Source organism: Loxodonta africana, chromosome 27 (assembly GCF_030014295.1).
Source record: "Loxodonta africana isolate mLoxAfr1 chromosome 27, mLoxAfr1.hap2, whole genome shotgun sequence".
In the NCBI taxonomy this organism is placed as follows: Eukaryota; Metazoa; Chordata; class Mammalia; order Proboscidea; family Elephantidae; genus Loxodonta; species Loxodonta africana.
The window spans coordinates 24,951,776-25,095,954 of NC_087368.1; the positions used below are offsets into that span (position 1 = coordinate 24,951,776).

The window sequence follows — 144,179 nt, forward strand, 5'->3', positions numbered from 1 at the left end:
ACTATCTCCTCCCCCTCTCATGACTTAAACAGTCATCTGTCTCTAAGTTTTTGACTCTGAAATAATCAAACTTCAGAACTGTTCTCTCACCAAATCCGCAGCACCATGTCTTCAACAACCTTCTGGAATTGCCACCTGGATTTATGACTCACCTTTTGTCAAACTCATCATTCTTCTGCCAAACCCTGGATTTCCTGTTCCTCGTCAGCTGCCCCAATTTCTCCTCTGTCATGGGGTTAAACTCTTACTGTTACCTCTAATTCTTCTTCATCATCCCCCATATTTCATCTATCAGCAAGTACAGAAGATTTTTCCTTGTACTGTCTCCCTACTCATCCCTCCTTCTCTCTCTCCTCATTGTACCTGTCTAATCTTTTCTTACTACCAACCCCTAGTCTCACTTTCTCTGGTCAGATAAGCTACCTCATTCTCCTTTAAACATGTTGCAATCATTCGTGGAAGTCTTTGCTCATCTATCCCACATCCAGAATGTTCTTCCCTTCCCTTTCTACCTCCCAAATGAAGCCCATCTTTTAAAGGCTATCCCAAAGCTAACTTCCATCATGTAGCCATGTTGCCTCCAAGCCGTACTCATTTAACAAACATTTATTTAATAGTCATATGGTAGCAGACAGGAGCCTTCATGGTGCAGTGGTTAAAGCACTTGATCACAAACCAAAAGGTCCGTGGTTTGAAACCACCAGCCGCTCCACATGAAAAGATGTGGTAGTCGGCTTCTGAAGAGATTTACGGCCTTGAAAACCCAATGGGGTCACTATGAGTCAGGCTGAGCTCGACGGCAGTGGGTTTGGTTTGAGGGGTTTTGGAGCAGATACTGGAATGAATAAGACCTAGGAGACTCAGGAGCTAGCTTAAGATTTCCTTCTTCTGTGATGCTTTTCATAACCTCTACAGGTTCAGCAATCAACTTCTTCATCTGTGGGACTAAGTGCCGTCTCACAACTGACTCCTCAGGGGCACTGACTATCTTTTATTTGATTTTGCATTCCTCTTGCTTGAGTCAATGAATAACTATCTCCTTTCTGGCATCTAGCTCATGGTAGTTATTGTTTAGGTGGTGGTTTCTTTTACTGGACTGTGAGTCTATTTTGTTTCCTTAGCCTCTAACACAGTGCCAGGCATAATGTCATGTACTCAATAACTATTTGAATGTATGCATTTATAAATAAATAGATGGATGTATGTATGGATGGATGAATGGATGGATGGCTGGACAGACAGATGGACAGGCAGATGGGTAGATGAATGGACATATAGATGGATGAATGGATGCACATATGAACAGATGAATGGACAGTGGAATGGATGAAATGGGGGGTGGGTAAATGGATGAAAACATGGACAGATAGACAAACAGATGGACAGGTAGATGGACAAATCAGTGGATGAAAATGTGGACAAATGGGTAGCTATATGGATGTATGAGCAGACGGACAGCTGAATGTATGAAATGATGAACAGGTGGATCTATGAACAGATGGATGGGCAGCCGTATATATGAACAGTTGGGGAATGACAGATGGACTAGATAAATGGACAGATGGATGGATGGATAGATGGTTGGATGAAAACAAACTTGCAGTTAAAAAAGACTTCAGTGGTCATCTTACCACCTCTTGGAAGAATCCTTTCTATGATAACCTTGAGAGCTAAACTAACCTTCAGAATTTATCCAGAATGAATAGGAAAGGAGGTTATGGTTAATTGACTAATCATATCAATAATGGGCTATTATCTCTCTCATACATGGATTGCCAACTCTCTAAAAATTAAAATTAATAGAATACATTTAGAACAAATCTCTACTGAACAAGATTTACACTTACTCTGGTCATTCTGAAGACTTTTAGAAACCTTAGTGCTTCAATTACCCCAATGAGAATCATTTAGGGTGTACAGGCTGGCATAAGCCATTTGAAATGCCATAAAGTGAAAGTCTTTCAATTAAACTAAATATGTAACATAAACACCCACACATCCTCATGTAGACCAGACCTCTAAGGAGTCAGATTTATAAAATCTATTTGACGATAGGCAGAAACTTTTGTGAATTAATATCTTAAATAGGGTATTTGGCAAACATCAGGCAAGCTCGCAAGCCATCTGTCTCTCTCTTCTATACACCTTGTTGACACATGGGTGGCTCAGGCAGAAATTCTTCAAGTGTGTGAAGCAATACCTGAATAAGTTGGATCCCAAGGGGTAAACGTGGTCACATCTGTTTACTAAGCCAAGTTCAGATGGAAAGTTCTGCCACAAGAGATGAGCCCATTAAAAGTTTAAAAACTGTACATCCAGTTCACCTACCCTCTCTCTTCCCCTTCATCTCCAGTTATGTGACACTAGGCTGGAGCGCTGGACTTGCCTTAGATAAAAAATTTTTTTTAATAATTTTTATTGTGTTTTAAGTGAAAGATTACAAATCAAGTCAGTCTCTCACACAAAAACCCATATACACCTTGCTACACACTCCTTTTTTACACACTCCCAATTACTCTCCCCCTAAGGAGACAGGCCGCTCTCTCCCTCCACTCTCTCTTTTCCTGTCCATTTCACCAGCTTCTAACCCCCTCCACCCTCTCATCCCCCCTCCAGGCAGGAGATGCCAACATAGTCTCAAGTGTCCGCCTGATCCAAGAAGCTCATTCCTCACCAGCATCCCTCTCCAACCCATTGTCCAGTCCAATCCATGTCTGAAGAGTTGGCTTCGGGAATGGTTCCTGTCCTGGGCCAACAGAAGGTCTGGGGGCCGTGACCACCGGGATCCCTCTAGTCTCAGTCAGACCATTAAGTCTGGTCTTATGAGAATTTGGGGTCTGCATCCCACTGCTCTCCTGCTCCCTCAGGGGTTCTCTGTTGTGTTCCCTGTCAGGGCAGTCATCGGTTGAAGCCGGGCACCATCTAGTTCTTCTGGTCTCAGGATGATGTAGTCGCTGGCTCATGTGGCCCTTTCTGTCTCTTGGGTTCATAATCGCCTTGTGTCCTTGGTGTTCTTCATTCTCCTTTGATCCAGGTGGGTTGAGACCAATTGATGCATCTTAGATGGCTGCTTGCTAGCGTTTAAGACCCCAGACGCCACTCTTCAAAGTGAGATGCAGAATGTTTTCTTAATGGATTTTATTATGCCAATTGACTTAGATGTCCCCTGAAACCATGGTCCCCAGACCCCTGCCCCTGCTACGCTGGCCTTCGAAGCATTCAGTTTATTCAGGAAACTTATTTGCTTTTGGTTTAGTCCAATTGTGCTGACCTCTCCTGTATGTGTGCTGTCTTTCCCTTCACCTAAAGTAGTTCTTATCTACTGTCTAATTAGTGAGTGCCCCTCTCCGACCCTCCCTCCCTCCCCCATCTCGTAACCATGAAAGAATGTTTTTTTCTCAGTTTAAACTATTTCTCAAGCTCTTATAATAGTGGTCTTATACAATATTTGTCCTTTTGCACTGACTAATTTCTCTCAGCATAATGCCTTCCGGGTTCCTCCATGTTATGAAATGTTTCACAGATTCCTCACTGTTCTTTATCGATGCGTAGTCCATTGTGTGAATATACCATAATTTATTTATCCATTCATCCATTGATGGGCACCTTGGTTGCTTCCATCTTTTTGCTATTGTAAACAGTGCTGCAATAAACATGGGTGTGCATATACTTAGATAAAATTTTTATTTTTTCTCCCTCCCTCCCCCTTTTTCTTCCTCCTCTTTTTTCCTTTTCTTTCTTTTCTTCCCTCCCTCTGTTTCTCCCTTCTATCGTTTGTTTACTTCATTTCATCCTTTCTTCCTCCACTGCTGCCTTAACATTTCATTTTCCAATGCATCCCATTTATATTAAACTATTATAATATCTATTATATGTCACGTGAATTTTATTGATTGAGGGAGGACCTATACTTTATCTGACTCGGTAACAACAGGACTCAGTACATGTTTGTTGAGTAAATGAATCAGTGTGGGATGTCCACTATTTTAGTACGTGTAACACTGTGTTGCAATCATTTATGCATCTAAATATATATGAGGATCCTATTGTGATGGACAGAAATTAGTGTCCCGATTTTCAGATGAGGAAACTGAGGCTCATAGACATTAAGTCACTGTTCCAAGGTTGCACAGTTAGTAAATGATGGAACTAAAATACAGGGCTCTCTAATTTTAACCCGTGCCCTTCCATGTGTGCAGTTTATCGTTCATGTTATTTAAGACTCATGGGAACAGCTGCATAATTTCCATCTGTTATAATGGATGTGACTAGGATCTTGAACCTTGAGTTGAAGGAATGGCAAGTTGTTTTCTTTAACACTGAATAAAGACAGCCATTGATTCAGATACACTATGGGGCAAAAGAACATTGGGCGTGTGCTACTCTTGTGTAACCTCACTCTTTACAGATTGTATCAGTCTGCTATTGCTGTGTGACAAGCCAGCCCAAAACTCAGCAGCTTAAGACAATGAACATTTATTATTGTTCACAAGACTGTAGATCAGCTGAGTGGTACTTCTGGGCTCACTCAGGAGTCTGTGGTCAGCTGTAGATTGGTAGGCAACCCTGCTAAACTTGCCTGAGCTCTCTGCCAGGTTTAGAGGTGGGTTGGCTATAGGCTGATCTAGGACAGTCTGAGCCGGGACAACTGGGTCCTGCCCTTCAAGGTCTCTCATTCTCCAGCAGGGTAGCTCAGGCTTCTTCATACAGCAGTGGTAAGGTCCTAAGGGGTCAAGCAGAAGTGTACCAGACCTCTTGAGGTCTAGGCTTAGACCTGTCACTGAATTATACTGGCTAAAGCAAATTATAGGGCCAGTCCAAATTCAAGGGGTGGGGAATAGTCTCCACCTCTTGACTGGAGGAGCTGCCAAGTCACAATGCCAAGGGCCTAGGTATAGGAAAGTATAGAGAAATAGGGCCATTTTTTCAGTTGTGAGGCCACACAAACACAGCCCACGTTGCTGGCTCTCCATTCCTTTCCACACACAGTTTTGCATGGTTTCCCAAGGGGCCTTACACCCCTGGAGGAATCACTGAGGCTTCTTCTCAGAGCCTTTTGCAACCTGAGAAAAGTACTTCATTTTTATTTTCTAAAAAAAATTTCAGAGGAAAATTAAAGAGTGTCAAGGAAAACTTCCATTCATTTTCTGAAAATAAATTGATGTTAGAGGACAGTAGGAAGTGAAAAATCTGGCCATTAGAATTTATCTTGATAGAGATTATTGTTTAATATTTGAAAGCCCATAACTTCCTCTAAAGAATATATATGACTCAGAGCAAGAGGTAGGCTTATCTGGAGTAGTCTTCTGCTGGGAAATTTCTTTTTAAGCTTTTATCCTTCCCCTCTCCCCCCACCCCAATCACATATTGTTTTTGTTTTTGAAAGGTGGCTCAGGCCTACGTCATGAAAGAAATTTAAAGGCAAGTGCGTGGATTTCTGCTTAGCATTTCTGCACTAGATATGTGTGGACTTTATTTTAAGACTATCCTTGAATCTGAGACTTCCTGTATTTTTACAAAGACATTAAAAAAGATCCCCTAAACAGTCTTTCAGACACACAGGGTCAGGTTAGTCTTCACCAGAACGAACTTCAGCTAAATACGACCAAGAATTTCCTGCCCATAAAAATGGATTATGGAAGAAGATACTGAACTTTTCTAAATGGGAAGTTTTTAAAAACATGATAAACTAATCGCATAGTAGGTGTGTGAGTTCACTCCTGGTTAAAAAGGAGAGAAACAGCCTCAGTGTGTTAAATTTCCATTTTTAACTCTCAGTTCCATGCCATAGGCAGTCCCTGGGTGGTACAAACTGTTAACATGCTCAGCTGCTAACCGAAAGGTTGGTGGTTTAAGTGTACCCACAGGCACCTCAGAAGAAGGGCCGGGCAATCTCCTGCTGAAAAAATCAAACGTTGAAAACCCTACAGCACACAGTTCTCCGCTGACAAACGTGGGGTCACCTGGAGTCAGAGCTGACTCGATGGCAACAGGGGAGCTGGGTTTATGCCATTGGTGAAGGCCTTCTTAGCCTGCATCCATGTTGGACAGTTCTGTCAAAAGCACAAAGTCGAGGACACATGTCCACCTACTGTGGACAAGACTTAAGCAAAGCAGACATTGATAGTAGCCCGTTGCTGCCAGAGGGAACAGGACAAGGAAGTACCGTCAATGAGGAAGGGAAGCGTCGCAGGGGCAGGGAGGAGCTTCTCAGCTACTGATCGTCAGGCTTCTGCTCTATCCATCTTTTCTCTGAGGCTGCCCCTAGAATATTTCCAATACTTCATGCAAGGACCTTGTCCAAAGACAAAGATTTGTCACTTAAAACAGAACCTCTAAGCTCCAAATCACCTGCCTTGCAAGGATGGCCACCCCCAGGCCTGCCCCAAAATGACAGCAGCACAGCAGTGCTGCCCACATCAGCGCAGACAGAGGCAGAGAGAAGTATCTGGAATGACAACACAAAGGAAACAATGTCCACTCTAAGAGAGGTCAAACTCTCCATGTCTAAAAGCCACCACTAAGAGGAGCATGTGTGTAAAACTGCTTTGAGAGTTTTATTAGCATAACACACCACTTAGCGAGAGAGGAGAAAGTACTTGGCAGCCTTACATTCTGACTCCAGAAGTGCTTTGAATGACTTTAAGAAACTGAGCTACACTGGCTGGTAAAATAAAAAATAAATGAATCTGTTGCCCTAAAGTCAATTCAGACTCATGGTGACCCCCACGTGGTACAGAGTAGAACTGAATTCAGTAGGATTTTCTTGGTTGTAATCTTTACAGAAGCAGGTTGCCAGGCCTTTCTTCTGCATCGCCACTGGGTGGGTTTGAGCCACATCTAGTAGTCAACCGTAATCCGTTTGGAACATCCAGGGACTCCTTGCTAAACTCTCAGAATGCTACATCCAGACCGGTTCCCCCAAGACTCGCATTACCGAATATTCTGTAAAAATTCACAATAGGCTCTGCCCTGGGTCGCTGGCACTAAGAATATTAAGTTATCCCTTACACTGTTCAGTTGTACAGGGCATCACGTGGCCTTTCCAAGACCTCGCCCATGCGTTGGGTGCCCGGAGCCATCCTCTGAGGATACAATTTCCATGTCCATTTCAAAACCCAAAAATGGAGGCCCAAGGAAGCAGGGTGCTTTATTCATTCACTGGACACTCAGTGCCCTCTATTGTGTCCAAAAGACATGTGACTCTTTGTGACGGAGCAAACGTAGCTGCAGCCTCCTTCACTGACATCCTGCCATCTTCTTCCTGTACCTATTTGTTTAAATATGCAAGTAGCCTTCAAGCAGCAGCTCTGTGTTAGGAAAAAAGACACGTGCCCACCATCACAAAGAATGTGCTGTTGAGGTAGTATTCAGACCACAGTTCTACCCAGTTTTACAACAAGACCTGCTATGCTAAATATTTGAGAAAAACCAGCTGCCATGAAATGCACTGTGACCCATGGCGGCCCCATGTGTGTCAGAGTAGAACTGTGCTCTGTAGGGTTTTCAATGGCTGGTTTTTTTTTTAAGAGGCACCTTTGGGTGGACTGGAACCTACCAACCTTTCAGTTATCAGCTGAGTGCATTACCGTTTACATCACCCAAACCCATAAAAAAAAAAAAAAACCATACCCAATTCTGCTGAGTCAATTCCAACTCACAGCAGGTGACCCTATAGGACAGAGTAGAACTGCCCCATGAGGTTTCCAAGGAGCAGCTGGTGGATTCACTGACCACCTTTTGCTTAGCGGCCGTCTCTTAACCACTACACCACCGGGGCTCTTTTATACTACCAAGAGACTCCAAATACTTGAGAACCAGCCCCCCAAATCCTTAAATGATGGGAAAAGTATACCTCTACTATTAGTAGATACACCTGCCACCAAATCCACAGATTGCTTATCTACATAATTGGTTCAGAAAAAAATGATATTTAAAGTAAGATTGAACTATATTTTTGTGGTTTCTTTTGAAATAGAGTGGTAGGTACAGGCCCTCCCCCACTCACGACAAGCAGATAGCTCTAATTACCAAACTGTGACCCATTATTCTTGCACTTAGCAAGGAGCTGAAGAGTCAGGATGAATGACTCCCAGACTTTAATTTTCAAGCAAGAATAAATAGACCATTACGCTTCCTTTGCTAAGCTCAATATAGAGAACTCTCTGGACAAAAACACTGTGGATTGGGTTCTTTTTTTGACGTGAAGGAATTTTTAGTTAAGCGTCGATTCTCTCTCTTCCTGAGTCCAAGCAGAATCGACATCTTTTGCAGGTCTCCTGCGTTAAATGTTTATTGTGTGCATGGAAATCAATATTCTAGATACGTGCACAAGTGCACACATTAAAATGAACATGACTTCATTTATTTCCATGATTAGACATTTAAATAAAAGTGCTTGGGTGTCTGTTTTCATATTCATAGGTCGGGATCCGTACATCAGGGGTATTTGTATAAGTGACACTTTTATTACATTCATTTCATTTGCAATATGATAGTGGATCATAAATATGTTACTTTTATGCCACCAAATCTGATTTGCAGCACTTAGCCCCTCACAAGGAGAATACTTGATATTTTATGGAGCACCTTTCATCCAAGAAGCACTTTGCAGACACTGGGCCCGGCCCTCCCAGGTGCGTAAACCACGTTTGTGTCCCTCTGGATGCACTGCCAGCTTTATCAGCCTCCTGGCCACCAGTGTAGAGGTGGGGAGTGGCTAGTGGTTCCCCTGAGCAGCCTGAGGTGGTAATGACGGCTTGTGTCTCTGGGAGAAGGAAGCTCAGGTGAGCTGAGTCGCCACGTTCAGCTGACGGGTTCCACATTTATTCATCTGTTCACCTTGTCATTCACAACACAGCTCTTGACTCCCCACTGTGGGCCAGGTACTGCATTAAGCCCTAGGGATGCAAGAACAGGTAAAATAGAGCCCATGACTTCCAGATAGCACGGACTTTGAGGGGAGGGCCATGTAGATTGGTGACTGGCCCCATCATGACGGGGGCTCTCATGCAGGTGTGACAGTTTGTGACCCTGTCCTGCCTCCGCATTCCTTCCCAGGGCTGGGCTGTGCCTGCAAGCAGCTTGGCAAATCCCCAGGTCCATCACACATATACCGGTGAATATGAGGGCGAGAAGAGACTGGCTGTGAAACATCACAGGGAGCCTTTGGGGCTGAGCAGCAATTATGTATTCCAGGCTCTGAAAGAAGAGGGCCACCATCTCCCTGCCCCCAATCCCACCTCTTCTCTCATCTCACCCTCCCCTTTCCCCAGAGTGAGCTTCCCTATCCTGGACCCCTGCTACCATCCCCCCACCCAGTAATACATACTCAGAGCTCCCTGTAGCATCCATCATTGCACTTACTACACCATGGAGTCCTGTGTGTGTGAGAAGGCACAGCAGAGCACAGTGGTTAAGGGGCCCTCTGCGCTGTACGTCCCTTACAGGAAGCAGGGTCTTGGGTAGGTTACCCACCTTTCTGTCCCTTGGTTTTCTAATCTGTGAAATGGGTATGATAATGATAGTTCGGCCATATAAAGTTGTTGTGAGGAATAAATGACCTAATGTGAATAAAATGCTTAGACGAGTAGATAGCTATAATTAATATTTTCAGTATTATAATAATGCTTCACTATATAAATCACAGTACGTATACTGTATTTTTACACAAATAACATGAGCCTTCTCCATTTGTTTTACGTGTTGCTGTAAAAAAAAAAAATTAGCATAGTGGTTTGCAAAAATACATCCAGGCAGGAGGGAGCGGTTGGCAAACAAAGAAGGTGCATGTTATTTGCGTAAAATATGGTAAACATAGCAATGCCAGTATCCTTCTTCTTATCATTATTACTACCAATCGCTATTATGATATAGTTAACCTCTGTCTAAGGAGCCCTGGTGGTGCAAGGGTTAAGTGCTGGGCTGCTGACCAAAAGTTTAGCGGTTCTAGCCCACCCTGAGCCTCCATAAAGCTTACAAACTAGGTTCTGCTCTGTCACATGGCGTCTCTATGGATTGAAATCAACTTGACACACACAACAACAACAACGTCTGTCTCCTGCCATGTGTGAGCTCCATGGCAGCAGGCATGGTCTCTGTGTTGCTCACCATTTTATTCCCCTGGTAGATTGTGTGTAGTAGATGCTCAGTATTTGCTGAATGAACGAGTGAATAAACAGATGAGTCTACTGGCTCATTTGGAGCTGCTACCAGAAGGATGAGTACCCTACCAAAGGCTATGCTTCCTGTCAGTGATGCAGAAGGTACACGGCCTCTTAACCACACTTGGCTACTGTGCTCAGCTGTGTCTCATAATACACAAAAAAGCATCACTTTTTATGGCAAGCCTCCTTTCCCACTTACACCCAGAGACTCCATCAGACAACCCCCCCAGTCCTCAGTGTTCAGGGTCTCTCATTTCCATTCTGAACTTCTCTTTCCTGTGTAACATCTAACCTAAATAGGCCTGCACCATAGACTAACCCCTTCCTGGTGGCACACCATCCAGATGTCCCTGTGAGGTGGCACTGAGTGGTCTGAGGTGAGCTGACTCCTCTGGGGTGGGCTCCAGGAGTAGACCGTGGAGCTGGCAACTGTGCCCAGACCTGGCTCCCACTGCAGCCTCTGAGTCCCCACCTTGCCCCACACTGGTGGTCTAGAGGTAGGCGGCCCTGCTCCACCTCAACCCCTCCTGCCCTGCGCCCCTCAGAGGGCCGACAGCCCCCACACCTGCATAACCCCCTGTATACTGCCTCCCCTCCTTGGTTCTGGTGGTTCTTGGCAGCTGCCCTCACGCCTGGCCCAAATTCTGTGTCTGCGTTCCACAAGCACTTTAAAACCATTGGGCGCGGCAGCTGCTGAGGCCACGTGTTTAGAAAATTTGTCCATCAACTTATGAACCTTTACGTAATTGGGCCATGAGCACCAGAGGGTTTACTGCATTTTGCAGTTGCCGAGGAGTTTCCAGTATTCCCACAGGCCCTTTAGTCACAGAGACAGTGGTGGTGAGACTTTGCTCTGGGAGGGCAGGAGAGGTCTGGAAGGAGCGTGAGTTTACGCTTTCGTCCCCTGGCAACGGGTCAGCTGCTAAGAGTGCTTCAAATTTGGACCCCAAAGCACAGTAGATGACGTTGTGGCTCCACAGCTGTTATTTTGCAAATGGTGGGTATCATCACTGCACAACCCCGCTGGGTCCCCCCATTTGGTGCCCGTCTGTAGGTCCCTTCCCAGCATAGCTCACCTCGACTTTCTTGGCTTGGTTCAGACACTCCATAGCAGTAGCTGACAGAGGTTCTTTCTTCCCTCTCTTTGCCTTCTTTCCCTATCTCTCCTTGTCTCCACCCTTCCACATAAACACCTGAGCCCTGGTTTTCCAGGGGGGCCTTTGGTAAGTGGGAGTCAGTATAGCTGAGCGCCTATGAGTCCAGAGCTGCCTGGGACAGAGTTATGGGTGATCGTTTTTTTATGGTTCTTCTCTCTGCTTTTCTGTATTTTCTACAAAAATCCTGACTCTACTACTTTCAAAGAGAGTGAACTTGAACTTCAGGTTCCTTGAGTATACACCAAAAAAAAAAAAAAAAACCTGTTGCCATTGAGTCAATTCCAACTCATAGCAACCCTATAGGACAGAGTAGAACTTCCAAATAGAGTTTCCAAGGAGCATTTGGTGGATTTGAACTGCCAACCTTTTTGGTTAGCAGCTGTAGCTCTTCACCACTACGTCACTAGGACTCCTCCTGGAGCATAGAAGTAGGATTATAATGCCCACCTCACCCAGATTACTGTGGGGATTTAATAAGCTAGAATTCTGAAATTGCCTAAGGCAGCAGATGGCCTTTGCTAAGCAGCCAGTGAAGGTATGGCTGTTACTGCTGTGTTCTTAAGTGCTCATCGGCGCCATCTTGGGTGGTGGTTCTAGTCAGAGCTGATCCTAGTGTTTAGTGACTTCTGGCCTCCATCAGGGAACTGGTTGTTTTGTTGAGATAATGTTTACATAACGTGAAGTTCACTGTTTTAAAACAGTTTTTAGTACATTCAGAAGCCTTGGTGACATAGTAGTTAAGCGCTCTGCTGCTAACCGAAATGTTACCAGTTCAAATCCACCAGCTGCTCTGTGGGAGAAAGATGTGACATCCTACTCCTTCAAAGATTACAGCCTTGGAAACCCTATGAGGCAGTTCTACTCTGTCTCATAGGGTCGTTATCAGTTGGAACTGACTAGATGGCAACGGATTTTTTTTTTTTTTTTTGGTGGTTTACTATATTCAAAGGTTGTACAATCATCACCAGTATCTTAATTCCAGAACGTTTTCATCACCTCCAAGAAACCCCATACAAACTAACCATCACTCCCAAAACTCATTGCCGTCGAGCCGATTCCAACTCATAGCGACTCTATAGGACAGAGTAGGACTGTCCTATAGGGTTTCCAAGGAGTGGCTGGAGGACTCAAACTGCTGACCTTTGGGTTAGCAGCCAAGCTCTTAATCGCTGGGCCACCAGGGCTCCAGCATCACTCCCTATCCCTCCCCCCACCCCGCCCCCCAATCCCCTGTCAACCACTAATCTACTTTCTGACTCTATGGATTTGTGTAGTCTAGACATTTCATATAAATGCAGTCATATAATATATGGTCTTTTGTGACTGGCTTCTTTCATTTGCACCCTTCGATAGCTCACCTGGTACAGTGGAGGACTGGAGACAGGACATGTGTGGACATTCTTAGGTTCAATTCCAGCTCGAAGGAGATGCTTAATATTTTGGAAACCATAGTGGTGTAGTAGTCAAGGGCTACAGTTACTAACCAAAAGGTTGGCAGTTCAAATCCACCAATAGCTCCTTGGAAACAAACAGAGCCTTGGAATACTCACAGTGTAGATGCAGGGAACCGCCAGTTCTCAAGTCACCCCTGTGAGCACTCACTGAGAAAACCCAGGCCAAATCCTCTTAGAGCAGATCAAATTCTGCCCTGGTCATTCTGCGGCTCAGGCTCCAAGTCTTGGTGGTGACATACACAGCCAAGCCAGGTGCAGCCTGGCCAGCTCCTGGGTCCCTGGAGAGGCCATCGGTGTGGTCTCATTACACCTGTCCACCTCCCTGAGCTTCGATTTCCTTCCCCAGGAGATCCGAGCCAGAGGGTAGAGCTTTGAGTTACATTTGGATTGGAAGTCATCTGAGCAGTCTGTGGCCGTGGGAGGAAGCTTGGCTTCCACAGCACCGGGCCCTGGGCCTGGCACGTGCCCAGCTCTGTGCTCGGGCTGGGGGGTGTGCCAAGGCACACACTTGCTGAGAGTCAGGTAGGGCGGATAAGACATGAAGTTGTGTGGCTGCGAATGAACCGATGGACGAATGAATGAATGAATGATGTTCCAGGCTGAGGACTTCATAATATCTCGATTATTTTTAATGACTTTATACATAACAAAAGACTATATGATTAATGACAACTTCTTGTTGTTGTTAGGTGCTGTCGAGTCAGCTCTGACTCATAGAACCCTATGTACAACAGAACAAAATGCTGCCCGGTCCTAGGCCATCCTCACAATTGTTGTTATGCTTGAGCCCATTGTAGCAGCCGCCATGTCAGTCCACATCGCTGAGGGTCTTCCTCTTCCTCGCTGGCCCTCTACTTTACTAAGCATGATGTTCTTTTCCGGGACTGATTCTTCCTGGTAACGTGTCCAAAGTATAAGACATAGTCTTGCCATCCTTGCATCTGAAGAGCATTCTGGTTGTACTACAGACCATTTAGGAAACAAAAATTGAGGAACAAAAGCATCACCCTATCCCCCCGTGATGGATTCCTTCAAAAGTGCCAGTTTATTCAGAAAACTAAAAAGCAAAGAAATTACCCAAAATGTTTAACTAAGAATTCCCAATTATGAAGCACCAGGGGCTTTGTTCAGGGACCTCATCTTCAGGCAAAAGTGGTTTCTTTATGTCTCTCAGGCCAAACCATCTGGAAGTGGAGAGAAAGGTGCTTGGGAAAAATATGTTTCTCTCTTCAAGGAATCTGGTCCACGTTGGAAATTCTCTAAACAGAAACCCACACCCTAAGCCTTCTGGGTGAGCCGAGGCTTTCCATGAGAATTTATTTGCGTGTGCACACCCGGAAACGCACCTTGGTCTCTGCCGGGGCTCCTCTGGTTGCCAGATTCCTTTTCATGGCGGGTGTTTCTGTACCACCCTTTCCCACTCTTTCTGTGTGACGTGTTCAACAATTCCAAGGTGGTGTTGGGAGGTGGCCCTCTGGCTCAGGCAGTGCAGCCCCAGCCATTTGTAACCCCTGATTTGCCTTCTGTCTCATTTCCAGCTGTCAGGAATGACAGAAACAAGAAGAAGAAGGAGCCTTCGAAGCAGGAATGCACAGAAAGCTACGAGATGACAGCGGAGCTGGACGATCTCACAGAGACGATCCGGAAAGCTCACCAGGAAACCTTCCCCTCGCTCTGCCAGCTGGGTAAATACACCACGGTAAGAGACGCTTCCGCCCCCAGCCACCAGGGGCATGAACACAGGCCCTTACACACACACACACTTTGTACACACTCCACCCAGACTCGGCCCAGGAGGCGCGTGTCAGTGGAGCAGGGTACGAGATGGCCACCTTCCTCGGGTGGTGATCTTGGGCAATCACTGAATAGGATAAGAGTTTTTTCCAATTCAGTCAGACCATTTTGAATTCATTCAAGAAATATTAATTGAGCACCTATTGTATGCCAGGCCCTGTGGGGTGTAAACAGTGTGCTTGGCTGCTAACCAAAAGGTTGGCGGTTTGAGTCAACCCGGAGGCATTTCAGAGGAAAGGCTTGGTGATGTCCTTCTGAAAAAATCAGCCATTGAATACCCTTTGGAGCACAGTTCTACTCTGACCTACACGAGGCCGCCATGAGTTGAAATTGACTCAGTGGCAACTGGTTTTGGTGCTAGGCACCAGCGACATGGATGAGTAATATAGGGTCACTGGTCTCAGGGACTTGTGACTGGTGAAGAAGAAAAGAAAAGCAGTCATGCACATGTCGTGGCAGACACCTGTACAGAGGCCAGTGGGAACCCAGAGAGATCAAGAGATCAATCTTTTAAAAACACCGATCCAGTTGTAAGATTCAACAAAGATGACTGGAGCCATCCCCTAGGCCAGTGCGAGAAGGTGTGTGTTACATAAACCAGAGCCTGGAAAAGCACAGGGTAGGTGTGACCCTGCCTGCATGAGTGGATGATGCCCTATGCCCCCTGGTGTTCTGCTAGGAATGGCTTTAACAGGTTAGAAAGGGGAATAGAGAAGGTGGGATCAAGAGGCAAGAGGCACATGTTGACTGGTCTAGGATGTACCAGTGGAGCTGTTGTGAGGGACCTTCGTTTCTTAAGTGATTTTTGCATATGTTTTTTGTTGTTGGGTGCTGTCGAGTCACTTATGACTCATAGCCACCCCATGTGACAGAGTAAAACTGCCCCGTAGAGTTTTCTAGGCTGTAGTCTTTATGGGAGCAGATCACCAGGTCTTGTCCCATGGAGCCGCTGGGTGGGTTCAAACCATCAACCTTTTTGGTTAGCAGCCAAGTGCTACCGTTTGCATCACCGGGGCTCCTACTGTATGTATACAGTCACAGTGCATATCACGTAATAAACACCCAGTAAAAACATTTGTTGAATGAATGAATATAACTGGCATGTTGTTCTGGCCTCTTTAAATGACTTCTGCTGGTCACCTAAGATGCTAGTCAACTTTAAAAAAAAAGGAGCCAAATATTGCGACATTTGCTGATTTGGTGACCGCCGTGCTAGAAAGAGAACAGTATAAGAGAACGTGAAGATGAAAAGATGCAACAGTGATGCAAAAAAATTTTTTAAAAGGTGAGAGGAGGGGCTTTGAAGCGATTCTCAGGGAACACACAGAGTCACACGTGCAGATGTTGGTGCTTCAGTTATAGCTGAAATAGGAATGGCGCAGCCCAGAGGGTTTTCCTATAGGAATGGGTGCTCGACCATGCGGGAGTGGCTAGTCAGGTGAGCATGTGGCTACTGGAGCTCCTGCTGAGGCCTGGGGTACAGCTGGGTGGCTCCAGCTTCTGAAGGGCTGGCACTGGGGTTACACAGCAAGGGCGCCTGGTACACCCAAGATTTCAGCTCACCTAGAAGCAGAGGGGAAACCCTGGCGGTGTGGCAGTTAAGAGCTACAGCTGCTAACTAAAAGGTCAGCAGTTCAAATCCACCAGTCGCTCCATGGAAACTCTATGGGGCAGTGCTGCTCTGTCCTATAGGCTCGCTATGAGTCGGAATTGACTTGATCACAACAGGTTTGTTTTTTTTTTTTGGTTAGAAGCAGAGGAAGACCCTAGAGCAGTGCCTCCCAAACTTCAATGCCTGTGATGTACCTGGGAAATACGGGTTCTGACTCAGCAGTTCTGGGGTGGAGCCTGAGGTTCTGGATTTCTGTTAGGCTTCGGGGGGACACCGATGCTGTGGACCCAGGACCACGATCTGAACAGCAGAGGCCACGGGTGGTACCTTGAGTAGCAAGGACCAGGATGACCTTCTGGGGCCCACAGGTGTCAGGGAAGAGAGACACTGTCATGTGCCACCTGCCAATCTGTGAAGCTAATGGCCAAGCCTGCCAGGCCTAGGGAGACACTTGGTGGATGAGGCTTCATTGAGCTTGGGGAGCATGGTCCTAACCAAACAGGGACACAGAAGTAGAACAAAGCTGGCCATCTTATGGGGGACTTCATTTTAACCAGGGAGATGAAAAGGCACTCCAAGAGGAAGTGGAGGGCAGTGCCATGTACCAAGGGCAAGAGTAAGGGCACTGGAAACATTAACATTGTTCAAATCCTGCTTTGCCACTGATCAGCCATGTGACTTTGAGTAAGTTATTTAACTTCCCTCAGCCTCATTTTTCCCATCTGTAAAATGGGGATAACAGAAGAGGGCTAGGAGGATCCAATGAGACCATCCATGAACAGCTTCTCTGGTGAGACCTGGACATATTTATACAGCAGCGATGTGACAGGTAACGACATCTATCCCATATCCACCTACGGGGTATGAGCTGACTCCTCCAGGACCTGGTCCCATGCCAGGCATAGCTGGCGATACAGAGAAGTAAAGTGATCACTAACCAATGCCGAGGACCATATCGTTTCTTTCTTTTAGAACTATTTATTCATTACCAACTATGTTCTGGGCACTGCATTGGGCTGAGTATTAGGTGAGTGAGTCCTTTCCTAAGGAATGGTAAAATCCGCTCAGGCTGGGGCCGTGGGAAAGGATCCAGGGGGAAGACCAGAAGAAGCAGGTTCTCTGCAATGGTGGCGTTGTGTTGTATTGAGAGCAAACAGAAGGTGAGAATGAGGAAGGCTTGCACAGTCTTAAATGACAACTGAAGAGTTCGTACTTTAGTCTGTAAATAATGGAGAGAAACTGACAGTTGGTGATCAGGAATCTATTTATTGTCACCGTCATCATCATTATCAATTTACTGTGTACAAGGGTACCCATGAGCTCAAGCATAACAACGATTTTAAGGATGGCACAGGACCGGGCAGTGTTTCGTTCTGTTGTGCGTAGGGTCGCTATGAGTCGGAACTCACTCAATGGCACCTAACAACAGCAACGATAAAAACATATCTAGATATGGGTGCAGATAACAGAAAGGATGAGAAAAGCCAGACGAGAGACAGAATCAGAGCATCCCCAATCCAGCAAACAGGCAGTGTGCACTTTGGGTGAGTATGGGCCACCCCGTACTTGGGGGCCGCCCTCTGGAGGTGCAACTTGCATTTCTGTTTTTCCTGCTTGGGCAAGAGGTGCAGGAAAGTCCCCGTAAAATGCTTAGGAGGTCAGGTACCGGTTAAGGATCCATGGTGTTTTGAAACCAAAGAGGGGTGCATGGGAAGGACCCCAGAGGTCCTTAAGGAAGTCCCTCTGTCTAAGGCCCAGAAACAGACCAAAGTACTCTAGATACCTTAACTCTTTATTCCTTATGAGAACTCTATGAGGGTGGGTAGTGTTGCCCCCACATTACAGATAAGTAAACTGAGGCATAAAAGAGCTAAATAACTTTCCCCATGTCTCATCACCAGCAAGTAGTAGAGGTAGGATTTGAACCTAAACAGTCTAACTCCAGGGGCAGCTCTTTTAACCACTGTGCTACACCCAGTAGATGTCAAGAGAGCTGTCAACAAGGTAGAAGGGAGCAGGAGCCATTGGAGACATCTACTTAGGAGGTGGTTGTCATCCAGGTGGAAAAGAGTAAATCAAACCTCTAGCCCCAGAAACCAAAAAACTAAGCCCGCTACCGTCAAATCATTTCCAACTCATAGAGACCCCACGGGGTTTCCAAGGCTGTAAATCTTTACAGAAGCAGACTGTCACAAAAGACAGAATAAAGGAGAACTCTCAAAGTGGAAAAGGCTCCTGGAAGTCTTTGGAGCCAGGTCATGAGGTGAGAGACCTGTGATGACACCTGGGATTATTTGTGATGGTAAGCTGGAGTCCCCTCCTTTCTTCCCCCAGTAGGGATGTCTTAGAGTGGCCTAGTCAATTCCCACTATACAGGTGGCTGGGTCCCCCTGCCCTGACCCACCTGGTAACCAGGTAGAATGGCACCTACTGTAGTCTGGGGGGAAGGTAGACACAGCATAGAGCACTTGCTTCCTTCTAGAACACACGCCTTGGTGTGGCCCGGACTCCCCCAGGGCCTGGGACCAAAATGCCCCTTAGACAGGTCTCTCCCTGTAAGTCAACACAGCTCCTTCCGACATGAAAGCCCACCAAGGATTCCGTATAAGCCCCGCCAGGGCCTCCACTACCTTCCCTTCGCCCAAGACTCCCTCTGGAATGCAGCAGCTTCTTCTTTTAGATTCTTGTTTTGCCCAAGATCTGATTTCACCTGCTTCCGGGCCACCAGCCTGCCCAGCCTTCCCGGAAGATGCAGTGGTTGCCGTCAGGGCCCTGCCCACAACCCCATGGCCTGTAACCTTGCAGGTGCCCAAGACTCTACCTGAGAGCTTTCTATGGCTGCAGGGGTGTGCTTGGCTCACAGGTGGGCGTGGATTCTCCTGGAAGCAGCCCCGAATCAATGATAAATAGCAGCTGGTGGATAAATACCTCAGCTTCCTTGCTCCTTGGACAGGATAAATCCCAGGCGTTCCCTACAGTGTCTCTCACCACTACTTGTCTGTCAGTCAGTTTGTCGTACTGTGGTGGTTTACATGTTGCTATGATGCTGGAAGCTATGCCACTGGTATTTCAAATACGAGCCCGGTCACCCATGGTAGAAGGTTTCAGCAGAACTTCCAGGCTAAGACCAGGAAGAAAGGCCTGGCAATCTATTTCTGAAAATTAAGCCAGTGAAAATCCTATGGATCCCAACAGAATATTGTCCAATAAATAGTGCTGGAAGATGAGCCCTCTAGGCTGGAAGGCACTCAAAATACACTGTGGCCACAACAATAACCTCAAGCATACCAACGATTGTGACGATGGTGCAGGACCACGCAACATTTTGTTCTGTTGTACATGGAGTCGCCATGAGTCAGAGCCGACTCAATGGCAATTAACAACAACAACAAAACCATCTGTCAGAGCTCCCCACCAAGACAGAGGCCCTGTTGCCCACAGTGATGATCTCTTCTAGCTGCTTTCCCTTGCCAGCCTCCCTTCCCACACTTCTTTCAGGGCTTCCTGGGATCTCCTTCCAAATAAGCTACTTGCATTCAAATCCTAGCCTCAGGGTCTGTCTCTGGGCCTTAGACAGAGGGACTTCCTTAAGGGCCTCTGGGGTCCTTCCCATGCACCCCTCTTTGGTTTCAAAACACCATGGATCCTTAACCGGTACCTGACCTCCTAAGCATTTTACGGGGACTTTCCTGCACCTCTTGCCCAAGCAGGAAAAACAGAAATGCAAGTTGCACCTCCAGAGGGCGGCCCCCAAGTACGGGGTGGCCCACACTCCTCCAAAGTGCACACTGCCTGTTTGCTGGATTGGGGATGCTCTGATTCTGTCTCTCGTCTGGCTTTTCTCATCCTTTCTGTTATCTGCACCCATATCTAGATATGTTTTTATCATTGTTGTTGTTAGGAGCCGTCGAGTCAGTTCCGACTCATAGCGACCCTACACACAATAGAACGAAACACTGCCCGGTCCTGTGCCATCCGTAAAATCGTTGTTATGCTTGAGCTCATCGTTGCAGCCACTGTGTCAATCCACCTCATTGAGGGTCTTCCTCTTTTCCGCTGACCCTGTACTCTACCAAGCATGATGTCCTTCTCCAGGGACTGATCCCTCCTGACAACATGTCCAAAGTATGTAAGACGCAGTCTCTCTATCCTTGCTTCTAAGGAGCATTCTGGTTGTATTTCTTCTAAGACAGATTTGTTCGTTCTTTTGGCAGTCCATGGTATATTCAATATTCTTCGCCAACACCACAATTCAAAGTAAGCAACTTCAAATCCTTTCTGGAAGTGGGCGAGGGCATAAATAAATAACAGCAGCCATAAAACACTCCCTGTAAGCTCTTAGTTCCCAGCCAAGCACTTTTTACAAAGAAGCCGTTTTGAGATTGGCAGTTGCTTCCACTGTGAGGAACCTTTCTGCCGTCTTCACCAGCCTGGCATCTTTGTCAGGTGCCTTTGGAATAAGTGGGCAGAGACGAATAAAGAAGGCAGCTAGCCGCCCACCTCCAGATCTCTGAAAAAGTAGTTCCTTTTTCTTCCCTAATTAGGGTAGATCTGGGACAAATGGCCAGGCCCAAAAAGGCAGCAGGAAAAGATAGGGGAGGCAGAAACACACGCCCCACCACCCCCAGCCCCCAGGCCTGGCAGGGTGCTCACCGTCACGTCACGACTCAGAGCTAGCTCCTTGAGAAGGTTTTGCACCAGTGACCCTCCTCCAAAAAAAAAAAAAAAAAGAGTAGGTAGATTCCATATGGCAAGCAGGAAAGTGATTATTTATAGATGAGCCCTCCAAAATAGAATCCAGGAGCCAACCAGAGGAAAGTTCTAGCTCTGAGAAAGTTTACTCGGCTTCCCTAGGTTGAACCCTAACAATTATGTCACTGGGCTTTAGGGCCTCGCAGACCCAGGTTCAGGTCTTGGCTGTGCTCCTTAGGAGTTGGGTGACCTTGGAAAAGTTGCATTCTCACTTTGAGCTTCAACTTCTTCAGCTGTCAGCTGGGAATTTTCACAGTAACTAATGGCGTCGCTGGGGAGTTAAATGAGAAAGATATGTCAGAGCCCCCTGCATGGTATTTGGCACAGAAGAAGCTTGCAAAAGGGTCAGGTCTCCTCCTCTCAGGCCTGTTATGAATGTCTTGTCATTCTGTAGAGCCACATTCTGGAAAACGGAAGTGGTGGGTGTGCAATAGGGGCCATTTCCAGAAACCACGGCTGCAGCCTGGGCTGCCTGCTCACTGCTGCGTCTGTTCCCATGTCCCACTGTGCGACCATGTGTGGCCGTTCATCACCACACAGGGCCTAACGGGACGTGAGATACCCTCTGAGGAGCTCGTGAATGTGAGCTATGGAGATTTAAGGAGCCCATAATCTACTCAGATAAATGACCACAAACAGATTCATTAAACCACCCAAAGACTTTCCAGAAGGCGTGTGCTTTAGGAAAGGCAGGGTATCATGAGCAGCTGTGGCCTTTTGTGGGTTTGCCTTTCTTTTTAGAAAACTGACATCTGTGATCACTCAGAGAATCCGAACTGATACTCAGGGAGGTCGGCCTCAGAGGAGAGACATGGAGAGTTTGGTCATGATCCCCGCTCAGTCACCTCACAGCTCTCTGACCACGAACAAGCCCCTAACTTCTGAGCTCTCCAGCTTCATAGCCAGTAAGCACACCTGTCCTGTCCGTATCATGTAGGCCAACCAACATTAATCCAGCTGACGTTGACTGTAGGCCTACTGTGTGCAGAATGGGAGCGTACCACTGTTACCCTGCCATGCCTGCAGCTTTAGTGCAGAGTCTGGCTGGAAATCAAACATGGGCCCAAGTCTTGTGAGCTTATAGAAACCTCTGGTAGCTGGCCTAAGTCCTCACTCTTGAAGAAAAATGTTCTCTAGCCCCTGTGCTATGTACCCAGGATCCTGCTGGGCAGTGGGAACAGGGAAAGGCACTGCTAGCAGAGGGAAGAGCATGCACGCCGCCAGAAGTTTTGCAGAGATGGGGCTGGCTGGGAGGCAGGAGCTAAGTTTGAGGAGATAGGTAGGCAGTAACTTGCCTGGGGGATTTCTGTGCTGGGATAAGGTATGTGGACCTTGGCCACAGAGTGCCAAGGGAAGTTTCTAGTCAGAAGAAAAAGCAAGTTGACCCCTTGACTGCTTCGTACCTAGCTGGAAGGCTCTACTGGGTGAGCAAGGAAGAGGTCTCTTCTTGAACGTTCCTCTGGAGTGCCAGAAGCCACTAGTGGCTCCTTACAACAGCTGAGACCACCCCAAAATTCTGCTACCCCAGTCTACACCCTTCACCCTACCTCTGCACTCCACCAAAGTCCCTGAATCTCTGAGGCCACCAGGGAGTGAAGGGGCTGCAGCTGTCCAGAGAAGCCCCTCCAGGCTCATGACCCAGCCCAGGAATCTTAGACGATGGCAGTCCAGGGCACCCCCAAAACATTAGCCTCAGGAGATCCCGGCAGCATCGGCCTCGTTTCCAGCCAGACTGCCAGGAAAAGCATGGAGGTCCGGAGAGACCCTCCCTACCTACCTCCTTCCCCTTGCCCATTGCTGGGAGTCCTCTCCAGCCAGGTCTTCAAGATAGGGCAAAAATTCCCAGGCAGAGTTACAGGGTGGCTGCCAAGTGGCCTTCTCCCCATCTGCTGGAGGCGTCCGGTTCTGGGGAGAATGCAGCATATGGGTTGGGGTCCACTGTGCTTTGTCATCCCACTGGCAAACATACCCCACTTGATACATTCCAGGGCCATGTCGTCATGGTATTTAGATAACGTGTTTGTTGACCACAAAGAAATAATCAGCCTGGCACATAACATTTTCTTCATAGTGGTGCTGGGATCTTTAAGCTGCCTCTTGGGAGCATCCAGAGTTTACAACCAGGAGGGAAATCACAGCAGGCTTTACGGGACCAGGAGGTAGAAGCCGTGATGGAGCATAAGGGGCTGTGTGGAGCCTGACCCTGCAGCCCGACTGACTGCCTGAGTGTGAGCCCTGCATCCTCCCCTTAATAGCTATGGGATCTTATACAAATCCCACAACTTCGTTGGGCCTCAGCTTCCTCATCTGCCAAATGGGATGATATAATAATACCTACCTTACAGGGGTATTGTGAGAGTTAAAATGAATTGACAATTAGAAAACTCTTAGAACAGTGCCCGGCATGAAATAAGCCCTAACCTAACATTAACATTAACCTGTTGCCGTCGACTTGATTCCAACTCATAGCCACCCTATAGGACAGACTAGAACTGCCCCATAGAGTTTCCAAGGAGTACCTGGTGGATTTGAACTGCCAGCTTTTTGGTTAGCAGCTGTAGCTCTCAACCATTATGCCACCAGCGTTTCTGAAATAAGCCCTAGATGACCAGTAACCAGTTGCTGTTTAGTCGATTCTGACTTACGGCGACTCTGTATGTGTCAGAGTAGAACTGTGCTCCACAGAATTTTCCATGACTGTGGTCTTTTGGAAGTAGATTGTCAGCCCTTTCTTCCAAGGCACCTCTGGGTGGACTTGAACCCCCAACTTATTGGTTAGCAGATGAGCATATTAACTGTTTGCACCACCCGCAAGGCACCTCTGGGTGGACTTGAACCCCCAGCCTTTCTGTTAGCAGATGAGCACATTAACTGCACCATCCAGGACTCCATAAGGGGCTGTTAAAATTAACCACATATGCAAAATGTAATCTGATGACAGGAACATTCTGAAAAATAAAATATGGAAGGCCTTCAGCCTCTCAGGGTGGTCAAAGGCAAGACTTCAGGCACAGAGAAGGAGGACGCCACCTCTGCAGATGTGCCCAGCATTCCAGGGGTACCTTAACTCTTTATTTTTTAAATAAAATTTTGTGTTTCCTCCTCAGCTAAGAAAGAACAGCAAATAGCCTCATTTAAAGCACTGTAGTACCCAGAAGCCCCCACAAATGGGATTGTAAAGATGCTGCTGACTCCACTTCCTTTTAAGGGTCTTTTTCTGAAAGTAGCGCCCGTCAGAAAAGCAGCGCACTAGCAGAGAAGCCAACCGGAGTGAAAAAGGGTCCATTTGTGTGGCAGAAACTGACGTTTAATTGGATTTCATAGATGGAGGTGGGCTTTTCTGCCGCTAAAGATGGCCCTGGGGGGCAGTATGGCGGTTCCTCCCCTTGGGCTGCTGCCGCACGGCACTCTGGGAAGGCGGCTGGCGCTCCTGCTCGGCCTCCTGCCTGGGCGAAGGGCTTCCTCAGAACCCCCAGACCAGACTCCACACAGCCCAGGCAGCACCCCCAGCTCCCACTCGGCCGCCGAGGGAGGAGGGCAAATCTGAGGGGCAGTCTTGCCCCTTCCTCTTCGGCCTTGGCCTCACTTCCCATCAGAGATCCTCAGACCACAACATGGGCGGCTCCTTCCAGTCTTAATTTCTCCTTTTCCTTCCCCCTGTGTTTCCTGCCAGCGCACCAGAAATGCTGCTGAAAATCCACTCTTCCCTTTAGTGCTTCTCCTAACCGCATTCATTCCCGACCAGAACAGGCCCGAGCCCTCCGCTCGCCGCAGCTGCAAGATAATATACAAGCCATTTTAAGCCTCACGCCTATGATTCCAGCAACCAGTATAATAAAACACAGGGTTATTTTGTGTTTTATTAACTGCCCCTTCCCTTCAGTTTGCATAATAGTGACTTAGATTTACATGCCGTTAAGACGGCCCTGCGTTATTTTTAATAGAAGGTGGGACAGGCTTCTCTCTCACTCGGTCCAGGCGCGTGATAAAGTAACCTCATGCGACGTTGTTGATGATGATGGCGTTCACACTTGCTGGGTCGGGGCAATGCCTTTTTTTCCAGATGGATACTCTATTGTAAAATGACTTCCCGCCGCAAGCTCGTCTCTCTGTCCCTCACGTCCATGTCATCTTCCTACAAACCGGATAAACTGCCTATTAAATTTAATTACAGCCCGAATGGCCGCACATCTTGATCTTTTGTTCCCCGGAGGGTACTGAATTCCACCAAGGTCCTTGAGGAGGAAATAAAATAAATCTGGAGGGTGCAGGCACACTCTCCCTCAAGGAGGCTTGCAGAGGGCAATGTTCGCCGCCACCTTTATTGTGGCTTCAGTGGTATCCCTGTAGCTGAGAGATTATGCAAACTTTTCTTTCTGACTTTCCGCAGTGACATTTTTATTGACTCCTGCAGACTGGTTTTAACAGAGGTGGGGAACTACAGATAGGGTGTGAGGGGCGTGGTACCCGTTACTGAACTGTTTGCATTTGCCAGGAGCCTAACGCCAGGCCTGGGAAGCCTCATCTTTGGTTGGATAATTTGGCTCTGCCTGGGGAAGCAGCAGGCTTTAAGGCCTCATGAGCAGGCCCAGGCCACAGGGCCCAAGAGAAGCAGCATCTCTGAGCCTCATCCTAAAAATGACAGTTGTTGTGGGACCTTTAAAACAAGCAAGAATCTGTGGGAACTCTGTTCACTCATTGATTCATTCAACACATATTTATTGAGCCACCACTGTGCAGCAGGCACTGTTCTAGACACTAATGATACGGGAATAAATAAATCAGACAAGACTTTGGTATGTAAGTAAGTTACAGAGTGTGTTAGATGGAGATTAAAAAACAAACAAACAAACAAACAAACAGTGCTGTCGGGCCAATTCTGACTCATAGCGACCCTATAGGACAGAGTAGAACTGCCCCACAGAGTTTCCAACAGGCGCCTGGCAGATTCGAACTGCTGGCCCTTTGGTTAGCAGCTGTAGCACTTCACAACTACGCCACCAGGGTTTCCAAGATGGAGATAAGAGCTGTGAAAATAGAGCAGGTTAGGAATGAATAAGAAGAGTGAAGAAGAATTGATGCCTTTGAATTATGGTGTTGGCGAAGAACACTGAATATACCATGGACTGCCAGAAGAATGACTAAACCTGTCTTGGAAGAAATACAACCAGAGTGCTCATCGGAAGTGAGGAGGGTGAGATTTCGTCTCACAAACTTTGGACATGTTATCAGGAGGGATCAGTCCCTGGAGAAGGACATCACGTTTGGCAAAGTAGAGGATCATCAAAAAAGAGGAAGACCATTGATGATATGGATTGGAACAGTGGTTGTTAATGAAGGGCTCAAATATACCAGCAATTGAGGATGGCACAGGACCGGGCAGCATTTTGTTCCATTATACATAGGGTCGCTATGAGTTGGAATCGAATAGACGGCATCTAACAACAACACAACAACAAGGAAGTGTCTGGAAGCTGGGGTGGGAGAGTGTTGAAATTTTCAATAGAGAGGTCAAGGGGAGCTCAAAAGGAAGTGGCATTTGATCATAGGCTTAAAGGAATTAAGAAGTGTGCCATGCAGATACTGGGAGGAAGAGCAATCCAGGTAGAGAGGACAGCCAGTGCAAATGCCCTAAGGCAGAAGCATGTCCGGTTTGTTGGGGAATAGCGAGAAGACCATGTGGCTGGGATGGAGGGAACGAAGGGGAGAGTGGAAAGCGGAGGAGGCTGGATCTGCTAACCCTCCTCGTGGGTTTTTACTTTGAGTGAGATGAGCAAGTGTTGGAGATTTTGAGTAGTGGAGTGACTTGATCTGACGTGTTTTCAAAGGATGCCCTTGTTGTTTTGATGAGAATAAAATGTAAGGAGGTCAGGGTGGAAAGGGAGAGAGCAGTGAGGAAGCTGTTGCATTAATCCAGGCAGGAGGTGATGGTGGTCAGCTCACGAGGGTGGCAGTGGAGGTGGGACATCTTGTCTAGGTCTTGACAGTTCTTTGGGAGGAGAATGTGAAACTCTCAGACCTAAACCCCCTTAAACTGTAACTGTGTGTTAGTCAGAATTCTTTTAATTACAAGTGATAGAAACCATATTCAAACTGACTCAGATTTAAAAGAGAGGAAAAAGAATCCTTGTATGGATCAGGTATGGCTGGATCCAGCTGCTCAAACAACACCTTCAAGACTGGGCCACCCTTCCTCTTGATCTGATTCAGGTTTGGTCTGGGGCCAGACTCTTTCATAGGGGTGATGTGTTTTTCCATTGGGAGGCACACAAATGACAGGTTGCATCTTTTTAAGATGTTAGTAACCGTGGATGATCCATACCTACAGCCATTAATTCATCAGGGTGGAAAAGGGTGTATCCGTATTCTGTCATTCCTTCCTCATTTATTAGCTGGAATATTTGCATACAGAGAAATTTTCCCTCATCTGCTACTTGATCCCTGGGTGGTGCCAGCTGTTTGCGCTCGACTACTAACCAAAAGGTTAGAGGTTCGAGTTCACCCAGAGGCACCTCGGAAGAAAGACCTGGTGATCTGCTTCTGAAAAATCAACGATCAGAAACCCTATGGAGCACAGTTCTGCTCTTGACATACATGAGATCTCTATGAATCGGAACCGACTTGACAGTGACTGGTGGTTACCTGGTGGTACGGTGGTACAGGCATAAAACTGAGCATTTTAAAAACATGAATCCAAGCTAAAGACTCAGCCAGGCTCACCAGGGAGCTCCCTAGTCAAGGCTGAAGTGTCAGCCTATTTACAGCAAGTGTGTTGAGCTCCTTGCCTACTGTTGGGGTTCCCAGAAGTTAGGCCTGATAGTGTTTTCTCTCCCCCTCTTAGAACTCCAGTGCTGACCATCGAGTCCGACTGGACCTGGGCCTCTGGGACAAATTCAGTGAACTGGCCACCAAGTGCATTATTAAAATCGTGGAGTTTGCTAAACGTCTTCCAGGCTTCACCGGCTTGACCATCGCAGACCAAATCACCCTGCTGAAGGCCGCCTGCCTGGACATCCTGGTATGTGCCGTTCTGAACTTGTTTGGGGGATGAGGAGGGAAGGAAGGAGACTGAGATGCTGCAAAGATCTCCAGAGGAGGTTTTGGTTCGTCAGCCTCACTTTCTCCTACCTCCTTTGCGCGCTGAGTCCTGCCCTCTCGGCTTGAATCTCAGTTCAATTGCCTAAAGCTCAGAGACCCCCTGGAGTCACACGGAACCTTCCTGCCCTCTCTGCCCGGTGTAGGAACCCTCTTTACATGATCTTGGGAAACAGACCAGCCAGGCTCGGCTTGTATGCCTTCAGGAACAGCTTAGTTGTTCACTGCCCCCAAAGCAGCCTTTCCCCATGGCCCGATTATTAGAAAGCTCATGCGGCTAGTGAGTGACCATCTTCCTTTCTGCTGCTCCCAGTCACCCGGTCCCTGGGGCCTCACAAAACATTGGTTTCCCTTCCCAGAACAGCCCCTTAGGTGTTTGAGAGACCCAGAAGGATTCTCCAGGTTAAACCAACTGGAGGTGCATAGCAGTGCCCCGGCACCACTCCCTCATCTCAAACCACCTCCACCTGTGGCCTCAGGAATACCCCTTCTCACTGTGGGCCTCAGTTTCCTCAGCTGTACAAAGGGGGTCCCCCATCGCGCCTTAACTCCTGCCATGTTCACACTGAGGCTTCCAGAGCCTTGGAGGGGATGAGGACGCCATCCACACCCTCATCCTCTGCAGGCCTCTGCTGTTACCCTGCATCAGGCATGGTGTGATCTGTCCAGGCTGGGCAGTTTCCTTGGGTGGGGAAGCAGCTCCCATGAGAGGTGGCAGGGACGTGTCCTGCCTGGGGCCTGAGTGCCAAGGCACATGGAGGCGTGGGAGGGGAGGCCAGTTCCAGGATGCATCAGAAAACAGGGACGGTAACATTAGCTTTTGCAGTGCTATAAATCATAGGTTTTTCTTTTTATTATGTCTTTCATAGCTTTGGGTATAAACCATTCTGAAGAGCAAATTGAGTTACTCACTATAATTTAAAAAAACACATATACATGCCCTTTCCTTCTGAGAAAGAGACAGTAGGGCGATGGGGGAAGGGTCCTGCAAGAACTTGAGTGTTTGCGGGTCCTTCCGTTCCATCATTAGACCTTAGGAGGAGTGGTGATGATTTCTCAATAACAGACACCAGCGGTCCTGAGAGCATAGCTGGTGATTTTCTTATAAAATCAGAGGGTCTGGGGTGAACTCAAAAACAACAACAACAAAAAAAAAAAAAAACATCAGGGTAGCATTTATTCATTACACATCCATACCCTGTTGAGTTTGCAAACTTCAGCTCCCCTGAGCCTCACACAATTCAGTGAGGTTGGTGGGGGTTGGGGTATGGATTCAGCCCATTTTACAGACAAAGAGCTGGAGGCTAGCTGAGTCACGAAATCATACAGCACCTGGGTGCTACAGCCAAAACTGGAGACCTAAATCCTTGGACTCCAAAGTCAAGAGAGTAAGTACAGACAAAAGAGGATGAGAAGCATAAACAAGAGCCCTCAGGGACAGCAGAGGTGTTAGAGGTCAGGGCGTGGGCCACAGGGAAAGAACCAGCCAGACAGCCTAAGATTAATAGAGGCAACTTGGACAAGTTAATAGTGATGTTAATAATGAACTATTAGAATAATTAGCAACAATGCCCAGGGCCTTCTAATGCTTTCCTCAGAATTGTTTGAAGTATAACAGCTCTACAGAATTTTACCTAAGCCTCAGAACACCCCCAAGATGTTAGTAGAAACTGGAGTTATCACCACATGATAAGAGATGTGACCAAGGTCCAGAGTAACTGAGTAATCTGATGGGGGCACAGAGCCAGTTAGCACCTGTACCTGGTAATGCTGTGGAATCCTGACTCTTGTGTATCACGCAGCCACCCAGCAGGGCCTGGAGCCTACAGCTTTCCCAGTGCTTGGACTCTGACCTTGTCCCTCTGCTTTTCTCATAACCCTGCTTTTGTCCAGCTGCCAGGTGGTGACAGACTGTGACCTCCACCCACACCCCCAACTCTCTGGGAAAGGTACAGAACAAGAGGGATGAGATCCCTCTGGGAAAGCACCTGTTTCCGTAAAGCTACATGCTCAGTGATCAGAATGCAGTCTACACAAGATTTAGAACTCCTCTTAAAGGTCCCCTTCCCGCCTCCACGGCTATTTTCCTACTCATCATGTTTACACTTAGCTGTGCTCCTCTGGTTTGTCTGTGCTTCCAAGAATCAGCCCTTAGCCCCACATTGGAGTCAGCAAGAACAGGAACCAATTTCTGTGACCTTGGTCAAGCCATTTAACCCCCTCCAAGCCTCAACTTCCCCCTCTGTAAACAGGAAGACCAATAAGGTGTGAAATATGGTAGTTATTTAAATAAGGGAGAATTAAAGACGGTAATGACCGTAAGCACCTAGCACGTACTTTGTGCTCAGTCAGTGGTGTTGAAAGTAGTGTCAGGGGCTGCGTTAAGTCTGAGTGAGCAGTTTTAGCCTCTGGGTCAGGAGTCAGAAAACTCTTTTAATCACTCTTCCTGGCCGTACAGGGGTGGAGAATGTGGGGAGGGTATGTGTTCCATAGGCAAAGGGGGAGAAACTCCTAGTCAGGGGAAGGGCAAAGGCCTCTAGTTATATGGGATGAAACAAGCATACTGATATTTGGCCCCAGACAAGAGCTCATTTCCAAGAATTTGTAGCAAAGGCAATTAACCACAGATCCTGAAAAATGCACAACTTCAAAGAGCATCTTTTGGATGAGGAATATCAATTGGCTAAGCTGTTTAGAAGAATCTTCTTATCTGAGCCATTGATGTATGGAGAGCATGAGACAGACCAGAAGGACGGACAGACAGACACAGGCTGAGGCTATTCTCAGCTTCTAGGAAGGAATGCTGAGTTTGTCCCAAAGGTTACCACCCCAACCAAGTGCCATCTATTCAAAGCCAGCAGTTCCCTTGTGTGTGGTCTCCCCGATGAGACAGGGGCATTTATTTGCGATTGCAGGCCTGCAATGGGAGGACACGGTCAGGTGCAGCAATGCTGCTGAAGCTCTGGGGAAGAGCTGATTTACAGTCTTGAGGTAGGAGCCCCACTGAAGCAGGTACAAGGGGGAGGAAAAGCCTTTAACCTGTCCTGCCCCCATTCCCTGCTGCCCTCCAGAGGGTCTCTCATCCCAGCCCTGCTTGGTGGGGCCTGTCTGCGGGCCCCCATACAGACTCTTTGGTGGGAGCCCTCAGCCATGCTTCCCTCACTGGGCTGGGGAGTGGGGATTCTGAGGTCCATCACTGGGTTCATGATTTCTCGTAGGAGCAAGTAGCCAAAGATGGGCAATCTCTTCAAAATCCCTTCATTGCAGATGGAATTTTCCATTCCTCCCCTCACCCAGGAGTTTAACATGCTGGGCCTGTGTTCGGAGCAAGCGAGGGAGCCCCCGAGAGTGGCCTCTTCACCGGAGCCTTGCCCTCGTGTTTTCTTCTTGCTTAATCTCCTCTATCCTCTTTTGCTTACTTCATCCACTCTTCCCTCTCAGCTGCCTCTTCTTCACTGCAGGAAAGTGGAAACAAGTCTCTCTTGACCTGAAAGAAAACTCAGAAGAACGAACAACCCTGGAGGCTATCTGACCTTTCTGGTTTCTCTCTCCTCCCTCTAGTCCTCCCTTCTCCCCTCCTTTCTTTTGTTTCTTCCACAAATATTCACTGAGGGCCTACTGTGTGCCAAGTACTGTTGTAGGCTGTGAAGACACCACAGGGCCAAACCCTGCCCTCAGGGGAGAAGGAAAATAAGCAAATAATGTTGTAGGTGCTGCAAGGAAAAAGGAAAGTAGAATGATGGAGCAGAGAGTGACTGAGGTGGGCTGATTCCTATAGTGCAGTTAGGGAAGCAGGTGACCTTTAAAGAGACCTGAGTGAAGCATGAAGCAACAGAAAGAGCTGGAACCAGTAAGGCTGATGGAAGAAGCGGAAGGGTGAGCCAGTAGGAAAGAGCAGAGTTCAGAGACCCCGGGGTAGGGGAGTTCTTCGTGCATTTGAGAAACAGGGAGGAAGAGAGTGTGATATGGGGGGTGGGGGGGAGCGCGGAGCACAGTGATCGTAGGGGAGCAGGGGGACCTGAGACCAGAGAGGAAATGGGACATGAGGTACAGCGGGGCCATGTGGATTTTCGTTTTCAGTGTAATGAGGAGTCATTGGGTTTTGAGTGGAGGCAGGCCACGGCCTGACTTTTGTTTTAAGAAGTTCATTCTGTCTTGCCATGCAGCACTGAATGAATATTGGTTGAAGGAATGAATCTTATGCATGTTGACTGAGCCCTCACTGTGTGCCAGGGACCAGGGATTAGGTGATAGAATAGATAGGTTCCTGCCCTCCTGCAATTTATAGTTGACGCTTCAACCCAGCCTAGGCCAGCTCCTAGTTTAACCACAGTACTCGCTCTCCCCACTCCACTCCCCAGAATGGCATCATACTGATCTCACTCCCCTTTTGACCTGTCCCAGCTGTTGGATTGAGGTTACCCGTGGAGGCTCTGAAGCCAGCCTGCCTAAGTTCAAAATCTGGCCCTGACATGTACTAGCTATGTGGCCTTAGGAAAATTACTTTACCTCTCTGAGCCTTAGTTTCCTCACATTTAAAATGAAGGAAATAATAGACTTCTCCTTATAGGATCTAGGACAGCGTTTGGAACATAATAGGCCTCAGTCACCTTACATCTTATTACTGTTATTGTTAAGCCTCCCCACACCCTACGAGGGGGTCCTGTTACCATCCACATTTTGCAGATGAGGCAACCAAGGTCCGGGTGGAAGCCAAGGACCTATGGGGCACCCCAGAGGGAGTTTTCAGCCTCTGGATAAAGGAGAGGAGAATTACCGTTACAAAAGGGAGAAAGTTGAGCTATTTTCTGATGAGAGGATAACTTGCTTTGCCAGGATTCCGTAACGACTGCAATGGAGAACTCCATAGATAGCTGTAAGTTTTATAATAAAATCACACAGGCCATGGTGAGGGGTAATTCACTTGCTATCAAGACGAGATTTTAACATCAGCCCCTCTGGTTGGTGTTCAGAGGCCCTGAGCAGGGGTGCACCTGGGGCATTTGAGAAACAGGGAGGGAGACAGTGTGAAATGGAGGTGATGGGCAGTGGTGCTCAGCCCCTTGGGAGAGGAAGCGGGTGTCCTCCTTCTGGGACCCAGGCCTGTGGCTGCCCTGAGTCTGCCCAGGTTACCCCCACAGAGCAGCCATTTCCCATGTCTCAGAAGTGGGGCTGGGTACCCTTTGTCATGGGGGGAAGCTGCTGGTCTGTCCTGCCCCACAGACACCTCCTCCCTGTCACTCTCCTGTCATTTCCCCGGACCCCGATCAGTCTCTTTCCTGACCCAAGGCCTTTGTACATTTGGGTCATTCCTTCTGGAACAGCCTTCCCGCACCTTTCTCCGGGCTGGCTCCTTCTCCTCTCTGCTTAAGTCCACCTCCTCAGAAAAGTCTTCCCTGACCAGCCACTTTGTGTATTTTGTAACTAGGGGTATGTTTACCCGTGTCTTCTGCACAGGGCTGTCAGCTCTGTGAGGTCAGAGATCTTGCCAGGGTTGGTCACTGTGGGGTCCATCAGTACCTGGCACAGTTCAGGCTCAGAAGAGACATCCAGTGACTTTGTGGCTGAGTGAATGAACTAATGAGCTAGTGAAGTAAAGACTGAAACTTGATTCCAGAATGTGTGCTGCTTTCTGAGTGGAGGGCCTACCCAAGCTCCAGTGCGAGGTCTTTTTCTGTGGGACACACGGGACTTCCCTGGTCCTGCCACCTGCTGCCCTCACTTCCCCCAAGGAAAGCGTTCCCATGCCAGTCACAGGGGCATCTTGCTTCTGGTGACACAAAGTGACTGCCCTGCATGACTTCAAAAATGTGATTTGTGGCTCCTGGGGCTCTGAGGACCATGTGGCTAGACAGCCACTGGGACCATTCCCACAGGAACCTGCCCCCCCACCTGCCCCGGGGACTCAGTAGAGACAAAATAGCAGGCTGGAGAGGAATGAGCTCTGTCCTTGGAGCCCCACAGCCTGAGTTCCCACATCACATTGCCTCTGGCCACCTGTGTGGGTCATGATGAAGTTGTGTGTCTCTCTGAGCCTCAGTTTACTCACTTGTGGGTGTGGAGCAATTAACCCATCAGTCATAGGGTGTCACTGTGAGGGGGTGGACCCTGGAGCCAGACCCTGTGTTCAAATCTCAGCTCTGCCACTTAGGAGCTGTATGACCTGAGAGAAGCTTCCCGACTTCTCTGAGCCTTGATTTTCCCATAAGTGAAATGGGTAAAATAAAAAAACCCATTGCCATTGAGTCAGTTGTGACTCATAGCAACCCTAGAGGTCAGAGGAGAACTGCCCCATTGGCTGTGATCTTTACAGAACCAGACCGCCTCATCTTTCTCCCTCGGAACGGCCGCTGGGTTCAAACCACCAACCTTGTGGTTGGCAACCTAGCGTTTAACCACTGCGCCACCAGGGCTGTTGCAGGTATAATACAGCTCTTCCCTAATAAGGTTGTTGGGTGAAGGGATTGAGGGTGTGCATACGAAGCCCTTAGCATAATACCTGGCACATCACAAGCGCTCATTTAAGTTGACTGTCGTCACCGTCAGTGTTGAGTAGCCCAGATCCTCTTTGTGAACTGCTGAGTACTGAGCTGACAGCAGTGACCCAGCTGTCATGGTGGTGACGTCCATTACAGCAGCCGTGAGCCACCTGTGGCTGTCAAGCCCTCGGCATGTGCTAAGTGTAACAGAAATGCTGGATTTCAAAGACCTAGTATTGAAAAATGTAAAGTATCTCCCGAATAATTTTTTATATAGATTACAAGTTGAAACAAAAATATTTTGGATATATTGGATTAAATTATTAAAGTTAATTTCACCTGATGCTCTTGACATTTTCTAACGTGGCAGCTAGAGTGCTGGCCCAGAAAACAGTAACAATAAAGAGAGACTCCTGCTCCTAGCACCTGCGTAAACGAAGGCCAGTGGCAGGTCCTGCTGGGAAAGCTCTGTTCCTACAAGTTCACCCAGGTAGGTACTGTGTGCCCCCAGTAGACAGACACACAAAGCTCTGTATGTGTTGTTGTTATTATTAACACTATTTAAACGTTCCCATAAGCACTTGGGGTTAAATAGTCAAATCAGATCAGGATCTGTCCACAAAATGCCAAACTCAATCAGTGTGAGGTCTGAGAAGGGTGAGCAATTTGAGTGTTCTCTTTTGCCTAAAAACTTAGAAATCCCAGGATGCCCCCTCAGGTGGTTACAAGGTGAGAGAGGTTCTGATGGAGGAATGCAGTTGACTTATTCAACAGATATCCATTAACCACCTATTTTTTGTGTGTGTGTGGAGGGAGGAGCCCTGGTGGTGCAGTGGTTAAGAGCTCGGCTGCTAACCAAAAGGTCAGCAGTTCAGATTCGCTCCTTGGAAACCCGGTGGGGCAATTCTCTTTCCTGTAGGGTCAGTATGAGTTGTAATTGACTCCACAGCAATGGATTGGGTTGGGTTGGGTTTACGGGTGTAGAGGGAACTGTACTAGGTGCTAAAGATACAGCAGAGAGCAAGAGAGATGAGTAGAGATTTCATTTTAGGAGCTCACATTCTAGAGGGCAGACAGGTCGATAAGCTTAGATAGTGCCAAGCACTATGAAGAAAAAACAGGGTGATGGTTCATACCATGCAACCGTACACAACAGTGGAAAAGAACACATGGGGTGAATCGCACAGTCATGATACCGAGTGAATAAAAGCCAGACACAAAAGAGAATATCCTGTGTGATTACATTTATCTAAAGTTCAAGAAAAAGCAAAACTAATCTGTAGGATTAGAGATCAAAATAACAGTTACTTTGGGGAGGCGCTTTTACTGGGAGGGGTAAAGGAGCCTTTTGAGGGCTAGAAATGTCCCTATCTTGACCCAGGTGATGGTTGCTCAAGTGTAGGCTTAGGGGCGAAGTGCATTAAGCTATACGATGGAGATGTGTGCACAGCTCAAGGCATGAATGTTTTATTGTCTATCGCTGTGTGACAAATTACCCCACAACTTATTAGCTTAATACAAGAAGCGTTATTATCTCACAATGTCCCTGTGGGCTGGGAACCTGGAAGTGACTCAGCTGGGCGGTTCTGGCTCAGGGTCTCAAGTTTTAGTCAAGACATCATCTAGGGCTGCAGTCGTCTGAAGGCTTGACTGGGGCTGGAGGATCCAAGATGGCACATCACACACCTGGCAAATTAGTGCCGGTTATTGATGGGCTTCGTTCCTTGGCACATGGATGAGGCTTCTTGAGGGTCCTCATACACATCAGCTGGCTTTCCCCAGAGCAAGCAATTCAAGAGAGCAAGGAGGCCACAAAGCCATTTATGACCTAGTCGCGGAAATCACATATTGTCACCTCCACCATATTCCATTTGTTAGAAGGTAGTTACTAAGTCCAGGCCACACTCAAGGGGAGGGGAATTAATTTAAGTCCCACTTCGTAAAGGGAGGCGTATCAAAATTTTGTGGACATATTTTGAATAGCCACATGTTACATTGCAATTCAAAATATCTTTTTTTTTTTAATTCTAAGAGGGTGGTCTGATGGAAAATAATGGGTTTGAGGGAAGGTGGTCACTGTGCTGAGGTGGTGACATCTGAGCTGAGATCTGAATAAGGAGGAGCCAGCCGCAGGAAGATGGGGGAAAGCATTGACAGTAGACGGAATAGGAAGTACAAATGCTTTGCAGCAGCAGTGAGTTGTTGGGAACTCAGAAAGAAGGCAGACAGGACCAGAAGGCAGTGAGCAAGGGGAGGCGGAACAGTTGGAGTTGGCAAGGTCAGTGGAAGCCATGGAGGCCACAGACAGAAGTTTGGATTTCATTCTCAAGATGACTAGGAGCTATTGGGAGAACTTTAGCAAGGACAGATCTCTGACGTTGTGCTCTAGCTGCTGTTTGTGGATTCCGTACCTGGGTTCGGGTAGAAATAGGGACCAGTTCAGAGGAGAGAAGATGGTGGATGGAGGAGGAGACAAGACTCTGGCTCCAGCTCCGGCTCCCACAAGCTCACTTCCTTCTGGGCTCCAGCTTCGGCCAGTGGGTTCACTGAGGGCGCGCACAACTCACTGTCCTGTCAAACGAAGTGAAAAGATACACAGTTGTCCTTGCTGACAGCAAGAAGAGAGGGTCCTCTTTGCCCTGAGGAGGATCAGCTTGGACCATCAACAGGAGCTTTGTTGGTCCTTTCCTGAGTCAGCCTCGCCTGGGCTATTTTTACCCATCTCATGGGACCTGCATGCTAGTCTTTGAGATAAAATGCCCTTCTTTCAAACAAAGGGTATTTTAATCCTGGAAGAGAACGTGGCCATTACCACTTGACTTAAGTGTGACAAAATGAAACCGTTTGGTTTGGGTCCAAAGGCAGGACTGGCCAGAAGCTGGGAGGGTGCCTGTTGCACACTGGACCGGTCTTGTCTCGTGGCTGGGGTAGGTGAAGGATGTGGCTGCTCCCCGGATAGAAGACGACACTATTTGTCCATCTCAGGTCACGTGGCCTTCCTCGCTGGATGCACAATTAATAGTTGGATTTGGATTTCAACTTTGCAGGGAGAGAGGCAATGGGATGTCATTTAGACGCTTCATCAGGATCCAAATATTTTGCAACATTTGAGGAAGAAAATCCTTTATAATAGTTGGAAAGAGATGTTTGTGTGCTACAGTTTGGACTTGGATTTCTAAACGAGTTGCTAATAACTTGCAAATTTCTAAATCCTGGTCTTTTATTCTCAGTGAATCCTCAGTTTCTGTCACTCTTCAGGGGACAGAATCTTGTGCATTCGTGTATCTTGGTAGCATGTTAAAGCTGCGAAGACTTAATTTAGTACCAGTTTTTTGTTTTTTTTTTTTGGTTCCAAGCTAGAAACGTCTGGAGGTTTTGAGCCCACAGATATTCGGCATCCTAACAACACGTAGCATCTTGTGGTTACTGACCCACGACACTCCCTGAGTAGGCAGTATTTCTTTGTGCTTCTCCAGGTAGTTGAAGGAACTTGAAGCTCGGGATTGGGTGCCTAGGCTGAGGCACTGCCGCTTGTACGATCTTGGGTGCCACACTTCTCAGGGCTGTCAAGGGAGTGTAAGGGTTGCACTCAATGGCCTCTGGGTTCCCTTGCCGCTCCGACATTGGGAACAGCTTCATACCCCATCAACTACCAAGGTGAAGTGAATAGCTGGTCAGGAACCCAGAAGAAATGACCAGACAGATACCTCAGAGGCAAAAAAAATGTCCACACATCCAAGGAAGAAGAATCATTGTGATGTTTGGCTACCACTCGTATTACCAGTGATTTCCAGTTCATTGTGCTACTTGACCACACAACAGGAACATTATAAATTTGAGAATATGTCCTGATTTAAATGATTTTCTTCCTCCCCAGTGTAAAGTGAGGTTTGTAGAGCTTTCTGTTTCCAGGCTATGGGCTGTGCACTTCTGTACCCCAGGTCAACCTCCACGAATAGTCGTGCAGGTTGTGTACTGTGCAAAGGCACCCAGGCCAGGGGACAAATGGGGCTAATATGAAATCAGTACTGCACCAGAGGTCGCCTAATCTTAGAGAGGCATCTGGGTTGGAATATGGCAAGAAGGAATGAGGTAGCTTTGAAGTGGTAGTTAAGGGCACAGGCTCTGAAGATGGATGCCCTGAATTCAAATCATGCCATCTAGTAGTTATGTGACCTGGGCCACACCATTCAGGACTGTTTCCTCATCTGTAAAATGAATAGTAGTACATCGCTTAAACTTTCTGAGCCTCTGGTCCCTCGTCTGTAAAATAAAAAGTTTGAAAGATTGAATATAGGGCATGTGTAAATACTTGTCGGCACTGGGTTCTGGGTTTATAATACTTGACAGATACTAGACATCTAATAAATGGTGGATAAGTCTCTTTTTTGGTCAACTGTAAGCTCTTTAAAGGATAGTGACTTACTCATCCTCATATCCACAGCGTCTGGCACAGTGCCTAGGATGTAAGTAGGTACTCAGTAAATGTTTATTTGAATCGATGATGAATTACTTTAAGCAGTTATTTCTCAAAATTTCCGGGGTCTTATTCATTACTTAAATAACTTTAGCCCCTGTGTTTTGACTTCTGTGTTCTTTTAATGAAAGAGCTGGAGAAGATGTTCAACATCTGAAGGGGGGCGGCATGCCCCGTGTCATGTAAGAGCTCCTTGGAGATCTTCATGGTATTTCCTGGCTAGATCTGACTGGTGCTCTCAGGACAGCTGGCTTAGATGATCCATCAAGTATGCTGCTGTTGTTTTTTCTTCTAGATTCTTAGAATCTGCACCAGGTATACCCCAGAACAAGACACCATGACGTTTTCAGACGGCCTTACCCTAAACCGAACTCAGATGCACAATGCTGGATTTGGTCCTCTGACTGACCTTGTGTTCACCTTTGCCAACCAGCTCCTGCCTTTGGAAATGGATGATACAGAAACAGGCCTTCTCAGTGCCATCTGCTTAATCTGTGGAGGTACCACCTACCTAGAAAGCCCTGCGTGGCTCCATGAAGAAAAAGTTGCAGTTGCAATTTATGGGAAATTCCTCATCTCCATTATGGAGTCATTTTTCATGGGGAAATACACATGAATAAAGCCAGGCACTCATGCCTGGGCGTGGTGGTGTATTTTTCCATACTGTTATGAATTAAATCACAGTATTTGGGCTCCTTCTGCTCTGAAATACTAAGATGTTATTTCTCTAACTGCCACAGGTATTTTTTAAAAGGCAGGATTAGACTATCGTAAAATTAACTGTCTCGGGACATCTGAATGGTGATCTGAGGGACATGCATGTGCTGTTTGCTAATTAAGTGGCCATTGGCTTGCTACCGCCTCTCCCCAAGCTTTGAAGGTATGGGATAAAATATGGCTTTCTTCCTAGTGTGGCCCATACTGGCTCAGAGGAGGCCAAATCATAAGTGGTTAAAAAGTAATGGCTTTAATTAAGGGACACAGTTACCTCGCTTTTATAAGCATCTTTCCCAAGGTTTTTTAAAATTCAGTTCAGTAGTGCCACCTGCTGGCCGTGAGAGGTAACTCTCTATTGGACAAAAGCAACAAGCCATCAGCGTGCTTTCAACCAGTACAGCAGGAATCATTTTTAAGGGTTAGTGCTTCAAGCAATTGCACATATCTTCAAATCTTAGTCTTACAGGAACAAAAAAATCTTACAAAACCAAAAACCAAACCGGTTGCTGTTGAGTCGATTCCAACTCAAAGCGACCCTACCCTAAAGGACAGAGCAGAACCCCATAGGGTTTCCAAGGAGTGCCTGGTGGATTCGAACTGCTGACCTTTTGGTTAGCAGCTAAGCTCTTAACCACTGTGCCGCCAGGGTTTCCAAATAGGAGCAACAACAAAAAATGGAGGAAGGGAAATGGGCCCTAAGTCCTCTAGTCTGGAGAGTACATAGCCCTTTCAGTCCTGGTACTAATTGTTTAATACTTTTTTCCTGGTATGTAGACCGTCAGGACCTTGAAGAACCAACAAAAGTAGATAAGCTACAAGAACCGCTGCTGGAAGCACTAAAAATTTATATCAGGAAGAGACGACCCAGCAAGCCTCACATGTTTCCAAAGATCTTAATGAAAATCACGGATCTCCGCAGCATCAGTGCGAAAGGTATGTCTTTAGGATCTGCACCATATTCACAAAGTGCACTTGTGTTGTTTTTTTAAACTGTTTTAATTCAAGATGTTTGATAACAAGTCCCTCTTGGTTTTTTGTTTTTTCTTTAAGTTTTGAAACTGATTTCTCGTTAAAATCAAAAAGTAAATAATGCTCTTCCCTCCAAAATAAAACCCCTGAAATCTTACCCTACTCAGTAATCTGAATAGATCATTGAGAGATTTAGAATTCAGATGACTAAGTGTTAAGGAAAATATTGTTTTCCAGAGAACATACTATGTGACTGGCAGTTTAATTTTCTACTTTTATACATTTCATTCCCGCTCTCCACACATGCTCTGGTTTATGTAAAACCTGACTCCACTTTTTCCTTAACATTCAAACCCCAAGAAAAATGAACAGTACTTAGGGTAACTGTTACTGGTTAAACTTCTCTCTCAATTAACGTAGCCACTGCTCTCTCCTGTATTGACAGATTTACTTGTGCACACCTCTAAGCAAAGGAATTCCTGCCTTCCAGAGAGGTACAGATATTCTTTGCCTAGTGATTTTCAGTTTAGCTGGTAATTCAAGCAATTACAGAAGTGTCTAAAGCCATATCATAGTTGAGTGTTAGAGTTTTTCTCTGTACAGAGAAAGTCAGCAGCTATCCCAGGTACCCAATGTGCTGTTATTTGTCATTCTCCTTCCTCATTAGCATACTGCCCCTGAAGACCTTGGCAAGCCAAGGAACAGGCTTTGCCTTTCAGAAAAGTACTTAAAAGCACAGTAAGCTTGTTTGACAAGGAGTCTCAATTCTTGGGCGCCTTCTAAGAGGTTTCTTCAGCGAGATATCCCGAGCTCATTCCTAGCCTGGGATTAAGAGTAGACGCTATACCAGTGCAATGGAATGATGAGTCTGTCCTTGATTTTAAAAATGGAGCTATTTAATACTGCCATCCCCTATATATAGCGAGGCTAGTGCTATCCGGGAGAGTTTGCTGCACTTACGGACATGTTCTAGAGTCTGCACTGTCCGGTACCGGAGCCACGAGCATGTGAGGCTCCTGAGCACTTACGTTGTGGCTGATGCAACTGAGGCACTGAATTCCCAATTGTTTTTCATTGGGCAGATTTAAATCTAAGTATTTAGCCATGTGTGGCTACTGTACTGCACAAGGCAGTGCTAGATCAAGTTGTGGAGAATCCCTGCACGATTATGATACCGCTCTTCTATTCACGGTGGGTAGCCTTTCAGTGGTCTCCTTTTCAAGATACACTCTTTTCTGGTCTTTTATCAGGAACGTCTTTGGTAAAGTACGTACTATTCTGTTTTCTGAAACTGAGGCATGGAGATATCCAGCATGTCACCACATCTCTGCTGCTTTTCTATAGACAAAGTATGTTAATTCTGTAACGTTAGGATAGCCTCTGGGAGGTATCGTTAGCACAGTTTCCTGTTATCCAAAGGTGCAACAGTATCAGCTCTTGCCTCCTTTAAAAACGAGTAAAGTTCTATCGGATGGTGGAGAAACCCCTATCGGCATACTGTGACCCTACATTGCCTAAGAACTCAATCTGGTTCCGACTTCACAATACACTAACATGATTGTTAGTGGGTGCAGTTCCCATTCTGAATACAGGTATTTTTATCTAGAGCTACAGTAGTAAGTGGATCCCTTCAACAAAGATAAAAGCCATTTGATATCTGTATTTTATGACTTGATTTATTCATAAGCAAGAGTAAGGCTGAGGCAAACCCCTTGTTAAAAGAGATGAAAGTTCGGTCCCTGTTATCCTGCCTAACTACTTGATCTTAAATAGATTTCTTTTCTCTCTTCTTAAAAGGTGCAGAACGTGTAATTACCTTGAAAATGGAAATCCCTGGATCAATGCCACCTCTCATTCAGGAAATGCTGGAGAATTCTGAAGGACATGAACCCTTGACCCCAAGTTCAAGTGGAAACACAGCAGAGCACAGTCCCAGCATCTCATCCAGCTCAGCAGAGAACAACGGGGTCAGCCAGTCACCACGGGTGCAATGAGACATTCTCCAGCTACTTCAAACATTCCCCAGTACCTTCAGTTCCAGGATTTAAAATGTAAGAAAAACCATTTTTACTGCTGCTTAGTTTTTGGACTGAAAATATATTAAACTCAAGAAGGACCAAGAAGTTTTCAAATGTATCACTTACCGTCTAACTAACTTACCTAGAAATACGAACTTTTTTAAATTTTAAAAATCAGCCATTTCATGCAACCAGAAACTAGTTAAAAGCTTCTGTTTTCCTCTTTGAACATTCAAGATTGCATGACAAAGACCCAGTCAAAATGATTTACACCCTGGTTCAGTTTCTGAAGACTTTGTACATACAGCTGTATGGCTCTCCCCTTTCTATACTGTATGTCTGGTGCTCTCCTTTTGTCTTACATATTCAAAATAACCAAGACACCAAGGTTATGAAATAATAGACTGCTGTACATGTCCAGCTAAGAAAGATTCAAAAAGATACCGTCCTGCTTTCACAGAACAGTCAGGACATCAAGGTAAGGAAATGGGACTGCTGTACGGTATGGCAAGATAAGGCTAAAGATACTCTAATTTAGTTAGTATGGAAGCTTCTTCTTGCTCTTTTTGATGCTCTCAGACTGGATCTTTTCTTTCATGTTGCCCAGTAAGAGTATACAGATCCACTGCACTACCAGAAGATAATTCTGTATCAGTGTAACTGCCAGCTCAGTTAATCAGATGTCATTTGTTCAATTGTTAATGTCACTTTAAATTAAAAGTGGTTTATTACTTGTTTAATGAGATAACTACACACATAAAAAAAGAAAAAAAAAAAGATATTACATTTTTACAGTAATGATAGCCTCCAAGGCAGAAACACTTTTCAGTGTTAATAAGTTTTTGTTTACCTGTTCGCAAGCCATTAGGGAAATTTCATGGGATAATGAGCAGGCTGGTCTACCACCTGTACCATGTAACTCTAGTGTCCCTCCCGATTCATGCCTGCTACTGGGATTTTTTTTTTCCAGCCTTCTCGATGCCGGGATGCCGGGGGGCTAACGTGAAATCCCACAGGCATGGGCAGAGCTCTGCCTCTTTGACCTTGTTCAATCACTATGACGCAGAGTGAAAGCTGTGGTAGAGTGGTTAACAGATACAAGTGTCAGCTTCTTAGTTCTCATTTAAGCACTAGTGGATTTTTTTTTTTTTTTGATATATTAGCAAGTCTGTGATGTACTTTCACTGGCTCTGTTTGTACATTGAGATTGTTTAACAATGCTTTCTATGTTCATATACTGTTTACCTTTTTTCCATGGAGTCTCCTGGCAAAGAATAAAATATATTTATTTTACAGGTATGTGTGTGGGAGCTTTTACTACACTTTCATTCAGTAAAGAGACGACAGAAAACACAGTTCCATTTTTAATGTTTAAATTTCATTTCAAAAAGCAGGTCTGTAGTCTGCAACCATGACAATTAAAATCTGTGCTACTGCACGGGCAGTCTATACCAATTCTACGAGCCATCAGACAGTACATGACATTTCAATGAGTAAAAAAGAGCATAAAACCGTATGTGTAAGAACAAAATGTTAAAAGGCCTACCACAATAATAAAAAACCATCAATTACATCATCACATTAAAATAAGCCAGATGTACAAAAGTCTGAGACGGAAGAGACAAGAGGACAAACACAAGGTATTCGTTGAAAAATGTTTGTGCTCTTCGGGCACTTAATTAAACATTGCGAAATCCACATCTTCTTCTTCATCAGACTCTGCAAAATATTTTACTTCTTTTCTAGCCCTACCGGCTCGTGGCAGAGACGGTGGTTCAGAAGCGAAGTCTGACGGGAAGATGTCCACATCTGAATCCTGATCAAAAGATGATTTCTTCGGCTTCTAGACGTTTTTTTTTTTTTTAAAAAAGTAGATTTAAAATGCAAAAGTTAAAAAGAATTCTTTACAGCCAGTATTTAGAAAGTATTACAAACTATGGTGCTTTTAAAATTAATTGGAATTGCAGCGCTAACCATGAGTATGACCAGTTACCTAGTTATTATTTTGAAGGGAAAAAATACATATATGTAATTTGCCACTCTGGTGAGGTCTTGTATTTACCAAGTTCTAGCCTTTAAAATGCACCACTATTATTTTCTGAAATTATGTATTTCCCCAGCAAGTATACACAATGCCCAGATTAGTAAAAATTCAAATTGTCCCTATCCACAAGTACATACTGAGAACTCACGAGAGATACAAGATGACTCATATACAATGTATAGTGCACACTGTCAATCTTTACAGAAAGGCAAAGACAGGTCACCAAGGTGGACCAGAGGCCTCGAAGAAGACTGGATGGAAGAGGTCCATGTGGAGAGCAGCATAAAGCTCTGGTCTCCTATGTTTATATTTTTAAGCTTTAGTAGGGGAAAGAAAGGACATCTGGTGTTACTCATTGACCTGAGAGAGACAGCGTACTTCTGGAGACATAGTCACAGTCAAATGAATCCAAGTTAAAAAAAAAAAAAAAAAAAGTAGCCTTTCCTTAGTATTTCCAGAAGTAATATTTCACCCAGGTAAAATACAACTACTGCTGCTCCTGGGTGAGCTGGAGCACTCTGAGTGGGTTATTTATATACCACACTTTCTCCAAGAAATAGTATTTACTATATAGATTTATACTTGGATGATTCTTTAACCATATACAAGAACTACTGATAACAGAGATTCGGTTTAAAGCTGTTACAAACCATTCTAGTAATAAGCAAACTACCTTGCTTGCCGTGGTTTTGGATGTTTTCCTCCCAGGGTTATAATCACCTTCATTTTCAGAGCCAGATGCTTTCCTTTTCTTTGCCCCTCGACCTTTACCTTAAAAATGATACAAAGAGGTTTTTTCCCCCTCAAGGTAAAATGCAATATAAAAAGATAAATGCCAAAACATTATACTCTACTTTTTGGGCGTGCCCAATCAGTATAGCAATCCTGATATCTTCATATGAATGATGCAGAAACAATTTGGCAGCGTCATTTCAATTCTGGGGTTTACATGACTAAAGAGTATTTCACAAATACATTTAAAACTAATTTGAAGGTCCTGGTGACAAATTTAATGACCAAGCCTCTGATACATAAAACATTTTCATTTTGCAAATGTGATCTAAGAGCCTTAAAAAATGTCTTAGAAAAGTGCTTCTCAAATTATATATGGTTAAAAAAAAAAACACACACACCTTTAAATTTCCAACTTATCAAGGACCAAGCTTTTAAAAATACAATAAAAATACAAATTACCAGAAAAGTAATCACAAGCTTAGCTGTCACAGTAACACCCCCGGATTATTATAAAGGTTGAAATGTTCAATTTCTTATTTCACCACATAGGAACAACCAACCTGCAGATCCCACTCGAATGGCACAACTGTGGAACAGAGCCCCATCCCTTCTCATACCTAGAATCACTACATGCGGCATATTTTTGTCATCATGGGAGGAGGAAGGAGAAATACTTAGAGGGTGACCAGATGTCCTCCATCCCACAGTGCCAGTGAAAGCGAAAATGGAACTAAATTGCAATTCTAAATTCTAAAAGATTTCTTGAGAGCCCTGACCTCCTAGATTGCACAAAATGATCTTAGAATGTCATATGTAATCAGATGAAACAATGAAATAGCACTTTTGAATTTACACAGGTTTCACACCATGCATACCATGTTACGAGTCTCACGCTCTACTGACCGAGCTGTCCCAAGTATTGACACCCCCTCCCCACCTTCTTCTTCTCCCTTTTTCCACAAAGGTCTGTATCTCCTTATCCAAGCCACCTTTCTAAATAAATTAAATACACTGTTGATAATAATATTCTTCAGTTGGATAAAAGGTTGAGCACCGACCCCTGAGAGCATGGTATTTCTCACAAGGGTGTTTTGGAAAGTATCTTTAACAGCTTCCCAGATTCTGGAGGCAAGGAGGGGGTGCCAGGGAGGACTGCAGCTGGTTCCTTCGCGCGGCACTCAGTGCAGCTACTTCATTTCCAAGATCAACAAAAAGCTTTGGTCTAGGGCTCCTGGTCCAGCCTACTGGAATAGTCTCATGCCTAGTCTGCCTTTTTAATAACTATTCTAGTGAGCTGGCTGCAGGGGGTCTTTGAATCATTAAGTGTGCAAGGTACTTAACCTCTTTGAGTCTCAATTTCATGATTTGTTGAAGTGATCAGACTAAACTGCTACAGCTCTTTCAGATGCTAATTCAGCACAGATTCATAGACACACTGCTTGTTGAATAAAGCAATTTAAAATAGGTACCCAGCCTTTCTAAATTCAGTCAAAGATATAAGGACTACATCATTTCCACAAAGCATACGTTAGTTATACAGAGACAATTCTCACCTTTGGGTGCCGCAGTCTTCTTTGGAACACCAAATTCTGAATCTGAGTCAGAGTTTACGGTCTCTACTTTCTTCTGCTTGGGGGTTCTCTTAGGCTTAGGGGTTATATCTGAAGATGGTTTGCCTATTAAGTAAATTTCCATTTCATAGGTCAATGTAATATACATATCAGCAAAGCAAGCTGAAGTTGTAACAACAGAAAACTCCTATGGCTGATAGGAAACTGAGTAGCTTTAAATAATGAAAAGGCTTCTCTGTTTGGCCCAGTATAGAGGCAAACAATTTGTCACAGATGACACAATGCTTTGTATTTAATTATGTATAATTTACCTTTAGATAATTCAAGTGAGATATTTTAAACAAGGGCCATAAAATTAAGTAGAAATTTTTAAAAAGCAGTAGAAAAAATAGACTTGACTAAAAAATAGCATATTTGACATTTATTGTACCTGAAATCTAACCACATACTAAGTTCTAACCTTTAAAATGTTTTAGAGGAAAAGACATTTTAATAGGATATTCAAATTTCATTAAGAAGTTGAAACCCAGACTTGGCACTTTTATGTGGAAAGAAATAGAAAATCCTAGGTAATTAGATAATAGACCCCCAAGGTCTGGCTTTGATACATTTCATTTTACAAATAAGCCTTGTTTTTCAGCTTCATCTGCAGTTCTATGTGACAACTGATAAGTCAGTTTGTACTTATGTGATTAATAAAACCTAGTTTGGGAAAAAAAGAATTGAATGAATCCAAATTAAACACAGACTTTTCTATTTAAAAAAAGAAACCCACACTGATTCTATGGAAAATGTGTTTCCATCCCAATGTAAGATGCTGGAGATCAGGCTCTCCTCATCAGCCGGCAGCAGGAGGAGCCCCAGCTCTCAGGGCAGCGACAGTCAGATTCAGTGGCGGCCTTTCTCCCCGAGCCCTCAGGACTCAACCGGCCACAAGACCCACACAGAGTTCCTAGCAGGAGCATGGGCTTCACATGACAGGGTGTTCTAGAGACCGTGTTTTTCTTCAGCAGGGCTTCCAGGCTTGCACTGTTAATGGCACTTCCAACTCTGCCGGGCATACACAGGTCAGTTATCTGAGCGGTATGGGCTGCCTTTCCTGTCGACAGTTACAGCTACAGACATCAGCTTGTAGGATAATTTTTGTTGTTTGGAGTTAATACAGAAGCTCCTACAGAGGATGCATCCTCTCCTTGAAATGGTGTTTTTGGGGAATGGTATTTCTGGGAAGGCTAGAAGGCGGCGAGAGAGCTTGCTTGAGGTTCTCTGAAATCATACCACATAGGCAGTCACCTATTCTACGGACACACGGCCAGACCAACTGCTGAAGAGCCAACCAAATAGTAGTTGTCGTGATATCCTAGCCTCGTAGTTAATTCTGTGTAACCTAACTCATTTGGTCAAATATGGGTGAACAGCCTGATGAAGGAAACAGGTTGATATGTTCAAAGAAGTGATATGGCTGCCAAGTTTTCAGGGTGGTTAACCATATGATATGTTCATATAAGGACCATTTTAAAAAAATGCTTAGAGGGAAATTAAAGGTTCTGTCTCAGTTTGGGTTCACAGGTCTCTCTCCCTGGCTCCCCCTCCCAACCCCAGACATGGATTCAAGTACCAAATATTGGGGAAGTGAAGGAAGGGAAGTACAAAAATGAGACAATGAAGAGAAGGAAGCCAGTCATGGGTAAGTTATCAGGCCAGTCATCACTCTGGGAGCTTAATCCCCCGGAACATCTCTAGGAGCCAGTATAAAACACATGTCCTAGAGGCAGCCCACCTGAGGGGCAAGGACACTGAAGTATTTATAGACCAGCTTCCCTCAATCATGCTGCAGCAAAGAGGAAGATGTCGGCCATTGGGCATCAAAGCGATAAGGGCGATGATTTATGGGTGGGTCACCCAGTGAGTTGGCAACAGAGGCTCCTGTAGTCAGCCGGTCTCTCAGCATGATACTAAGCTCAGAATACGGACAGACTGTGTTGTTAGTCTGCTGCATTCGATACCTGTATATCTGCATGGTGGTGTCTGCCGTGGATTTTTAAGATCCTTGAGGGAATCGCCCATATTATTTATTTACTTGCTGCCTTATATATAGTACCCAACCCAATTAGATGGTTTTTGTTTGGTTTTGTTTTCTCTGAAGTGAAGTGTTATCTTTCAAACAAAAAGCAAGAATACTGACCTTCTTCAACAAGAGACAAGTACTAGTAACAGATTCAATCACCTCAAAAGTATTTTGTGAACAGTCTAAGGCTATGGAAAAGAAAGAGGCTACGTGGCTCACAAAGGAAGAGGACCCCCAACTGAACTGACCAGTCCCCCAACGTGATGAGCTGAGGCATGATCTACATACATAAAACCAGGTGACCGGCAAGACACTTGACACTTTACAGCCTAACTACAGGGGAGCCTTGCTAGAACAGCTGTCTTTAGGTATCAGTGCATGAGATTATAATTACAGCAGCTTTAAAATGAGATCTTACAGATGTTTGAATAACTACCCGGTTAGAAGATGAGATTCTCCCTATACACATTTATACTTTATAACTTTTTTATAGTGAAATCTTAGCACAAATAGTCTCAAACTATTTAAAATTTCCTTTTATATCTCTACGTGGTTTATGCAATGCCTAGCAAAATCAAGTATAAGTACATACCCTTTTTAGCAGCTGCTGTTTTACTTGGAACTTTATCTGTTTGTTTCAGACCAAATGATGGTGAAAACACAGAGGCAGAATCTTCTTCATTACTGTCAAATTTAGCCGAATCTAGAAATTACAAAGCTTTTTTCAGTAAGGAAATTCTATAAAGACCTTTTTTTTTAATTGTGCTTTAAGTGAAAGTTTACAAATCAAGTCAGTCTCTCATACAAAAAGTTATACACACCTTGCTATGTTCTCCTAGCTGCTCTCCCCCTAATGTGATAGCACACTCCTCCTCTCCACCCTGTATTCCCCGTGTCCATTCAACCAGCTGGTGTCCTCCTCTGCCTTCTCCTCTCGCCTCCAGACAGAAGTTGCCCACATAGTCTCATGTGTCTACTTGAGCCAGGAAGCTCACTCCTCACCAATATCATTATCTATCTTAGAGTCCAGTCCAATCCCTGTCTGAAGAGTTGGCTTTGGGAATGGTTCCAGTCTTTGGCTAACAAAGGGTTTGGGGTCCATGACCTCCAGGGCCCCTCTAGTCTCAGTCAGACCATTAAGCCTGGCCTTTTTGCGAGAATTTGAGATCTGCATCCCACTGGTCTCCTGATTCATCAGGGATTCTCTGTTGTGTTCCCTGTCAGGGCAGTGACCAGTGGTAGCCGGGCACAATCTAGTTCTTCTGGTCTCAGGCTGATGGAGTCTCTGGTTTATGTGGCCCTTTCTGTCTCTTGGGCTCATCTTTACCACATGTCTTTGGTGTCCTTCATTCTCCTAAAAAGACCTCTTAAGAGCTAGGCGTTGAGTCTTTTAACTGATTACTTTTCTTTAGCTAAATAATTGATCTTATAAATTTCTATTTTGTTGTTATATAATCCACACTATGCAAACACATAAATGTAAAAAATATATCAATGTTATACTTCGAAAAATAATTCTGTTACAAAACAATACGGAAATGCACAAAGTAAGAACATTTTTAATAGTCCCAGGTGCTAATCATTTAAAATATTAACTGGCCAATTGAAAAATAAATACGATGATTTATATCTAAAATCTCACTGTGATTATCTATTAGTATCTTCACATCTAATTGTATTGCAGGAATATCAGTAATGTTCAAATCTAAAAGAATTATAAGCATTCATATTTTAAATCACTGAAGATTAATTTAAAAGGCATGCAGGCTTACCTTCAGTTTACTTTTGCCTCATACTAGTTTAATCAATATCTACCCCACTTTCTCCCTTCCCCCTCCCTCCCTTCTCTCAGTAAAACCGAACCAAAGCAGGAACTTTTAAAAATGGGTAACTGGATGCAAGCAATATTTTTACATAAATGTTTTGCCATAATCAAAAATATATACCTGTGTCTATTTATCTAGAGCATGTACCAGATCTATGTGTATATATATATATATATATATATATATATATATATATATATATATATATATTTTTAATGGAAAACAAAATAATCCATTAAGTCTAACCAGACCTAAAAATTCCATACAAAAAATACAGGGAATAAAAAATAGACATCCTGATTAAATTTGCTCCATTTAAAGTTTTAGTTTTTCAGCTACTAGGCTTTAGGAAAACAAATTTGCACCTATATTGGTACTGTCATAGGTTTAAAACAACTGTCATGCATTTACATTGCCATAAAAATCAAATTTCAATCTCTCCCAGTTTCTCTATTTCTTTTCTTTCATTAAAGAACTACATATACACACAGCATACAGAACACACATACACACACAAGCAGCTGCCTATCCACCTGAAGTCTTCCATAAAGCCTGTTTTGGCCTCTCCTTCTCACCTTGAGCAAAATGGACAAGGAAGGTAAGTTCACTACTCATAAAAAATCTGCACGTAAATCGTGATGTAATGATTTATCCCATTGTATCTCCTCCATTAAAACCCAACAATAACACAGTCATCAACAAAAAGATTAAATAAGCATACCGTCTTCTGACTTCTGAGAGTATGAAGGAAATGAGAAAAGGTTCCCAAAATCCTGACTTTTTTTGTCATGCGAAGGCTTCCTATTAGAAAGAAAAATAAGTACCACAAAAAGGATATAATTTAAATATCTGGTTTAACCCTGATAAATTATATATTACATTGCACAATCATAATCACAGAATACAACTGTAGTTCTGTCATTTATTTCTCTGTTAAAGACACACCCAAACTCTTTTTCCCTTTTGCGCACGTGTGCATACATACACGGAAACCAAGTGTTCACACATGCACACACACATAAATACCAGACAATCCGGTGATTTTTTTTTTTTTAGCATAAAAGAAGAATGGAAATTGAGCAAAGGTTTAAAGTTATTCAAAATACCATTAAACTAAATTTTACGGTTGGTAGAAATGATCATTCCAGAATTTAACACTGGCAAATTACTGGCAAAAATCCAAGAAGAAAGACAGTCCCCAACACAGTAGATAATAATTCTATTTCTGATAGTCTGTAACTGGACTACAGGTAGGTAATTACCACCAAATCTGGTCCATGGCAATTATAATGTGCAGGAAAATACTTTTTAAAAAAATCTGAAATATTTCACAAATCTCACTGCAATGCAGTGGGATCACTTTTACATGGCCTTTTTCACCATGGCCTTGTAATTCCCACCAATAACTGGGTGGAACTATGCAAATAAGGTGGTTGTGGCCCACCACAGGGATGGACAGCTTGTTAATAATACAAATAAGGTGCATTGCACCCTTGTGGAGGTGGAACCATGCCAATAAGGTGTATGGAACCCTAACGAGGGGATTGGCCAGTTTTGCCAGCCCACTAGGCTTAAAATAAGCCATCTCAGAGGCAGAAAGGAGAGACCTCACAACCACCAAGAAGAAGAGACTGGAGTAGAGTGCATCCTTTGGACCCAGGGTCCCTGCACTGAGAACTCCTAGACCCAAGAAACAGAGAGCTGTAACACCAGAGATGGCAAGAAGTGATAGCAGAAAAACAGTGGCAGCAGAACCAGGAGACCGGTGCAAGATGGTGCAGTGGGCTTCCCAGCCCACAGAGCAAGGCAGTTACGTAGGGTGTGCCAACCCACAGAGCAAGAGAGCTGAGTGCCTTCAAGCAGGAGGCTTCCTGGTGGAGTGGGGTGCCTCTGGGCGCTTGTTGGTGTAGCTAAGTTTGCCAACCCACAGAGCGAGAGAGCTGAGTGCCTCAGACAGACACTTACCGGTGGAGTGGAGTGCCTCTGAGCACTTACCAACAAAACTAAAGAGCTCTGTAACACTTGCCCGAGTAAGGCAGCAGCGAGGCCAAGAGAAATCAAGGGGCAGAGGGCCAGAGAGTGACCTGCCTACGGGCACAGCTGAGAAGAGACTGTACTGATCGAATAACTTTATCCTGAGTCATTCCCGATTCTGCATTGTAACCTGTCACTTCCTTAATAAACCCCGTAATAGTGGGTATAGTCTGTGAGTTCTCTGTGACCATTGCCGTGAATTACAGAACCCAACAGAAAAGTAGAAAATGCTGTGAGAGGTATGGCTGGTGTCAGAACTGGTAAACAGTTTAGAGAGAGGAGGTATGTCTGGCCTGTAACTTACAAGAATCAGCCTTGGGCTGGTGTTGATGTTTATCCTCCCCACTCCTGAAGCTAGGTGAGGGCTGACACCACACTGCCATTTTTACACCCATCTTTGTATTCATATTCATTAGAAAAAAAAAAAAAAACAACCAAACCCATTGCCGTTGACTTGATTCTGACTCATAGTGACCCTAAATCAATCAAGGCCAAAGCTAAGAGAGAAACTTAAACCTCTCAATGCTAAAGATTCAGTAACTTTTCTCTAAACTAGGTGTTGTCAAACTATGTTCTGTGGGTCTGCTGCCTATTTTTATAAAGTTTTAATGGAACACAACTGCACTCATGCTCACATATTGTTTATGGCTTTCACGCTACCATGGCAGAGTTGAGTAACAGTAACAGAGATGGCCTGCAAAGCCTGAAATATTTACTGTGTAGCCTTTATGGAAAAAGTTTGCCAATCTCTGCTTATAATCTATAGCAACAGTCATGGAAACAGCTGCCAATAACTAATAAGATTTATTTCCTCATGGGGAGGGCCTTACTTAGTAACATTTAGGAACTCACTAGAAAGAAGGTCTCTGACAGACATCTACAACCAACTGCACCATGTAAGTGAGCGACAGTTGCCTCAGGACTTACTCTGGGGTAGCTTTTGGTTTGCCCGGTGAGAATGTATACTCATCTTTATCTAAGCCATCTGAAGGAACGAATTCATCTTCTCCATCATTTGTTATGGGGGATGCTTTAACTTTCAACTCCTCTAAATCATTATTGTCATCGTCATCATCAGCATCATCATCCTCCTCTTCTGAGAAATCAAAAGTGTACTTGGGTCTTTCGGCTAGGAGAAAGGTAAATATGAACATCAGACTCAAATTCTAGCTTTATCCACATGAAATATCATTACTGATAACGCATCTGAGAAATACTCTATCTCTAAAAATACATAAGAGGAAAAAAAAAACCATTTAGAGAATAAAAGGCAACAACTTTGGCCTCATTTATTTTGATGCTGTTCACATCCGTCTTAGACTCTGGACACAGTGGGGCAAGGCTGTGTATGTCAGGAGAACATAAACTGGCAGGCTCGACAGGTCTGGGCGTTGCTTCTCACACTGCTCAGAGCTGACGGGCAGTGCAGTCATTATGGCCATACCTCACACGGCCACCGCACAAATGACTGCTAATGTAGGAGTTCCCATTTATGCAATTACAAAAGACAAATTTTACAGTTTTTAACAATTTTAAAATGGTTCTCTTAACCTCTTGAATAAAAACTTCTAGCTTCTCTTCAGGGCTAGTTTTACTATGAAATAACAAAGACAGTAATTTTTAAGAACAATGAGGAAAAACAGAAGACATAAACCCTTAGTATATTAGTAAAACAATAATATGCTGCACAAAAAGGTACTAATTATGGGAAAAGGCACGTTGGTATAATGCAACTAAATTTTATCATAGTTCTAGCATGTATTATGAAATACAACTTAAAAATCATTCAGATGTTTCATTTTTGATGTATGGAAAAGGCCTAAATACAATTTTGAAGCATTTAATAAATTTTCACATAACTTAAGTTACTCATTGGTATAGATTAAACTGTGTCCCCCCAAAATATGTGTTGTAAATCCTAAGCCCTAAACTTGTGGATGCAATTCCCTTTGGGAACAGGGCTTTCGTTGTTATGTTAACGAGGCTATATCCGTGCAGGCTGGGTCTTAAGCCAATCACTTCTGAGATATAAAAAGAGCAGATCAGGTACAGAAGGAAGCAAGCCAAGCACAGATGGGGAAACAGATGCCAGGCCACATGAAAATCACCACGGAACCGAGGAACACAAGCTGAGAAACAGACAAGGACCTTCCCCAAGAGCTGACAGAACAAGAAAGCCTTCCCCTAGAGCTGCTGCCCTGAATTCAGACTTCTAGCCTCCTGTGAGAAAATAAAATTGTTTGTTAGAGCCACACATTTGCAGTATTTCTGTTATAGCAGCACTAAACAACTAAGACTCATGTAAAATACTCACCTATTTACACTCTCTATATATATACATTAGGAAAAGAAATTAAATCATTTGGTGAATACAGAGCCAACGGATTTGGGGCCTGATAATTAAAACTGTATGCCCCAGAGGTAAAACATCTGTGATGTTCTATCAGTCATTTTAAATAAATTAGGATTTAATAAAAACTTTGAGAAGAATATATAAAATAGGGAACTCATACATTTTTAATTATTTGAAGACTTCAAGTTAAGGAATATTCAGACAGGATCAAATGACATGCTTAACATGCAATACATAATCGCAAAATGGGCTTCTGCAGCCTAACTTCCCACTGCAATTGTCTAAAAGAGAACCATGGGCAGGGAACCAAACACCTAAAGTAGGACATTGTTCACAACTGAGGTAGAAAACAAGACAAAAACACAACTACAGAACACTTCTAGTGCACTCATCCCTGCTGGTGTACAACCAAGTACATCTTGCCAACCATCTTCATACCAGGAAAGGAATAGAACCCAAACTTTATAATAAAAATCAAAAAGAAAACATGGTTCCCTTCAGAGAAATTTGTTTTATGTCCAACTTCGCTAGAACAAATTTTGAGGGGCTTTTTTTTTTTTTGGTCTCTTCATGAACAGAAACTTCTGAAATATTAATGGTTGAGTACTGTCCCTAACATCGATAATACTAACAGTATCAACTTGTTTGAGTAAAAATAACTCGGACAAACTATAACATGCAATAAAAATAAAATGTATCATAATACCAGCCGCTCTCCTAAGCAAAGAATCTCTTGGAATAACCACAGGCTCTGTTTCTTCCAAGTCACTTTCTGACTTGGACTCATCGTCTGACCAAGGATTTCTTTTCTTTACTTTCTTTGTATTGGATTTCCCAGCTGATGCAGGTGTTCTTCTCACCCTGGTACCTAAAAACAAAAGAATGGCAATAAGATACATATCAATACTTATACAAATGTCACTGGTAAAAATTAAACTGTCACAATGAAAAGTTCATTATAAGATAAATGTTCGTGAAAATTGAAGGCCTTACTTCAACTACTAGAAAAAGAACACAATCAAAAGAATCTAGCAACACCCTCTACATATAGCTTTTCTCACAATAAGAAAAAAAACTTTATAGCAATTCCTCACCAGGCTCCTTTTTCTCTCTTTTGGGTTTGGGACCTTTATTTATAGGAGCTGACGGAGTCAGTGCCTCTTCTCCTGTCCCTTCTACTGGTGTTCCACTGAATTCTTCATCAAATTCCACTTTTACAGCTGTAGTATCCAGGTCACCCTACACATTAAAAAGAAAACCAAAATAAGTAAAAATTATCACCACATATTTTTGAAATGTATTTCTAGCTATCAGCTTCTTCTATAAATTAAAAAAAAAAAAAAAAACTGATCAGGTCATGTTTTACTTCATCTGTGGCAAATGATAGTGTTTACAACTGTAATCTTCCGGTATACTCAATAGGGTGACAGCTACTGAGAAGCAATCATAAAAAAAGGAGGGCAGCTGTTGAATGTCAAAGGGGCTTTCAGACCAATAGCTAAGTACACTAAAAGGTACCTGTGAAGTAAGTCCCTATAGCTCAGGCCTCTGAATAGTAGGAAAAATCTTCAGACTGCTGAAGGAAAATAAACACCACATGTCATGCACTGCTTGACACTATAAGACAAAGCTCTTTGACCCCGTTGTTAGTTGCACTGAATCAATTCTGACTCATGACAACTCCAAGTGTGCCAAGTAGAACTGCTCCATAGGGTTTTAACGTTACGACTTTTTGAAAGCAGATTGCTAAGCCTGTCTTCCACAGCACCTATGGAGGGTTCGAACCACCAACCTTTTTGGCTGGTAGTTGAGCCACTTAACCATTTGCACCAGAAGTCGCTGTACTGGACAAAGATGTGGCAGTCTGCTTCTGTGAAGATTACAGCCTTGGAAACCCCATGAGGCAAGTTCTACTCTGTCCTGTACAGCTGCTGTGAGTTACAATCGACTCGCCAGCAACCAGGGGGTGGATTTTGGAATTACTTAGTAGGAAGGCAATAGGATTTAGTTACTGACTAAATAAGAAAACCCCCAGGTTTTTGGCTTGTTAGTGATGGCTGATAGTGCCATTAACTGAGATAAGGCACAGAGGCGGAAGAGCAGGTTTGGAAATTAGGATAAGGAGTCTGGTTTCAGACACGCTGAGTTTGAGGAGCTTTGGACATTCGGATGGCTCTAAGAGCCTGGCACTCCTGAGAAGAGTATCCTTTAGGGACATGGATCTGGAAGTCATCAGTGTGAGTACAAGAAGCTCTGGGCACAGATGTGATTGCTCAAGAGACTCAGTAAGGTGAAGAAAAGAGGGCTGAGAACTAAACCTGAGAAACATCATCTGAAAGGCCATTTTCCTGAGGAGAAGGCAAGCGTGTCCGTGCAAATGAACCTGAGCCTGCTGAGAGCCTGGTAGGAGGGAGCAGTACAGACCTCGTTTACTACAACAGTGGAGGAAAATGCTTTCTCCGGTATCAAGAGACTCCTACGCTTCAGATATTAGCTCTGTACAGAGAACTCTCCAACTTCTAACACCAGTTCTTAGGCTCATTTCCCACATTCCAATTCTGTTGGACATAAACCAAAATAAACCAGCTGCCCACGATTCAGTTCTAACTCATGACAACACCACCTGTGTCAGAGTAGAATTGTGCTCCATAGTGTTTTTGACGGCTAATTTTTTGGAAGTAGAATCAGTAGATTGCCAGGCCTTTCTTCCAAGGCACCTGTGGATGGAGTCACACCACCAACTTTTTGATTAGCAGCTGAGCACACTGACCATTTGTACCACCCAGGGACTCCCTGTTGGACACAGCTGCCTATACAGTCCCTGAGTTTCTAAAATCAACCCATCTAGAAAAACTAGCCTCTCTATTGCCTCTAAGACCATCATGCATCCCGATTCCTCAGCTCTGAACAGTATGTCCAACGCTTCCTCCTTCTGGCTAACTCCTGCTCACCCTATTCTAGAACAGGTAAGTGTTATACTTTTCAAAAAACAGCACCTATCAGTGCAAATTATATAGGATGTACTTAATAATTTGTTAACTAAGGGCAAAAACAAATGAATGAATAGTAAAAGACAACAGCTTACTTTAAAAGCCAAATAGCAAGAAGGACAAATATTGTACAATCTCACTCGTATGAAACATCTAAAATAGGCAAAGGTATAGCGACCTGTGTGTTATTAGTGGTTCCCAGGAGAGGCTCAAGGGAAGGAGAGTGGGGGAGTCATTTTTCAGGACATATTGAGTTTCTGTTTATGGCAATGGAAAATTTGGCAAAGGATATTTGTGACGGCTGCACAATATGATTAATGTAACTGACATCAACCATCTGTACACGTGAAAATGATAAATTGGCAAATGTGTATTATATGTATTCTTACATTAAAAAAAAAAAGTCTGACAGACCCTTCTCCCCTTTAAGACTTCCTTAACTTGTCATGATATAGAACCAAAGCTTATTATTTTAAAGTTGACATGCTCTTTTTTTGTTGTGCTTGTTCCGTGATTTTAGTTTAAAATGATGCTGGGTGAATTATTTCTATTTCTTGTTTTAAAAGCTGAATCAGGAAAGCAGCTCTTTACATATATGTGGCCTTGACCAATATGCTTTCCTTCTACAGATCAACTACTTTCATAGAACGATTTCCTATTATAATTCAAATAGTACTAGAAACAAAATAAAACATGATTTACACACACAGGAAAATTAAAATATATATATATACATCATTGTGGTTTACCAAAGAGCTAAAACAAGAGACATCATACCTTCTTCTTCTTCAGCAACTTTTTGCTGGCATCTGCCTTCATAGCAGTAATCTCAGGAACTATTCTTCTGCCGTAAGGTGAAGGCATTGTCTCTTCCAACTGAAGTTTCTTCACTTTAGGTTTGCCAACTTTACCTTTTATTGCTTTTCCAGACATCCCAGCCAGAATATCTTCTCGTTCTTGCGCTTCCACTTTCTGAAGCCAATTTATAAGGAGGAGGGGAAACATAAACAACTTTAGGAAAGGCAATCACTGGTACGTAAGAAACTGAAACTCATTTTACTCACTAAAAGATTAAGTTTTCATTTCAACTGATTTAATCCAACATAAAGTAAAGTAAGGGAGGCAGGGAAAGAATCCTAAGTCAGAAGGGCTGTCCCGATTTTGTCTAGCTAGCTTCTCAGCTGCGACACGAGCAGGCAGTAACTAAATGATTTATATGGCCCCTTCGAATCCCAGAATCCTATGGCGTATTATGGAATCAAGACCTCTGATGACATGGTATAATCGGAGTTCTGGTAAATCACACACGAAAGGCGGTGATGTTAACAAGTATGAAGTTATTCTTCTCTGTTGCCTTAACCATAATTGAAAAATATGGGGAAAATCATTCAAAATGTAAATTAAACTCAGAAAGTATGAAAAATAAAAGTACCCACATAGTTAGATAGAACTTAAGAGGTTCAGTGTAGCAATAAATGAGAATATAATCATGAGTAATGTTAAAGATTCTACATTTACAAAATTATTCCTCTAAATAATTAGCAGGCTTCCAAAGGTACAAGAGAAAACGACATCTTTAGTACCACTTTAAAGATACATAAAGAAATCTTTTTGTGTAATAGCTTAATAAAAATAACGTAAGCTTTGAAAGCAGACAGAGCTGGAAGTCAATCTTGGCACTTCCACTTACAAGTTATGTATCCTTGGGAAATACAGTTATAATTTACTGAGCACTCACTACATATGTTAGGCACTAAACATCCTCCGCTCTCCGTTTTATGGATAAGGAAGCAAGCTCTGAGAAGATGAGTAATCGCTCTTAACCAGGGCGATACCCGGCCTCTCTAAGCAAGTTACTTCATCGCACTACCTTCAGGGTCCGCATCTGTATAACAGGTCAGTAATAGCCTCTCTCACGTGGGGTGGTGGTAGGCTCCCTCTTAGGATACATATAAAGCAGAGCCAGCTCATATTAGATATTCACGTAATGGTATCGTTAGATTTTAAATTACAAACAGAGACAGAAGTTTAAGTCTAAATCTTTTTAGATGGATTCATTTTAATATTTTCCCCCAAAGACTTAAGAACATATACACACGCACACACACACACACCACACATACATGCTCTTACCTTTTTGAGGGAAAATATTAAAATCAATCAATTAGCTAACTTAGAAGTCAGTTAAGAAGTTTTAACTAATAACAAATATTAGAATTTAGTTTCTTCTAAATTTCAACCCCAAAGCTTTTACATTCATCCGCGCCAGAAAAACTTTTCTTTTTAACTTCATATGGTGAGAAGCTTAATTCTTATAAACACATTAACCCTTGCTGAGTTAAAAGCACTCTGAGATCAATTTAAAAATACTTTCCATTCTTGTTTCATAAATATTATTTTTATCAGCAGATTTTAATGCAGACATAACCTACATCTAGTTCTTCAATGAATGCTGCCAAATCTTCTCTCCAAAGATCTGAAGGAGATTTTCTTTTCACATCACTGACCTCTCGTCCCTACATAAAAAAGTAGTACAGTTTAAACAGTCAGTAATTTTTAAATGTATGGAGAGTAAATCAAAACACTTAAGTTTGGAGAAAGAGAAACAAGGATATAAACAATACGAAAAGAGCTTCAAATGATCTATCCCACAAGCTCATACTTTTGTATCTCTCTGTTTAATCAGTTCTTCAACTTTTTCCTTAGTAAGAGACCACAGAGACATATTTAAAAGATAGTTAAAATCAGGGCCTGCAGGAGTTCCTGAATCCGAGGAACTGTCATCATGCTGGTTTTGTGTGTCTTCCTCTTCCGCTGCCTGTAAAACATAAACTTTATATTACAGTCCTGTACAGTATCAAATCAATATTGAATCTTATTGACTACAGAATTAAAAGTCTACAAATGCTACATTCTTAATGCTACATCTTCAGGGGTTATTTTAGGTTATCTGCAAGATTACCTATAAAAACATATTTCCAGTAAAAGGTTCAAATTTTCTAAAGACGCACAATAAAATCTTTAAGAGGAATGGTATATATTCAGGCCCTATTTATCTAGGAATCTGATGAAAAATTAACTGCTTTGTTCAGGCACTGAATCATAAGATAAGAACACTTCATATCTAATAATTAATGGAGTAGAACTAATGTTTTCCCATTGTACCTTATCAGATTTTTGTTATCGGTGAGTGAATGAACAATTCAAAACCCAAAATAGATTATCACCGATGAGGACCGTTTTGCAGTTGTAATGAATATGCTAAGGTACATTCACTCACTAAGGAGTCAATAAAAATTCTCTAAAGCAAGATCACGCATGCGAGAATTCAGAAAAACTCCACTTAAGAATTTAAGAGTTGGTGGGTTTGATTAAGAATTGTCAGGGCTATTTAACAATCTTACTCGTAAGGTCTTTCTTCATAGAAACAGCTCCAATAAAAAAATCCTCACATGCTAATAATAAATTTCAAAATGTGATGAATTTAATAAAATTTATTATAGGTGGCATCATTTTAAAAATTTTAAAAATAACAACAGCCATTAAATTAAAATTGTATGGAAGTTATTTAAGGCACTCAGATAATTAAAAATGTCTGAGATAACCATGACACTCCACTTTATATAAAGCAAAATGGTAACCAAAAAAGAAAGAACTTATAATTTAATTAAAAATTTTAAAATGATGTATATACACAAAGTACAATTTAAATGTATCTGAAAAATAAAGTACAAATAAAAATTGCAATGCAAGATGCTTCGTTACAGAAACAAAATTATAAATTCAACACGCAACATAAGCCAAATAAGGAACGCTGTTGTTGAGTTGATTGATGTTTAATAAGCACATAGCTAACTCGCAAATTAATAATTCTACAGTTTTAAAAAACTCTTATGTTGTTGGACTACTATTAAAATATTACTAGCGTGTCATAAAATCCTATCTGGACTCATGTTTTAAAAGTCTATTTTGATCTAGGTTTTAATCACACTCAAAGTATTGTTAGTGAGTGTTTGATGACTGTGCATATCGTTCACTGTTAACAGGGAGTATGACTTGGAACACTTTCAGAAATAAAAAATAAACTTTTAAAGTTCCAATGATAGAATTCTATTATTTAATTATCTACTTTATAATTCTAACTCTTGTCTCCAACTATATATAACAGGACTCTCTTACAGGAGGATTCTCCTCTGTTCTCTGAGCCTCACGGTGTGCACACGGCCAGAGCACCGAGCAACGTTACTGGTGAGGATACAGCTAGAGGAAGCAAGCACTAGGTTTTACACGGGACGTCTATTTCCACGAGAAAGGCATTCTCAAGCCCTACCCACATTCATCTTTTACAACTTAAGCATTAAATTCATTAGCTTACTAGTTTTTTGTTTTTTAAGTTATAGTTTAAATCAATAGTGATACAGAAAGCTAAGTAGTGTCTAAACAATCTGGGACTTAAGAGTATAATAAAACACAGTAAGAGAAAAACAAAGTGCTTGGATCATCTCAATTCTGAATGTTCACCTTCTCCTACCCCATTTTCCTCAATTAAATGATGAATAAGCCTATTATCTGAATAGGTAAGTGTTACACTATATAATTTATTCTAGTTTTACTCACTTTATGACATTCTATTAACTTCAAAATTGGAAAAAAGTTTAAATAATGTAAACAAAAACAACATTTCAATGTAATTTGAGGAAAAATATGAAAATATTATGACTGAGAACTCAAGTATAACAAAGCTTAAAGTTTCAGTTCAAGTTATGTCACATAATCATAAATGTATTTTAAAAGACAGTAATTTTATCAGTATCAATATACAGAAAGAATCTAAGTATAAAAAAATCATTTCAAATTTTCTTCCTTTTCTACATTTGTGTTCTCAATCATAATATTACATTTAATTTTTTTTTCTTTTAATTATATACAAAAGCAAGAAACTAATGTCATTTGAGGGTAATCTCAAAGTTTCAACATTCCATTTACTCAATTAATATTACTACTTTATGATCTGAAACAGACAACTTAATTAAGAAAACATCAGACTTTTAACTGAAGTCCCAAGGTTTAAATCTCTGGCCAGAGTTCTAAGCACAGGGCAGAACACATACTTAGTGCTTGGTAAATACTGTTAACACTGGCCATTTCATCTCTAGTGTGCCTAGGGTAAACCAAAACCAGATCAAGTGAGTGGTGACCATAGACTGAACAGTGTGGAACGACTCAGTGCTACCAGTCTGGTTCCCAGATAGCATACATGCACCTCACAAAAACCACCACCACAACTGACACCCTTTAATGGCAGGCTCAGAAAAAAGGCCAAAGAGACTGAGCTACCTTCTCACACCTGGAGTCATTTCTCCAGGCCCTGGTTCAGTCACACTGGCAAAGTGCTTTGTGGTGGGTGTGCACTGCAAATTCCTGCACTGTATCTGTTCTGTGGATAAACAGAAGACTTCAGTCTCCAAGGCAGACAACTCGGCACCTTTAGCAGTACTAAATTTAAAATTCAGGGGTAGGGTTTTTTGTTTGTTTTGGAAGAAGTTTAAAAGCTTCTCTGAATGTCTTTTTCTGCGAATGATTACCTTTTCTTGTGCTTCTTTCCAGGCTTTCACTGGGTCAGATTCATAACCTCTCTGGACTAACATTTGAATCAAATCTCTCTTTGACCTATTCTCTATGTGAGGGAAAAATAAAGTTAGGGTCAAGAAAAGAGATTCAATTTGTATTTGTTTATATTCTACTGACAAAAATGTCTTCTATTAATAAAGTTTTTTTTTTTCCATTTTAACTAATATCCCAATTTTTAAAGTTTGCACCTTACCTATAGTAATTTTCCCTTGTATCTTCTCTAAAATGAAACGAGCTTGATTATTAAGCTTTGAAGATTCAGCTCCCAACATTCCTACAAGCCACTCCTTCCGTAAACCATAATAACTTAATCGTAAATCAAAGAATTCTTTCAAAATGTCCTGCACAGTTTCATACTTCTTCAGACATCCCATATGATCAAAGAGTACCTAAGCAAAAATGCAAATTTTGTATCGATTACATGAATCTGTGTTGGTATTTTAACTTACGTGACATCTGTAGTATTTAAAATAACCATAATACAATTCCAAGAGCACACTATACCTAAAAACGTTTTGTAAACATTCTTTCAGTGACTGCAAAAAAAAAAAAAATCGAATTCTCAAAAACCATGACAATATTTAAAGTAGGGGTAATTTTGAGAGACAAAAACAGATTCTTAAAAAAAATAAGTTCATTAAAATAGTTACAAAATCACCTAAGAAAAAATTTTTTTCCAGCTAACTACTAATATAATCCATATTTAAACTTGAAAAAGTTCAATTTAAAGTTCTCCTTCCCATATATACTCAATATATTTGCACTTGCCTGTCTTTTTTAAAATTACACATCTATAATTTAGTCACTCAAACTTCCACAAATGTTTTGGAAATTTTACTTCTTCTCTGTCCTTTTTCTCGTTGTTTCCTCAGCCTTTCCTAGCAGATTATGGCACCTTTTCTCAGCGACTGTGCTACTACTGCTTTCTTCTCTTTTTTTTAAACCTGAAAGCTCACACAGCATGGAACTTGGGTCATCACACACCCACCTTCTACCTCTCCCCCCCGCCCCCCCATTATATATAAACACAAATATGCAAGTTTAGTAAAGCAGAATAGAGCTGGGAGAAGACAAGTGCTCTACAGTTAAGATAAGAGACGCATGTAATGTATATGCAAATCCTGCCACAGTCCGTTTCATCATTTTTAGTCAGCGTGTGTGAGGTCAGAGTGTCCTCTGTGTTCGAGTCCAGATACATAAACACAGAGCTGGGAGTAAGGGCAGAGGATTAACAGCAGAGGAAAAGGAATGTACCCCTAGATTCTTCAGCGAAACACAGATAAACAAACACTTCCTGCATAAACTTATGTAGGACTCTAATCTCTACTGTGTTCAAGAGAAGAAGGCTTACTATATACAGCCATTCCCATAATGAAGTCAATTACAACAATCCAATATATACCATGCAAGAAAGGTCAAATTAATAGTAAATCTGTTAATTAAATTACCATAGAATTACACGTAAGAGTAGTTTGAAGTTTAAAAACTTTGTGCAATCCAGCAGCTTCTGCTTGTGCAAGTTTCTCTTCAGTCATTTTCACCACAAATTTCACAGTTGTATCAGTATGATATTCTTTATAGTCAGAAATTAATGCTGGTGTTTTGTCTGTCCCATTTAGCATAGGTTCCAAAACCTGCTCTTTGTATACCTATAAAAGATTTAAAAACAAGTCATTCTGTGTGACACTCTCACATTACATGACATACAACTTTTTAAAAATTCTCAACTCTGGCATGTGTGTGGGTGGGGGCAGGAAATCTCCATCGCTCTCATCTCCTGCCCAGGCACTAAACCAAAAGAAATCAAAGCTGTTGCCGTCCAGCTGATTCTGACTCACATAAACCCTTCAGGACAGAGCAGAACTGCCCCACAGGGTTTCCAAGGCTGTAACCTTTACGGAAACAGACTGTCAAATCTTTCTCCTGTGGAGAGGCTGATGGCTTCAAACCGTCAACCTTCAGGTTCGCAACCAAGTGCTTAACCACTGTGCCCCCAAGGCTCCTTGCCCAGGTCATTAGAAAAGGCAATACATAGGGCTCTAAAGGGTGAGTGAAAGAGGCATACAAGGTCATGGTTCTGGCTCTACCCCTACTCCAAAGAAAAAAGCTGAGGGCATAAAGAAAATATCAACTGAAACTGACAAAAGAATTTATTGACCATATTTATAAGGATTCAAAAGAAAAGTCAGCTGCACCTTACACACTATTCAACTCTTCATTTTAAGATAAATACAAAGATAATAGTCTCCAATAAAGGCACTAACCCAGCTTAAGTCATTCTACTTTATTTAACCAAACTAAACCTGTTCCTGTTGAGTTGATTCCAACTCACAGTGACCCCATGTGTTACAGAATAGAACTGCTTCACAGGGTTTTCTAGGCTGTAATCTTTACAGAAGTAGATTGCCAAGCCGTTCTTCTGCGCTGCCATTGGGTAGGTCTGAACTACCAGACTTTAGGTTAGTAGTCAAGTGCAAATCATTAGCACCACCCAGGGACTTTTCTACTTCATTTAGATAACTGAAAAATATTTTTTTACTATTATCTGAATATTCAATGCATAAATTCAATTGAGAGAGTCAAAGATGTATGCAGAAATCTTAAAACACTATACATAGGATAAACGACGGTGATATCCATATTCTTACCTGAAAGAATTGCTTAACGCAATGCCCTCCTCATATATAGCTCATATATTTATACTAACCTGTGTCCAAGTTCTAACGGGGAGCTCTGTAATCTCTACCGTGTTCCTATCCACCACAAATATTTCACCACTGACTGCATATTGGTTTTGACCAAGCTCTTGAATTGTCCCTTTAAAGTTTTTGTAGTTTGGAAGCTGCAGAGAAAAGTGAATATAACTTAGAGCCCAGACTTCTCTCTTGAGAGCCAGTACCACATCTGAATGCCCCTTAGTCTGCGATCTACTAATACTGACATATTAACATGACTGAAGCTGAACGTTTCATCCTTAATATCCCCTATTCAAATCATCACTCAATCTGGAATTCACTGTTTCTGTTACTATAATCTGAACATCCCCAAATCACAAAACCTTTCTTAGTCTTGGTAGAACATTATTATTGTTATTCTAGCCTATTACCCCCATACCTCCTTCTTCCCTTTAAATTCAAACTTCTTGAGCCTTACCTTGGAAGTTTCCCGCAGTCTGGACCCAATCTAACTTCCTGCATTTCTCCAGTGAGCCATAACTCTTCTCTCACATTTTTCTCAAATGTGCTCACAGCCACTCACTCTACCCACCAACTCTGACACTGTCAGTCCGCTACGCCCTATTCATTTATATAAATCTTACTCATCCTTCCCTAATAACAAGTGACCACTCCCTCTTCTAAAATTCATACTTACTATTATCACTCAGAAATTGGGGATGTAACACAGGACATTTTTTCTGGCATATTGAGCAACTAATAATATATTTCCTTACTTTAAACTTCAAACTTTGAAGTCTTGTCAACAGATTTATATTTTAAAGACAGGAACCAAAGCTCTTCATTTCATTATTTAGCTTAGTGTCATACATATGGTAGGTGCTCAGAAAGCATGCATTGATCAATATCCTAACTTAATAAACCCTCTAAACTGTATCCGAACAATTTCAATTAAAAGCTATAGTCATGAACAAGTAGTCTGGTGCTTTTGTTAGAAATTATGAAAGTCCTTTAAAGTGTTTAAGAAAAAAAACAGATTATAAATCATATTCACAATAATTTATATTTTAAAATGCAAAAATGAAATAAAGCTGGGAGATAAATACACCAAAATGTTAATAGTTTCTATATGGTGGCTTTATGGAAAATTTTTTTCTTCTTTTTGCTCATTTATATTTTCTATAATGAGCATCATCATTTTTGTAATAAAAATACACTTTCGTCTCAGTGTATCATAATAAAAGAAAAATTCCAGAAAATTTTAAATTATGTGTGAGAGGGATAGACACTTGATTTTTTTTTTTTTTTTTTCCTTTGTCTTTTTGTAGGGGAATTTAGGGGAGGAATTGAGCCCAGGGAATCATGTAAGAAAAGGGCAAAGATTTAAAAAAAAAAGATGCTACATTTGTATATTTTGTATAAAGTGCTTTTATTCTATGTTTCCTTAGAACTTGGCAGTTTAAAAACAAAAACATACAATTTGGTCCTGAAATTATTATTCTATGTATAACTTAAGAGATTTGAAAGCCTGGAATATGAGGTTATTTATAAATTTCAATAAACAGTTTTTTCTCACAAACCTTATCCTCCAGGCTTTTTCCAAAGGCTGTATCTTTTATTGTAAAACATATACTGAGTTACACACTAATAAGGTCTTTGTTTTCTATAATATGTTCTAAAATGAAAATAGTTCCACTACTTTTCTAAAATGACTGGACTTTGCAGTTTATACATCATCACTTGTTAAATAAACAACACAAAGAATAAGTTCTAAATAATTACCATGGGATGAGGATCCAAGCCATCCAGCATTCGTCTGACATTGTTCACAATTTCCCTAGCATCATAGTTGGGGAGTTTACAAGCCCATCCGGTACCAATTCCCTCAGCACCATTTATTAAAACCATGGGAATTATAGGAATATACCACTCAGGCTCTACACGTTGATTATCATCATAAAGGAACTTAAGCAGGTTGTCATCCATGGCAGGGAAAAGCAGTCTTGCTAAAGAGCTAACGAAAGGAAAAAGAAGAATATGGAAAAATGTCACGGTTTTAGAAAATAAAACTTTACACATGATTAAAGACTTTACATTTCAAAAAAATAATCTTTTAATAAGAATGCATTTTTAAAAAACTTTCATTGCATGTGCCTCCAGTATTTATTAATTGCCTATGCTTAACAAAAACATTCACCTAAATTCATTGTCAAATACTTCTCATAGGCACAAGGCCACAATAAAATAAGCCCTACTTTACGTATGTACTTATTTACCTAAAATCTTAATATTGGTAAATAGCTTTTTTCAGGTTTCCTTTTACTCTGATAAATCACGTAACCTTTAGTCTAAAGAGTTAAGGTGCGTCAGGAAAAATCCTTACATTCATTAGGACTGGTTTCACCAATAATTCATAAAAATTAAGATAAAAAGACTTCATTGTGAGCAAATTATTTGTGACCAAATAATTTGAAACATTTACCCTAAACAAATTAAGCCAATAATCACCTCTCTCAATAGCTACAATTCTATTAAACATTTAGTTGGCTCCAATAAACTCCAAATCAAACTTTACACCACTATAAAATCTCAGAAAATGGTTACCTTAACATTGTGAAAATATAACGAGGGCTTGCAGCATCTTTGCCACCATGAAGCCGAGTTCCGAACTGACCAATAGGCTGAAGTAAGTTAATGTTGTTACTTCCCACAAAGTTCTGAGCCAAATTCACAATAGTCATCATTAATGCTTGCTATAGAATAGAAGCAGACAGAATATAACATTAAGATTTGGAATTTTCTAGAACTATACCCTAATTTTTATTAACATCCAAACTCTCAATTCTCCTATTTCCAGAGACCTTATAAAAGGAAAAATATTATGCTTAATTATAACTCTTCACGCACTAAGTCAATAAGTATAGCTCTCAACTGATTCCACATTTAACACCTACTTCTCCATGATGATAGGCAGACATCTCAGCAACAGATCCAGCCAACTGGGCAACTTTCACTTCACGTTTATCATTCCTCTTGAAACAGGTATATAATACTTTCCGTTGGCCTGGTTTAAAGCCTATTTTTAAAAAGAGTAACCCTCTTTTAAAAACATTACTTCAACATAATTAATGGCATATATACAAAACCAACAGCCAACATTATTTTCAGTGAAAACAGCGGAAAGCATTCCCCTGGAGAACAGGAACCAGACAAGAATGCCCTTTATCACCTCTCTTATTCAATACCACACTGGAAGTCTTAGATAGAGCAGTTTAAGACAAGAAAGGGAAAATAAAAGACATACAAATTGGTAAGGAAGAAGTAAAACTATCCCTGTTTGCAGATGATATGATACTACACATCGAAAATCCCAGAGACTCCACAAGAAAGCTACTGGAACTAACAGAAGAATTCAGCAAAATGGCATGGTACAAGATCAACATACAGAAATCAGTTGGATTCCTCTACACTAACAAAGAGAACTCCGAAAAGGAAATCAAGAAAACAATGACATTTACAAGAGCCCTCAGAAAGATAAAATACTTAGGAATAAAGCTAACTAGAGATGTAAAAACTTATACAAAGAAAACTACAAAACGCTACCAAAAGAAACCAAAAGAGAGCTATATAAATGGGAAAATATACCATGCTCATGGATGGGAAGACTTAACATTGTGAAAATGCTAATATTATCCAAAACGATTTACAAATATAATACAATCCTGATCCAAATTCCAACAACATTCTTTAATAAGATGGAAAACCTAATCACCAACTTTATATGGGAAGGAAAGCGGTCAGAGATAACAAAGCGTTATTGAAGAAGAACAAAGTCGGAGGCCTCACACTCCCTGATCTCAGAACCCACTATACAGCCACAGTGGTTAAAACAGCCTGCTACTGGTACAACGATAGACACATAGACCAGTGGGACAGAACTGAGAACCCAGAAGTAAACCCATCCACTTATGAACAAGCTGATCTGCAACCAAGGGTAGAAGTCCATTAAGTGGGGAAGAGAAAGTCTCTTTAACAAATGGTGCTGCCAAAACTAGGTATCTATTTGCAGAAAAATGAAACAGGGCCCATAGTTTACACCATACAGGAAAAACTAAAACAGATCAAAGACCTAAATGTAAATCCTAAAACTATAAAGATTATGGAAGAAAAAAACAGGGACAATGTGAGGGGCCCTGGTATATGGCATAAATAGAATACCAGACATAACTAAAAATGCACAAACAGCAGAAGGTAAACTAGATAACTGGGATCTCCTAAAAATTAAACACTTATGCTCATCAAAAGATTTCACCAAAAGAGTAAAAAGAGAGCCTACATAATGGGAAAAAAATCTTTGGCTATGATGTATCCAACAAGAGGCTAACCTCTAAAATTTACAGAAAACTTCAACACCTCAAAAACAAATATAAACAACCCAATTAAAAAATGAAATGGGCAAATGACATGAATGGACACTTCACCAAAGAAAACATTCGAGCAGCTAAAAATCACATAAGGAGATGCTCACAATCGTTGGCCATTAGAGAGATGTACATCAAAACTACAATGAGATACCATCTTACCCCAGCAATAATGGCACTGATGAAAAAGTAACAAAAACAATAAATGCTGTTGAGGCTGTAGGGCAATTGGAACTCTTATATGCTGCCGGTAGAAATGTAAAATGGTACAACCACTATGGAAAACAGTATGGCACTTCCATAAAAAGCTAGAAATACAAATATCATATGATCCAGCAATCCCACTCCTAGGAATACATCCTAGAGAAATAAGAACCGTGACAAGAACAGACATATGCATACCCATGTTCACTGTACCATTATTCACAATAGCAAAAAGTTGGAAACAACCTAAGTGCCCATCAATAGAGGAAGGATAAACAAACTGTGGTACATACACACAATGGAAGACTGTAAAATGATAAAGAATAATGATGAATCTGCAAAATATCTCACCAAATGGTTGAATCTGGAGGATATTATGCTGAGGGAAATAAGTCTATCAAAAGGACAAATACTGTTTGAGACCACTACTATAAATAGTCAAGAAAAGGTTTACACCCAGAAAGAAATATTTTTGGAAAGTTACCAGGGATGGGAAGAGGAGGGAGGGAAAATCACTAACTAGAGAACAGACACGTGTTAACTTTGGTAAAGGGAAAGGAAGTGCACCATTTGGGGGAAGTTAGCACAACGTGACCAAGGCAAGGGAAGACACTGAGAGGTACACAAGAATAAAAGGCAATGACAGTAAATACTACAACATATACAATTCTGCAGCAACAGTAATAACAAACAATAATTTATGAGTGGATACACAGGTAGATACGCATGCTGAATAGGTGTGGGAGGGCATGTGGGAGTACACCCACGTGCATATATAGATTTGGCTGTGGATATTTCTAAATTCGTATTTGTATGTGCTGCATGTACATTCATATATATAACAGCACACAGGAGACGCAATCATGGAAACATCCTAGACATATACAAACACCTCTCAGGAGTGAGTTACTGGGTTTGAAGGCTAAGAACCAAAGTCTCAGGGGACATCTAGGTCAATTGGCATAATGTAGCTCATAAAGACAATGTTCTACTTCCTACTTTGGTGAGTAGCGTCTGGGGTGTTAAAAGCTTGCAAGTGACTGCCTAACATACATAACATAACATTGGTTTCTTTCTGTCCAGAGCAAAAGAGTGAAGAAAACCAAACTCAAGGAAACAATTAATCCAAAGGACTAATGGATCATAGGAACCACAGCCTCCACTACCCTGAAACCTGAAGAACCAGATGGTGCCTGGCCTCCACTACCAACCGCTACGACCAGGATCAAAATAGAAAGTCCTAATTAGAGTGGGAAAAAAACGTAGAACAAAACTCAAATTCATAGGAAAGACTAGATTTACTGGTCCGAGAGAGCCTAGCAGAACCCCTGAGACGATGGTCCTTAGACAACCTTCTAACTTGGAACTGAAGCCAGTCCTGGAAATCACTTTTCAGCCTAATTAAAAAAAAAAAAAAAATTATAAATACGACTACAAAATAAACAATAACACCTTTGAGGAAAAGTGCTCTTTGAACAATCATCTATATGAGACCAAAAGGGCAACATCTGCCCAAAAACAAAGACGAGAAGGCAAAAAGGGCAGGAAAACTGGACAAATGGAAATAGGGAACTCAGGGTGGTAATGAGGAGAGGGCTGACACATTGCAGGGATTGCAACCAATGTCACAGGATAGTCTGTGTACTAACTGTTGAATGCGAAACTAATTTGCTAAAAACCTTCACCTAAAGTGCAATAAATTAGTAAAAAACATTTATTACTTCAAGATATATTTGTAACGATTCTTTTAGTGGCAACAATGTTCTATAAGTTCAGAAGAAAAAAGCAAAAATACAGTTTGCTTTTGAAAAATTAGGCTAATTGTCACTTGAGATTCTATAACAAAGCGAGTACTCACCTGGAAGCCAATTCTTAATGCTATAAACCCACTGCTGTCAAATCAATTCTAACTCATAGTGACCCTAGAGGAAAGAGTAGAATTGCTCCATAGGGTTTCCAAGGGGCAGTTCTATTCTGTCCTTTAGGGTTGCTATGAGTCAAAACTGACTTGACAGCAAACTGCTGACCTTTTGGTTAGCAGTTGTAGCACTTAATCACTACACCACCAGGGCTAGAAGCCTACACACTTTTTTTTTTTTTAACAAACACATTTTTATATTTTCTCAATCTATTCCAAAACTGAAGTACCACTTGAAAGATGCCCTTCTAGTCTTAAAGAACTGCCCAATGCCACCAAACTCCTTTCACAGAAGCCTCCAAACACTCTTATGACCAAAATGCCAGTTGTAATTAAATTACCAGCAAACCATCATTGAGCCTGAAAACTATTACTACCAACCAAAAACCCGCTGCTGTCGAGTCGATTTCGATTCATAGCAACCCTATAGGACAGAGTAGAACTGCCCCACAGAGTTTCCAAGGAGTGCCTGGCAGATTCAAACTGCTGACCTCTTGGTTAGCAACTGAAGCACTTAACCACTACGCTACCAGGGTTTCCAAAAACTATTACTAGATTATCCTAAATCAGGAAAATCCTTATAGAGTGGAAGCATGTTGTGGTAGTTAAGAACACAGGCTTTATATGTACATCCATGTTCACTGTAGCATTATTCACAATAGCAAACCTAAGCGTCCATCAACAGATGAAAACATAAAACAAATTATGGTACATACACACCATGGAATACCACACAATGTTAAAGAACAAAACTGAATCCATAAAACATCCCACAACATAGATGAATCTGGAGGGCAATACGCTGAGTGAAATAAGTCAATCACAAAAGGTTAAATATTGTATAAGACCACTGTTACAATAACCCAAGAAGAGGTTTACACACAGAAAAAAACAATCTCTGATGGTTACAAACAAGGGAAGGGGTTGGGAAGGAAAATCACTAACTAGATAGTAAAAAAAAAACAAGTGGTAATTCGGTAAAAGGAAAGACAACATACAATGTAAGGGAAGTCAGCACAACTTGACCAAGGCAAAGTCACAGAAGTTTCCTAGACACAAGCAAACACCTTGAGGGACCGAGTTACTAGAGAGGAGGGCTGGGAACCGTGGTCTCGGGGGACATCTAGGTAGCCTGGTGTAACATAGCTCATAAAGAAAATGTTCTACATCCTACTTTGGTGAGCAGCATATTTGGGGTCTTAAAAGCTTGTAAGCCGCCATCTAAGATATATCTACTGGTCCCATCCCATCCAGAGCAAAGGAGAATGAAGAAAACCAAGACACAAAGAAAATATTAAACCAAAGGACTAATGTACCACACGAACCACAGCCTCCACCAGCCTGAACCCAGAAGAAATAGATGGCGGCTGGCTACCACCACCTACCGCTCTGACAGGTTTCACAATAGAGGGCTCCAGACAGAGTGGGAGAAAAATGTAGAACAAAATTCAAATTTACAAAAAGAGACCAGACTTACTGGTCTGACAAAAACTGGAGGGACCCCTGAAACTCTGGCCCCCGAATACCCTGCTAACACAGAACTGAAGCCACTCCCGAAGTCCACCTTTCAGCCAAAGATCAGTCAGGGCTATAACCAAACGGTAACACACGTGAGAAATGTGCTTCTTAATTCAATCAAGTACGGGCAATACCTGCCCAAAAGCAAAGACAGGAAGGCAGGAAGGGACAGGAAAACCGGCTGAATGGGCACGGGGAACACAGGGTGGAAAGGGAAAGGGGGAGGGCGCTGACACAATGCAAGGATTGCAACCAATGTCACAAAAAAATTTGGGCGTAAACTTTTGGATGAAAAACTAATTTGCACTGTAAACTTTCACCTGAGGCACAATAAATAAATAAATAAATAAAACAGGCTTTAGAAGCTCACTAATGTGAATACAATTTTCAATTTAGCTATTTACCATGCAACTCTGAGCAAATTACTAGATTAATAAATTTCAGTATCATCAGTACAGTAGAAATTATTACCTTTTTATTGATATTGATAAGAATCACACACAATAATGTAAGCAAAGCACTTTGTTTATTTATCATTCTTATTGCTCTAAGCAAATGAGCACAGTTGAAAACTTTTCAGTAAATTCTAGCTATCATCATCACCACCACCATCAGTGGGCCCAGGGCATCACAGAAACAAGATAAAATGTGGCCTCTTTCTATGAGAATTTTATACTCTAATTGAGAAGACAAACTTAACACAAATAAAATAACAGGCAAAAACTGGCATAGAAGCTGGGCACCTGACATCAGTTTAGACTGGAATGCCAAAGAAGACTTCACAGAAGGGACGCAACTCAAAGCTAGAACTTGATGGATGGCTAGAGCCATTTGCAATAAGCTGAAAAACTAAGGAACAGAAAAGCCAACCAACTTGCTAAAATAAGTTCCAGCCAGAAGACCAAATTATGCTCTACTAGGGGCCAGCTTCCAAATTCCCCAGTATTAGGTTTCAGGTAATGAGATACAAAGATGTTTTAAAAATTTAGTCTTTGGTAAATATTTTAGAATATATTATCAAAGTCCCATTTTACTTTTTATTTTAGAAGTTCTACAACTTTTAAAATAGAAGGTCTTGCAACTTGGGGACAAAAACATTTAAAGATTTGCCTTAAAGCGAATTTTCCTGAAAAATTTAAAGAAAAGGTTTACAGTTCCAAATTAAGGAATATTAAGGATTTCGGTCCTACCAAAACATACCTCAAAAACTTCAAAAAGCCTTTAAATTCTTCTAAATCAGTTCCTCAACTGTTTTATAAGATTTCAAATAAGAATTTAAAAATTTCTGATACGAATGACTTAAAGTACTCTAAATTAAAATATACTCAATAATACACAACAGCAAGCTAGATTTTCAAACAAAGCCTACTTACCATCAACAAGAGATGGTATAGACCTTTCGTTGTCTGAGTTTGAGAAGAGAATCAATTCCTTGTTGATGAAATCATTGTAAGTCAAATGCTTTGTTGCTGTACCATACAAAAATTGCTAAGAGAAAAGTTATACAGCAATATTGTCATTATTACTGCGTGAATTTTAGTCTTTTTTGTCCTTCTTCCCCCAGGTCACCACTCTATGACTAACCTCTGGTAAGCCATGTAACCTACGCTGTCTCCGATCTTCCATAAAATTGGTTAACCATTCTTTTCTGTCATCAATCTTCTTCTTACTGAACGCCTGAAAGATTCCAGGTAATGATTTCACACATTAAAGAACAAAATGAATTTCAATATAAAATTAAAACTTAGATATGGCAAATAACTGTTAACTTTTATTAAGTTATATGACTCATAGAATTCAGGGAAATTAAGGCTTTTTTTCCAGTATGTTTTTAATTAAAAAAATACACTTAAACCAAGGTCTTTCAGTTAAAGAACTATGAAAGCAACACATAATCCTGGGGTTAAAAAAAAAACACTGAAATTGACCATTTGGGGCACTAGAATTTCAAGAGACTTATCATGGGGAAACCAGGACTAGATGGAAAGGTATGGAGGATAGAGGATGGGTGTTGGAAAAGATTTCTTAAATTAAGTTTATTACCAAGGTAATGGCAGCATCATCTTCAGGACCAGCATATCTAAATAAGATACGATGCCTTTCCATATCGGCAAAATACTCCTTTGCTTCTTTAGCTGTACTGGTACCCAACCCTGCACAATTTTAGAAACAAAACTGAGTGATGAACATCAATGGCTGTTTAAAACCGGGAGGTGAAAAGCTGATGGGGAAATTTACAATAGATGAATCAGGCTGGGAATACCTGTACTAACTGATCGATCTTACTATCAAAAAAAGACTCCTGCCCTAAGTACACAACACCATCTCTCAAATGTTTTTGACCAAAAAAAAAAAAAAAACTAATCCAATGCTGATCAGGCTCCAATTTAATTACTAGTTTACAGAACATACGGGAGCAGAGACATGTGATACATACTAAATTAATCCACAGGGATACAATCAGCAAAATTCAGAATAGTGTGGAATTATACAGGACAAATAATCCAACTTTTTGAACAAAAAAATTGTAAAGAAAAAATATGAAAGAAACTCATATATTAAGAGACTTAAAAACCAAATGCAATGTGTAGACCTTGTTTGGTTCCTGACTCAAACTGACCTACTATAAAAATGAAGATTTTTTTAATAATTTAATCTATTTTTTGTTGTTGAGAATACACACAGCAGAACACACAGCATTTCAACAATTTCTACATGTACAAGTCAGTGACACTGATTACATTCAAGTTGTTCGTGCATTCTCACCCTCCGTTTCCAAACTGTCCCTCCCTCATTAATGTAAACTCACTTTTTAATACAATCAGAGAAATTTTAACACTGACTGGGTATTTGATGACGTTAAGGAAAGGTATGACAATGGTATGAAAGACAAGTTGTTTTTTAATTCTTCTAGAGATACACACTGAAGTATTTACAAATGAAATTATATAACACCTAGGAGTTACTTCAAACTAACAGCGCAGTGACAAGGTGTTTAGATGAAACAAGGCTGGCCATGAAATGGTGACTGTTAAAGTATATGGGGGAGGGAGGTTCATTATATTACCCTCTCTGCTTTTATAAAATTTTCCATAATGATTATTTTTAAGTCAGCAATAGCTGGTTTGGAAGCCTAAAACAGACAAGCCTTTAAAGTATTTTTATAACATTCTCAACACTGCTCAGATGGCGTGACATTACTTCTGATAAAAATTAAATATTTTGAGATACAAACCTTTGTAGTATTTTATTTTCCATGCTTTCTGGTTTTCTATATGCTTTTTCCACTCATCAAATTCAGGAATACTGTAGAAGGAGAGTTCCTGTTTATTTTTGCTCGCCTTAAATTTAAAAAAAAAAAAAAAAAATCAGTTTTTCTGCTATCTTTTCAGACAAGAGTATAAAAATATATTAATGTAAATAGTACCTTTACAATAGGAGTAATGAACTCTTCAAGAAAACCGTGCTTCAAAAGTGATGGCCAATTGTGGTGGATGAAATTAATGAGCAGGCCTTTTATATGAGAACCATCTTGATCCTAAATAAATGTTAGTGAACAGTGCTATAATAATTTTATGAAATATAATTACTTTTATAACCAAATCTAAAAACACATAAATGTAGCAAAGAGGCAAAAACTTCATTCAAAATTTAGACCTGCATTTATGATCGTAGTATTTTTTTCTCAAAATGCAAAAAAAGAACATAGTGATAAATAGAAGATTTTATCATTACAAAATTTATTATTATTATAATGATGTTATAGTTTACCCAGATGGTATTAAAAGAATGATTTCAGGATAACAATTTTTAAAGCACAGCTATAATACCACTTCCCTCGGCAAGGGAAGACGAAATCCCTAGAGAACAGGCAAATCTTCGGTTTCTCACAATAAAACTGCACAGTTTCTGCTAAAAACTATTTAGTGGCTTTTTTAGGTGAAGACTACCTACAAATGCTTTCACTGAGAATACACAGAGACAAATGGGTGCATATAAAATTCTTTTTCATTTTCTACTTCTTGATTACTGCCATTTGACTACTCAAGTCCTCCTAGTTTTTGTACATCCCCAATTATCTGACCATGTACAAATATTAACCATTATTCTATTGACTGCTCTTTCTCACTTGTAAATTCATCTTTTCTTCCTCATTATAGATTTCAGCCCTGTAATACTACACTGTGTTCTACTCTTCTCATAGTTATCACACTTTAAAATATTTTTTAAATTACTAACCATAAAGACTGTTACCCAATAAATTAAATAATATAAAATGTGCTTCACAAAAACAGTTCCATTCGACAATGCTTTTTATAATCCCAAGATGAGCAATCACTTTCACTTATACGATTTTGGAGCAAGTTTCACGAAACAAATATTTAAAGGGCAATCTTTTAAGATACGAATTATAAATATACGGCAATTTGCAAACCAACCTGATCAGTCATAATCATAATCTTTCCGTAGCGTAAAGTTTTCAGAGATTCTGCATCATCATAACTTTTCTTGTATTGTAGACCAACTATTTTAATAATATTGTTTATTTCTGCATTTTCCATGATCTGTGCAAAAAGGAAGTGTCAAAAGTATTTTAAAGAGCTAAAATAATGTGAAAAATCAGAATTTACACTTAAAAACCCAGCAACTGTAGTGAAGTATTAGTACTGCCATATATACACGGGTACATAAATTTACCTGTTTATGAGAAGCTTCCCGTACATTGAGAATTTTACCCCTGAGTGGAAAGACTCCGTATCTGTCTCGCCCAATCACACCTAATCCAGACACAGCCAGCGATTTGGCAGAGTCTCCCTCTGTCAATATCAGTGTACAATCCAGGGAATGTTTGCCACCTGAGAGAAATTTAAAATGACATACATATATACTCTGAATTCCTCATTTTACCAACAAGAAAAATCAGGCTAGAAAATTTCTTGATCACAATGATGATAGTGAAAGACTGAGAGTCATCTTCAGCATGCTCAGTAGAGACTGAATATTAGGTATATTGTAATGAATTACTATCCCCTGAAAATTAGTAATAGGTAGTATATGTGGCAATGTCAGTGAAGTGAAATTATACTCTGAAGAGAAAATCATGTAGTCTAACAATATATGGAAAATAAAAAATCTCTATGACCGAATGAGTAAAAAAATCGAACACAAATCAAAATCTTAAAAAGAAACAACTGAATCTTACCAGCATCGTTAGCATCATCCAGTTTAGGAATACCTTTGATTTTACTGTACTTCACTGATGAACACTTCTTGTTCAGCTGAGTCTGAGCCTTAAACTTCACCCAGTTCAGGATGCTTTCCACAATGCCACAGTTAGAAGCCTAAAAATCAAAGAATAATGGCATACAGAAAAACCAGACATTGATACATTTAGCTAAAATTTACCGGGGTTAACGTGATACCTGGAATCATGTGAGGTTTTAAGGCAAAACAACAATTGTGATGTAGTCATGATATATGCTAGTCAATTTTACTTGACGGTGAAAGTAACTCAGGTAGCTATACACAATGAGCTCTTGTACTGAAATAAAAACACATGAACAAAAGGGTGGCTTTACTACATACGAGAAAAATTCTATTGTGATAAAGTCCATGAGTAATATACACTGGTATTGTTACCAGTCAATTTTGTTAAAATTAACACAGTAAATCAATTTACTAACTGGGAAATTCTAGACGCAGACGTTTATGATATCCTCAATAGAAAATGTGAGTCCTGAATTCGCTATGACAAATATAAAATATTATATGAAAGGGACATTAGGATGAACTAAGGAATGTACAAACAGTGTCTGTTCTATATCTAGCTAGGCAGTAAGGATTTCAACACATTAGGATGGACAAAGGAATGTAGTGTCTACTCTTTATCTAGCTAGGCAATGAGGATTTCAACGTCGTATACTGTTTCTTGCAGTGAATCAGTATGTGGCACGGTGTTAACCCAAAGAGAAGAAGTGAAGCATCTCCAACTCCAGGTCCTAATTTATTTTCCATTATCCTGAGTGTCTGTATTTTAGGTGTATGACATAGCTTTCTGGAATGCTTTCAGATATAAAGAGGTGAACTGTTTTGACAAATCTGAACTTATCCAACCTAAAATGAAAAAAACTTAAAATCTAAAATCAAATCACTTCCTCATGAGAAAAACTGTTATAAAGGCTGAAATTTGGGGAAGCATTCATATAGGTAATATCTACTCAGAATTTATTATGATTAGATCTGAAAGTACTACTTCTACAGGCCTTAAGCTAGAACCTGAAAACCACCTTTTGTTGTTGTTGTTTGTGAGAAACTATCTTCGAAATTCCAGTACTGGAATTTGACAAATATGTTATCTCTATAGCAACTGTACAATACTCTCCCACAAAACTATAAACTTCCAAAATGAGGGGGGCGTTGATTTATCCATCTTTACATTCCCAGTGCCCAGCATATTTAAAGGCACTTTACAGGTACTTCATATGTGTTTACTGATAGTGCCAATGAACGAGGGAAATGAGGCAAATCTTTATCGTTTATGATAGCCAGATTAAAGAAGCTACTAGCAGAAACAAGATTCAGTTACAATTTTGAGATGTGTCTGTTTGTACACAAACCTTATTTCAGAAAAGTTAAATATGTGCCACGTAAAGTGAAGTTTAGAAACAAGTAGAGGTAAAAATGAGTAGATGAAGTTGAAATGAAAGTAGAAAAGATAAAGCGAGGAGTGCTGTAAAGATCCGTTGATTTGTTGGAGGGAAATCTGAGCTTTGTAAAGGCCAGTGCAAAGACCAAAAGCACAATTAATTACATGATTCCCAATGGTTTAATTCTTGGTAGAATAATTCATTGTTTTATGAAACAATAGTCTACCCTTAAAAGCTATCAGAATTAAGCTCATTAGTTTGAAATGTAAGCATTTCTATGCCCATAGTTGATACGATAAAAGAAATTAATCACAAATAGAATAAATCGAGAAAACTACATAATCGTGGCATTTTCTCAAAAAACTAGAAATAGAACTACCATATGATCCAGCAATCCCACTCCTCGGTATATAGCCTAAAAACTATTGCCATTAAGTTGATTCCGACTCACAGCAGCCCTAGAGATCTAAAAAAAATGACACATACAGACATATGCACACCTATGTTCATTGCTGCTTTATTCACAATAGCAAATAAATGGAAACAATCAAAGTGCTCATCAACGGATGAACGGATAAGCAAACTGTGGTACATACACACAACGGAATACTACGCAACCAGAAAAAACGATGATGAGTCTGCAAAACATAACATGGATGGACCTGGACAGCATGATGCTAAGTGAAATAAGTCAAGCACATAAGAGCAAATATTGTATGATCCCTCTTCTACAGGAAGACAAGAACAGATAACTATAGAGAGATCAATGTTCACTGGTGCTTACCAGGGATAGAAGTGGGGTGGGGAAAGTATACCTTATACAGTAGAGACTAGACACTTTTGGTGATGGGAAAAGTGGCACCAAACGTGAATGTAGTGAGCATAGCACAACCAAAGTAAAAACAAGTGTTTGAGCACATATGGATGGATATAGGGAAACTGGTATACGGGCAGGTACATATATGTGTTAACACAGGTAAGAACAGACAGCAGTATTTATAGGTACATGTAAATACAAATACATGGGTACAGTCACATATATTCATTGAAGACACAAATATGCATACTCCTCAAACATAACCAAACACCTTCCAATGCTAGTCTTCTGGGTTTAAAGGCTTAGGACCACAGTCTCATGGGACAACTCAAGCAACTGGCATAACACGGTTCACAAAAACCATGATCTGCATCCTAGTGGAGTACCACCCAGGGTTTTAAAAGCTAGCACCTGCCATCTAAGACACAACTATGGATCTCTACTTGCCAGGGGTAAAACATTAAGAAGGTAACCAAAAGCTCAGAGGAGAAACAAGTCTACACGAGCCACAACCTCACCTACGCTGAGACCAGAACTACATGGTGCTCGGCTATCACCACTGACCATTCTGACTGGGGTCACAATATTTGGTCCTGAACAGAATGGGAGAAAAATACGGAGAATTCAAATTCTTAAAAAAAATCCAGACAATCTGGAACAATAGAGAACAGAGGACTCCCTGAGACTATCACCCAGTAACAGCCTTTAAACCTAGAATGGAGCCTATCCCCTCAGATCACCTTTTAGCAAAACAGTAGGGTGGCACACAAAATAAGACTGGTGCCCTACTTAACAGCCACCAGGATGAAACCAAAAGCTCAACAATTACTCAAAAGCAAAGATGAGAGGATAAGGGGAAGGGAAACTAGAGTACTGGAAAATGAAAAAACTGAACACAATTAAAGAGAACGTTGACACGTTGTGATAAACATAACTAATGTCACTGAACAATCTGGCACTTGCTGTGTAAACTTTCACCAAAAACTCATTAAAATATTATTTTAAAAAACTTAAATATTTCAATTAAAACAAATAAAAAAAAAACTACATAATCAACCTTCAACAATAACACATCCTGAAAAATAATACAAATTTTACTCACTGCTTTAATAAATTTTTCTGACAGCTGGCATTTGGACCCAAAACTTTTGGGTTGCAGAGTCATATTTTCCTTAGTCTGAGAATCAAAAGTTGGATTTTCAATAAGGCAATTAATAAAAACCCATATATGGTTTTTTACCTGTCAAAAAAAAAAGTCAACATCAGAACTTATGTTACTTAGTAATTCATATATAAATAATACATAAACCATCACTTACTTGAAATGGTTTCACTGATACCCCAGCTTTGTTCTTTTTCTTAACCACTTCAATCAATTTACCAACAACTTGATCCACTACGTAATCAACGTGTCGTCCACCCTAAAAAAAAAAACATGGAATCCAAAATCTTCTATAGTTAAGGTAGCAGAATACTTACATGTTCATTTTTTCTAGCATGGGTGTTCAATCTTCACAATTTCATGAACTCAGTATTATTAATCCTACTTTCCAAAAGTATAAAAGGAGTCTCAGAATGGCAGAATTAAGATTTAAATATACCTACTCCTCACTTAACAACCTTGTTAGGTTCCAAAGACCAGGTCATTGTTTGAAAATCAGCGTTATGCAAAAATAGAGGATGACGACATCAGACCTCAAAACGGAGGATACTATGTCATTACGTAACTGCCGAATCACATCATTACATAACTGCCAAACCACTGAGGATCACGGCCCAGCCAAGGTGACACAAAACCTTAACCATCACAGCTAGCGCTTCTTTCACCTCGGCATTGGTTACTGCCAGATGTATGCCTTTAATGCGCAAAATAGTTGGATAGTAGACTTTCTACTACTGCTGAAAATACAAAATGTCAGATAACAAGAGAATCGATAAGTGAGGAGTAGGTATAAGGTCTTTTTGGCCACAGAGGTAATTAATCAACTCCATAAAACTCCACATAGCCAACAAACCCAAACTTGTTTTTAACTGGTCATGTACTCAGTTAAAAAGGTTCACCAACCTACACCCCCTTGCAGCTATGCATAGCCACATGACTCAGTCCTAGCCAATAAGATGTTAGCAGAGGTCTACTGGGTGGGGCTTCAGGAAAGCTATCATATTCCTGATCGAAAAGGAAAGATTTAGTTGGCATATGCATTTGTCCTTCCCCATTCTCTCCCTAGAACTTGAAAATGAGGCATAGAGGTACAGCAGGCATTTTGAGGGCATGAGAATGAAAGCAACACACTAAGTATAGCAGAAAATAAAGGCAGGAAGAATATGTGCCCCGATGACATTGTGGTGCCACAGTACTGCCTACCCCCAATCTTCAGTTATAAGAGGAAAAATACCTTTACATACATCTCAAAGGATGTTAAAATAAATTGTACAACAGCTATTTCATTAAAAATAATTCATTTTCATAAGTCAAAGCCACTGTATATTAGATTCTTATTATACGGAACAAAATGCAATCATAACTGTCACCCAATTTCTGTTGACTAGATAAAGTGATCCTACTTTATAAAAAAAACACTGAAGTTAAAAAAAAAGTTAAAACTTAAACAAGAATGTGACTGGTATCTGCCATTCCAAGGACTTTGAACTCTCTTTTGTAGACTTGGAGATTTCAAAGTGAGATGAAATTCTTCTCATCTAACAGCCCTGGTGGCGTAGTGGTTAAGTGCTACAGCTGCTAACCAAAAGGTCGGCAGTTCGAGTCCACCAGGCGCTCCTTGGAAACTCTACGGGGCAGTTCCACTCTGTCCTATAGGGTCGCTATGAGTAGGAATTGACTCGACGGCAGTGGGTTTTTTGGGTTTAATGACCATAACAAAGTGTTAGACAATACAGACATATATCCTAGAGAAATCTAAAGCAGATAATATGTTCTACATCTGACCCCCACACAGACTCATCTCCTATTATCTCTCTTCTCAACCTAAACCTAAGATGCAGAATAAGGAATTGGTTATCATTCTAAATGTCATAAAACATAAATGCATTCAAATGTAAATACTAACCATAAATACTCATTTCACAATGGAGGTTTAAATAAATTGTAAAACACCTATTTCATTAAAAATAATTCATTTTCATAAGTCAAAGCAGATTTGGTTGGTGAGTTTTTTCTGTTTATTTTTATTCGGTGGTGGTGGTTGTTTATTTTTTTGTTTTAGTAAAGGATTTTTCTGCCACTGACTTGGAAAAAAAGAAGTATCGTACTTACTTTTGTAGTTGCAATACTATTTACAAAGCTAATTTGCTGAAATCCTTTTTCACTCAAAGTGAGACAAACATCCCATCTTTCATTTGCAAGTTCATGAATAACTTTCAGGGCCACCCCGGTTTCATCCAATTTGTCTTTTACATAAAGATCTACGTAACTGCGAAATCCATTTACCTATTAATTTAAAAAAACAAAAGCAATGAACAATCTTACACCTGAAGCTCAAGTAAGTGAATGCCACCAGGTATGTATGACACCTTCACGTTTCCTTTCATTCACAACAGCGCTTATTTCTTAGATCCCAACCTTTATGACCTTTCCCTACTCTACTCTTTGATATTTGTCCTTTAAAAAGGAATTTATTTACATGTTTACCTGATAAAGAGAGGATACGAAGGGACACCTGAACAAATAATTATAAATGTCTTCAAAATTTTGTTTTAAAATGACAAAGACTGACAGTTGCAGCTCAAACAAGTTGAGAGCTGAAAAATAAAAAGAAGGCAAAGAAGCTTTCATCCTCACAACAAGAAAAAAACTTAAAGATTTTTCAGAAACCTATCAAAAAATTAAGATCACAGGACAGATGGCCATCCCAAAGTCTGGAGAGAAACAGGTGCCTGAAAGGAGACATAGAACCTGAGCATTTGATAACCGGGGGCAGAAACTGCCTAATGTCCTATAAGCCAGTAGGAACACTGAATTAGAAATTCTGACTAACTGCTACAGGCTAAGTATGGACTAGTATGAGTATATGAAGCTCCTGGGGGTGGCAGTCATAACAGGTGCCTTATTCTTTTAGACTTGTCTTTCAGAAGCCCCACCAGGTTCCCACAGGGAAGATCAGGGAGAATCCAGAGAAAGTACCTCACACAGAACTGGCTGGAGGAGAAGATAAGCAGCTACTGAAAAATCAACCCTGACCCACCTCCCTTTAAAACAATAAAGGTTTAATTTGCAGAGGGAAGGATACTGGTTGAAAGTACTGGTGAGACACCTTATAGCTGGAGCAAAGGAACTCTACCCAGGCCCAGCCCCCACATATGTCGCTTAAGTGTTTCATTTTTTTTAAAGGCTGATTCTGCAGGGCAGGGGACCTTGAGGACATGGATTGAGAGCATTAGTAGATACCTGCTGTAGCTGGAGGATGAGGATGGCGGGTGGGGTGAAAATTCTACCTTTGGAGCAGGGGCAGAAACACTAGGAAGACCAAATCCCTGCGACACAGACCCACTGTGCATTCCAAAGACCGAGGCTTACTCAGACATTAAAGAACAAGAAACTTCAAACATAACCCAACTCCTGGATAAATTAACAGAAAGCCCCACACTAAAGGCCTGTTTGCCTCAGTATCTACTACCCTATACAACATGTCCAGTTTTCCTTAAAAACGTACAAGGTGTGCCAAAAGCCAGGGGGAAAAAACTCACACACACATTCTGAAAAGAAAATCATCAGAATTAGACTCAGATATGTCTGTGACTACCAGATAGGGCATCTGAAATAACTATAGAAACTATAAGAAAGAATCCCATGTAAATGCCAGAAATCAAAAATACAATAGTAGAAATTAAGAATGCCTTCAATGGGTTCATCAGTAGACTTGATACAGCAGAAGAAAGAATCAGTGAACTTGAACATCAAGCCATACAAATTACACAAACTGAAACACAAAATGAAAAAAAAGTGAATTAAACAGAGCAGAGCACCCAAGAGCTGTAGGACATATCAAACAAAACATAGCTTATGCATAACTGGAATATCAGAAGGAAAAGAAAGAACACGCAGAATAAATTTCTGAAGAAATAACTGCCAAATATTTTCCAAAATTAGTGATAGACAACAAACCACAGATTCAGGAAGCTCAGAGAACATGAAGCAGGATAACCGCCCCCAAACAAACATGCACACACAGGCATATCATATTCAAATTTCAGAAAACCAAAGATAAAGAGAAAACCTTCAAGGTAGCTGGAGGAGTGGAGGACATTATACCAAGAGACGAACAAGGATAAGGATTATAGCACACTTATCACACATGGGGTTGCCATGAGTCGGAATTGACTTGACAGTAGCTGGTTTCTTGGGTTTTTTCCCTCAGCAGAAACCATGCAAGCAAGGTGACAATGGAGTTAACATGTTTAAAGTGTTGAAAGGGGGGAAAAAGCCTATCAACTCTGAACTCTATATCCAGTGAAAATATCCTTTGAAAGTCAAGGAGAAATGCTTTCTCAGACAGACAAAAACTGAAGGAATTCATAGCCAGCAGAGCTGTCCTACAAGAACTAAAGGTAGATCAGATCCTCAGGCAGAAGACATGTGATTAAGATGAGAAGTATAGATGTACAACAAGAAATAACAGCAATGGAAATAAAAGTAAAATACCTTTCTTCATATTTTTAATTGTTCTAAATGATAACTGACAAAGCAATAACAAAAATAATGTCACTAACTTTAGGAAATGTTGTCATTATACTTTCAAATATTTCTCCTGCCCCATTCTCTCTTCCTTCTCCTTCTGGTGACTGCAGCATATGTAAAAATGCAATCTATAATGACAGTGACACAAGGAATGGAAAGAGAGAAACTGGGAATATACTATGGTAAGGTCCTGTCACTACACATGAAACAATATAAAACTATCTGAAGGTGGGCTTAAACCATATACAAATGTATACAGTAAACTCTAAAAAAAAAACACTAAAAATGGTCTTTAAAAAAATGTTCTCATCATACATGGGGTTACCATGAGTCAAAACGGACTTCCTTTTTATCTCTCTTTACTTAGTATAAATAAGAGATAAAAAGGAATCATAAAAAAAAAAACTCAAAACCAGAGGAGGCAGAATAACAGGAAACAATAAAAAAAGAACAGATACAAGTAGAAAACAGTTAACAAGATGGTAGATTTTAATCCAAATATATCAATAATGACTTTAAATGTGAATGTTCTGAACACACCAGTTAAAAGAGATTGTCAGATTAGATTTACAAAGCAAGATCCATCTACATACTGTCTACAACATGGCAAAGTATTACACTATGTTATAAGATACTTACAGGCAATTTCTTTCCATTAAACATGACTTTGACACCTTTGCAGGAGCCTGCCAAGTCATAGGCTCTTCTGGTCATGAGGGCCACAATATCCTTGTCAAGTTTCTCCATCTTAAATTTGGACAGATCTGGTTGGAATGTTATGCATGTGTAATCTTCACCATCGAAATGTTTAATTTTGGCTTCAGAAGTCTTCATCATATTATTCATCCATGTCTTCAAAAAAAACACAAACATTTCTATAATCTGTCTACATTTCATAGTATATAATAAAGGTAGTTCATGAAATATATTCATTTACCACAAGTATATCCATTTTCCAACCTCACAGCAAACCAATCCTAAAACTGATATTATAGATGAAAAATGTTAAAATACTACTTTCATAATGATCTCATATTGAAAATAAGCTGCACAACTTTACATACTGTCAGTAAAAGATCATATTTTACAAAAATAAACATTGTTTTCTGAAAAAAATATTTTAGCTTACTTAAAAGGTGAAACTATTTTCAAAGACCTGCAAGAACAAATAAGTATGAATTTGAAGAGTTAATGTGACGTTCAGGTCATTTTTACTAATGCATAACTAAATTAAAGGAAAAATCTATTAAATATTTTTGTTTTAAAGGAATGGGGAAGAGGCAGGCTTATATCAAATTTCCCAGGCATTCTGATGTCTCTTCACTCTTTCACTCTGATGACTTGTTCAATGATTAAATTTAAAAAAAAAAAAAAAAAGGTTATATAGGTATCATTACAATTTACCTAAGGTTCTATTACTTCAGAAAAACAACAAAAATGTGATTATTTAAAAAAAAGAAAAGACACAAACCTATCATACCTGTTTAAAACTATGTTTGTACTCCTTGCAAGCCGTTTCTACTGTAAACTTTGTACTGAAAATATTACAAAGTTTTGCACCATAACCGTTGCGACCACCTGTAAGGACAATATGAAAGTTTCAAAGGAAATAATTTTAAAGTAACTCTGTTAACTTATCTAATATAAGGCAAGTCTGTTATAAAACAATTCCACTTACTGCATTACCTTATCAATCATCTAATGTATACTTCAAAGAGTATATTCAGACTTTGTTATTTAAAGAAAAATACAATTAAGATGTAGCATATACAAGAGTATGGTTAAGACTGCATTTGGCAGATTCATTATCTTCATCACAATTTCAATGAAATTAAGCTTGGTATCTCCTATAACCAAGTAAGTCCATGCATCTGAATTGCTGTTAAACTATTTCTATCAAAGTCACTCTGTATTGCAAAATTTCAATCTGTAGTACTTCTTAGAGCCTTGGTTTTGAAAAGTATCAACTACTTGCACAAAATAAATAAGAAAATATTTATTTTTAATCAAATCATTTTCAACTCTATTTACAGAGTCTAGATTTTCAATCTTGACCCTCTTAAAGAAAACATTTTAAAAGTAGTTGGATGGATCCCTGATCCATTGCTGGTAGGATTTTAAAATAGTACAGCTGCTGTGGAAAACAGTTTGGCAGTTCCTCAAAATGGTAAACACAGAATTACCACATTGTGCTCCTTTTCTGGTATAATGCTAGTATACAAAGAGGAGGAAGATAATTAGGCTTCATTATCTGTTGTGTCCCTCTCATGACCTCAGATCTATACCTACTAAAGTGACCCACTTAATCTCAGTACTCCAGGATCTATATACTCCTAAGTATACACCCAAAAGACTTGAAAGCAGGAATAACTTGTACATCAGTGCACTATTCACAATACCCAAAAGGTGGAAACAATCTAAATGTTCATCAGCAGACAAATGGGTAACAAAATGTGGGTTTTATTTATATTCATACATATACACACACACATATCTACACATATATCCGTACATATACACACACAGAGGAATGCTACTCAGCCATAAAGGAAATGAAGTAATGATATACATGACGACATGGATGAACCTTGAAAACATTATGCTGAGTGAAATAAGTCAGTCATGAAAGGACAAATGTTGTATGATCTCACTTACATGAAACACCTAGAATATGCAAATGTATAGAGATGAAAGTTTGTCAGTAGTTACTAGGAAGGAATGGACGGAGAGGAGTCACAGCTTAGGGGACACTGAGTATCTGCTAAGGTGATAGAAAAATCTAGAAATGAAGAGTGGTGATGGTTGCACCACATGATGAATGTAATTAATGTCACTGAATTGCACACGTAAAAAAATGTTGAAATGTCAAATATTGTTATATATATTTTTACCACAAAAAAAAATTAATACCTCAACACATGGTGCTTAGTTAATAACAAATACACACATACAGGAGTCACACCAGTCTTTCTTTCGTTAGTACTCTAAATCAAAACTCAAACTGTCAGTCAAGTTAGAGGTCCAGCAGTTCTAATATCGAAGTCAACGTACTATCAGATTTAAGCTTTTAAAATATCATTGCAAGTCTATCATCAAGATAATATTTATATACAGTAGCTTTTTTTCTTACTGTGGTAAAATATACATAAAACAAAATGCAGTATTATAACCATATTTGAGTGTACAATCCAGCAGTATTAACCTATTAACATCACTACTATGTGTTTCCAGAAGTTTTTCATCACCCTAAACAGAAACTCAGTATCCATTAAGCAGTAACTTTATATCTGCCCACCCCCAGCCCGTGGTAACAATCTACTTTTGTCTCTATGCATTTGTCTTTTCTAGATATTTCATATAAATGGGATCATACAATATCAGATCCTTTATATTTGGCATAATGTTTTCGAGATTCATCCATGTTGTAGCATGTATTTGAACTTCATTCCCTTTTCTTATGGCTGAATAATATTCCAGTGTACATATATACCAATTTTGTTTATATATTCATCTCCTGAAGGACACTTGGGTTGTCTTCATCTTTTTGCTACTGCAATTAATGCTTCAATGAACATTAGTGTACAAGTGTCTGAGTACAATAGTGTTTTACAGATATTAATTCTGAAAAGGATTTTCTCACCCCAAAAAATGTACAGGTTTCCTTTCCTGTAGTATTTTTACACAGAAATGTTAAGTTAGAGTTTTTATGTTGAGAGCAATATTTTTTCATCAAAATTTCAATCAGTCATTTAGACTTTACCTGTAACTTTTTTCTCTTCATCGTCATAATTACTGGATGTTAAAAGTTGTCCAAAAATTAAAGCAGGAACAAATACTTTCTCTACTTTATGTTCTACCACTGGAATGCCTTTTCCATTATTCCAAATGCTTATTATGTTAGATTCACTGTAAATAAAGAAGCAGAGTTAGAGCTTGAGATAAACATACATTGATTAAATTCCATAAAAAGTAAAGTGATCCAGAATATGAGCGATTTTAAGCAAGATGCCAGCCATTAGCAACTGGAAGGCACTGTTGTGAGTTTGTATTTCAAGAAAACACTGGAAGACACATTTCTATCCCTAAGTATAGAACTCAAATTAGGATCACTGTGATCTGCAAAATAATAATGCAGTTTTTTTCAGGAAAGAAACTCTTCTCAACTTCCCTTAAAGTTGTAAAATCAGTGATGTTTTTACTGGAAGCCTGCTAGATTATCAAGTTTTCTCTACACATGCATTAGCTGTGATCTTCCTGCTTCCTTGTATTATTCCACCACCAGGTGAACCACGAGCTCTGCAGAGCCACAGGCCACTGCCGTTTTCATTTCCTGCCTAACTCTACACAACAGATGGAAAAGGGACTACCTGGAATGTGTCCATTTTCAGCTGAATATAGAATTGTTTGTATTGGAGCAATCATTTTATAAGTTTAGTGCTTTAAAATAAGTAGATATTATCTATTTTCACTTTTTTAAGGTGTTTTTCTGTCCCCAAACCATCAATTTTAGCCCTGAGTGGTGTGGAGGAGAAGCTCCTGAAGCTAACATCAACTTGACACAGGCATTAGTGCAGTTGGAAAATCCTGCCTACTCTATTGTTGACTACTACATACCATGAGGCCTTTCCTCATTTGCCTCAAACCTGCAATGAAACACGGCTTTGTAGCCAGCACTGAGACACGGCTTAAAAATCTAAATGGCTACCAATGCCAATTTGATTTTCAGCTATTTTAAGACACACTGTTTTACTCATATATACATATCTAATCTCTCAAAAGTTATTAGAAATAGTTGTTCCAGTAAAAAAATAAGCTATCAAAATCAAAGAGTGTCAATTATCCAGGGGAAATTAATTAAATGAAAAAATAAACTAAACTAAAATGTAACTTTTAAACACATCATCTTCCTTTCCAAAATCATCAATCAACTTTCCTTTCCTTCTTTCCCTAACACAGTCAATTCTCCTAGACAGCTAGGAGAACTCTGATATCATTTTTGATTCATAGGTCTTGCTCTAGACTTATCTCATCACTTTCTCTAGGCTTATTAGTCATCAGGAAATGCTGGTGGCGTAGCAGTTAAGACTTACAGCTGCTAACCAAAAAGTCAGCAGTTCAAATCTACCAGGAGCCCCTTGGAGACCCTATGGGGCAGTTTTACTGTGTCCTGTGAGTCAGAATCGACTCGATGGCAACAGATTTGGTTTTTTGGATTAATATCATCTCAAACATGGATTACTTCAACAGTCTTCTTGCTAGCCACTCCTCTCACGTTCTACATAATCACTGACTTAATAAAGCTGCTCTAAACTCAGCAATAGTTCCATGTTTTCTATAAAATCAAGGTTAAATGTCCTCTACTACATGTTTGAGGTCATTATCCATATCTCTAAAAAAAAAATTTTTTACATCCAAATTCAATAGCCACTACTTGGCAACCAAACCAAAAGAAAACCTGTTGCCAACGAGTTGATTCCAACCTACAGTGATGCTATAGGACAGAGTAGAACTGCCCCCATAGGGTTTCCAAGGAGCAGCTGGTGGATTCGAACTGCTGACCTTCTGGTTAGCAGCCGAGCTCTTAACCACTGTGCCACCAGGGCTCCTGCATCCCAATTTTCCTTCAAGTCAGTTTTTTACTTATCTATGCTCATTCCCAATTCTTCAATTTCTTTGTTCCATTGGTCTGTCCCTTGTTTACCATGTCTTCTCTGCTTTTTCTAGCCAAAATTTACCCAAACTTCGACAGCCACTTTATAACTTCAGCTCTCCATTACACCCCAGTGTTTCTCAACCCTCCTTATACTGAGATTAGCAAAAAAAAAAAAAAAAAAAAACCCACAATTTACTGGAGATCTCAGAGAAGATTAGGTTATCTCACTTGGGGGTAAATATTCTGCAAAATATACAGTTGGACAATTAAGAATATAACAATTTCAAATTGCTTACTATTCTCTCACCTGTGTATCATATTTCCAGAGCTAAAACGGTGAATCTTAGAGACAAGCATCATGTATTAAACCCTACACTCCCAAACAGTTCCCAGCTTTGGCTTATAACCTACAATTTATTAATGTCCTTGTGTCCCACTGAGTCTATTCTGACTCACAGCAACCCTGTAAGACAAAGCAGAACTGTTCCATAGGGTTTCCTAGGCTATCATCTTTACGGGAGCAGACTGCCAGGTCTTTTCTCCCACAGAGCCGCTGGTGGGTTCAAACTGCCAACTTTTCAGTTGGCAACCGAGCGCTTAACCTCTGCACCACCAGGGCTCCCTCTATAATTTATTAAGCACCTATTTTCCATGAGTAACTTCATGGAGCTTATAAATGAAGAGAAAAGAACTGCAAAGGAGAAGAAGAAAGGCAGGGAGTGAAAAAGCACAGATTCTAAGCATCTTGGAATGCTACGATATACTCGTAGGAAAACCTTAATGTTTCATCCTCTTTAGTATTAAAAAAAAAAAATCCACTGCCATTGAGTCAATTCCGACTCACAGCAACCCTATTTAGTATATGGTACTCTGATTAAGACAGGCATTTTATAAATTGATTAACTTCACAGTTTCAAAAAAACATTAAGATTTGACATCTACTATACCCTGGTGGCGTAGTGGTTAAATGCTGCAGCTGCTAACCAAAGGGTCGGCCATTCGAATCTGCCAGGTGCTCCTTGGAAACTCTATGGGGCAGTTCTACTCTGTCCTAGAGGGTCGCTAGGGTCGCTATGAGTTGGAATCGACTCAACGGCACCGGGTTTGGTTTGGTATATCCAGTAAGTCTATGAGTATGAGACCTAAACTTTCTATCACCTCTCTATTACAAAAATTAAATCTGTATCACTTCCCAGATCTGATACTTACTTCTACAGTCTCTAAACAATAATTCAGAATTCTGTAACCGTATTCTTTGCTCCGTTCATAATCTCCATAGAAATATTAGGAGTAAGAATACTGTTAGAATAGATAAATAATGTTCGAAAAACAATTAAAGCAAAAAAAAAAAAATCCTCTGGAAAACAAAATAAATACCTGATATTCATCAACTGGAAAGAGATTACTTATGATACACTGACATAATCAATGCTTTGGAAGAATAAAAAGAATTGAGCAGATCTATTTAAGTTAATAAAAAGGCTGTCCACAATATACTGAATAAAGATATAAAATAGTATATGTGATCTCATTTGTTTTAAAAAAAAAAAGTATATGCATATATATTTTAGCCTGAGTTCATTTTTGTTTGTTTGGTTTTTTAACTATAGCTTTGAGTTTTTCAATACTAAAAGAATACTTTAAGCTAGAGGAACAGTTAGAATTCTATTAATGTCCTCTCTGTAATTTTTTTTATCATATAGACGTCACCAAATAAGTTGTTTCAATGATAACCACTGTTATACTACACAATGATTTTAAGCACTCATAGAAGAAAGAGTTCTCTAACTTTCTTTAGGAGTTGTCCGATTCTGCAACCTGTCCCTTCCTGATATACTCCCACATCTTTTACAACCATGGCTGTTTCCTTAACTTTTATTATCCCCATATTCACAGAGTATCATAGGAAAATAAAAAATAAGAGCTCCAAACCAAAAACCAAACCCAGTGCTGTCAAGTTGATTCCGACCCACAGTGACCCTACAGGACAGTATAGAACTGCCCCATAGAGCTTCCAAGGAGCACCTGGCAGATTCGAAGTGCTGACCCTTTGGTTAGCAGCCACAGCACTTAACCACTACATCACCAGGGTTTCCAACCTATCAATTTTTTTTTTTTTAATTCAATCTCTCCTTTACATGATACAAACTGAATGTGCACAGAAGATAAAAATTCACTGTACAGAAATATTAGGAATGAAACACAAAGCATACTAAACATGGTCAGCAGGGAAAACTGGGTCAACTGGATAAACACCATAAGATTAACTTTTTTCCATTTAATTCTGCTTTAAAATGACCTCTTAACTGAGATATCTAACTCAAGCAAAAACATATCTTTAAAATTCATTTTAATAAAAATAACACTTATTCTATACTATATGTAGAAAAGAGCCCTGGAGGCGCAGTGGCTAAGTGCTCGGCTGCTAGCCCAAAGGTCAGCAGTTCGAATCCACCAGCCGCTCCTTGGGAGACCTGTGGGGGGTAGCTGTGCTCTGTCCTGCAGGGTTGCTGTGAGTTGGAGTCGACTCGGCGGCAATGATTTTTTGGGGGGAAAAGCAAATTATGCTACGGACAAAATTCACAAAAGACAAAATGTTATGGTTGAATTTCAGGGATAAAACATGACGGTCAATAATTTCTCACAAGATGCTATTTGCCATTTTAAAATACATGTAAAATTCAATTAATGGCTCTATAATCTCTCACCAATAATTTGTAAACAGAAAAATACAAAAACAGAGGATAAAAAAATACTCTTCTTTCCTCCTTGTACTAGCTGACTATAATTGATATGTACACGTGTATATATATATACATATATGTCTATATATGTATGTGTATATGTCTATATTATATGTATACCTATGTGTCAAGGAATTTTTCTTTTTTAAGCAGAGGTAGCTTAAATGAAGTAGAGGGAAATAGGAATAAATTGATATGTGATTGCCATTAAGAATCAGATAAATTCAGTTATATTCAATCTTACTCTAATGCCCATACGAAAATATTTGTGGATTAAAAAGAAAGTGGTAAAGGTACTAGTTAAATAGAATTACTCTTTGTAAAGCATCAGTAATAAACTCACATGTAAAGTACACTACCCAGAGCCATTATCTAGATTACAGAGTTATCATATAGCTCACTTCTTTGTCACTTTGTTATAATGGGATTCTATATAAGCTTTTTTTTTTTTAAGTCCACATTGTTGGATTAATGCGGCTAGAACTATTAAGATAAGGAGTTGTAACCATGCTCATCAAGAATGTACTTAAGGAAAGCCAGTTCTTCTCTAAATTTTCAATCACAATCTTTAAATTTTGACTTACAAAAAGCTTTAAGATATCCATCACTCCTCTGTCAATCTGTCACACTGTGGTGGCTTCCATGTTACTGTGACACTGGAAGCTATGCCACCGGTATTTCAAATACCAGCAGGGTCGTCCATGGTAGACAGGTTTCAGCAAAGCTCCCAGACTAAGACACAGTAGGAAGAAGGACCTGGCAATCTACTTCTAAAACAACTGGCCAGTGAAAACCTTATGAATAGCAGCAGAACACTGATATAGTGCCAGAAAATGAGTACCTCAGGTAGGAAGGCACTCAAAATGGGGAACTCCTCAAAGCAGAGTTGACCTTAATGACATAGATGAAGTCAAGCTTTTGGGACTTTTGTTTGCTGATGTGGCATGACTTAAAATGAGAAGAACCAGCTGAAAGCATCCAATAATAATCAGAACATGCAATGTATGAAGTAGGAATCTAGGAAAATTGTCAAAAATGAAATGGATATCCTAGATATTAGTGAGATGGATACAATGCTCACTCGTCTCTGCCAAGAAATTTGGAAGATAGCTCACCCACCAACTGAAAGAAAGCCATATTTATGCCCATTCCAAAGAAAAGTGATCCAGCAGAATATGGAAATTATTGAACAATATCATTAATATCCCATGCAAGTAAAATTATGAAGACAATTCAAAAACAGCTGCAGCAGTACATCCACAGGGAACTGCCAGAAACTCAACCCAGATTCAGAAGAGGACATGGAATAAGGGATATCACTGCTGATGTCAGATGGATCTTGGCAGAAAGCAGAGGAATTCCAGAAAGATATTTAACTGTATTTTATTGACTTCACAAAGGCATTCGACTGTGTGGATCACAGAAAAATTACGGATAACGTTGCAAAGAATGGGGATTCCAGAACACTTAATTGTGCTCATGAGGAACCTGTAGACCAAGAAGCAATTGTTCAAACAGAATAAGGGCGTGCTGCATGGTTTAAAATCAGGAAGGCTGTGTGTCAGGGTCGTATCCTTTCACCATACCCATTCAATCTGTATGCTCAGCAAATAATCCGAGAACCTGGACTATATGAAGAAGAATGCAGCATGAGAATTAGAGGAAGACTCATTAACAACCTACAACACGCAGATGACAAAACCTTGCTTTCCAAAAGCAAAGAGGACTTGAAGCACTTACAGATAAAGATCAAAACTATTTAGCCTTTCAGCATGGATTATACCTCAACATAAAGAAAACAAAATTTCTCACAACTGGGCCAATAATAAGCAACATCATGATAAACAGAGAAAAGACTGAAGTTGTCAGGATTTCATTTTACTTGGATCCACAATCAACGCCCACGGAAGCAGCAGTTAAGAAATCTAACAACGTATTACATCAGGCAAATCTGCTGAAAGAGACCTCTTTCAAGTGTTAAAAAGCAAAGATGTCATTTTGGGGACTAAGGTGTGCCTGACTCAAGCCATGGTATTTTCAATCACCTCATGCACATGTGAAAGCTGGACAATGAACAAGACAGACCAAAGAAGAACAGATGCCCTTGAATTATGGTGTTAGTGAAGAGCATTGAATATACCACAGTCTGCCAGAAAAACTAACAAATCTGTCTTGGAAGAATGACAGCCAGAATGTTCCTTGGAAGGGAGGATGGCAAAACTTCATCTCATGTACTTTGGACGTGTTATCAGGAGGAACCAGTCCCTGGAGAAAGAAGGACATCAAGCTGGTAGAGGGTCAGCAAAAGAGAGGAAGACCCCCAACAAGATGAATTGACACAGTGGCTCCAACAATGGGCTCAAACACAGCAACGACTGTGAGGATGACACAGGACCAGGCAGTCCTTTGTTCTGCTGTGCGTATATATGGTCGCTATGAGTCAGAATCGACTCAATGGCCCCTAACAACAATAATCTATTACTCCTAATTAAAAAATATATATATATACTCCTAATTAGTTCTCCTAAAACATAATAAATGATCAATGGTATTATTTTTAACTTACAATTTCCTAAGTAAGGAAAAAAAGAACCTTAACAGTTAAAATTTCCTTAAAACAATCTTAAAATTGTGTATAAGTTGTAACTTAAAAGTGTCCTATGCGCCTTACCATATAAATTCTCAAGAATGTATTCTTTATAGATAGGATCCAAAAGAAGAAAGAAAGAAAAAGAAACATCAAGGACTTCTATAACACAGTTACATGAAAGAATCTTCATATAAGATAGGGTTTCATGGTAAAACCAAATATAAGTTATATTTTTACTATATCATTCATCTTAAACACGCCATCCAAAATTAGATTATCGATAGGAAGGCTAAACCAGAATTGTTAAATTTTCATGTTCATTAAAGAAAAATCCTAAAATCATGCTCTATTTCTAACAAAATTATAAAGGGTAAGTACACTATTTTACAAAAGGCGTGCCCATGAAAACATAATATACAGAACTACATTTCTATTTTAAAATCATTATTTCTACAAAAAAAAAAAAAACACAATGAGATGTAATTAGCTAAACACCTGGTATATATTCTATAATATCAGCAATCCCTGATTTTAAGTGATGTTATAAATAATGGAAAAGTTCAAATGTCAGTCATGAAAAGTCGATTTAACTCATAATGTACTAGAATAGCACTAATAACAGCCCTTAGCCCTGAGTCCCAAAGTAAGCGTGAGCAAGAAAAGACGGAGCAATTACTCTGGCAGGTGGAACGTCATCCACAGCAGTAAAGAGAGGCAGAAAAAGGTCTCCCAGGGCTCCCAAAGTGAGGTGGAGAAGCACTTGGGGGAAAAAGGTCATGAGCGACAGAAGAGAAACAATACTAGCGTGATGCTCTGGCTAAAAGAGTCAAAAATCACCAGGTCCCAAGCAACAGGGACTCCAAGGAGTACTAGCCATATACATTATTCACTTGAGGAATATTTGTAAGTTAGGGACTACCTGAATAACACAACTTACTTAGTATATAAATTTAAAGGAACCTTAAAATATACTTACGGATCAATAGAAACTTTAATACAGGTCATGTTCTTATCCCTCTGCTTATTGTCAGCTGCATTAACTATAAAATTAAACATTTTGATGAATAATATACAAAATAATGTAAATAAACAAATACATGGACGCAACCACATATGCATCACTAGATCATATCTACATACAATCACTAAAGAAAATAAGTATTGCTAACTTCTAATATAAAACTTTATTTTTTGGAATAATATTCCAAAATTTTATATCACACAGATTATTGTTAAGTAATGTAAATGTAAACAAAGCCGGGGTGGGGGAGGATATTTTAATGGCATATAAACTAAATAAAAGTAAACGTCTGCATTTTATAACACCCTAATCCAGGACTGAAAAGTTTTTTTAAAAATGCTTTATTTCCATTTCATCTTGCTAACAAATAACTTTCTCTTGATCTACTTCAGTAAATGTCATTTTATAGGCAGACGAACTGAAACTAACCAGGTATTTTTTAATTACAAAGGCAAAACCTTTAACACTACTGGGGGTCAAAATTCTAAATGCTATGTAGTTCACCTGGGAATAAAAACCGTTCTGCATTCATTAACCACTGCTTTAAAAAAAATTTAAAAACCAGCTAGCTGTCAAGGTGAACATAAATCATTAAAAAAACATGTCCCTGATAGACACAGTACAATCTAAAAATAGCAAAATCAGGTAGATGGCTGGGAGGCAAGACTCAAAGGTACAAAATCTAAGCAACCAATTTACTCTCCTATCCTTTTCCCAAAGATCTGAGAGGAGGAAGCTCTACCCAAAAGAAAAGAGAACCTCAGAGACCCGTACAACCCCACTGTCTAGGAACCCCAAATGACAGCGATGAGGTGGCAGACCAGAGAATCCCCAGAAGGTCCTTGGTTAAGAACATTTCCGAAGCGCCAGCATCTTACAGGAGTCAAGAAGTGTGAATGCATACCTCACTGATTCACTTAATCGTGTGAGTGGGAGAGGGCAGAAACCACTTAGAACCGTGGTTGCCAAATTTGGCAGCCCAGCAGAAGTACTTGATTTGCTGGCGAAAAACACACAAACTTTTCACATCCCACCTCGGACCCAGTGAATCTGCAAGGAGCAGGCCCTGTGATCTCGATTTTTAACACATCTCCCAGGCGCAACCCCAGATGACTGGACGTACAGGATCACAGACCAACTTTGAGATTACTCGTCAAATGCAACACATTTATTTGACAGATCAACAGCCTGAAGCAAAGCTATGAAGCAGAGATATGAAAATATTACAGCTAGTGGTATCAATTTTTTGAAGTGCACATATATTTAGGATAAAAGCCAGAGATGGGCCTTTAAAATCTGCACTGTAAGCTCTGACTTTTTATATAGAGGGACATTGTGATAACATTAATACAAAGAGATGCCTTAAATCTTAAGCAAGTACTCACCCAAAATTTCATCAAAGATCTTGTATAAACCTGGCACAAAGGTAACCTCTCTGCAATTCATTCCTACATCATCATCATACACCCACATTAGCTGCATTGAGACAAAAATGAAAAAAACCTTTTTTATTCCATAATTTCTTAACATCAATTTTAATAGCATAAATCCACATTTTGTCACTCTACATAAATACTCAGACCTTCAAAATAGAAAAACACATACAACTTCAATTGAAGCCAATTTCAGTGTATTCATATTGAATTTAGATGACTTCAAAATTGAGAAATTGTTTATTTTGCATCACGTACATAGTCAGCTTTAATGTAAGACAACAAGTATCATCAGAAACAGTATTTAAATGAAATAGAAAAAGACAAAAAATCTTATCTGCTTTATACTTTTACTTCATGCTATTTTTCTATAATATATAAGGAGCATTAAAAAAAAAAAACCAAACCCACTGCCATCGAGGCGATTCCAACTCATAGCAACCCTCTAGTACAGAGGTAGAACTGCCCCACAGACTTTCCAAGGAGCACCTGGTGGATTCAAACTGCCAACCTTTTGGTTACCAGCTGTAGGACTTAACCACTACGCCACCAGGGTTTCCATATAAGAAGCACAGAATGAACTACTATGAGTACAACAGGGCAGAGAGTCGAAGGGCTCTGAAACCCAGCACTTGCTGGTTGAGGGACCTGGGCAAGTTACTTAAACTTATCTAACCTTCAGTTTAGTCATCTGTAAAATAGAGATAACAGTATCTACTTCCCAAAATTGTTAGGAGCCAATGAAATATGTAGGCCAAGTCTACAGTACGCTATAGTTAAGTATGAAATGACAGTCATTAGTGTTTGCGTGTGTGTAAACTGTGAAAGGTACTATCATTAAAGTAAGCCACAACATTAAAATCTTCACAAGGCACCATTTTCCTATTTACCCCATTCTACTCTACACTCTTTCTTCTGACAGTATTTATCTCAGAAGAAAACACATTCTGTCTCTCCTAGATCTCTCCTCCTACTTTGCTTAGGACCATAAAGACAAGGAATTGAGTATCTCAAAAATTTTGCAAGACAGTAAAAAGTAGATACACATTTCTTAAGAATTTCAATACACTTTGGCAAATAATTACCTGTGTCAATGGTTCCACTGACCCAATGTATGTATCAGGACGAAGGAGGATATGCTCCAGTTGCGTCTTCTTCTGATACACTCTCTCAACAGACAACTTCTTTGAAGAATCATTTCTGTTTGCAGTTTCCAACTCTTCTTTTTTTGCAGCATTGTTCTGATCAAAAAGAGTCTAAAATTAACCAAAAAATCAAATTTAAATAACCTACCAAGGGGTAAACTAAAGTGTGCATGGACATGGACATACATTTTCTTTTTAATGACAAAACTGTCTTTCAGGTTCACTGATGTTTAAAACCTAAAAAGAACACAGGTCTATTTACAGAGTCTAGCTTTTTTTTATAACATAGAGTGAACCTACAGTTTTGACTAAGCCCGAAAAGAGGGTACACACAGTCACTGGAATCACTAGAACATCTATTCAATCAAGAAATACAAATTTTTCCCAATTCTGTAAGATATCAAGTTAATTTTTGAAGTCCTTGAAACCTCCCAAGGAATTTGAGTTCTGGTCAGGTTATAAGATCACAATGAGTGCGCCCACTGAACCTGGCTGGCTATGGGGTCCCTAAAACTTCCAGATGTAGGTTCCTTGCCATTAAGCTACTGAAGATTTATAGTAAAGAGCAGGCAAAAGTAACCTAGGCAAAATGTTAACCTATGCAGTTAACATCCACTGATACGGCTGAGAATACTAAGTAAGCATTGGCTTGTAATTTCATACATTTGCAGGTCAATAATTCCTTAAGCACCAGCTCTGGGTGCCCTATTACTGAGGCACCTTCTGATTCCAGGTCCCCTGCCAGTTCCAAGGAGGCAGAGGTTGGAGATCCAAATCCTAACCACACTGGCAGCAGATGAAGATCCCAAACTCAAATTTCCAATGTCTGGAGATTTTCCTATCTTCTTAGCAATAGCATAGAGCACATCTCTCTCCCTCTGGAGCTCCCTAATGCTAAAAAAAATAACATATCACTAAAAGAAGAACTCTATGATGGCCAGTTTTTTCAGAGTTCAAAAACAACTCAAATATAAGACAGTAAGAAGTGAGGTATATTCACAGATCTTTGAATATCAGTAGAAATTAAAGAACCAGAAGACGAACAGTAGAAACCAAAGAGATTTTCTGCATTAAATAAGCAGTAGACTAATTCAGGTCTTAGACACAGACATAGCATCATCTTTAAAATTATAACAAAATGTATATCACTACATATTCTTTAAATGTATATTTAAAATCACAATGTATGACCAGAATAAGAATTGTAACATACAAACCCTAGAGAAATTTATAATCTCCCAACGCCATGAATTTTACATAAAATTAATAATGTGCCAAAATAAGAGTATTATAAATAACTTATTTTACCAGATTTTAAGCTATATTCTTATAGATTCTTTCATTTATAAGATTACCCTTTAACACTCCTCAGAATCCATTAAAAATAGCTTTAGACATGTCTGGGGTCTTAAAAGCTTGTGAGCGGCCACCTAAGATACTCCACTGGTCTCACCCGCTCAGGAGCAAGGCAGAACGAAGAAAACCGAAGACACAAGAGAAAGATTAGTCCAAAGGACTAATGGACCACAACTACCACAGCCTTCACCAGACAGAGTCCAGCACAACTAGATGGTGCCCCGCTACCACCACCAACTGCTCTGACAGGATCTCAATAGAGGGTCCCAAACAGACCTGAGGAAAAATGTAGAACAAAATTCTAACTCACAAAAAAAAAAAAAAAAACAGACTGACAGAGACTGGAGAAACCCCAAGAGTATGGCCCCCCAACACCCTTTCGGCTCAGTAATGAAGTCACTCCTGAGGTTCACCCTTCAGCTAAAGATTAGGCAGGCCCATAAAACAAAACGAGACTAAATGGGCACACCAGCCCCACGGCAACGGCAAGAAGGCTGGAGGGGACAGGAAAGCTGGTAATAGGGACCCCAAGATTGAGAAGGGAGAGTATTGACATTGTGGGGTTGATAACCAATGTCACAAAACAATATGTGTACTGTTTTACGAGAAGCTAGTTTATTCTATAAACCTTCTTCTAAAGTACGATAATAAAAAAAAGCTTTAAAAAAATTTTAAAAAATAACCTTCTTCTAAAGTACGATAATAAAAAAAATAGCTTTAGACAAAAGAAAATAATTATTTCATAAGGTCTTTGTTATGGATTGAACTGTGTCCCCCAAAAATATGTGTCAACTTGGCTAGGCCATGATTCCCAGTATTATGTGATTGTTCACCATTTTGTCATCTAATGTGATTTTCCTATGTGTTGTAAATCCTACCTCTTTGATGTTAGTGAGGCATGACTCAATCTAAAAGATTAAGTTGTGTCTCAAATCAATCTCTTTTGACATATAAAAGAGAGAGGCAAGCAGAAAGACAGGGGATCTCCTAATACCAAAAAAGCAGAGCCAGAAGCAGTACACATCTTTTGAACCCCGAGTCTCTGCACTGAGAAGCTCCTAGATCAGGGGAAGACTGATGACAAGCACCTTCCCCAGATCCAACAAGAGAGAAAGCCTGCCCCTGGAGCTGGCACCCTGAGTTTGGACTTCCAGCCTCCTAAACTGTGAGAGAATAATGTCTCTTTGTTACAGCCATTCACTTGTGGTATATCTGTTATAGCAGCACTAGATAACTAAGACAGTCTTCACAGTCTATTTCTGTCAATCAGTAGCTAAATGATGAACTAGTTGGCCAGAAATACGAACTGTATTTTTTTTAAATACCAGATAGTCTCCAAATGTCTAATTATATTCCTTGCTTTTCATGATGTGATAAGTAACTTAGAGAAACAAATCTAACAGTAAAAATATAATTGCCTTAAAAAAAAAAAAAAGGATCCTCAGAGTAGTTAGAACAAAGACCATAATGACTAAGATCAGACTCTTTAAGAAAGTACTTAAAGTAGACAGATGCAATGGAATCAAAGGGTTAATTTTTGACATTAACTTAGAGCTGTTTACAGTTATTGATGTAAAGGACAGGTATACAAAATACCATTCTAGTAAAGGGTTCTCTATCCCAGGCTACTTCTCCAAAACAAATACTACAACAAGGAAAATATTTTCAAGAGTAAACTAGACCAGAGAGATTCATTTCTTCCTAATTTGGACTTCTGCTTTTGGCCCTGATAAGATATACTGAACTATGTGGCACATGAGGTTGGAAAACAAGAGTAAAGCCTGACCTCACTCCTCTTTCAAGATGTGTAGCTTTTTCACATTCCTTTTCTATCAATCCCCACCTCTTCCTTTTTACCTCTCTTCATGAATGAGTACATGGGCATAAGAAATATTCGGCTCAGACCTACCAGATCCTTATCAAGCTCAAGAAGTTGTCATTCTTGCTTAAAAGAAAAAAAGGGGGGGGGGGCTCAAAAATCAGAAAACATGAAATGTAGTTTGCTTTGTCTAGTTACTATTTGTAATTTTCTCTAGAATATATATCAAATATATATATAAGAAAATAAATGTGACAGTACACTTAAAAGCACTTCATGCAAAAAAAAATTGTTTGAAATAGCCTATCACAGGTGTTGAGGAAACAAAAGGTATTGTTTTACTTAAAGTAACAGAAAGCATTAAGGGATACACGAGGTCACAATGAGTCAGAATGGACATGATGACAACTGGTTTTTTATCATTTATAGAATACCACAATAAAACGGATGTTTTAAGGTCATTTGTAGATATTTCAAATCAACTCTCAATCGTGATTTAACCAGACAGTTCACTAAAGAGGATATTCGAATGGCCAACCATCACAAGAAAGATGTTCAAGGTCATTAGCCCTTAAGAGAGACGCAAATCAAATCATAATGAGATACAACCTACCCCTATTAGAATGGCGATCTTGAAAAAAATAGAAAACAATAGGTATTGTGAGGTGTGGAGAAACTGGAACCCTCATCCATTCCTGGTGTCAATGTAAAAGGGCACAGCAACTGTGGAAAACAGTTTGACAGGTCCTCAAAAAGTTGAACATAGAACTTATGATCCAACAATCCCAGTCCTAGGTACATACCCAAAAGAAGTGAAGGCAGGAACGCAGAGAAACTTTTGTTCATTAGAGCACTTTTCACAACAGCCAAAAGGTGGACACAACTAAAATGTCCATCAACAGATGAACAGATAAAGAAAATGCAGTGTAAACACACGATAGAATATTACACAGCCATAAAAAGAAATGAAGCCCTGATGCATGCCTACGACATGGAAAAACTGTGAGGTCATGCTGAGTGAAATAAGTCAGTCACAAAAGGACAAAAGCTAAGTGATCTTGCATATAGGAAATAAGCAAACATATAGCAACCAACGATTAATGGTACCAGGGGTGGGAGGGAGGGGGAAAGGGGAAGGTTTTGCTTAGGGTGCACTAAGTTTATATTAATGGTGCTAGAATTATTTGGAAAAGGATAATGAGGATAACCAAAGTCTCAGAGAAGAAACCAGTCCACAGGGCTAACAGCCTAGACAACCCAGAGCTTCATCTCATCTACCCTGAGACTAGAAGAACTAGATGGTGCCTGGCTACCACTACCGACCATCAGGACCACAATAAATGGACCCAGGCAGACTGGAAAAAGAACTCAAATTCTTAAAAAGTCCAGACTTACTGAACCAGTTGACACTGGAGGATTCTCTGAGACTACTGCCCCAAGATACTCTTGAAACTTTGAACCAAAACTATCCTCTAAGGTCACCTTTTAGCAAAATAACAGATTGGTACATAAAATGAAGACTATTACCTGTGCGTATGGGGCTCCATTAAAAAACCATCTACATAAGACCAAAGGATTAACAATTACTCTAAAGCAAAGATGAGAAGACATGAGTGGCAAGGAAACTAGAGTACTGGAAATAGAAGAGCCAGAATATAAAGGAGAATGTTAACACATTGCGAATAATGTAAAGTCACTGAACAACTTGTGTAGAAATTGTCAAATGGGAATGTAATTGCTGCATAAACTTTCACTGAAAACACAAAAAAAATTATTTTTAAAAAAAGGTAATGAGAATGGTTGCACAACTTGAATATAATCAATGTCACTGAATTGTACACACAGAAACTGTTGAGTTGGAGTATGTTTTATGTTTATTTTGATCACAATTAAAACTGTACTGTTGAGCGAACAAAGTTACAAAATAGTATATACTAAATATGAACTTATTTTTGTCAGAAAAACAATATACACATGCATATGAAAAATATGATATATACCTAAAAGAATATTAATAAAAGTTATGTCTGGGAAGTAGAAATATGGGTCTTTTTTTTTTTATAAAAGTTTTCTAATTTTCTATAATGACTACGTACCACTTATAGGAGTATTTTTAAAGCTTATTAATCCATATAAGTGAAAACAATCCATTTAGCTTTTAAAACTGGGTTCCTGGGTGCCGCAAACATTTGCGCTCGACTACCAATCTAAAGGTTGGCAGTTTGAATCCACCCAGAGGCACCACGGGAAACTGACCTGGTGATCTGCTTCTGTAAAGATTACAGCCAAGAAAACCCCTGGCACACTTACTCTCTACTTTAAAGGGCTGCCATAAATTGGAATGGTCTCCACGGCAACGGGTAGCTTTTAAAATAAAGCTGAAGGTTTCCTTTTCTAGAGGCACTGTTTATACCTACTTATTACTTCTGCAGTCCCAACTTTCTCAAGAGAGTCTAGGCAAAAAAATAAGTGAAACAAAAACAAACAAGACCAGCAGCTTTGGCAGAGTCCCCAAAAGAAACCCACTGCCATGGAGTCGATTCCAACTCATAGCGACCCTGTAGGACAGAGTAGAACTGCCCCATAGGGTTTCCAAGGCTGTAAATCTTTACGGAAGCAGACTACCACATCTTTCTTCCACAAAGCGGCTGGTAGGTGCAAATGGCCAACCTTCTCAGTTAGCAGCCAAGCGCTTCAAGCACTGCGCCACCAGGGCTCCTCTGGCAGAGCAGAAAGTAGAAATTAACATTGCAATCAGGTTTGTCTTTTACTTTCCCATTCCCAGGAAACAGTAGTCTGCACTGCAGCTGGCTCAGTGGCAGCAAACAGGAGCTTCTCCCTACGACACCGATAAACTTTTATGACAGAAACATGGAATAATTGTTTCTTTAGATCTAGTTTAATCTTAATATAGTTTAATCTGGGATTAAGGGGAGAGAGGGCAACTCCCCCCATTCAATGGGTTGGCCCTGTCCCCAGAACAGCTATGAATACAAACACTCCTGGCCTGAGAAGGAAGAAGTTAAATGAGAAATCTCCCCAATTGTTATCACCACTATCTCATAGCTCTAAAACAGCAACACCGGGTAGCTCTTCACTTTTAACATTGTTGCTGACAATACTGTAGACAATACAGGAGATCAGAAAACGAGTTTGAAAAAATATAGACCAAACCCACTACCGTCGAGTCGATTCCGACTCATAGCGACCCTATAAATTCATATCCACAGGTTTACAAAAAGCAAATGATAATGGAGAGTGATGCACGTTTGATACCTCCAGGCCAAGAGAATTAAGCTGTTTGCAAACTTTGAGAAGGGGTGTTTTGATTTTAAAAAATGGTATAACCTTTTTCTTGTATGTTCATAGTAAGAAGATCTGCACTATAGTAACGGCATGCAGTATTTCACACCGAATAAAAATATGTCTTTGAAAATAATTATCAAGAGCATTCTGAATAAATTTTCATTAAGGTTTGATAACAATTGAAAACTTATGATTTATGTTTATTCGTAATTTATTTCAGCGCCTTCAACTGTTCAAGACAAATTACCAAACTAATTATTTCCAGTGATAATGATTCCAGCACTCAATTACACTGTCATCTAAGAAATGAAGGTGACATTTTCATTCCCATATAAAATTAAAGACCATGAAAATGTAAAATAATCACCATATGAAGACAAATATCCTCCACGTGCCTAAAAGTTGTTTTAACTCTATTCTTTCTGAGTCACATATATGACGATGCTATTACTGACTTTATCTAAAGCTCAAAAGCTAGCTGCCAAATTAAATGCTGCATTAAAATATTAATCTATTTTATAGTGATTTTTCAATATTGTTAAGTCCTAATAAAATGATATAGATTTAATTATTCGAAACTCAACTTTTATCAAGAACACTTCTCAATCACCAGAAAAGAAAAACATTAAAATAACACAAATTCCTACTTTTTTCAGAATGATTATGTACTAAGATCATTCTGTTTAAAAAAAAAAAAAAATTATTCCATGAACAGAGCTGTCACCCGATATAGCCATTTGGGGCACCCATCTCCAGTTCCTATTTTTCTATGGGAGAATGAATTGCTGCCAAACAGGAAGAAAAAGGTGGTTTGCCAGTTGATGCTAAAAAAGAACGGAGCCACTATTCACTTAATCAGCACAGAAATTCCACCATCACACCAAGCCAACAATGGTGGGACTGGGGCTCGGAACCTAGCAACAAGGCCCTTCCTTCTTCGTTCTATTCAGCCACCTCAGATTCACATTCCCCCTCTGTCTCCTTCCCTTCCCTTCTTCTCTCCCACTAGGCTGCCATCCCTTGATGTTCATTTTAATCACATTGCACCTATACAAAAATGCAGAGGGTCTGTGCTATCTACCCACCATTAACTAAAACAAAAACCAACAATCTGTCCTTCATCTGTGCTCCTCCAGAAACGCCTTCCCAAACCAAGGTGCAAAGACAGTGGTGGAAGATGAGGGATACTTAAGATAGTAAGGAATGCTTAGATCATCCTCTAAATATAAAAACATAATTCCTCGCCTCTAAGAAAAAAAGAATGAAAATACTGACCACTGTATTTTTTTTTTAAAGGAAGAGTTACGTGTGTATATACCCATGTGAGAGCTTACTACGTGTCAAGCATTATGGCATCATACAGATAATCTCAACTAACCCTCATAAGAGCTCCAAGAGCTAGGCGCTGTTACTATGATTCCGTTTTTACAGACGAGGTGACTGAAGCCTGGAGAAATTAGGTATTTTCCCAAAGCAAACAAAGCTAGTAGTAGAAGTAGCTGAGTTATAAAACCAGGTGATCTAACAACCAATTTTCTTACTCATTATTCTATACCAGATACACATATCCTGAAAAGGAAATCCCTGAAACACACCAGCTTTGTGAGGCGAAAGAAAGTTTGGTAGAAAGAGATAAGTATATCCCAGAAGGTTCTTGGTATGCCATCACATCAGGGTATTAAAGATGAGTTGTTTTGTTTTTTAATGCTTTTAAAGCGGAAGCCTGTATAAATAATGGTTAAAAACATTAAAAAAAGAAAGAAAATTTTCTTAAGCCTGGTTTAAGTCCACCTTTGCCCTAGCTGTGTACCTGACAGCCTGTTACCTAATATCTCAACTCGTGTTTCCTTCTCTGCAAATGGGAGTAATAATTTTTTTTTATCACACTTAAAAAAAAAATTATTATTTTTATTTATTTATTGAGATCTATTTGTATTGAGGCAGGAGAAAGACGTGTCAGTCTGCTCCTGTAAAGATTTACAGCCTTGGAAACCTCATGAGCCAGTTCTTCTCTGTCCTAACGGGTCACTAGGAGTTGGAATCGACTGGAAGGCAGCAGGTATTTGTATTGAAATTTTTAAAAACACAAAAGAGGCTTATTTTTAAAGCATACTTAAAAAAATGCAACTGTTGCCACCATCTGAGTGACAGATTTGAAACTAGGTGTGAAGAGACTTCTATTAGGAGAAAGTTAACACGATTTTTAAAAAGTGTTTCCAAATACTGCTATTATGTTTACTTGAGAATGTATCTAAACATTGCTACTTGACAGCTCCTCCTAATGATAGAAGACTTTTCAAAAAGTTGGTATGTCAGCTATCCATCCGATTTGTTAACAATAAAACTGAGGTTAGATTTTGTGCGCAGCTCTTTGCTAACCACTACAAGACATACAGGAAACCCCGGTGGCGTAGTGGTTAAGTGCTATGGCTGCTAACCAAAAGGATGGCAGTTCAAATCGACCAGGTGTCCTTGGAAACTCTACGGAGTTTATAATCTAATTAAGACAAAATTATCATGCATGAGAGTTACATAAAGAAAAAAGGAAGGCAACTCTGCTCTATGATGCATAAGAGTAACAAAAGTTCAAAGGAAAAGGTTAGTAAAAACTTGGAGGAGACTCAGAGCTAGCCTTGAAGAGTAGTTAACACTTAGATTGGTAAAACTAAGAGAAGGGGGCAGGGGGGCATTTCTGGAATAGAAGGCATCACGCAAAGACCAAGTGGCAAAAAACAAGCGTGACTTGCACAGGGAATAGTAAAGAGATAATCTAACTGTGGCAAATATCCCATTCCAATCCCGTGGCCATCAAGTCAATTCAGAGCTAAATTTTAATTAGGAGGGTAGACAGTCTATCAAAGAATTGGCTTGAAACCTGGTGGAAGAATTTAGATGTACAATAATAAGCCACTAAAGCAAGTTTCTTAATAAAAATCTTTAAACAATATTTAAATATGATCCTGTTTCCTGAAATAGAAATATCGGGGGAAAATATATTATTTATTTCCACTAAATTTTACTTTAAAAAAACTACAGTGTTAATTGTGCTTATTTTTATTTTAAAGAGAAACTTACTTTTTAGAGATACACATTGAAAGATTTACAGATGAAGTGATAATCTTGGGATTTACTTCTTTTCAAAATAATGAGAAGGGAAAAGTAGGTGGCCTTGAGTTGATAATTGTCGGAGCTTGACGATGGAGAGAGGGAGGCTCGTTACACCATTCTGGCCACCACGTCTTTTTAAAATGCTTAAGCCCTTCCACTACAAAACTTTTAAAATCTATCAAGTTAGAGTATTAATGGAAAAAGGATCAATATTCACATAATTAACTTTATTTTAATATCTCCACAAGTTTAGCTGCTATAACAACTTAAACATCACGAAAGACTGACAAGACTGACAGAATGAAATAGACTATTATGGTCTGTTAATCAAAGCAGAGTAAGGATGAATTCAAGAAACTCTTTGCTTCAGAGAAGCCTTTAATAGCGGTTGTCAATTTTAACTCAAAAGAATTTTGCCATATTTATGATATTTTTCACCTTTAAATTTTTAATTTAATTCTAATATTAATATTTTTAAAAATCTGGTTAAGACATTGCAAACCACACACAAACCAAACAAATTATTAAAAGAAGAAGTTAATGTCAATCTTAAATCTTATTTATGGCTTTCGGATACCGAAGGGTAAACTTCCATGCAGTGAAATGTTAACACATGCTGCCATACACCCCAGAAGTTGGTAGCAGCAACACATGGCACTATGCCTTTCCCCCTCAAAAAGAAGAAAAGGTATAGGGAACTAATTCCATTTTTATCTCTTACTGTTATTCACAAGCAGGTGGCAACATAACATCAGCTTCAAATAAGCAAAGTTACCCTTCTGCTGAAATAGATTACCACTGAAATAAGCCCCCAAACTCTTGCAAGGGAAAAATTAATATGCTTTCAGCTGGCTAAAAGACGGTTTATGTGAAAGCAATCGTAATCTATTATTCTGAGTATGCATTTATTGAACTTTGCCAGTAATAACAAACATTAAGCCTGGCACTGTGCTACGTATGTTATCTCATTTAATTCTCAAAACAACCTTGTTTTACAGATGAGAGAACAAGCTCAGATTGGTTAAGTTTATTGGGCAAAGTCCCACCAACTCTATGTGTTAAGAGGCAGGATCTGAACCTACATCAATCTGACATCAAAAGCCATGTTCATAACTACCTCACTACATTGCCTCCCAAAAAATTAAACCAGTCTATGATCAATGATGTATATATGGATATAAAGATGTTCATATAATCTGACTTTACAGATTTAAAGGAAACATCAAATCTTAAAGTGAACTTGTAGTAGTGACTTTTTTTTTAAACTTCTAATTCAATATGAAGAAAATATAAATAAAAGATTATATGACTTGTACTTCTTTCGTTTTACATTATTTCTCATATTACCCATAATTAGTTTTATAATAAAAAGAAATACCACATAGGAATAAAGCCAAGATTTACCTCCCAATGTCAAAAAGATGACTAAAGTCTGAAATGTTTAACTTTTTAGTAATATTTTATACTTCCAAAATCCAAACAAAATATGGAAGGGATTAGAGCTAAAAGTTATTCTTTATTAGATCAAAATTAAATTATTTTTTTCCTTGCCTTATCAACTATTTAGCATAACCATCAAAATTCCATCTTTTAATCCTGCTAAAACAGAACTATATACTTATGTTTAAACTTTGATTCAGTAGAGATGGGCATGGGGTAAACCTCCAGGAAAAAAATTTTTCATATGTACCCTAGTCCTTGATGTTTCTACAAATAATTTGGGTTTTTTACAGAACTTGGTCAAAAGAGAAATGCTTTCCTTGTTCTCCAAAAAATAAAAGTTACTCAACAGATCTTTTGAAAATAGAATTTTAGAAGTTCAATAGAATACAAGATTGGCAGATAGCCAATCTTAGTCACAGAAAATAAAAAATGCATCTCAAGTTCTAGTCTTAACACTAAAAACAACAGTATCTTCAAGTCTATTAATTTACTAATATGCAATAGTTCTATTAATACTTCATTGTTGTTGCCATGTAACTGAACCATATAAAACAGACTTCTCTACCTTTCCAGCAAATTAGAAATTCAATATAAAAAAATTAAGATAACCACAGCAGATTACAAGATCATATGAACACCAATCATGAGTTTTAATACAAGTTCAGACACTTAGTTTCACTTAAAAGTAGCCAATGGTAACAAATACATCTATATTTTTTAAAAGTTAATTTTTTTCATGGTTTTAACCACTGAGCTGTCCACACAGAAGATATTCTGAACCTGAATACCCTGACTTAAAAATAATTCGTTTTCAAGATATTTTCATAATTTATAAAAAACAGAAATACGAACATAAAAATAAGCATGTATCTATTTCTTTTATCAATGAATCAATTTTAGTTTCAAATGAAATTTTTTAATGTTGAATGAGACCCTCCAAGTTTCACTAAATTTCTTATTTCACTAAATGAAAGATTCCTATTGAGCTTGAAAGAAAACGTGGTCATTTACTCATCTGCAAAGTTAAATCACAGTAAATTAAAATACTAATACCAGATGTTAAAGCCAAACAGTGTGATCTCGGAGCAAAATATTTACCAATACAGAATCAGAGAGCCTCAGAGGAAACACTGATCAGGCCTTAACACTTCCAAATAGTAATGAGAACTCACAATGCCATCTGGCTACCTCCATTTTCAGATGTTATTTGATTTCAGTAAGGGCCATCAATATTTAAAATCATTCTTCTGCACTTACGCAGTCCCTCTCCTCGCTCCGCCGTGGCCACGTCCACACGGACCACTAATTAATTATCTGACATTTTATCCCTCTTAGCTCGTCCATTCATACTACATTATTGGAGTAATCTAAAGATGGACAATAAGCCTGGCAAGTTATTTTGCAAGGCACCTTGGCACTCCAACAAAAATGGTTAAAATGTTTTCTCTGCTATGAGTAACAGAGAGCAACAGAGTTACAAAGAATCGACACACTTGTCAAAAAGGAACAGCTGCCAGTCAACTCGCCTAAACCTCACCCAAGTAAAGGGAAAATGAAGAAAATAACAAAAATGCCAATAGAAAAGTTTCCCTGGGTTGTTTAAAAAAGGAGGTGGGCTTCAAAAATCTGAGTACTGTAACGTGTCCTCCCCCTCACTCCCAGCCCCACCCCTTGCTAGGCACCTAGTCCGCTGGCTGAGCTAGGTTTTCCGTGTAGGAAATGACCCTGGCCTGAACTCAGGGCCCAGCAAGTGAAATGTCAGCGAATTATCGATCTGCCGTGGGAATCGGGCCTCTCCAGGTCTTCCCTCCGCTACCTGGACTCCCCAGCAGGACCTCGGCGCCGAAATCCTTTCCCTCCAGGGCTCAGCCCCTTCAGTCACCTTCCAGCACACGCCGTGCAGCCCCCACCCGTTTCACCTGCGCTGCTGACCCAGGTGAGCGCTTCCGTTCATAATCCCAGCCTGACACTGGACCATCTACCGTCCAGCCACTGCTGAGAGACTGCAATCCCCAGTGCGCTTTCCATTCAAACAGGCTTTCCCAACCCAGGTGTAAACTGCTGCCCCGCCAAAACCATTCTTCCGAGAGAGACGAGCGCTGCAGGCACGGCTGCACTGAGCATCCAGGCGCGCGCACACCCCTTTCCCCGGGATTTTCGTGCACCACGTTCGGGGAAAATGCTGACCACAGGGACACACAGCACTGTCGCCCTCCCCGTGCACTCACAGCCGACTGCCCAGGAAGGCTCGGGGGGAGAGGGAAAAAGGGGGGAGCGGGGCCCCAGGTCACGTCCACGGTCTGGCCCCCAAAGTTGCAAGTGCACAGTAGGCTCCCAGCGCCTGAGCCTCCATGGAGGCAGGGAGGAGAGAGAAGAAAGGAAAGGGGCGGGCTGCGCCCGCGGGGCGCGAGTTCGGGGCCCGCCAGCTCCCCGCCCCCCACCCCCGCCCCGGCGCCCGCCAAGGACCCGGCGCCCCGACGCCACCCAGCTCAGCGCACCCAGCTGGCGCCCCGGCGCCGCCCGCTACTCACCACCCAGCTCAGCGCCCCGTCGCCCGCTCCCGCGCCGCCGCCCGACTTGGCCATGGCGGGTGCTCCGGCTCCCAGGCCCCGAGGCCGCGGCCGCCGCTCCCTCCGCCCCGCCGGCCGCCGCGCCCCGCTGCTCCGCACCGACCGCTCAGCTCCCCGCCGCGCTCCTAGCCGCGCCGGCCCCCGCGCCCCATCGCCGAGACCCGGGGCGGACGCCCGGCCGAGCCGCCGAGGAGGCCGCGCCGCCCGCCGCCCTCAAACTCGAGGCGCGGTGGCCGCGTCGCCTGGGCCTAGCGCGGCGGCTGAGGAAGAGGAAGCGCAGGAGGCCGGGGCGGCGGGGCGGCAGCGCTGCCTGCTCCTCCGCGTCGTCGTCGTCGCTCGCTCGCTCGCTCGCTCGCGGGCGCCGCAGCCAGCCGAGGGGCCCGAGGGGCGCGTTCGGACGTGGCGGGGACGGAGGCTCCTTGTCCTTCCTCACGCTCCCCGGAGGCCGGCGGCTCGGGGCTCGCGCTCGCTGCCGCCGCCGCCGCGCCTCACAGGCTGCCCGCGTCGGCCGCGCTGCAGCCCCGGCTTCCTCACATCCACCCGCCGACGGGGACAATAAACAGAGCCGCCGCCGCCACCGCCGCCGCCACGGCCGCCTCCCTCGCGTCCGGCATAACACCCCTCACACACAGTCGCTCGCGCAGCCGGGAGGGAGGAAGGGAAGGCGCGCCGGCCGCAGCGGCCGCCCCCACTGTCACTCAGCGCCCGGCCGCCCAATCCGGGCCTCGCCGCCCTGCCTCTCGGCCAATCCCGAAATTCCAGGCCCGCGGAGGGGCGGGACCCGAGCGGGAAACGTCATTGCGGGTAGCAACCGAGAGGCAGACTTAGGGTTTTTTGTTTGTGTGTGTGGCTGTGGGCTTTCCGTTTGAGGGGGAACAGGGGCCGCTGTCAGGGGTCATTGGAGGGCGACAGAGCCAAAGGGTCGACTTGGACTCGGGGCGACTGTAATCTTTCGACCGTGTCGTTCACTCAAAGACCTGCCCGCGAAGACGAGGCGTTCCTTGGCCCGGGGCGGCTGGGGGAGGGAGGACGGGCAGGAAGAAGTCGGGGGCCGTCCCAGAGGGAAAGTATTTTTAAAGAGCGGTTGTAAACCGCAGGCTAGAGCGTTGTAGACCACTGGAGCAAAGAGGGTCCCCCTGATGCGGCCTCCCCAAGGTCCCAAATGGACGCTGCTGTCGAATGAATCCCGCCCCTCCTCCACCTCCGTCCCCTCCCCCCTCCCCTCCCCCCAAAAGGGGACACGGTCAGTCTCAAGAAAACTGCCTTTAAAGAACTTGAATGTTTCAGAACTCACAGAGCACGTTCCAGGGAAAGAATGCAGGGTGGGGTGCGTGTTCTGGGTCTACTCTTTGTTGACCTTTCTCTCTGCAGTGAACAATGCAGAGAAGTCCCTGTCACTTTTCTACCTAGAATCTGTGCCAGCTACCTCTAGGAGGGCACGCTTATTAAACTCCTTTCCTGTGAAATTTTCAGATGCACACCAAGGAATGATTTCATTCAGGTTAAAGCTTTCTAGGAATGAAAATCTACCCATACAGTTGCACCCAAGTCTTTGGCAGATGGAAGATGGCTTTACTGAAATTCACCCCGCCTTCCAAGGTAATTCCATTCTACAAGTATTTATTGGGCGCACACTCTGCCACACTGTGCCAGGCTCTGCGATGAGTTCGACATAAAAACAGAGCCCCTGATTTCCAGCCAAGGAGCCCTGGTGGCACAGGGTTAAGCGCTAGGTTGCTCTGCTGAGAAGTCGGTGGTCAGAATCCACCAGCCCTCCACTCCAGGAGAAAGATGTGGCAGTCTCCTTTTATAAAAATTACAGGTTTAGAAACCCGGTAGGACAGTTCTACTCTGTCTTACACGGTTGCTATGAGTTGGAATTGACTCCACCACAAGGGTTTTTGTGGTATTTCAGGCCATTTATAACCTGGCTGAAGAGACGGACTAAAAAGAGCTAACTATCTCAAGGCAATACCTAAGAAAACACCAGAATGAGTACTTGAGGGCATGGAGTGCTGCCAAAGAGTTGTGTCAAGTGAGGTTTTTCAAAAGATGAAAACAGTATTACTGCTTTTATGAAAAGGTGTTTTTGTGAACTTCCCTCCCAATTGTGTGTTTCCTCTCAAGGGAAAACAAAAATGTCTAGGGTCACATCTTTCAACTGCCTTCTGAGTCTAGAGGTGGGAAACTCTGAAACATGGAAATAATTTCAACATAGTTTTCTTAATTAGCTCTCTGGTGGCCATTCACTTTGGCACATTGAGGACTTTGGTTCAGACACTGACGCCTTTCTTTACCTTGAACATGGGGTGCAAACTTGAAAGTCAGACAGACCAGGGTTTAATCTGGGCTCTGAACCTAACCAGCTAAGTAACCATGGCCTTGGTATTTAAGGCCATGTTATTTAAGACCTTGTTTGTTCCTCATTAAAACCAAGATTTTTACTCTTGTACTTAATGTGGCTTTACATCTCCAAAGTATACATATATCTTATGTTTGAAAAAGGGTAAATAATTTTAAAGGCTGTGGCTTAAAAAAAAAAAAAAAGATATCCACAATAAGAAGATGCCAAGGTATATAATACTACAGCTCTCTCCTTCTTAAAACTTCCATTTTCAAAGCTCTGTAGCTTCGGAGTTGGAAATGACTAAAACAAGAACACCCAAAAGTCAAATAAGCTAGTTAATGAAAATAATGTTTATCTTTTCACTTGCCTCCTAGGTGAGGCGTTATGGAGCCCTTTAGCCTTCTAAGTATTGAAGAAAAAAAAAAAAGCCTCTAGTAAATGTTTTTTGTTTTATTCTATGGAAAACACTGATGTAAAAAAATCGCAAATAAAAAGATTATTGACTACACGTGCAAATTGCATTTTAAAGCAAAGATTACTTGATACGTGAAAGAAGTTACCTGGACCAAAAGTATCTCAATTCCCAAAGGGCTGTTGGTCTTTTTAACTGTTTGCTGCAGACTTAACACGTCTATCTTAAGGATAAAATTGAGTTTACCCAACTTGAGCTCAGCTTTCCCTTCTGGGGTACTGTCAAGCGATTTTCCTTTACAGAGTAACTAGCAATAATTGCCACGTTAAAAAGCTTCTATATCAGGTTTGTCTTGTTTGGTTACCACTTTTTTGTTAGGGTTTTTTTTAAATACATTTCATTTAAAGACTTAATTTCCACCTCATAGCAAGCACCAGCCAAAATGCATAATTGTAGAAATCAAAGTCAGTTCTATAAACTGTAAAAATAAAGGCCTTTATTTAACTGAGCTCTCTGAGTATCTACCATGAGAGTTTATCTTCCTGCCACTGCCACCAGTTGCCTGCCGTAAAGGGGCCTCCAACTCATGACAATCCCATGTATATTAGAGTAGAACTGTGCTCTATGGAATTTTTCGGTAGCTGATTTTTCAGAAGTAGATTGCCAGGTCTTTCTTCCTAAGAATTTTTAGGTCTCATGTTTACCCAGCGCAGCAATCAATCAAGATTGGTTCTTAATGCCGACTGTGTGTTAGGCATTCAGGACCTAGGGATTCAAAAAGGTGATAAAGATGTAGTCTCTGCCTTAAGCTCACACCCCGAGTTATATGTTTTTGAACTAGTCTTCTAGGTCTGAAAGCAATTTTATATTCATTTATTTGCTATTTAATGAATATACACTTTCCACATTGCACTTTACATAGAGTGAGTTACTTAATAGCTTAAGAAGACAATAACCCAAAATTGTACTTCTAGGTCTCTGACATAGTTTCAATAGAGTTTACAGTTAAATTATGTATTGTTCCAACATTAAGATTCAGTGCGGCGGGGGGGAGGGTAAGTAATCTGTAACCTATGAAGTGTTTAAAGAAATTACAACTTGAATTCAGGATTCAATGTCTGCTATTTTACCCCTCCCTTTCATTGTGTTAGTCTTTATGGATCCTTAATATATACAAAGTTGCTAGGGTAAGAAGAGAAATTTGCTATGTCTGGTCTATAGTAAACTCAATAAATGGTTGTCCAGATAATGACTACTAAATGTTGTAAATGTATTTTAGTTTGTTTTATTTCTTTAGAAGTGAGCTCAAATAGGGAAGAAAGCTATTGTCACTGTAGCCTTTTGGTTTTCAGTGTTTCTATGGTAAATAGTAGATTCTTAACTGACTTTTCATGACTAATTTAATTGCTTCAAATATTTTGTAAGTACTGTATATTTTCACTTTTAAAAGTTACTTAACAGCTTTGGTGAAGGGAAAGACAACACACAATTCAGGGGAAATCTGCACAACTGGACCAAAGCAGAAACGCAGAAGTTTCCTAGATAAATCCAAACACTTTGAGGGACCGAGTGGCTGGGGCTGGAGGCCAGGGACCATAGTATTGGGGGACATCTAGGTCAATTGGCATAACATAGTTCATAAAGAAAATGTTCTACAGCCCACTTTGGTGAGTAGCATTCGGTATATTAAAAGCTTGTGAGCAGCCATCTAAGATACATCTATTGGTCCCATCCAACCCAGAACAAAAGAGAATGGAGAAAACCAAAGACACAAGGAAAGTACTAGCCCAGAGGACTAAAGGACCACATGAATCAGAGACTCCACCAGCCTGAGCCCAGAAGAACTACATGGTGCCTGGCTACCGTCACAGACTTCTCTAACAAGGATCGCAACAGAGCATAATGGACAGGAGAAAAATGTAGAACAGAATTCAAACTCATGAAAAAAGACCAGACTTTCCAGTCTGACAGAGACTGGAGAAACCTCCGAGACTAAAGCCCCCCAGACGCTCTGCTAACTCAGAGCTGAAACCACTCCCGAAGCCTACTTTTCAGACAATGATTAGATATGCCTATAAAACAAAAAATAACACACATGAGGAATGTGCTTCTTAGTTCAATCAAATATACAACACCAAATGGGCAACTCCTGTCGAAAAGCAAGACGAGAATGCAGGAAGGAACAGGAACTGAACAAATGGACGCAGGGAGCCCGGGGTGAAAAGAGGGAGCATACCGTCACATTGTGGGGACTGCAACCAATGTCACAAAGCAATAAGTGTATAAATTTTTGAATGAGAAATTAACTTGAGCTGTAAACTTTCACCTTCAAGCTCATTAAAAAAAAAAAAAAAAAAGATTTAAGTACCAAAGGTCACAAGCCTATAAGAATGGTTGAAGACACCCGTGATGGCCATACTCCTGAGTTATCACAACTGGGAAGACAGAAAAAGGCTCTCCAATTTCTACCTACAATAAGTATGGGACGTTTGTTGGAGTTGTTGGGATTGTTGGGTTGTTCGCTGGAGTTCGTTTCAATTGGTTTTGTCCAAGTAAGCTATACTGCTCCTCTGGTAACATCTGTAATTACTTGTATAGACACCAAGGTTCTTTTTCACTTTTTGTACATGATATAGATCAGCAATAATTCAGGGTTTCTGGACTATGCACTGAATTATATAATGGAGAATATAATTATCAAATGCCTTAGTTCAGGCAGCCCTTCTTGGCTTTTGAAGGGGTTTATTTGGACTTTCAAAGAAGCAACTTGTTCTAAAAGAACCCTGCTTTTTGGGGACATTAGATGTTATCATTCTCCTAACCTTCAACAAAATATTACATGCATATTGCTAAGCTGTTTTTGAAGTTTCAGTTGTCCAGAATTATCCAACCCAGTTCCCTAGCAGGTTGATAAGACTGAAACCTAAAGAAATGAGATAGCAGTTGCTTTCCTAACTCAACGGTTTCCATTTCAGAAGAGCTAGGACTGCCAAAGCCAGATTTGCAAAGTTGCTTTCATAATGTAGTATGTAAAAATGTAATGGGAACAGGGACCAGAAGGGTGAGAAATAGCCACACTAGAAGAATCCAAGATGTATAACCATCAAGTGCAGGAGGGGAGGTTCAGGAACAGAGCAAAGAAGGTATCTGCAAGTTACATAAGGTGATATTTAAAAATCAGAACTTTGAAAAGACACCATCTTTCAATGTTGTCAATTAACAACAACAAAAAAAGCAAGTATTTCCCTATGTTCAAAACAGTTATAATATTGAAGCCTCCATCGAGACCCACCCCCCCATCCCGCTCTGACATGGTACCCACCCTCCCCCCCACAGCCCACCAAGCCAAGGCTTCGAACTACAGTTTGTCCCGACCACACTGAGGCCCTAACCACAGTCTGAATTTGGTGCCAGAATCCCATGCATGTGCAAACGAAGATTTCGAAGCATGCGCAGGACCTGAAGAGATGTGTCCTTAATCTATCCTTAGACCTGAACATCCCTGACATGATTCAACATCCGGACCTCCAAATGTGGACATGGGAGGGCTAAGGGTGGAGAGTTCCAGGTACCAAATCTGACCCCTAGACACCAGTGGAAATACAAAGCTCCCCAACCCCCTTAGACAGCGAGCACGTGGTCTTTCAGCTGCTAAGCCCTGTGTTGCTCCCTGTTTGAGCAAACAATAAACTTCTACTTTCTGTTTCCCTTGCAACTGGTGGTGTAGCATGTCTTATTTCCATCGGCTAATAAGGCAGGACGAGACCTCTCGTTCGGTTACAATATTAGCCTAGATAGTATATATAACTGATCTCTTTGTCGATAAGCTTTCTTCTTTACTTTAGAGGGCTATCTGAATGTTGAAAGAGCCAGAAGAAGACTAAAGATTGCTGAATCTTTAAAGAATGTATCTCTGGTTCAAATGTTGTTCAGGAAAAATAAAAGAACAAAATCAGCCTGTTCAGTAAATGGTACACAACACAGTGCTAGTCAACTAAAAAGTACCTGGAGCATAGTAGGCATTCAATAAATAATTGTTCAAAGACTGAATCTGCAGGGTACCAGGAAGCTCACAACAAAGCGTCTCATTCACCATTTGTGATGGTGCTGCAGTGTGGCATTTGAGATTTATTCTTTTGGATCCTTAAGTCTCGTGTTTTCCAGTATTCCTGGTTGAATGTCAAAGAGGGTGAGTACCTTAAACCGCATCAGTTAACAGATTATCAAGATTTGGTTAAGACATTGATTGCTGGGGTTAGGTCTCTGAAAATGAGAAGCAAGATAATGTAAGGAGAGAAGAGAGAAGAAAGTTTATGGTGCCAGGAAAAGGAATTTTAAAAAAGAGAGGGAAGGAGAGACACCCAGAAAGTGTTTGACTTTTTCAGTATTTTGCCTGTAATCAGGCCTGGTAAAGAATATAGCTAGAAGGAAGAATTAACTGAATTTACTAGTTACATAAGAGAAGCCAGTCAGTATTTGTGGGCTTTACACAATTTAGAAAATGTGATACCGAGTGGGGAAAGTAATGATATTCTAGCTATGGAGATAGATCAGCTATAGCCTTGCCAGTGCTTTCACTTCATTTCTTTAAGAAGGAAAGTCTCAGAACCTAGTGTCTGTTTAGCATAGTCCTTGGCAAGTCCTTTCACACATATTAGCTTAATTAACTTTCAGTGGCCCTAAGAGAGAGGTATTCTTATTTCAGTCAAGGAAACTGAAGGCCAGAGAGCTGTCACAAGGCTGAGTAAGTAGCAGAGCTGAAATTAAATCCAAGTCTCTCTCACTCCAAACTACACCCATTTGTCAGGCGGCCAAGTTGGCTAACACACTTGGCAATATAGCTTGTTTGGCAAAGCTTTAGGAACTTGGCAACACTAGGGAATAATTTCCAGCCATTGGCTCTCAGTAAAACCCTTTGGTTGTTAAATTGTGTCCTTGAACTACGATGACAGCTATCTACTCTCTTTATGGCTGACTAGAGATCCTCTCTGAATCCAACTCGAATCTGCTTGATCTTACTTTGTTACAAAATAATTTGCATTTTGGAATCCGAAGGATCATCAAAGAGAACCTGAGATCCAACGTCTTGTGGCATCTCACCATCTGTATCATTTTAAGCTTTATAAATCAAATTCAGTGTTCTGATGATAGAAGACACTCAAATAGCTAACTCTCAAATGCAAGGGGAAAGTACAGAGTTAGCGTGTGATTAGACCCTTAGATTCACATTTTGGATAACTTCAAATTCATGGAGGATTTTAAAGCAGTACAAAGAATGCTCAGCCTGTTCCGTCACGCAGAGGAGACTTATTTGTAGACGCTCTATTGTAAGGATTTATTTTCCTTTTTGTAATCTAGTTTTATGGACTACATTTTTTGCATCTCCCATTCCAGCATTTTGCAAATAATATTTCTCAGTACACTAGTGCCTGGAGGTGTAAGCAGGCATTTTGAAAATCATGAGTCCCAGAAACAATGTACAGTATAGTAACTATGCTTAACCCAAACCAAACCCATTGCTGTCGAGTTGATTCTGACTCCTAACATATAGGACAGAGTAGAACTGCCCCATAGGATTTCCAAGGAGCAGCTGGTGGGTTCGAACTACAGACCTTTTGGTTAGCAGTCAAGCTCTTCACCATTGTGCCACCAAGGCTCCGACCCATGCTTAGGGGATTCATAAAACATGTTAGCGTTTTAAAGTCTCTGATCAATCCTGCAGCAAAAAAGCCAAACTTCCCTAGCTTTGGAACTCTGTTTTCAGGAATACCTGTTAACCCCTTTGAAACTTACGTTTTAATAACTAGACCTTGAGAAATACTGCTGTTTTATATTATTTTTGTTACTATAACATATATTTTCTTTATAAGTTTAGGAAATATGTTGCTTTTATTAGGTGCCATTGAGTTTGTTCTGACTCATAGAGACTCTGTGTACAAGAGAACAAAACACTGCTTGGTCCTATGCCATCCTCACAATTGTTGCTATGTGTGAGCCCATTGTTGCAGCCACTGTGTCAGCCCATCTCACTGATAGTCTTCCTCTTTTCCACTGACCCTCTACTTTACCAAGCATGATGTCCTTCGCCAGGGACTGGTCCCTCCTGATAACATGTCCAATGAGACAAAGTTTTGCCATCCTTGTTTCTAATAAGCATTCCAGCTGTACTTCTTCCAAGGCAGATTTGTGTGTTCTTCTGGCAGTCTGTTGGTATATTCAATATTCTTCGCCAACACCATAATTCAAAGGCATCAATTCTTCTTCTAGCTTCCTTATTCATTGTCCAGCTTTCGCATGCACATGAAGCAATTGAAAATACCAAGGTTTGGGTCAGGTCTCAAGGTGACACCTTTGCCTTTTAACATTTTAAAGAGATCTTACATATAATATTAGAAAATATAGATAAATAAAAAACAAAGAGTGACTGGCCCACAATCCCACAACTCAAATAATACTATTAACACTTTGGTGAATAGATTTCCATTCCTTTCATAAATCCTCAAAAACATGTACCGCAGTGCAGTGAGTTACTTAATATGGCCCTTCTAGCCATAGTTTTTTTTAACTCTCATCAAATGACTGGGTGGGACTATGCAAATGAGGTGCTGGTGGCCACCAAGGGGCTTGGACTGCTTGCTAATAATGTAATTAAGGTACATGACACCTTTATGGGGGTGGGAGCATGCAAATAAGGTATATGGAATCCTAACAAGGGGACTGGTCAGTTTAGCCATCCCACTAGGCTTAAAGGAAGATGTGGAGGAAGGGAAGGATAGAGGGATGGAGGGAGAGAGAAGAGAGCAAGAGGAATGATAACAGAGAAGACAGCAAGAGATGGTAGGAACAAGGAGACCAGTGAGAGACAGCTGCAGTGGATCATAATGACCCAGGGACCTAAGAGTTTTAACACTTGCCCGAGAAGGCTCCCAGCAAGGCCCAGCGGCAGAAGGCCTTCAGCAGGACTCAGTGGCAGCCAGGCCCCAGCAGGGCTTGACAGCAGAGGGTGAGAAGAAGGTGTCCTGATCGTAGAGCTACGTCCTTAGTCCTTGTTCCTGTTACTTCCCTAATAAACCACTTCACTATATATACAGCTGTGAATTCTGTGAGAAGTTGCAGCAAATTACAGAACCCAAAGACGAGAGGGAGAGTATGGAGGGGAGGCGAAGTAGCTGATGTTACAGATGGTGGATTGGTATAGCAGTTTTGTTACCAGACAGAATCCATCAGGTTCTTGTCTCTTTTCTAAATAAGAATAATTAGGAGAGATCGACCAGTTTTTCCACTCAGGCAAAGGTTTATTATAGGAGGCTGGCAAGCAGAGACGAGGAGGGGCTAGGCAACGCTTATCCCCCTCTCCCAGAGCACAGGCTAGGTTACCATTTGTAAAGGTTTTTAGGCAGGAAAAAGGCATTATCTTTATCCATGAAATGGTGGAGATTTCCAGAAGGGGAGGGATTATGAAAAGCAAATGCTCGCACAGCTGGAATTCAAGAGGGGTTTCCCACAAAAGCTGTCAGAACAAAGATGGAATCTGTCGCGAGGGCTGCTAGGGTGTCAAACAGGACTTATTCTGGGATGTTGTGCATGTGTGATGTCTCTGGATCCTGGTTTGAGTCCAGGCGAGGGATCCCTGCTCATGATTATCTCATGTGGAAGGTCATTCATAGGTTACATTGTTTTTACTGCACATGCTCTGCACCTGGTGGGGGACTTGAAAAACAACTCAGGAGGGTTATCAGTAGTTTATAGCTGATCAGGTATGTAGGGTTAGGAAATATGGCCCCTTATCTTGCCTAAGCACCTGGTTTGTTAATTACAAGCCAGTAGCAAGAGTTAATATGGTGGTCTGCACATAGGTTTAGATTTCAAGAATACTAAGTAAGAGGCTATTTAAGTCAGCCAGCCTGATCTCCTGCCTGTCTCAGTTTGGAAAAGTTGGACATTCGGGACATCTTTAACCTCTGTCTCATAGGAGCTAGCCTTGTGCTGGCCCTTATAAAGAAATTATTCAGTTACATACTAAAAAAAAAAAAGAAGAAAAAAAAGAAACGATGGGCTCTAATAAATTCTTTGACATTAAAAAATAAATGTTATCTCATCAAAATGGCTAAAATTTAAAAGATTGATAATACCAAGTGTTGTTGAGGGTGGGGAGCCACATCAGCTCTCAGACACTGTTGATACTAGGTCGTTTAGTAAAACCACTTTGGAAAACTGCTCAATACTATCTACTAAAGCTGAGTAGTCCCTGGGTAGTGCAGATGATTAATGGGCTAGGCAGCTAACTGAGAAGTTGGAGGTCCAAGTCCACCCAGAGGCACCTCAGAAGAAAGGCCCACTGATCTGAAAACGCAGCTATTGAAAACACTATGGAGCACACACATGGGTTCACCATGCATTGAATCAACTTGAAAGCAACTGCTTTAATGGAAGCTGGGTATTCCCATACCTTATAACCCAGGAATTCCATTCCTATGCGTATACAAATAGACATACTTACACGTACCAAGAGACACGCACAAGAATGCACATAGTGACGTTATACTGTAGTAGCCTCCAACTAGAAACAATCCACATGTCTGTCAGTAACAGAATGAATCAATTATGCATGCATACAATAGAATACTATTTATCAATAAAGATGACTTATCTACTCCTACACCTAACATGTATGAGTCTCACAAATACGTTAAGAAGCAAAAGAGAAAATAATACACAGTATACAATACTTGTGTTAGTTCCCTAGAGCTGCAATAACAAAGTACGTCCAAATGGGTGGCTTCAAGAAACAGAAATTTATTGTTTAACAGCTCTGGAGATTCATAGTCAGAATTCAGGCTGGCAATAGGGCCAGGTTCTCTCTGAAGGCTATAGGGGAAGATCCTGTCTTATTTCTCATAGATTCTGTTAGCCGCTGGCATGTACATGCACCTCACATGGCCTCTTCCTTCTATGTTTGTTTCTGTGTCTCTTCTCCTCTATTATAAAGAGCACTCATGTTGGATTAGCACCCACTCTATTCCAGTATGACCTCATGTTAACTGATGACATCTTCAATGACACTCTTTACAAACACGGTCATGTTCACAGGCACTAGTGATTAGGACTTCAACATATCTCTTGGAGGGGAGGAGGGGACACAATTCAATCCATAAAGTTTTGAAACAGGCAAAACTAATCTATGATGTTAGAAGCCAGGATATGGTTATCTTTAAGAGGAGAGTTCTGGGTGCTGGTAATTTCTATTTTCTAAACTAGGAGGTAAAAAAAAAAAAAAAAAACGAGGCGGTAGATACGTGATTATGCTCATTTTGAAAATTCATCCAGCTAAACGGTTTAGATTTTATACTTTTCTATATGAATATTATGCTTTAATAATAATAATAAAAAAAACTTTACTTAAAAAAATACTGTATGCTTGACGGAAATAAGGATGATAGTGCCTGGGAAAATGTGATCATTGACACCTCTGAGTTGAACAGTGATTTAGAAGATTTGGACCCTGTGATGGTTAAGATTGTGTGGCAGCTTGGCTGGGCCATGATTCTCAGTGTTAATATATGATCACTGTCATGATAGAATCTGCTGTGAGTAGCCAATCAGTTGAAAGGGAGTTTCCTTCGGGTTGTGGCCTGCATCCGAATGTAATAGACTTTCTGGATTTTTTGCTCACTCTGGATCCTGTCTCCTGTTCATCTGACCTCCGGTTTTGGGGACTTGAGCCACCAGCTTATCTGCCAGTCTTGGGATTTGTAGATCTTCACAGCCTGTGAGCAAGAGCCCTGCTCTCCAACCTGCCAATCTTGGGTTCGCCAGCCCCTGCAGCTATGTGATCAAGAGAAGCCTGTATCCTGATTCACGGACTTGGGATGTCCCAGCCTCTACAATCACGTGAGCTGTTTTCTTGATATAAATCTCTATGTATATATTTATACACTTTACTGGTTTTGCTTCTCTAGAGAACCCAGCCTAAGATAGACCCTGAATGTCAAGTGTTAGGAATATCCTAACCAATGTATTTCACTTATGTTTTCCTTTTTGCATGAGCACAAAATGATATAAAACTGAAGAGTTCTTATTCTTTTGGTAGACACAAAGTAAAACATCAGATAAAAAAAAATGAATTCTATCATATCTGAAGCTCTACAAAGTCTTTAGAGAAATCTTTTAATTACCATTTTTAACTGCCTACCTTCACCAGTTGAACTCCTTTAATTTTCAAGAAAAAATATGAAAATTATTGAACAATAATTACAACTATTATTCATTGTCACTCACTATATATTGACATTGTGTTGAGCATTTTACGTGCATTTAATCCTGACAACAACCAAATGAATTAGTAATTTCTTTTCAAAAGTTTTCAAAATTATACAATGTAATAGCTTCTGGTTGTAAAAACCCAATGAAGAAATGTGTCTGGTAAGAAATGCAAACACTTTGTCATCTCTTTTCCCCATAAATGTCCCTAGTTAACAAGTTGATACGTCAACCTTCCAGATATTTTATATGTATGTGGGAACACACACGCACACAGAAGGAAGATCAGTAATTAATGGGATCATACTGTAAATATTTCTCTGTGAATTGCTTTTCTTACTTTAACTGCATCTTTGGAAATCTTTCCATGTCTGCGCACAGATCTAACCTCATTCTTTTAATGGCTACATCATGATTTAACCATTTCACTATAACCAGGGGTTCTCAATCTCAACACTATTGACATTTTGGACCACATAATTTTTTAAAGGGCTGTCCAATGCCTTGTGGGATGTTTATCAACATTCCTGGCCTCTACCCACCAGAAGCTAGCAGCATCCTCTTGCTCCACCGTTGTGGCAATCAAAATATGCCTTCAGACACACCCAAATGTCTCCTGGGGGGGCAAAATCCCTACCATCACTATCAGTGGTTGAGAACCGCTAGTATAGAAAGATATTCATGCTGTTATCTCCAACAAAGTAAGAATGACTCAATGAACATCTTGGTATTATTACAAACTACATTTTACAGATGAGAAAACTAAGGTGAGGAAGGTTCATCAGCCTGAGGTCCCACAGCCATAAGTAGTAGAGGTGAGATTTGGATCCAGTTTGGTCTCCTTCCAGAGCCTCTGATTTTAATCTCCTTTCTTTCCAATACTGCTGTAATTTTACTGCACAGCAGCTTGTTTTAGAGACCACTCTAAGGGGGACGATAAAAACAGTGAACATCACTGCTTGTTGAGAGTAAGAAAAGAAATATTAAAGGACTCTTAGCTCTGGCAAGCACCTTTCAGCTTCTTTTGACAAAGCTAGGAGCAAGTCTTCCAACCTCTCCTAAAAATCTGTATTTCTAGCAAGTTCCCAGGTGATGCTAATGCTGCTGGTTGGGGACCACGTCTGAAACCACGTCTGAGACCACTAGTAGAGCAGTGATTCTCAAAGTTTGTTATACGTAAGAATCACCTGTAGATCTTGTTAAACTGTTAATTCTGATCCAGTATATCTGTGGGTAGAAATGCAAATTCTTAGCAGGGGTTGGAAGCCCTGGCTAAAAGTTAAAACTTCTCAGGTTTCTAAATGTGTTTGTACCAGAACAAGTGATTTATAACAAACATTTACACTAAATAGAAAACTTGCTATTTTTTAAACAGACAGCTAACGTAGTATGACCACAGTTAATACATTTAAATATGATGAAGTGCCCTGAGAGCTAAAGTAGCTTCACCTAACCTAACCCTTTGCCACGGAGTTGATTCCGACTCACAGTGACCCTATAGGCAGAGTAGAACTGCCCCATAGAGTTTCCAAGGAGTGCCTGGTAGATTCAAACTGCTGGCCTTTGGTTAGCAGTCGTAGCACTTAACCACTATGCCACTAGGGTTTCCAACACAGCTTAATAGGGGTAATAAGTCCAAGGTCAGTGTTCTCGGCAATTATGGGCCAGGTAGCTTTGCTACCGTCTTTAGCATTAATGAGTAAAGACATGTACCAGGCTCCCGTTGCATCCAATAGCACACTTCTGGTCCCTCATACTCCAAACTTCATCCCCAGTGCTGGGCAGACAGCTTGTAACCCCAGAGGCAAACCAACAAGAGAAGAAACTGGATAAATTCAAAGTTAATATACCTGCTAGTATTGACTGAGCACTTACTGTGTACCAGGTATTTAATAACAAAGCCCCTTACAACCTTTATCATGTATTTCATTCTACAAATATTTATTAAGCACCTGCTTTGTTTTTTTTGTGTGTGTGTGTGTGTGCGCCAGAGGGAGCCCTGGTAGGGCAGTGGTTAAAAGCTCCGCTGCTAACCAAAAGTCAGCAGTTCGAATCCACCAGCTGCTCCTTGGAAACCCCATGGGGCACTTCTCTGTCCTACAGGGTCGCTATGAGTCAGAATCAATGGCAACAGGTTTGTTTTTGGTTTTGGTTTATGCCACATGGGGTGCCAGAGGCTAATGACACAGGAGTAGTGAGAGAGGCACAGAGCACACCCCTACAAAGTATGTATTCCAGTGTGGAAGGAAGACATTAAATAACTGGTTGCTTAAATAACTGTAATTAAATAATTGCGATTAGTGGGGGCAAAGCACGTAACAGGGTTGGGGAGGGAGATGGCAGTGGGGACACTTAGGCAATTATGTCGTGTGAGTTCTGTGGGTGGAGTATTAATCAACATTCCAATCCTAGTGAATAACACCTGGTGTAAAACTCGGGCAAGAAAGAGTATGGCCTGGTTGAGAAACTGAGAGAAACAACCACAACGGGGAAAGGAAGACCAAGTGTCAGATAAAGCTAGGACTGGAGAGTCAAGTTTAGGATTTCCATCTTTGACCCGAAAAATCAGTGGGAGATCTTGAAAGGCTTTTTAAGCAGTGAAGTGTCATGTTTAGATTTGGAATTTCCTATTCTAATTGTTTAATATTCTCACCGATATTCCACGTTTACAGAAGAGAAAATCATGGACCAAGTCTTAAAATTTTAACTACCTTGCCTGCTACAATAGATGATTCTTTCCACTATTGTTTCCTTTCCAAGATAAAGTGGGTTGGTGTTGTCTCCCTCATACTAATAATTAATGGCTCTTTCACATTTTGCCCTTAAAATTTTTCCTTTTATGAGGGATTATAGGGCCTCAAGGAGCCCTGGTCGTGCAGTGGTTAAGCACTCAGCTGCTTAACAAAAGGTCAGCTGTTCGAATCCCCCAGCCTCTCCATGGGAGAAAGATGTGGCAGTCTGCTTCTGTAAAGATTTCAGACTAGGAAACCCTGTAGGGGCAGTTCTACCCTGTTCTTTAGGGTTGCTATGATGGAAACAGGTGCGGGTTTTGGTTTTGGTTATAGGACCTCCAGTTAAACAACAAACTTGAGACTTCAAAGCCTAATAGAAGATATGTTACCATTGTATTTCCATTTTATTCTTTGTCACATTTGTAAAAGGAGAATATTCCTTGTGAGGAATGATATGATAAATAAAGAGTGGTTGCTAAATCCTTTACTAATAGAGTTCTAAGTACAAAAATTTCCCAGTGATTCTAACATTAAGTTTAGGCAACCACCATTTATGGGCTACCATTTTAAAATGTGTTTCCCTGAACCCACCATCCATAAATACACTACTTTCTTACATTACTGGTGGTAATCTCCGTAATAGCTAACTGACCCTTCACAGAGGGTCTCTGAAAACCACAAAATGATTACTTTGCCCGATTATGGACATCTGATAGTACGGAATAGTGAAAGCCTGAAGTGTTTTGCCCTTACTTTGGTCGTGAATTTCTCTCAGGAAATTTATTATACTTCACAAGCTTTGCTTTTTAATTAAGCAATCTCCCACTTCTCATTTTTTTTCATATTATATTTCTCATTTGTTCAATTGTCTCCAGTAGCTAAGCGCAAGTGATTTTTCCACAGCTGTGTTTACTTCTCTTGCCTCAATTTTGTAGATCTTATTTGTTAAATCATCTGTTTTAAAGTATACTCTCTCTGAGCCTCTACTTCCTTCCTCGTAAGAAGTAAGGGATTTTGGATTTGGTATTCCCTTCTAGCTAAATTTTTTTTTTTTTTAGTGTCCTCATTATTCAAATATACAAGCAATAATTTAAGTAATATCACCAGTAAGTTGCATTTGCCCCTTTCCAGCATGTTTAGAGAACCTCTGTTCTGTAACTTGATGCCCAACATTTCCTTTTTTTTTTTTTTTTTGCCCACACTGTTGGCTTTTGAAAGAATGAATACAACCGGGCTTCTTTCTACCACACTGAATGAGAGCATCCATTGTTCATGAGTAGGGTTTCAAAATCAAATATTCTACTTTACCAATTAGGGCAGAACGAGACATGTGACCAGATCCATTTTGTGCTAGCTTTTGGTAATGCCAAAAATGCCTTTGGCTGCTTAAAAAATTATTTTGGTATCTTACCCTTTTATTAGAGTCCCTCTTAAAAAGTCATGGGTCTGGGTACCACTGCTTCCCAAATCTCAGTTATTCAACTTCTCCTGCCACTGAAGAAGAGTTAAGTCTTGAGTTCAAACAGATACATTGGAATTAGGGCTGTTTGGGCCCTGAACGAGTTGACTGTTCATTTTGTTTCTCCGGAGCAAGAGACATCGAGAGTTCCCCTATCCTTAAAGGCCCCAACAAACTGGATGAAATATTATTGAATGGATTTGTCTTCATTTCTGAAGCTCCTTTGTTCTACCTCTTGACTGGTTTTATATGTTTAATTTTAATCATCAGTTTAAAACAAGGCACAAAATCATTTGCTAATAAACTCAAATCAGAGGAAAGTCAAGACTGAAAATCAATGCCATGGCCTACAGTAGCTTGCTATAATACTATTTTCATGTCGACAGATGTGTTAAGGGAGTCGCTATCTCCAGTACAAAAAAACCTTCTAGAGATTGTAATAATGAAGACTGGTAGCTACATTTTTATGCTTTTATTGTTCAGCCTGAATTCTATTGACATTTCCCATCTGTCTACTCAGTCTTCTTATAGCTGGCTATAGTACTTCCTCCTCCCACCCCAACCTCCTAGCCCCAAAGCTAAAGCCAAGAAAGCATTAAAAAAAAAAAAAAAAAGTTTGATGCTTTACTCTCCCTCCAGCTCCAAAAAGTGGGTGATTTAGAATCAGATAGAAGGAGTGTAATGGAACTGGTCATCAGGCAAACAAAGCCAGAAGCATTAAGGATCACCCATTCAAAGCACAATTCCCTACCTTCTTATTGCTCTCCCTATGACAAAGCTCCAAAATTCCTGTAAAAACAATATCTTTCAGTCCATATTTAGAGAGCACAGAAAAATTGCAAATACCATAGATATAGGATCTCTGAGTTGGAATTGACTCAACGGCAACCATACATACTTATGTGTACCTTGTTAACTTAGGTTTAAGTTACATTTCCAGAGAGCTGGTTTTCTCAGGACAGACTGCTGTTTCAGAGAGGAGGAGGGAATGAGTTTAGGGGAAAGAAGAGAAAAGAATACTTGGCGAAAACACTGGAGATGACTTTACCTATTTCCAAATTTTGCCTGGGGCCGGCTTTGGTTGTAATTTCCATGAATGAGACCCCTTTAATCTATTGCATTTAATGAAGGGTCTGGCCCCAGAATTTAATCTCTCATGTTCCTTCAAACCAGACACAAATCTTCAGGGTCAGGTCTGAAGGATACAGATAAAGCCTGTGCAATATGAAATTATAAACACTATATCCATCCTTTAAGGAACAAGGCCATCTTACACTTGAGTTAGGTGTGTACTGTGCTATGTATTTTACTAAGTGATGTAGGTATTGTGACCATTTTAAAGTGTGGAATTGGTGGTTCAGTAGATACAATTCTTGCCTTCCATGTGGGAGACCTGGGTTTTATTGCCAACCAAAGGACCTTATGCTCAGCTAACACCCACCTATCAGTGGAGGTGGTTACTATGACACTGAGCAGGTTTCAGCAGATCTTCCAAACCAAGACAGACTAGGAAGAAAGGCCTGGTAGTCTATTTCTGAAAATTAGCCAGTGAAAACCTGAAGAATCACAATGGCCCCATCCGCAACTGATAATGGAGATGGCACAGGACCAGGCAGTATTTGTTCACGGGCTCCCCAGGAGTCAGGAGCCAATTCTGCAGCAGGTAACAACAAAAAGTGTTGAAACTGGGGTTCAGAGAAGCCATGGGATATGTCTACTGCCACTCAAGTAGTACATAGTAGAAAGCTAGGATTCAGATATGGGTATGTCTGACTCCTCAAACCATGTTCCTTTTTTTATTTTTCACCTTTTTAACATTAAATTTACAGCGTACTTATTCATCTAATAGCTCCTGAAGGCCCCATTCCTCCAGTCCTGCATAGCCCACTCTTACCCTATAGGGTATTTAATATAAACATTTAGGAAACCTCCATTTAGGATACTTAATCCAAAGAAAAAACTCAAGGAAGTATTTTACTGATTGAATATAAATGTCACTTTCAAAAAGAACTATTTTCAGTAGCACTTAAGAATACATTTTACAACAAATATCATGACCAAACATTAACATTTACTCTAAGCAAAATTATGAAGTAGCTTAACTTTGTCTTTGAAGCTCTCAGCCACGTAAACTCTGCATCCTATTACAACTTAAGAAAGGATCTGAAAGCCATTTGCGTCCAGGGTTAAGTACTTCAAAACAGATGAAGGGCTTTGCTTTTTTATAGGATTTAAAGCTTCAAGGTATCGCCTGACTTCTCAGGCCCTCCTATATGTGTACAGGTATCATGAAGTGAAACATATTACACAGCATTTTCCAAAATTATTTGACCACAGAACTCTTTTTCTTTCCACAGGGAATCTCAAGGAAGGCATTTTGGGAAATGCTGGCTCACAGACCACCAATCAAGCTTTCCCTGCAACTGCAATAGTTGGGTTTTTCTCTATACTTCCCTAAGTAATAAAACTATACATAACCCAACCATGAAATTAAGCAAGCAATTCCACTTACAATGGCATCAAGAAGAATAAAATATTTAGCAATAGATTTAACAAAAGAAGTGCAAAACTTATACTCTGATAACTACAAAACATTGTTGAAAGAAATTAAAGAAGATCTAAATGTATGGAAAGACATCCCATGCTCATGGATCGGAGGACTTAATATCGTTACGATGGCAATACTCCCCAAATGGACCTACAGATTTAATGTAATCCTTGTGAGAATCTCCACTGGCTTTCTTTGTAGAAACTGACAAGCTGATCCTAAAATTCATATGGAAAATCAAGGGACCCACAATAGTCAAAACAATTTTGAAATAGAAGAACAAAGTTGGAGGACTCACGCTTCCCTATTTCAAAGCTTACTACAAAGCAACAGTACTTAAGACGGTATGGTACTGCCGTAAGGATAGATATATAGATAAATGGAGCAGAATTGAGAGTCCAGAAATAGACTCATGTATTTATGGTCAATTGATTTCCAACAAGGGTGCCAATATAATTCAGTTGGGGAAATAATAGTATTTTTAAGAAATGGTGCTGGGAAAAAAAAGAAAAAGAATTGGTGCTGGACAACTGGATAAAACTGGATAGCCACATGTAAAAGAATGAATTGACCCTAACTTCACACTGTATGCAAAAATTAACTCAAAATAAATCAAAGTCCTACATGAGGGGGACAAAACTACAAAACTCTCGGAAAAAACATAGGGGTAAATCTTTGTGACCTTGGAATTGATGATGGATTCTTAGATATAACTGCAAAAGCACATTCAACAAAGGAAAAAAAAAAGTAGCTAATTCTGACTTCCTCAAAATTAAAAAAGACAACTTTTCTGCTTCAAAGGACACTATCGACAAAATGAAAAGACAATCCATAGAATGAGAGAAAACATTTGCAAATCATATATCTGATAAAGGGCTAGTGTCTAGAATAAAGAACACTTGCAACTCAAATAAAAAGACAAATAACCCAATTTAAAAAAGGGCAAAGGGCCTGCATAGACTTTCCTCAAAAGAATACATACAAATGGCCAATAAACACATGAAAAGACGCTCGACCTTGTTAGTCAGAGAAATGCAAATTAAAACCAAAATGAGATACCACCTTACACACAATAAGATGGCTAGAATTAAAAAGCCTCATAATAACAAGGGTTGGCAAGGATGTAGAGAAATTGGAACCTTCTTACACTGCTGGTGGGAATTTAATATGGTGCAGCCAGTTTGGAAAACAGTCTGACAGTTCCTCAAAAAGTTAAACATAGAGTTACGATTTGACTCAGCAATTCCACTGCTCTGTATACATACAAGAGAATTGAAAACACATGTCCACACAAAAACTTGCACACGGATATCAGGGCAGCATTACTCTTAAAAGCCAAAAGGTGGAAACAACCTAAATGCCCATCAACGGATCAATGAACAACCAAAATGTGGTATATCCATACAATGGGGTATCATTTGGCCATAAAAAGGAATGATGTACTGATACATGCTACAACATGGATAAACACTGAAAACATTATGCCAAACAAGCCAAACCAGAAGGCCACATATTACGTGATTCCATTTATAGGAAATGTCCAGAATAGGCAAATATATGAAAAGCATATAAAGGCAGAAAGGAGATCAGTGGTTGCTTAAGGCTGGGGCAGGGGTGATGACAGGAGGATTGGGGTTTTTCTTTTTGGGGTGATAAACATGTTTTGAAATCGATTGTGGTAATGGTTGCACAACTCTAAATATACTAAAAACCATTGCAGTGTAAACTTCAAATGCGTGAATTGTATAGTATGTGAATTATATCTCAATAAAGCCATTACCTAAAAAAAAAAAAAAAAACAAACCACATAGCACAGCTATTCAAAATATATTCAGTGGACCACTGACTTCTATGAACTATTATTGGTCCATGAAGATATGAGGAGCTTGCACCAAATATAAAATTGTAGCAAGATTTCCTCAATGAAGGAAGTAGTGTGTTCAATTGTATTCAGGTACAAGCTTCTTATCTCATGGATAGCTACCTTCAGCAGCACTAACCTACAGCACCCCACACATCAGACAGAATGGTTCCAGCCTGCTTGGTGACTGTGGCTCCTGAGAGTAAAACGAGGAGGGCAAGTGATCTCTGTAAGAGTGGCAACTCCAACTTTCCACATTGGCAGGGGAATGATGGGGGCACAAAGGAGAGAAGAGGCCTGGTAGAGGGGGACCAGAGTGGCCAGCGGAGAAGGAGTATGGAGTGGATCAGTGGTAGAAAAAGAACAGGAACAGAAGTATAATGTCAGAGCTGGAAGCTGAACAATGGAATGAGAGCTAAGACAACAGCAATAACAATTAATTCAAATTTAGCATCCTCAAGAAGCATCTGGGGAGAGCGCTGCAAACCATGGGTGTCAGGGTGCTGCCCCACTGCCCTGGCTGTGACAGAGAAAGGCCTGAGGTGAGGGCCAGGGATCCATGTAACAGGCACTCAGAGGACTCTAATGCAGGTTGTCCTTGAACCCCACATCAAAGCAGCGAACTAGAGCTAGAGGAAGAAGCAGGAAATAAATGCACATGTCTGTGTATGAATAATTTCTGGGATTTTATGGAGATGAATCCCTGGGAGTCACAGGAGGACTCAGAAGTAAAGCCAAGTCAAAAAGAAACATCTGTGTTGAAACATTTTGCAATGGACTTACTCTAATTGGAAATAGGGACTCTAAACAATTCTGTATTTTTAATGCAAATATTAAAATAGGATATAATAATAGAGGTAAAAAAAATGATAGATTAAATGATTTTCAGCCTTTCTCAATTTAGAGTTATAGAAGTGTACTTCATTAATATTATAATGTGATTAAAGTAATTTCAATTAGGCTAAGTATTGGTTCAGGGTTTAAAAAGAGATAGAGGTTAGGGTTCAAGTTTAAAGGGAGGCTAGGCCTTGAATAAATTAACCAACCTACAAGTATTTATTGAACAACAGTCACATAACCATCGTTATATAGGCACCATGGAAAAGAAGACACGTTTAAAACATTGCCCTTGGCCCCAAGGATATTACAAACGTGGAGACAAGGCATTTAATAATACATGAGAATCATTTATTCATTCAACAAACATTTACTGAGTACCTACTGGGCTGATGCTGATGAATATTAAAGAACAATTATTTTGTATTTGTTATATTATTCTTTATGCTTTTTTTTGGCATGCGTGAAATATTTTATAATAAATTATTTTTAAAGAGGTAACTAAATTGTTCAGTTTTAGTGTTGATAACAACTGCTAACAGTATTATTGATTTCAGGTTTTTTGTTTTTTTAAAAAAAACTCTAGAACTCAAGGCAGAGTGAGGATTAACACTGATTGGAAAATTGATTGTAATTCCAAAAAAATCTGGTAACTGCTTTTTGCTTGGAATTATGTATTTACCATGTCTTTGCACAGTGCTTTTAGTACAAACTCTTCATTTCATTCATTCTGGTACTTAATGATACATTGCTTGGCATAGATTCATAAGTCTTTTACATGTATATCTTGGTCTTTAATCAGAACCCAGGGGAGGGACCCTATCTTATGTGTCTTTGTATTCCCATCATGTCTTAGCACAAGGTTCTAACGATTGTTCATGATCAGCCATTCAAATATAACTCTGTTATAACAACAGTGAGGTGTCCCTGGGTGGTGTAAACAGGTAAGCGCTCTGCTACTAACTAAAAGGTTAGAGTCCACCAAGAGAAGCCTCAGAAGAAAGGCCGGGTGATCTATTTCCAGTCTTCTACTGCACAGAGCTGTTTATAAGAATGTGGGTGATGTGTGATGCCCTACCCAAAAGAATAATAAATTATGATATTATGGAATTACACTGTTTTGCTGAGCAGATTAGATTTATGGTTTGGTAAAGTGCATGTGGAAACCCCTGTGGAGTAGTAGCTAAGTGATACGGCTGCTAACCAAAGGGTCAGCAGTTCAAATCCACCAGGCGCTCCTTGGAAACTCCATGGGGCAGTTCTACGCTCTCCTACAGGGTTGCTATGAGTCGTAATCGACTCGACGATGCTGGCTTTGGTTTGGTTTTAAAGTGCATGTGCTCGCCCAGAAGAAAAGTATTTGAACATATTGACAAGCCAAGCTCTCTTTGCGATGTAGGGCTGTATAAATGTTAATCCCAAATTAAAGTCTTTGCCCAGTATATATTTAAAATCTAAAGCAAAGATAACAGAAAAGGAGGAGACATTTGAAAACAAAGAGGATGAGAAGAATTTTCATGTGAGTTTGGGAAGTACTATAAACAGATTGTGGGCAGTGTTTTTCCTTCTCTGTTATATGTATGCCAATTCAAGGAGGTTAGCTGAACTGATAACAACAAGCTGAGCTTATATCTCCACCTCTAATAATTACATCAGCATTTTTTATCTATCTCACCAAGCATATCTGACAACTCACACCTGCCTTCAGTTGCATGCGTTTTCCTTCACTCCATCAGCAGTCTGCTTCTATCTTCAAGTCCTTCCCCATCTTCATTAAACCAATGGCTCCTGGCTTTAACTACTCTCTTTTCAAGCTGCTCAACTTCCCTTTCTCCCTTTTCTTCTATTGAGTCCACATGGCAAAACTCCACTTCTGGCTCCAGATCTTCACTGACTCCACTCTGGCCCCAGGGCTGCCAAGTGATGCTGGGGAAAATGGCAACAACCACATTGCTACTCCAAAAGCGACAGCATCGTCACCACCTGGAGCTTGTCGGAAATGTAAAATCTAGAGCCCCAGGCCCACTGAATCGGAATCTGCAGTTACAAGATCACAGGTGATTTACATGCGCAGGAAAAGACCAGTGTTGCTGCAATGGCCTCCGATCTCAACTGGCCTCACCTCCTCTGGTACGCTTTCTAAGCAGCATATTGTCCTGTTCCTCAGAGCTGCAATTGCAAACTTGACCCCCCATTACTTCCCCATCTTGTCAGCAAATGGCATTTCCTCTTTCTACCTGCAAAAAAAACCCCCAAAAAAGACAGAGAAGTCTGAGGCAGGAAGTCCTTGATTGCTATCCCTACCACCCACTTCCCATCACAGTTTTGCCTACCTCTGCGTTCACGTGTTCCTTCTCTCCTGCACAATAGAAGAGGTGGCTTTCTGGGGATTGGGGTCAGTTCTGAACATGTACCCTCAAATGCATCATCTCCCTCTTCCTTCTGGTGTTCATGCCATCAATTAGCAAATTTAATCTGCCATTTTCATTTAAATGTGCTTCCCTTTCACCTGAACTCACTCCTTCCTTTCACCTCCAGCTTCTGTGCTCACCATCTCATCTCTGATTCAGTCCTCATCTCACTGGGGGTCAGGCTTCTCCCTTCCCCATTCCAGGGACACAGCTCTAAGGAGCCAATCTCATTCTGCAGCATTAGACATTGCTTGTCACTCTGTCGTTGGGATCCTCTCTGTAGTTCACCTCCCCACCCCCGGTTTTGCTTTTTACATCTTTGCTACTCCTTCTTAATCTCCTTCATGGACCTCTCTTCTTTTACCTGCTTCTTGTGGTTGGTGTCCCCCAGGGATACATCCTTGGCTCTTTTCTCATCCTTCATTATGCAATCATATCCATTCACATACCACATGTTGATGATTCTCAATCCACAGCCCAGACCTCCCTAAGAAACCTGCATAATTCAACTGCTTGTGTATAGCTCCAAAACCAAAAACCAAACCCGGTACCACCAAGTTGATTCCGACTCAGACTGACCCTATAGGACAGAATAGAACTGCCCCACAGAGTTTCCAAGGAGCGCCTGGTGGATTCGAACTGCCGACACTTTGGCTAGCAGCCGTAGCATTTAACCACTACGCCACCAGGGTTTCCTGTATAGCTCCACTTAGATGTAATTGAGACAACTCCAATTCATCAGGCCCCCAAACTGATCTTGCTTGTTTGTTTAATGTCTGTTTATTGAACACCTGTTGTTGTTGTTAGTTGCCTTCCAATTGATTCTGACTCATGGCGACCCCATCTGTGCAGATTAGACTGACCCACAGGGTTTTCAAGGCTGTGAGGTATTGGAAGCAGATCAGCGGGCCTGTATTCCGAGGTGCCTCTGGGTTGGTTGAAACCACCAACCTTTTGACTAGCAGTCGAAGATTTATCTGTTTGTACCACCCAGGGATTCCATTTGAGCACCCACCATGAGTCAGTTCTAAATGCTGGGGATACAATAACAAACATCCACCCAGTCCACCCCCACTTCCATCCCACCCCCACCTGCTGTAGACAATAAGCAAATAAATAGATACCAGGTGGTGGTAAACGTGTGAGAAAAATAAAGGTAGGTAAGAGACAGTGCTGGAGCTAAGAGAGTGGGGGAAGGTGTGTTCTTTCATTTGAGGGAATCAGGAGAGGCCTTTGAGAAATTGGCTTGTGAGCCGAGACCTGGAGGAAGTGTGACAATGAGCCCTGGGGAAATACGGGGGAGAGAATTCCAGGAGGAGGGAGCAGCAAGTACAAAATCTCCCAGGCAGGAACACATTGGCTTGTCCCAGAACCAGAGAGGAGTCCCGCAGGGCTGGAGCCACAGGAGTGAAAGAGAGAGTGGCAGGAGGTGAGTCTGAGGAGGCTGCAGGGGCCAGGTGATAGAAGCCCTAGAAGCTATGGAACATAGCAATGCGAGTGTGCTTTTGCACTTAGTGAAATGGGAGCCACTCAGTTTTGAGCAGGGGAGTAACATATCCTGACTTGACTTCTATCCATCCCAGCCCCACCCTCTGCAGCCTGCTCCTCCCTGTGTTCTCTATTTCAGTGAAAGACCCTTGCATCATCTTGACCTTCTCGTTCTTAAAGTTCATAGGCCCCAATACAATATCACAATGTTAAATAAGCCACTATTCTGTATACGGGGTCTTGGTTACTGATAGCTCGTAATCTATGATGCCGTAACCATAATTTTTATGTATTTTTCAAAGCCAACAAGAAACCAGAAGAACTAGATGGTGCCCAGCTACCACTACCAACCTTTCTGACCAGGGACATGATAGATGGTCCCAGAGAGAATGGGAGAAAAATGTAGAACAAAACTCAAATTATTTAAAAAAAAAGGGCACTTTCTGAACTGGTAGAGACTAGAGGAACCTCTGAGACTATGGCCCTGAGGTACCCTTTAAACTTAGAACTAAAATCTCACCCAGAGCTCACCTTTCAGCTAAGCAATAGATTGGCTTATAAATAAACAATGTCACCCATGAGTACTCTGCTCCTCAAAAAAAAAAAAAAACTATATGAGACCTGGTGGCACAGTGGTTAAGCACTCAGTTGCTAACCAAAATGTCAGTGGTTTGAACCCACCAGCTACTCCCTTGGAAAAATATGTGGCAGTCTGCTTCCATAAAGATTCACAGCCTTGGAAACCCTATGGGGCACTTCTATTCCATCCTTTAGAGTTGCTATGAGTTAGAATAGCTGAGGGTTGGGTTTTTTTTGGGGGGAGGAGGTTTATATGAGACCAAATGGTCAGCATTTACCCTAAAGTAAAGATGAGAAGGGTGGAGGGGGCAGGGAAGCTAGATTAATTGAAATGTAACAACCAGAATAGAAATAACAAGAATGTTGACTCAGTGTGGAAAATGTAACCAATGTCACTGAGCAATATGTACATAAATTGTTCAGCGGGAACCTAATTTACTGTGTAAATGTTCACCAAAAACACAAAATATATATATTTTTAAATCCAACAAGTAATGAAAGTATTTTAAATTCAACCACTGTTTTTAAAAAGGAAAATGTAGGGATTATCTTAGAATCAAAGTAACAGAGGTCCTTGTGTATTGTGAAAACATATTTGCCACAAATCAGTGAATTTCCTGTGTGTTCTGTCAGAGATCCGAGAGGGCTCAGAAGTGAAGTACAAAATTATCATTTAATAGAAAAAGGAACTGAGGCAAGGAAAATGAACAGACTCAGGTTCAGACCACACAACTAATAGGAGCATAAACTCTCCTGATTCGGTGCTTTTTCCAGTTTAACATAACCCTGCAAAAGAGCCAAAGCTTAATAGGTGCACTATTATATGTTGACAATCTTTGTTCAAGAAGGAGAAGCCAAACCATCACTTTGTTTTTATTTTTTAAAGAGAACAACAAAAAACCCCGTTGCCGTCGAGTCGATTCCGACTCATGGTGACCCTATAGGACAGAGTGGAACTGCCCTGTAGAGTTTTCAAGGAGTGTCTGGTGCATTTGAACTACCAGCCTTTTGGTTAGCAGCCATAGCACTGAACCACTACTCCACCAGGGTTTCCAAAGAGAACAACAAGACATGTTGACCGTTGAGGGGAGGGCGAGGTGTGCTCAGGAGCCAGTAAAGAGTACTCAGAGAAGCACACAACTCTCAGCAGTAGTGGTGGCCAGCCAAGTCACACCATGGAACCTGCCCCACCACCTTGAAGCCTTCAAGAACAGTTCAGC

At 40.7% G+C, this 144,179-nt stretch overlaps 1 protein-coding gene across 2 annotated transcripts; it reads right to left on the minus strand.

Moving 5' to 3' along the window:
• Positions 1–43,823: 43,823 nt before the first annotated feature.
• Positions 43,824–116,107, minus strand: TOP2B (DNA topoisomerase II beta). 2 transcript variants are annotated; one of them, XM_064277403.1, is made up of 36 exons: positions 115,987–116,107; positions 102,364–102,519; positions 101,231–101,321; positions 99,801–99,864; positions 91,598–91,743; positions 89,318–89,415; positions 88,477–88,689; positions 85,417–85,590; positions 83,462–83,563; positions 83,245–83,382; positions 79,882–80,020; positions 79,377–79,534; positions 79,118–79,243; positions 78,106–78,216; positions 77,914–78,019; positions 76,722–76,831; positions 76,263–76,355; positions 76,052–76,166; positions 69,572–69,693; positions 69,222–69,370; positions 68,400–68,631; positions 66,650–66,784; positions 65,391–65,591; positions 64,136–64,331; positions 63,897–63,988; positions 60,974–61,129; positions 60,744–60,827; positions 59,089–59,283; positions 56,416–56,560; positions 56,028–56,189; positions 53,896–54,097; positions 51,656–51,735; positions 49,701–49,811; positions 47,023–47,145; positions 45,408–45,505; positions 43,824–44,533 (listed from the first exon to the last, which is right to left on the minus strand). In XM_064277403.1, exons 1-36 carry the CDS (start codon positions 116,038–116,040, stop codon positions 44,366–44,368), a joined length of 4,845 nt encoding a protein of 1,614 aa, XP_064133473.1. In that variant the 5' UTR covers positions 116,041–116,107; the 3' UTR covers positions 43,824–44,365. The 2 variants fall into 2 exon arrangements, with proteins under 2 accessions (XP_064133473.1, XP_064133472.1); XM_064277402.1 differs by having other exon boundaries at positions 102,364–102,534; positions 115,987–116,072.
• Positions 116,108–144,179: the final 28,072 nt, after the last annotated feature.

Excerpts from the sequence above, each read along its gene's own strand:
- TOP2B (XM_064277402.1), bottom strand. The coding sequence starts at position 116,040 with ATGGCCAAGTCGGGCGGCGGCGCGGGAGCGGGCGACGGGGCGCTGAGC. Across the intron at positions 60,828-60,973 it reads TTAAACAGAGAGATACAAAA|GGACGAGAGGTCAGTGATGT; the intron begins GTATGAGCTTGT and ends TTTTTTATGTAG. Across the intron at positions 51,736-53,895 it reads AAACCAAAAGCTACCCCAGA|GAAGCCTTCGCATGACAAAA; the intron begins GTAAGTCCTGAG and ends TCTTTCTAATAG.